Source organism: Camelina sativa, chromosome 10 (assembly GCF_030686135.1).
Source record: "Camelina sativa cultivar CO46 ecotype springtype chromosome 10, ASM3068613v1".
Classification (NCBI taxonomy): Eukaryota; Viridiplantae; Streptophyta; class Magnoliopsida; order Brassicales; family Brassicaceae; genus Camelina; species Camelina sativa.
This window is the reverse complement of record NC_141889.1, coordinates 12,622,664-12,758,751: the sequence shown is the minus strand read 5'-3', so window position 1 is coordinate 12,758,751 and position 136,088 is coordinate 12,622,664. Positions and strand designations below refer to the sequence as shown.

Below are 136,088 nucleotides of genomic sequence, written 5' to 3'. Positions count from 1 at the left end.
CATCCTTTTAAAAGAAGCACTGCGTTTCTTCTCGGTAATGAGGTAATCAAAAGATTTGACCTTTTTACAAAACTTTTGAATGTTTCAGTTTTGGTTATGTTTGTGAACTTTAGTATATGGATCCCTAGTTCTGAAGTAACAGTATGCTGGGTTACTTTGTTTGCTATGTGATCGTGATCTTTTAGTCAGTTTCATTTGTGAACAATGATGAGATATGAAGTAGATTTATAGGCACTTCAATGATTTTGATTACGCTTGTGAACTTCGATATAAAACGCAGTGGATCTGTGAACACTAATAATGAGGGAACAAGTAGATTAAAGATACTTGAATGGTTTGAACACATAGTTTACAACACCAGAAATGATAGTAACCTTTGACCATTGTACGTGTAATCTGCAAATTGCTTATTTTGGCTTCAATGGTTTTTTGGTATCTGCCATTAACTAAATGGTAGGTAATAATAAGCCTTCTAGATTTTGACAAATTATTACGAAATGACTTAGTTTGGGGCTTTTGTAGGGATCAGGATTATCTGCCAAGGAATATGAAATATGCGACTTCTTCGTATATATTCCTCAGTATGGATGTGGCACTGCCTCTTTGAATGTTACTGTCGCAGCTTCTATTGTTTTGCATCATTTTGGAGGTATTTTGGTTTCCGTATTTGTACCCATTGTACTGTTCAAGATTGGAAAAACACTTTGATGGGATAGATAGCAAAGTTACAAAGAATAGTAACTTGGTGCAACTGCCTATTAGTCATATAGACAATGATGATAATGTTGGTTTCTTAAACATAGCATTGTTCTATTACAGTTTGGGCTGGTTTTTCTGAGCGTGTTCGGGATGGAAGCAAATTTATAGTGGCCGATAGACCCGTTAGACAAGGAAAACGGAATATATGTGCTGGAACAGAAGAATCCATCATTGAAGAGCGGAAGTTGAAGAAAGAAAGTGCAGAAAACGGGTTTTTCGATGATAATGAAATTGGGAATGAAAGTTCATCATCTGACCTTTTGGATGGTTTGTTCCTTAATGAATAATTGTCTTTGAATATGAACACAGTTTTATTTGGGGTTTTAAGCCCTGGACAGATCAGGCACACCCCTTCAATAGATATTATCAAGCGGAGTTAGCTCGCTCGAGTTCATTTCCTAGTTACCAAATCTTTGTTTTGCAAGTAGAGAAAGCTTATAGAGGACTCGAAGTTGTTTTACTTGATTTTTTTTTGTTGGTTTGCCTTTGGTATGAATGTGTTTGAAGATGGGTTCAGTTGATATATCTCATTGCGCCGTTTTACGTTGTGATCTTACACTTCCGTTTCCCCTAGGCTCATGAATTGTATTTGTGAACAATGGTTATCTTTCAGGACATGTTTAACATGGGTAACAACAGTGGTGATCTTTCTTTTATTAGCAATTCAATAATAATGACATGAAAGGAGTCGACTCCATTTTCTTTAAATTTGTTCATTTCATGGAAAAAATAATCAGAAACCAAAGCTTTTTTATTATTATTCACAGAGCAATCTCATCAAGTTTTCATCATGCAACAACTTGAGCAGCTGCAAGCCTTGCAATTGGAACCCTGCAACAACAAGAAAAAGTCCCCAAATTACATCAATCTGAACATTATTAACAAACAAATTACAGTTTGATAGAGCAGTAACTAAAATATACCTGAAAGGAGAACAAGAGACATAGTCAAGTCCAGCTTCAGCAAAGAATCCTACAGATGATGGATCTCCTCCGTGTTCTCCACAAACCCCAACCTGTTTATTACAACTGATCAGATCCAAAGTTCTGTTTGAGAGAATTCGATTTCGATTCACAAACAAAACTTACCTTGAGGTTAGGCCTAGCAGCTCGTCCTTTTTCTGTCGCCATCTTGATCAACTGCCCTACACCCTTCTGATCAAGAACCTGATCCAAACATAAAAGCGATGGCTATCAAGTTTTTATCCTTTGAAAAGAGAGCAGATGACATTATTTCAACTATATACCTCAAAAGGATCGTTCTGTAGTATTCCTTTGGCGAGGTAAATAGGTAGAAACTTCCCAACATCGTCTCTACTGTATCCAAACGTCATTTGTGTCAAGTCGTTTGTCCCAAACGAAAAGAACTCCGCCTCTTGCGCAATCTGTCCAAAGAAGAAGGTTTCTAGTTTACCAAATCCTGCTTGAACATGGTTATAAAGTGTCTAAAACAATGTACACTTACCTCATCAGCAATGAGTGCGGCTCGAGGGATCTCGATCATTGTCCCCACCTTGTAGCTCACAGTGTGACCTTTCTCAGCAAATACTTTCTTTGCAACTTTCCGGATTACATCAACTTGGTGACCCAACTCCTGTCATTATCAAAATGTTTTGTTTAGAACAAAAATCACAAAATATACCTTCAGTGTGTCACAAGAGTATGTAGTATGTATGTATGTATACATACCTGAGGAGTTCCTACAAGTGGAACCATAATTTCAGGAATAACAGTAACGCCCTGGTCATGCATCGACGCTGCTGCTTCAAAAATGGCACGCGCTTGCATTTCCGTTAGCTCTGGATATGATATTCCAAGCCTATAAACATACAAATGAACCGTTCATTGGATTGTTCTTTAGTAACCAATCAGTTTCAAGTAAGGTGCAAAAGAGAAAAAAAGCAAGAAACCTGCAACCGCGGAAACCAAGCATTGGATTCACTTCAGAGAGTTTCTCTATCCGTGACAAGACTTCATCTTCTTTCACACCTGTTTCTGCAGCTAGCTCGTGTACAATGTTGTCCAAATCACCTTCCGGGAGAAACTCGTGAAGCGGAGGGTCTAACAAACGGATTGTTACTGGTAAACCATCCATAGCGCGAAAGATCCCTTCAAAATCTGAACGTTGGTAAGGAAGCAAGATGTCTAGAGAAGCTTTCCTTTGCTCTGTTGTTACTGCCATTATCATCTTTCTCACTGCTTTAATCCTATCTGCACCAAAGAACTTAACAACCATACCAAAGACAACATGAATCATTTTGGAACCAAAAAAAAACAGAACAAAAACATAAGATCAAGAACAGAGGAGTTACCATATGCTCTGTCCTGCAAAGCCCTATCCCTTGAGCTCCATTTTTCCTAGCAGCAATCGCATCTTCAGGCGTATCCGCATTCGCCATAACCTTATGTGATCATCCACATTTGAGTTAAAAGAATGTTAAACAAATTAAAGGAAACGCGAAGACTCATAAACACACCTTGAGACGTCTGATTGCATCAGCCCAAGACATGAAGGTCTCTAAATCTGGACTCAAAGCCGGAGGAGCCAATGCTTGTTTCCCCAATATAACCTCACCGGTTGATCCGTTCATAGAGATCCACGCGCCTTCATTTATCGTCAAATCTCCAATCAATAGAACCTACAATTTTAAACCCTAACGTCAGAAACAATCGTCCCCTAACTTAGATGACAAGTTTCAAGAATCAAACAGAAATTAAAAAAAAAAAACCTTATTGTTCTCGTCGACACGAAGTTCAGAGCAACCAGCAATGCAACATTTGCCCCAACCACGAGCCACAACCGCCGCGTGTGACGTCATTCCTCCTCTCGCCGTCAATATACCTTCCGCTGCGTGCATACCTCCCACATCATCAGGGCTTGTCTCTGTTCGAACCAGAATCACGTTTTTGCCCTGAGAATGCCAAGCTTCCGCTTCCTCCGCCGTGAACACAACCTGTCCAACCGCTGCTCCTGGAGACGCCGGTAAGCCTTTCGCCACCACTTTTTCACGGTACCCCGACGGATCATGAAACTAATCCATCATACAAAAAAAAAACGAAACTTTTAAACATCTCTATTTTGACTAAACCCTAAAATTTTGTGACCTAATAAAAAAACCTTGTGTGCAAAGTAATTGAAACTTTGGAGTCTATATATATACCTGAGGGTGAAGTAGTTGATCAAGATGTTGAGGCTCCACCATTTTGATTGCAGAAGATTTATCTACAAGCCCTTCACTTACCATATCCACTGCTATCTTCACAGCTCCTTTACCAGTTCGCTTACCGGCTCTACATTGCAACATCCACAATCTCTCCTCTTGTACCGTGAATTCGATATCCTGCAATACACATTTGAGACCTTGTTTAAACAACTATACAATTGTTGATGTGTACAATAGAAGAAATATTGTTTATGTGTGTACAAACTACAAACCATCATGTCTTTGTAATGCCTCTCTAAGATGTTGCAGTTCTCTACAAGTTCTGCATAAGCCGCAGGCATTAATCTCTTCATTGTGTCTAAATCTTCGGGTGTTCTGATCCCTGCAACCACATCCTCTCCCTGTCCAATGTAAGAAAAGAAACTGTAAGGTTCATGAGCTTCTAATTCAGAACCGTTTAGTATTAGATAGACTATTACTCAGTAGACTAAATCTAATGTCAAACCTGAGCATTGACTAGAAACTCGCCGTAGAGCTTGTTTTCTCCGGTGCTAGGGTTCCTTGTAAAGAGAACACCAGTCCCTGAAGTGTCCCCCATGTTTCCAAACACCATACACTGAATGTTAACCGCGGTCCCTTTCAATCCGGTAATCTGGTTAATGCTTCTGTACTTATTCGCTCTAGGACTATCCCAAGAATCGAATACCGCTTCAATCGCTAGCTCCAATTGCTTTTTCGGATCTGCAATTCAAAAACTTATGTAACTAATAACTAATTACCATTACCTGACCTTAAGACAAAGACATATAAAATGTTAATCAAACCTGAAGGGAACTCATGACCCTTGACCTGTACGTAAACACTCTTGTACTGCTCAACCAATTCTTTGAGATCAGCCGCGGTTAGTTCAGTGTCGTTTTTAACTCCTTTGCTCTCCTTCATTCTCTCTAGTTTCTCTTCAAACTTGGCGTGTGGAATCCCCAACACCTTTTTATTGATCAAAAGACTATTAGACAGGTTTTCTTGTCATGCAAGTTATCTACAATTGTATAAAAACAGAGGAAGACTTACAACATCACCAAACATGTCAAGAAAACGCCGGAAAGAATCGTAAGCGAAACGCTCTCCGCTCTTTGCGGCCAAGCCTACGACGACTTGGTCGTTTAAGCCAAGGTTAAGTACAGTGTCCATCATACCAGGCATTGAGATCTATTAGAAACATCGATCAAAGACAAGCCAATATTTATTTATTTATTTGTTAAGGAAAAATACATTCATCTTCTACGTTATAGTTTAAAATACCTAATAATTACTAGATTTTTCAATAGCCACAAAAACTTACTCTTCATTTTTATCCACTACATTTATTTTAAAATTGTCTTCCAAAAAACTAAAAAGGACAAAATGCCAAAAATTAACCAAAGATATTTTGACTCTCACCTCCAAAAAGAAAAAAACTAAAGCCTACGTCAAAAAATCTTGCTCATCTTCAAAAGATTAAATAAACGTAGAAATTTTAACATGAATTAAAGATTCTTAAATAAAAATAGTCAAGAAAAAAATAACAATATTGTTACTTACGGCGGCGCCGGAGCGAACAGAGAGAAGGAGAGGCTTAGAGGGATCGGCGAGAGAAGCTCCAATGTCACGTTCGATGAAGCTAAGACCTTCAAGAATCTCTTCCCATAAACCTTCTGGAAGCTTCTTGCCGGCGATCTGATACTGCTGACAAGCCTCCGTCGAAATGGTTAGCCCCGGCGGCACCGACAAGCCTATGCTCGCCATCTCCGCAAGATTTGCTCCTTTCCCTCCCAACTTCATCCACAAAAAAACATGATCGATTTTTAAAAACGAAGACACACTAATAATTATATTAATGATATGATCATATGATGGTTTTGGTAACATACCAAGGACTTCATGCCCTTGTTGCCGTCGCTTCTTCCTTTGCCAAAGGTGAACACACGCTGCACCATGTTTTTTTTTTGGGTTTGGATTGAGTTTAGATTGGAGAAATGTTTGTGCAAGTTCAAGAAGAGAGATATACGTATCTATATTTATACTAAAGCGAAAATTAGATGGAATGGATAAATTGATGCTGTCAAAATTACAAAGGTAAAAATTGATCAAATTTATCCAACCTAAATTTTGACTTGTCAGTTATATGAAAGCTAAATATAATGTTAGTATAATTTTTTAAACTAAAACCAAAATAGAAATAATTAATAATAAACAAATTAATGAAACGATATTATTGTGATCATTTAAAGTTTTATTATAGGATATAAAGTTTTGTTTTCTATTTAGACTATCATTTTGAAGAGTATTAATTTTATAATGTAAAGATAATTAAATAGACAGTCGAAAGTTGATATTTTATAATTTTGTTGGAAATATAAAGCAACTTGTTTTCTCTTTTGCATGGTACGTCATCAAACTTCACTATTTTCTTGTCAAGAGATCATTCCAAAATATTGCAACCTCGAAATGCTAAAATTGTAATATAATTGACCAAAAATTAAAGAAGTTTCCTGTGGTGACTCGTCATAGATGTGTCAACCATATCTTATATCAGTCACACACTTGCTATCTACGCCTACCACACCATTATTTGTTCCCGATATTAGATTCCTTTTTTAACAAAATTATTAATTAGTTCTTCTCATATAAGATATAACCATCTCAACACATTAATTCTTTATGGTAATATTTTTTGAATTAACTAACATCATATTTTTAATTTTACAAGAATTTGAGTGGCGTTTTTTTTTTTTTTTTGTCGTTTTGGCCGTTTGGAGATAGTCACGTATTCTCTTTTGTACAATTCCAAAACGTGGCATTGACAGCTCTACCAAGTGGCATAAGAATCTGAATGAAGCATATCAAAGTGTTCTTGGGATTCATTAAAGGTACATTTAACGGAAATTAGGCTAATGAACCTAGTGGAAGCTTTTTTTTTCTTATTTGGAATTATTTTAAAACTACTTGAATTTAAGCAGTTCATGTTTCCTGCAATAATTTAATTAAAAAATAGTGAGTATGGGGAGATTCGATATAGTGGGTATGTAGATTCGAATCTCTATATCGAATGTATGTATACCATTAATGCAAATGTACTCACTACATTCAAATTGGACCATGATTTTTATTTAATATATTTTTCCTTAAAAATGGTTAGAGAATAGTCTAGTTTAATTAAATTACACTATAATTTTAATTTATCTAAATGATGTTTATACCCTTTGCTAGACACCTTATTTATCACCGGGTTGGGACATGGATCCTGTTTAATCCGACAATAAATGATATAAAACATGCAGATCCATTTATAATCCGGGTTGATACTATTCGGATCGTGTATATTGTTCGATTCAATAGTTATTCTCGTCACCAAACAGAGGTATACTTTCTATAAATAAGGAAACTGGTATCCGATTATTTAATAGCTTCAATAATATCAAATATTAACTACTACCATACTTAATCCCTAGAATTATTATGAATATTAATAATAATAAGAATATTAATAATATTATTAATAATAATAATAATATTAATCCCTAGAATTGTTTTTTCAACGATTCTGGTCTTCCTTAAAAGGGGATTTAGTGGCTCTAGTCAGAGAGTTTTTCCGTTCAGGACGTTTTGACCCGTGTTTAAATGAGACGAATATTTGTCTTATTCCTAAAGTTGATCGTCCGCAGCGGATGGCGGAGTTTAGGCCGATAAGTCTTTGTAATGTGAGCTATAAAATTATTTCTAAGATCCTGTGTTTTCGGCTTAAGCGGTTTCTCCCATCTTTGGTTTCCGAAACTCAGTCGGCTTTTGTTTCGGGTCGTTTAATAACGGATAATATATTGGTTGCGCAGGAGATGTTTCATGGGTTAAATACTAATAATAGGTGCAAGTCGGAATTTCTGGCTTTCAAAACGGATATGAGTAAGGCTTATGACCGTGTAGAATGGGCTTTTTTAGAGGCAGTCATGGTTAAGTTAGGGTTTGATCGGAATTGGATCTCTTGGATCATGTGGTGTGTATCTTCGGTGTCGTATCAAGTTCTTCTTAATGGTCAACCCCGGGGTTTTATTAAACCACAGCGGGGTCTTCGTCAGGGGGACCCGTTGTCACCGTACTTGTTTATACTCTGTACAGAGGTTCTGATAGCGAATATCAAAAAGGCAGAACGGGAGAAAAAGGTAACGGGTATCACAATCGCCCGGGATAGTCCTACCATTTCGCATTTGTTGTTTGCTGATGACAGTCTTTTCTTCTGTAAAGCAGAGGCGACAGAATGTCAGACGGTCATGGAAATTATCAGGAATTACGGCAAAGCCTCAGGACAAGAGGTTAATTTAGAGAAATCATCTATAATGTTTGGCAAGAAGGTTCCTACTGAGATAAGGGATCAGTTGAAGTCAGTTATTGGTATTACCAAAGAGGGAGGTATGGGATCTTATTTGGGCATTCCTGAAAGCCTCCAGGGTTCAAAAAATAAGGTTTTTGGATATGTCAAGGATCGATTGGATGATCGTGTCAATGGTTGGAATGCAAAGCTTTTATCAAAAGGTGGTAAGGAGATTATGATTAAATCGGTGGCTTTGGCACTTCCCACGCATGTGATGTCCTGCTACAAATTGCCGCAAGAGTTGACATCTAAATTAACGAGTGCTATTTCCACTTTTTGGTGGAAATCCAACGATAAGGCTCATGGTTTACATTGGGTGGCTTGGGATAAACTATGTAAGGATAAGTGTGATGGGGGTCTAGGTTTCAGAGCCTTGGAACAATTTAATGATGCTATGTTAGCAAAACAGTATTGGCGTTTAATTCAACACCCGACGTCATTAATGGCGAGGGTTTTGAAAGGCCGATATTTTAGCAATAAACACCCGCTTATGGCCAAAAAACCTTCTAATCCCTCCTTTGCCTGGAGGAGTATTTTTTCAACGAAAGATTTAGTGGAATATGGAGCGCGATGGGCGGTAGGTTCGGGTAGTTCTATTTCGGTTTGGAGAGATCCATGGATTCCGGATATTAGACCACGTCCTGCCAATGGTCGGGGACGACTCTGGTTACCGAGCTTGATGGTGAACCACTTAATTAATCCTGTCACGAAGGATTGGCACTTGCCTACTCTAGAAGAGTTTCTGGATCCGGGGGATATACCGATTATTCGGCGTATGTCGGTCAGTAAGGTCCAGCAACGGGATCGGTTAGTATGGCATTTTACCAAGTCAGGGAAGTATACGGTTAAATCAGGTTATAGATTAGCCAGAGAACTGATGACGGAAGTCGAATACGGACCAACATGTATGGCCCTCAGGGCCCAGGTGTGGAAGCTGGATGTTCCCCCAAAGGTCCAACATTTTTTCTGGCAGATTGCGTCGGGCACCCTCCCAGTGCTCGAACGACTTGCGTATAGGGGTATCCGGTGTGATACACTCTGCAAACGGTGTGGGGCTGCACCAGAAACTATCAATCATGCTCTCTTTGAGTGCCCTCGCTCGCTCGATGTTTGGGAGTTGTCCCTAGTTTCGTTAGTCCCCGATGGCTTTCCATTTGCTTCAATTTATGCAAATTTAGACTTTATTTTTTGGCGGGCAGCCTCTCAGTCGGGGGATTCGGATGTAGCTAATCGTCTTCCTTGGATACTTTGGACATTATGGAAAGATAGGAATAAAAAAGTTTTTCAGGGGTTACAGGCCGAGCCGACGGAAATTCTACACCAGGCGAATAATGATAAATTACTATGGGAAGAAGCAAAATCCTATTCGGATAGGTATTTGCATACTACGCCTCTGGTGGAGGATAGGGGAGCGTTTCCTCGATGTCAGATTGATGGTTCTTGGAAAGGGTCAGATGCTATGCAGGGTCTAGGATGGTGGTGTTGTAGTGATGATGATGCGACTCTCCTTTTGGGAGCACGGAGTCAGAGATGCGGTCCTACATCCTTACATGCAGAGCTACAAGCCTTGATTTGGGCTATGGAGTCACTCTTGGCGGCTGGAGTTGGATGTCAAAGCTTTGAGACAGACTGTGCAGAATTGGTGGCGATGGTGCAGACGCCTGACGATTGGCCATCTTTTTCGAACCTGTTAGAGGAGTTTCTTGTGCTCAGACCATGCTTTTCCTCGTTCTCCCTGATCAGGATCTCTAGAGAGCTCAATGTAAGGGCAGATTGTCTAGCCCGTTCTTCAAGATTGCTTTCCTCTGAAATTTCCTTTGTAAACTCTTTTCCTCCGGTTTGGGCAACCAATCTTGGAGTTATTTTTTAATTTGATTAATGTTTGGTTGAAAAAAAAAAAAAAAAAAAATAATAAGAAATCTTTAATACATATCGATTATGACTTTGTTCCTTCCAAAAATAATCAATAGATTAAATACGAAATTATATATATATGTAAACTTATTTGATTTGCTTTTATATTGTGAAATATTTACGGAAACAACAAATCAACTTAATACAATTAAATAAAAACAAATCATCTTTTAGTTTAGATTTTTCAATATTTCTTTAATGAAATTATAGTAATTAATTATGAGTAGTAACTCAGAAATTATATATATGTAAAGTTGTAAACTAATTTACAGAAAATGTGTACTGTATATCCCACATCGACTAAATATTGTGGAATATGGTTCATAATCACTATAAATATATGACTAATATGTTTTGAGTACAAATGAGCAGAAATCTTGATTTATCAGGTATCCAAATTTAACAGTTTAATTTGGTTCTATATTTGAGCATATTAAATTTTTAAAAAGTAAACATATTATAATATATTTACGTTTGTTAAAAAAGTTTAAGATATTATAATTTTATAAAATGTAAATAAAGAAAATAAACAAAGAAAACGTCAAAATAAAAAACTACATTACAAGTATACAAATTACAAAAAATTAACTAACAAAATATATAATAACCTCCTCCAGTACATATAGTATTTTCGTCAAACATGATTTAAATGAAGTAGTGAATGGTGTTGTGATTGCAGAAATTTGTGAAAACGTATGATTATAGCGTTAAACATTATTATATATTAATGGTTATAAACGATATGAACCAACAACTGTGACAATGATTAAATAAAAAATTAGCAAAAAAATGTAATATAAAAATTATAGAAATTGTTTAAATATCAAAAACTATATATTGTGCCAATTTTATTAAATAAAACCCCGAACATAGTTAATAATAAAAAACCATTTTAAAAATATTAAATAAATATATTTTATAGTGAACATAAACGATTATTCCTATCGAGAGAGAACCAATCACCATAACCGGTTTTAAACGTTAGCAATCATCACCATCCATAAAACTGTACTATGTATCAATCTCCTTTGTGTATAGTGCGAAATAAATTGATTTGAATAAAATATTATGAATAAATTATTATTTGAAATTTAAGATTCGTTTGTATAAAACAAAATATGTAAGTAAAGTTTTTCATTTATTCAAATTTGCGTTTATTTTCTGTAAAATACGTTTCACCCGTGAAATATTTAAACTTGGAAAAGAATTTTGAGGTGGTGTAGAAAGTTTTGATGTCTTTTTGTAATTCTAAAAATCAAATTCACATATTTTATGTTTCACATTATTATCTATATCACTATATCATTAAATAGATAAAGCAATATTTTTAAACTATTTGATTTAATTTAAACTAATCCTAAGTTTAAAAATGCAATGAGAAAAACGATAAAAGTGATAAATAAATGAATAGTTTTTTTTTGTTTGTGAAATGTAATTTACTTTTAATAAGTAAATATGTTATGTAAATGATAATTAAATACATTGTCAGATTTAATAATTGATTAAATCTTTCATATTTGAAAAACTAATAAAAACAAATATTGGCTCATAATATTCCAGTGGCATGTTTATGTAAATAACAATAAAAAGTAAGGACATTTATTAAAAAAAGTACATAAGTTCTGTGAACTCGACACATCAGTTTTTTGTGAGACTGCTTCTCTTCTAATATATAGGAGATGTTTGTGGGTGGTTGTGAGAGAACCGAACAATTTAGACGCATACGTGTACCAAAACGATCTCATATGTGTAATCAGTTTGAACCGCTCTAGCTAAGTTAGATTGCTAGGGTTTTATATTTGGTAGGAAGATTGCTAGTGTTTAATGGAACCAATCAACATCAGCAGCTAGCCAGCCTCTCACACGACAAAACTATTGTCATAACAGCGTAACCAGGTTTTGTGTTCTAACCGGGAGCATTAACCAAATAAGTAATATCCGGTTGCCTACGGAACTCATTTAGAATGACAATAATTTAGCTGCTAGATGGTTCCACCCGATGATCGGTGATCAATATTTCTCCCAAGACTCTCACATCAGAACATAAACGAAACATAATGGAAGCCTACTGCCTAATATATGTAAATAGGTTCACATGTATCCACTAGAAACATCAAAAAGGAAAGACTTACCTTTTGTCCAATGGAAGTGGCCGGATCGGACACAGGGCTAAGGATGGCTCGAGCCTTTGTCCCACGATGTAAACCGGTTTTTGTAATGCTTAACCTTTGGCAATGGATTGTACCGGTTTTAGGGAAACAGCTTTGTCCATCACCTAACAACCAGTTTGATCGACAAACTAGTCGGTTTTCGCCAAGATGATCCGTACGGTACACTCCATTTCCTTTGAAGAGCTCCGGCGTTGTCTTCACGATCATACTTGTCATTTTCTTATATAAAAGCATAAACCACAAAAAATAAATATTGTATATACTTCCTTTGAAGAGTTATATAAGAGTGAGAAAAGGATGTATAAAAATTAGCGATGGTAGAAATGGCGGACGTTCTATAAGTTTCTTTCTCTGATCCTAATTTATTTCAATTTTTTTTTGTTGGTTCTTATTAGTTACGTAGACTTTATGTGATCTTTTTTTTTTTTTTTTGAGTATTTTGGGGGTTTGTAGATTTTTGGTTTAGCGAGTGACGTGAGTGGACCGTGGACGAAATATAGATGTGGTTATGATTAGCCAATGTGTCCATTCTACGGTTGTTCTTCCTCTTTCTATCAACGACCATATAAGTGGCTACTATTGAAATTAATTTCCAATAAAAATGTTATGTTTGAATGAGAACCAGGTTCAAAAATTATGAGGTCATATATAGTTTTTAACTACTAAACCAATCTTAAATGGCCAAATGATATTTCATAACTTGTTTCCCACAAGTTAAGATATTAAGGAAATAATTGAGCTATTGATGGATTACAAACCGAAAACTATTTGTGGTGGTGGTCGGTGTGAATGCGACTAGCCAGGTTCCACTGTTCCAGGAGATGGATGTGGCCACATAATTATATTTACAATTTCATTATTGTTTGTATACTGTTCCAAAATTTTAATATATATTAACTTGTGTTTATGTATATTACACTAAACATTAAACTCCCAAATCGTAAACGCTAAACCCTTTAAATTGATGATGCAAACATGACTGACATAACTTGAGAACTTCTTCAGAATTTGGACCGGAAAAAAAAGGTTAGAAATTCCGAAGAATCTGGAAGTGTCTTATACTGTTATACATTCGTATATGGTCGAGTTAAGCAAGGGACCTGAATGTTATGGAAGTATGTGGCTGTGTATCATGCTCTATCGAACTTTCTGGCGATTGTTTTTTTTTTTTTTGTTATCAGATCACTACAAAGACTCATAAATTGTGACGGTCACGTGGAAGATGTGAGCGATCGAACACTTTGACAAGATCCGGGGAGGTAACAAAACGGGTTGTAAATTTGTAATCCATCGTTAGTAAAAACTTGATAATAGATGTCTGAAAAACTAGGGGAGATAGGGTGAGATATCTCTCATTTAACCAATATTTATATATATTTCTATTGTTGTTAATTTTTCTTTCCTCATTTTTCTCTTTTTCTTTTTAAATAAAAAATATGTGTCCCTTCTCATTATTTTTGCTTTTGTATTTTTCATAGTATATTGATTCGCCAAACTATTAACACACTTTTTTTGTTGGCATATGTCATGATTGAAAGAAACAAATACAAATAATTGAGAATTGAATATGGATTTTTTATATATCAGTCTATTGAATTGGTAGAAAAGACTACAAACTTTTAAAATTAGCAAAAGAATGTTCAAACTTTTCTTTAAAAAAAGCTACATGAACAGAAAGATACTGAATGTGTGTGTATTGACAAACCACAAAGGCAGAGATATATACAGGTGCAAAACTTGGTGAAGAAGCTATAGACTTAAATGCCTAATTACGATGAGAATGAATTGATAGCATTTCCTTATCTAGTGATATTGTATTTACTCCAATACTTTCCTTCAAGTTGGAGACTGAGGAGGATGAAGGCTCAACTTGCCAATTAGTCCCTCGAAGTCGCAGCATCCTAAGGCTTTGGTGAAGACATCCTCAAGCTGGGAAGTTGAGCGAACAAAACGAAGACGAATGAGATTAGCTTTAGCAGCGTCACGAAGGTTGTGACAATCGAGTTTGACATGTTTGGTGCGTTCATGAAAGACAAGATTTGTAGCAATGTGAATCGCGGCTTGGCTGTCACAATGTAAGTCGATAGGAAGGGTTTGCCTGATGCCCAAGTCTTCTAACAAACCCTTTAACCACTTGAGCTCACGAAGTGTTAAGGACATACTGCAATACTCGGCTTCTGCCGAAGACATCGAGACAACATTTTGTTTCTTCGATCTCCAGGATAAGAGTGAGTTGCCAAGAGAAACAAACCAGCCGGTGAGGGAGCGTCTACTAACGGGTTAACCACCCCAATCTGCATCATACCAACCAGTGAGCTGTAGATCATCATCAGAACTTAAAAGAATACCTTGACCAGGGGAACCATGTAAATAGCAGACAACTCGTAGGGCAGCGTCCCAATGTGCATGAGTTGGACGCTGCATAAATTGAGACAAGATGTGAACCGAGTACGTCAGGTTCGGGCGTGTCGCAAGGAGATAGATCAGGCGGCCAACTAAGCGGCGATACCTTGCTGGGTCTGATAAGATAGGACTAGTCACACGACCAAGACTGTGTTGCTGTTCCATGGGGAATGTTTTGGGTTGACAGTTTTGAAGGCCACTTTCTTGGAGAATATCGAGAGCATACTTCCTTTGATTGAGAAAGATGCCATCGGATCGCCTGGTGACCTCGATACCCAAGAAATATTTGAGAACACCTAGATCTTTCATATGAAAACAGGAACTCAAATACTCTTTGAACTTGGAAATTGTATCGAGGCAGCTTCCCGTGATGACTAACTCATCCACATAAACCAAAACGTAAAGCTGAATAGGACCTCTCGTTAATGTGAATAATGAATAATAACGATAAGATTGTTTGAAACCATACCGAAGTAATGCAGTCTATAGTTTCTCAAACCAGCAACGAGGCGCTTGACGAAGGCGACAAACAAGATTGCGATCACCATTCTCAGGTTGAAAACCCAGGTGGAAGTTTCATATAAATTTCCTCATTCAAATCACCGTGTAGGAATGCATTATGCACATCCATTTGATGTAAGGACCAGTTTCGAGCAGCAGCAACCTTAAGTATGGCTCGAATTGTAGTCATCTTTACAACTGGGGCGAATGTTTCTGAATAGTTGACACCTTCCTTCTTGTTGTTGCCAAGGACCACTAACCGCTCTTTATAGCGCTCAATTGTGCCGTCTGCAAGGTATTTAATTCGATAAACCCATTTGCATCCAAGAGCTTTCTTACCTTTGGGTAATTCAGTAATGTCCCATGTGTGATTAATTACATGAGCATCGACTTCAGATCCCATGGCCGCAGACCATCTTGTGTCAGTGACTGCATCCTGGAAAGTGGTTGGTTCGGTGTTGTCGGTGAGAGCCATCACGATAAAACAAAAATGAGTGAACAAGTCGAGAACAGTGAGAATGTGAGGAACGAGTCAGGAGCTGATGTTGGAAAAACCAATTCGACATATCAGTTATCTGCAACTGAAAATCCCGGTGTAATCATTGCTCAGGTGCAATTCACCGGTGACAACTTTGACGAATGGGCGCAAGCAATCAGATCTGCTTTGCGTGTGAAGAAAAAGTTTGAATACATCGATGGGACGATGGAGAAGCCAAAGGAGGACGTACTGGAGTATGAGGATTGGATGTCCGTCAACTCCGTGGTAGCTTTGTGGATTCTCAACACCATTGAACCAAAGGTGCGGAGGACACTTGGTAACAAAGACAACCCGAAGGATCTATGGCAGGAGATCAAAGATCGTTTTTCTGAAGGCAATGGGCCAAGAATTCAAGAGATCAAGGCTGAGCTAGCAAATTGTCGTTAACAAGGGATGAGCCTTATTGATTATTTTGGAAAATTACAGATCATGTGGGAGGATCTACTGAACTATGATCAATTCTCGACGTGTCAATGCAGCGGATGTACTTGCGACTTACACCGTCAGTTGGAGAAGAAAAGAGAGGATGACAAGGTACATCAGTTTCTTCTCGGTCTCGATGATGAGGTTTATGGTAGTCTCCGCACAACAATTATCAGCAGTGAGCCTTTACCAAACCTAAATCAAGTCTATTCCAAGGTGAAAGCCGTGGAACGTGTACGTACGGTGATGAGGAATCGTGAGGAGCAAGGCACGCAAGATGCAGCTTTGCAGTGCAAATCGCTAAACCTCTTGAAGCACCAGAAGACAAAAGCAAGCTCCTCTGCTCCCATTGTAAAAGATGTGGCCATACCAAGGAATCATGTTTTCAACTTGTTGGTTATCCACAATGGTGGGGTGAGAGAGGAGGAAAATCTGTTCGTGGTCGCGGATCTGGTGGTGTTGCAAGAGCCAACGCAACGATGGTCATAGGATCTGAGGACCAAAGTCCTGAAGCTTCAAGGAGTGGATTCACTGGGCTCAACAATGATCAGTGGAAAACATTGATGCAGCTTCTCGAAAACCAGAACAAGGGGCCATCAAATCGCCTAAATGGTAAGCCTGATTCTCTTGATTGGGTTCTTGATACTGGCGCTTCTAATCATATGACAAGTAGTTCTGCTTTTCTTCGTGATATCACATCAATGCTGCCTTGTAAAATTGGTCTTCCTGATGGACATGAGACTAAGACAGATAAGAAAGGGACAGTCTGCTTCGATGACAATTTTGCATTGCAGAATGTTTTGTTGGTTCCTCATTTGTGTTGTAATCTGATCTCTATCTCCCAGCTCGTAAAAGACTGCGATTGTGTCATGCAAGTTGCTAACATCGGGTGTGTGTTACAGGACCGCACAACGAGGGAGTTGATTGGCGCCGGTGAATTACGAGAGGTTCTATACTTCTTTCGACGCATAGGAATTTTTTCTGCTTTTCGCACAAAACCCTCAAAACCAATTGGCAATGAGTGGAGAGGCCCTAAACCTTTATATATTACTCAAGTCCCTTTACATCTATCAGATGTGGGATCTTTTCTCCACACACCCCCTCGAGATGATGGCTCTTCTAGACATTAATCTCGACAGAATCCATCACTCCCCCTCGAGATAATGTTCTCTTTTTTTAGCTATCTCGATGGAATTGGACCTTCCTTTGGGCCATCAATTAATGGGTTGATCGGTCCTTTATCCGGGCCGGACTAGTTAACGGGCCAGCGTGTGTAGGCTCTGATACCATAAACAGAAAGAGACTGAATGTGTGTGTGTATTGACAAGGCACAAAGGCAGAGATATATACAGAAGCAGACTTGGTGAAGAAGCTATATAGACTTAAATGCCTAATAACAATGCACATATCAATTAGAGATATGCACAACTGTAAGAGAATGAATCGAGAGCATTTCCTTATCTAGTGATATTGTATTTACTCCAATACTACATGATCATGTTTACATACCCATATATCAATTTCTTTCAGTCCGAACTTATTTTCTTGCAATCGAAGCTCACTCGCAGATTCACATGAAGCTATAAATAGAAGTCTTTATGCTTTATCTAACTTCGTTCTATAGTTAGTTAATTATAGGCTTATAGCTAATAGGTAACAACTACCCAAATCGTTCACTGAATAAAACTATAGCTGTTTTAGCATCGTTATTTTAGGATATTTTTCAATATTATATATACTGGTGAATATATATAGCCTTATTATTTTTTAGTTTTGTGTATTTTTATGCCTTTTTCGGAAATACACAAACACAATACAGAGCTGAGTTTGGTATCAAGTTTATGTATATAGTACACAATAAGTGTTTGTGTTTGGTATTTTTTTTATCAGTTAGGAACGTGATTGTTGATGTCGATGCAGAGCTGAGCTGTGAGGATTTGATACAAGGCCAAAGCAAACATATATATAAACAACCTAAACCACTGGAGAAGATTGTTCAAATGGAAGTTCTCTTTTTATTTCAGATATATGTTGAAATGGAAGGTAGAAATTTATTCTAATGAATGATTGAGATTAAGGTATAAAATTATAAATAAGAGCTATAGTGGGAAAAGTTCCTTATCATGGGGTCCCTTTCTAGGCTAGAATAATAATAATCCTAGTGGTCGTAAGTATTTGGTAAAGTTGAGATATTTTTTTATATTGTCGTCACTAAATGATGTCTTGGAGTTAAACACCTATACCATGATTGCTTCTAAACTCACGTTAGCCTTTGAGATACTATCTGAGAATCTGGATATCAAATTAATCTAACCATGAGAGAAGAGACAGTGTCTTGGAAATACTTTAAACGAGATATTGTGCCATTCGCTGCTATGGTCGCAGTCGAGTGTACCACGGTTGGATCGAGCACACTGTTCAAAGCTGCTACCTTAAGAGGATTTAGCTTTTATGTCTTTGTGTTCTACTCTTATGTTGGTGCTACACTTGTCCTTTTACTACTTTCCCTCATCTTTGGAAGGTACTTGGATCTCCTTGATCAGATACTGTTGCCTGTTTCAAGAATATGAACTTACTTATTCTACATACGCACACAGGTCAAGAAGTTTACCTTCAGCCAAGTCTCCTCTCTTCTTCAAGATTTTCTTACTTGCTCTTCTCGGGTATTAGTATATCACTATGTTTCTTGATTTCTGAGCATTTTTTTCGGTTTTTGTTGTCCACTTTGATAACTTGAGGGAGAAACAGGCTCACGTCGCGGGTAGCTGGTTGTAAAGGTATAGAATATAGCTCCCCTACTCTTTCCTCTGCTATTAGCAATCTTTCACCAGCTTTCACCTTCATGCTTGCCGTCTTCTTCAGGTTCCACTTTCTTCTAGACCGGGTGTTTCCATATTATAACGATACAAAAGATATGTTATTTGACACTGATACACTCAATATGAAATGATACCAATACATAGAAAATATCTCAAGCCATTAACTGCGTGCATTGTAGAGTAGTTTTACAAGTAAAACCTTGCGTTAATGTTCGACCATCCATTTGTAACTCTAACTTCGGTGACTTACTCTGCTTCCTTGGGTGACTCGTAAAGGATGGAACAAGTAGTGTTGAGAAGCTCTGCAACTCAAGCTAAAATCATTGGGACAATAGTATCTATATCTGGTGCTCTGGTTATTTTTCTGTATAAAGGCCCAAAAATTCTTGTTGCTGCATCTTTTACTTCATTCGAGTCAAGTTGGATAACTGGAGGCCTTTTGCTTGGTTTACAATTTTTGCTTCTTTCAGTCTGGTTTATTCTTCAGGTATTACATAACTTGAGCTGATTCAGGAAACAGATTTTGGGTTTGTTGGTAACGCATAACATTGAGCTTAATTTGTCAGCTGTACATGATTTCAGACTCATATCATGGAGATATATCCTGAAGAGATAGCTGTAGTCTTCTGCTACAACTTATGTGCAATGGTCATCTCAGCGACAATATGTCTGATTGTAGAAAAAGACTCGAGTTCTTGGCAGCTTAAACCTGGTTTTTCCCTTGCTTCAGTCATATACTCGGTGAGACATCAAACCTCATAAGTTGAGAAATCAAATCTTAAAGCTAAGAAACTAACACTCTGCTTCAGGGACTCTTTGATACATCATTGGGCTCAGTTATTCACACATGGGGTCTGCATGTGAAGGGTCCGGTCTACGTATCCTTGTTTAAGCCATTGTCTATTGCAATCGCAGTCGCCATGGCTGCTATATTCCTTGGCGATGCTCTTCACCTTGGGAGGTGCCATATTTTTCAACTAAAGTGTCTCTTTCTTCTGCAAGAACATAAGTGAAAAAAAAGTTAGTTCTAGGTTGTTGAAATGTTTTGTTTCATCTTTAAATGCATAATGACTCAATAGCTAATAACCGATGTAGCTTTTCGGTTATTGGGTAATAAGATTCAAAGATTATGTGACTACTACATATAATTTTGCATGCATCTGTGTGGTGTGTGCAGTGTGATTGGATCAGTGATACTAAGCTTTGGGTTTTACACTGTGATTTGGGGCAAAGCAAGAGAAGATGCAATCAAAACAGTAAGTGATTCTGAGCAGTCACTCTTGTTGCCTAACCACAAGAGAGATGATGAAACCTTATCATGAACTTCAGTGGCGGACGCAGAAACTTATTTAACATGGGGCACAAAATAATTAATTAAAATATAATAATAATATTATTATTAAAAAATCCAAAACCAAAAAAATAAAACATTAAAAAATTTTCATAACAAAAACATACGAAGAAATTCTACAAAACTATTCTACGATTTTCCATATCTTGAAATCTTTTTATTACTACCTCATTTGTCACTTTATCTAAGTGCTCTTTTTCAATAAAACAAACCATACAATCATTTAAAAACTGATCACCCATTCGGTTTCGCAAGGTAGTCTTCACAATTTTCATCGCAGAAAAGCATCTCTCGACTGTAGCAGTGGCAACAGATAAAGTCAAAACCAACTTCAAAAGTCGATAAACAAGAGGATGCGAAAGATGTTTTTTTGTGTCCATCATTACACGTGCAAGATCTCCAAGACTCTCCAAATTAGCAAACCTTTTATCTTCACGGATATTATCGATGTAAATACCAAGTTGATGCTCAAGAGATATCCACTCCACAGAACTAAAATCTTCCGGATAAAACTCAGATAACCTCACAAGTTTCGACTGGTCAAACTCGTGGAAGGAACCAAAAGGGCTCAAAGACGCAGTGCAACTAAGCAATTCAGTGTTTACCTCGTCAAAACGATCATTAAACTCTTGAATTTGCATATCCAATACAATGTAAAGACATTCCACCTGATAATGATGCAAGTTTGTCATGTTGGTTCTCCGTCTTGGCTTCTTTGGATCAACAAATTCTTCTTCCATGATGATCAACTCAGTTTTATGACTCTCACAAAAAGAATTAACTTTTTCAACCAAAGAATCCCATCCATTATCCCTGAGATTGTACAATTGTTGCTTGGTAGATTTCACCAGAGACATAGCATTCAAAATGTCTTGATCTTTCCTTTGCAGAGCCACCGATAGAGTATTTGTGATCCCGAGAAGAAGTAACATCAACTGTAAGTAAAACACAAAATCAAAGGTGTGCAAATATTTGATGAGACCATTAGCTTGCCTTCTTTTGACATCATCACTCCCTTCGCTCTGGACATACTCGAATACTTTCACAATAGAAGGGAATAAATCAACTAATCGTACTAAGGTATTGTAGTGAGAACCCCATCGAGTATTACCAGGTCTTTGAAATGAAAGCTCCTGATTCAGTCCCTTTCCTGTCTTAATTTCACCTTGACTAATTCCTTCTTCGATGATCATTCGTTGGTCTTCTCGAACCATATCTTTCCTCTTAAAAGATGCTCCAACCACATTTAACAAAACCGAAATCATATCAAAAAAATCACCAACTTCAAAATGTTTTTTAGCAACTGCCACGACGACCAATTGAAGCTGGTGAGCAAAACAGTATACATAATATGCAGTACTATTTTCTCTTAAAATCAAAGATCTCAACCCATTAAACTCACCTTTCATGTTACTTGCTCCATCGTAACCTTGTCCCCTTAATTTTTTCATACTCAACCCCCGCTTTGCAAACAATGAATCAACAGCACATTTCAGAGTTGCAGAAGATGTATCTTGAACATGAATAAGACCAATAAATCTTTCTTTTACTATCCCATCTTTATCAACGAAGCGAAAAACCACTGCCACTTGCTCCTTAGTAGAAACATCTGCAGACTCATCCACCAACAACCAAAATACATCGTGATTAACTTCTTGAATAATAGATTCAATAACTTCCTCTGCAAAGCAATGCACTAGATCAGTCTGAATTTTGTGAGACACCATCTGATTATTTTTGGGAGCAGTCTCCAACACAACCTTCCTTACAAGCTCATTTTGATCTGCAGTATATTTCACAAGCTCTATGAAGTTTCCCCTATTAGCTGATTCTACTGACTCATCATGACTTCGAAAAGGTAATCCTTGCCGTAATAAATATCTACAAACATCAATTGAAGCATTCAATCTGATTCTGTATTCATTTTTTGCAGCATCATCATGCTTATAAAAAGCATGAACAATTGATTGACCTTGTCTCATCAAATTATCAGCCATTTTCAATGCATTATTGTGAAAACTATTCACTTCTCCCACATGAACACTCAATCTCTTTGGATTTTTCCATGTATCAAATCCCCTTGTTACAAATTCATCACTTCCACCTTTATTTTCTGTGTAATCTCTAAACAAGTAGCAAACCAAACAAAAAGCATTGTCTGTCTTCACACTATATTCCAGCCAATCACCATAAAGATCAAACCAAATTGGATTGAATCGTCTCAATTTATCTCCGGTTAGTGTTCTAGGAAATTTGTGACCACGAGGTTGATAAGGACCCTTAACTAAATATTTGCGTCTTACCTCATCTCTTTGGTTAGAGTGATATTCCACAATTCGTTTCCTATCAGCAGGGTCCACGGGTAAATTCTCCAAATCATCATTAGAATGAGATGTACTTGTTGGTTTTTTTGGAAAATATTTTTCCATAGATCACCTAATAAAAAACATAGCATGAATTCACCAATATATATTTAAAGCAATTGAATGAGACTATCAATTTATCTAGAATAAGAAGAAAATCAATAGACAAGTTTATATGCTATAACACGTAAACAGAATTTTGTCCAACGACAAGTTTTGCATCAATTACTTACTGTTGTTTATATGCTGTTTGATAAAAAATAACCGAAGACAAAAATAATACTGGAACCAATCAAAAATAGAAGCAGAAGACTTTTCTCTCTCTATGGTGCAGTTGTATTGCTGTCGATGAACTCATGAAAACTAGGTATAAATCCCGATCAAAAAAAGTTTATAGACTTTGAGTTTTAGACTTTTAGTTAGTTGGGCTTGAATCATTAGCAGTTTTAAAATAGTTGGGCTTAACCTGTATTACTATAGCTTAAATTATGATACAATTTACATTTAATTTTAGTTTATATTATAGAAAGAGTTTCCGTTAGACTTTAGCATGTGGCACAATAATTAAGTGCTATTATTTTCTGAACTATGATAACTAAATCCCATGTAATTTTTTTTTTTTAGGATTTAGCATGTGGCACGTGCCACACATACTAAAGCGTACGTCCGCCCCTGATGAACTTAAGTTGGACACCATGTATAACTATTGGACCCATTATAAGATGATCCCTGTCTATCTTGTATGTATATCTTACTAGGGGATTATCTGTTAAAGATCTTGTGTGTTATAGTATTTATACAAAGTTTCTAACAATATATGATACACCTTAAATGTGAAAAATATAGATGAATATTATATAGTACAACTTGAAGGAGTGCTAAATCAAAAGAAAAAAGACAAAGGAATTGTCTAAATGAAAGATAAGGAAAATCCAATCTAATCAATATTTATAGGTTTACTACAAAACCAAGAATTATGGAAATATAAGTACATGGATGTAATTCATCATTAATAAGTATTTTTTGGTTCCACAAAAACTGTTGTCTTTCTCATGGAGTATTAATAATACTCTTCAATGGAAATTCTTACTAGTCTTAAACTTTAAATTAGGATACTTTTAATTATTGTTCGAGTTACTAAATTATATAAAACCCACCAAAATCATTTAAGAAATTAATTTTTATTGTTTTTGTCTCTTCATAAGGGTCCAACAAATTAATAAATAGTCCTATCCCATTCTACGCAGCTCACAAACTTGGCTTACCCCAATTCAATAAATACCACACATCTTACCTCAAATCATATCACTCTAACACAAAAAGCCAAACCATATGTGACCACATTCTCTCTTATCCAAAATCTATCAATCAAATCACAATCATAACGTTACATAACCAGAACCGGAATCTTAAACCCCAAACCAATGAATTTACGACATAAAACAACGAAATTGTTTGGTTTAGACTCTGATTTCGGTTTCAATTAAATACCGGTTTAAACCGTAACATAACCGAATATAAAGAACACAAACAAAAGAAAAACGATAAAAACTGAAAAAGAAAACACAGAAATCGAGAAATGTCAGAGGTAGAAGAAGAAGAAGGAACAACAACAACTACAAGTGGTTCCAGAAACTTCGATCTCCCAGACGAAGTGCTTCAAGTTCTACCGTCCGATCCATTCGAACAGCTCGATGTAGCTCGCAAAATCACATCTATCGCTCTCTCGACGCGTGTCTCCTCTCTCGAATCAGAGTCGTCGGATCTCCGAGAACTCGTCGCCGAGAAAGATAAAGAAATCGCTGAGCTGCAATCTCACGTTGAGTCTCTCGACGCTTCTCTCTCCGATGCCTTTCAGAAGCTTTCTCTCGCTGATGGTGAAAAGGTCCGAACCCGGTTTTGACTTTTGGTTTTGGTTTTTTTTGACCCGATTTGGTTTTTTTGACTATCTTCGAAATTTTTTTGCAGGAGAATTTGATAAGAGATAATGCTTCGTTGTCTAATACTGTGAAGAAACTTCAGAGAGATGTCACTAAGGTTATTTTTTGAACTCACATTTCTAATTTTGGAAGTAGCTGAGGTTTTAGGGTTTTTGGAATTGAGTTTTTTGTGAAATTTTTTGGTGCAGCTTGAAGGTTTTAGGAAGACGCTTATGATGTCTCTTCAAGATGATGACCAAAATGTATGAAAACATTCACTTTCTTGAATTTGCTTTCAAGAAGTTAAAAAAATTGATAATCTTTGAGACTTGAATTTTGATTATGTTTGGGGTTTATAACAGGCAGGAACAACACAAATCATAGCTAAACCTACACCAAACGGTATACTTCTTGTGAGGGATTTTAGTGGAGTCTTGTGTTTATGATTTATATTGTGTGTTGGTTTTGTCATTTTTGTTTCAGATGATGATACCCCATTTCAACCTTCAAGACATTCATCAATGCAATCTCAAGCTTCTGAAGTTATTGAACCAGCTACTGCTACAACAGACAACGAGAACAATGATGGTATAGTGTTAATCTTGATTCTCACAAGCTACTAAAACTGTTGTTTGTGTGTCTTCTTCATTCACGAGTATTTAAATAATACCTAAGTTTGTTTTTTGTTATGTCGCAGCTCCTCCTAAACCGAGTTTATCAGCTAGCCTGCCAGTAGTATCGCAAACTGCTACTCCACGGCTAACTCCTCCTGGTTCTCCACCTATTTTGTCTGCTTCTGCTACACCTAGATCAACTTCGAGACCTCTCTCTCCTCGACGTCATTCTGTATCCTTCTCTACTACTAGAGGCATGCTTGATGATACTAGATCTTCTATTTCAATCTCAGAGCCTGGTTCACACACCGGTAAGTTAAAAAACCAGGATTTTTTTTCTTGTGGCGGGTTTTGGGACAACACAATTGTTAACGGTTTGTTTGTTATCTGTGTTTTCAGCAAGAACTCGGGTTGATGGAAAAGAGTTCTTCCGACAAGTCAGGTAAAGACTCCTACCCTGAAAATTCTTACAAAACGACTCTCTACAACATTGTCTGTAACAATTTTACATCTTGTTACTAAATCTTGATCAGGAGCCGATTATCTTACGAGCAATTTGGTGCATTTCTTGGGAATGTGAAGGATCTTAACGCTCACAAGCAAACAAGAGAAGTAAGTAGAATACTCTCTCAATCTTGTTTACCACTCACAAGCAAATTTGGATTTTGTATCGATTCGGCATTGTTGTTTTTTTTTCTCTTTTTCCAGGAAACGCTTAGGAAAGCTGAAGAGATATTTGGTGGCGATAACAGAGATCTCTATGTCATATTCGAGGGCTTGATCACACGCAACGCTCACTGAGTGCTTGATTCTTATGTTACTCAAAGAACATTTATACTCGGAAACTCAGGATTCAATCTGCAACATTCAATTCCTTTGTTATCTTGGCGGTCAAGTAAGTCCAAGTGAAACTGACGATTTGGTTGTATCATTTGTGTCTGTTGTATATCTATCTTATCTATCCTCACATCTTCTATAAATTATATTTCATCTTCTTCAAATTCAATATCCAAAATTTTCTATATTATATGGTGTGATCCCTAAAAACAGATCAAGAAAGAACAAAAAAAAAAAAAACACAGAGTGTTATGGTAAACCGTTGAAATTATCATGGTAATAACAGTCTTGGCCAACAATGAAAGACACTAAAGAGTAAAGAAAACAAAATGGAACTAAGCAGCACATCTCTGAGTCTCAGACTGAATCACATATGCTCATCGGCAAAAGCTTTGAGATGGTTAAAAGAAGAGCCACCTTCTCTCACCGCCTCCGCTGCTAAATCCTTCCACCTTGCCGCGTTTCCTCTAAACTCCTCCGCCTTCTCCTCCATTACTTCCTTAATGCACCGCCGTATCTCCTCACTCTCCACCACCATAGCTCCTTCCTCGTCCTTCTTCTCTATGACTCTCACACCTGTCTTCCAACAATCTTCTAAAAGCTTCGCGTTCGTCATCTGATCAGTACACTGCGGAAACGCCACCACCGGAACTCCCGATACCAAGCTCTCCAGCGTCGAGTTCCAACCGCAATGCGTCACGAAACAACCGATCGATCTATGATTAAAAACCCTAAACTGATCACACCACGAAACCACCATACCTATCTCATCGAGCTCTTCTCTGAAACTACTTATGCAATCTTCTTCCTTCTCTTGCTCATCTTCTTTGCTTTTGTACGACTTATTCGTAATCACCCACAAGAACGGTTTCCGACACTGAATCAATGCCTTGCAAAGCTCGACAAGCTGTTTCTTGGTCAATACGGCAACCGTCCCAAACGAAACATAAAGCACAGACGAATCCGCTTTCGTATCCAACCACTCAATGTACTCACTGTGACTCGACGAATCCGTTCTCAAGGTTAATAACGGACCGATGGGTACAATCTTGTAACTATCTGGAACCGAGCTCATAGCTTCCGGCTCAAGCTCTTGGAAAGTGTTGATGAGGATCTTAGGGTTTGCTTCTTCCTTCAGTGACTCAAGCTGTTCTCTTAACACCGGTAGAAGAAACGCATAGGCGTTGGAAGAGACGAGGAATGAGGGAAGATCACGGACAGTGAGCAGTGGCAGAGACGGTAATTGAATAGAACCAGAAGGGTTATTACCCATCTCTGAGATTGCATCTTCGTAGCCGTTGAAGTAATGGTAAGAAATGGAGAATACTGTTACAGGTTGGACCCAAAGAAGAGCTGAAGGAAGGTGAATCTCACGCGCTAGCTCAGCGACCCAAGTGAGGAGGATCGTGTAAACCACGCAAGTGAAAGGCCGGTTCTGCCTCCGGTTATCTTCGATCAGTTCGGTTAGCGTCTCTTTGCCATGTCTTCTCATATCAAACATGAAGTTTGCGGTCGCGTCTTGAAGAGACTTTTTGGAGGAAGCAGAGGATTTGTAGCCGTCGTCGTAGCCATCGGAGTAGGTAGCGAAGGTTAGGGTTTCGGGGACGTTTTCTTGAGAGAACATACGGCGGTTGTAGGCGGAGATCGGGGCGGCGAAGGTGACTCTAGCGCCGGAGATGGTTCCGGCTAGACGTTTGGCTAGCTCGAGAGATGGGTTGATGTGACCTTGTGTTGGAAATGTTACGAATAGGAAGTGTGGACCGGCCGGTGACTTCGAATTATTGTTGTCCATTTTTTTAGTGTTGCTATGGTGTTGTTACTTGTTAGTATTGACTAAATGAGAGACAATAACACAACAAGTTTAGATTTAGAAGACAAAAACAGCGCACACCCCACTACGTAAACATTGGACAAAAATTTTGTGACGTTAGTGATGACGAAAATCTAAAATAAAGAAAGGTCGTTTGGATTCAATGGATACGAACAAGCGACCATTTGGCCAACCCTACATAAACTATTTAAACATGCAATATTCAACTAACCCCATCTATATAAAATAAAATACGGTGGATAAATATTTGTAAATATAGTAATTTTAATTGCACGTGCTTTCCTTTTTTAAAACTAAAATTTGGTGTATCTTTTAAACTAATCATGTTATTATATTGGATTATATTACGTATATTTTTCTCTATAAGTCGCGTTTATGTGTCAAAATGGTCAAAACTAATGGTTCAACTCAATTCAACTCAAATCAAGAACTTTAATGAGTTAAAAAAATTAACTCTAATAATTTGATGGGTTAAATGAGTTGATGATTAAATGAGTTAATGAGTCAAATGAGTTTGGTTATAATATGTTTATGAGTTAGCCCACTAACCCATCCATTTCTACATTATCAACCTAATATCATCAACATCATCATAATTTTCCCGCCAAAATTCCAAACCCGTAATTTTCCCACAAAAAAAACACAAATCCGTAATTTTTGCTAAAAATTGAAATCCGTAGTTTCTTGCCAAAATTCAGAATTTATAATTTTCCTGCCAAAAACGAAAACCCGTAATTTTCTCACCAAAATTCAAATCCGCAATTTTCCGCCAAAATATCAAACCCGCAATTTTCTCACCAAAACACAAACCCATAAATTTCTCGCCAAAAACGCAAATCCGTAAATTTTCCTGGCAAAAACGTAAACTTATAATATTTCCCGCCAAAAACGTAAATCCATAAATGTTCCACCAAAAACTTAAACCCGTTGCAATGTTTAATTAAACACTCCTGTTGCAATGTTTTAAAACTTAGGCCAGATCGGTTAAAACCGTGAAACGCCAAGTTTCCCGGTCCAGATTTTTATAAATAACTGGATTTCTTAGGACTCATATTAAACCAGAAAAATTGGCTAAAATTCACGATCTGGAGGTTGAATCAACCCGCCGGTTTAACCAATTTTAAAATCTTCAAGTTTTGAGACCTGGACCTCGAAGCCCAATTAGAATATTACAATCGATACTGCTATTTATTGACCTCTTCTTGTTTTTATTTGTTTCTATTAATCAGTGTGGGATAATATAGTAAACAAGGCATATTTTTAGTTGAGATATGTTGCAATATAGTACATATTAAAAAAAATTATATGAAAATTAGTACGTTTTTCGTTATGTTTTTTTTTTTGGTAAGTGACCGAGAGACAATCAGTATTTATTAAAAAAATCAAAAAACCGTACACACGAATCTGTCTCGAGTGCATGAGCCCAACCTCATCTTCTCCAAAAATCGAAAGCAACTCAATAGAAACAGAATCCAACAAATGAAAACCTAAGGGAAGAAGAAACCTAATGAAAACTCAATAGCTACGTTTTTCGTTATGTTTGTAATTTTTCTCAAATGATTTTTATGTTTTTGAACAATTACTTTCTTTTCTGTCACGTAAATAAAGCAAAGATAACTTATTTATTTGATTGAAAAAGAGTTCAGTTTTTTGAATTTTAGTTCTCTAACTTTTATTTATGCACATCTTGTTCATATATATATAATTAATATTAATTGTTTACAAAAACTAAAAAGAAATAAAAATTAAATGACCGGTAGTTCGACCAGTTGACCCGGTGATCCATAGACTTTATGGTTCAGTCTCTGGTCTGGTTTAAAAAACATTGCCTGAGAGTCGTTAAGTTGAGCTATTGATAGATACAATGATATACAATGTTCTCTTCCTAGACTGGTAGTACGAGAAGAATATATCAAAACACATATATCTTATTATATAAACCTTGTTTCTCAAAGTTAGTAACTTACAAGATCGTGACACATGTTAATTTTAAAGATTAGAGATCAAAATTAAAAACTCACATGATTGTGACACGTGTCAATTTTAACAACTAAATATCATAGTTAATATACTATATACCATCCATATTTGGTCGTATAATTATATTATATAACGTTTATATTATAACCTAACACATTAAATTTTATTTCTTTGTTTGCAAAAAAAAAAGATAAATTTATCTCTATGGTTAGCCAATTTTGGACACTGAGTACTGCAACAAGATTTGTGAAGGCACATGCGAAGGAAACGAAGATCATGAAGAACCGATTGGCAGTCTTAGGAAAAAAGCTTGAACAGAAGTCTGAACTAATATTTTTATTATATTAAAAATCTTATTATGTAAAGTTCGGTTTTCAAATTAACCACATGTCAAGTTTACTGATGAGATGTTGACACGTGTCAAAAATTATTATTGTTCAAAACAGCTAATTAAAAAAATAACATTAAATCTAAATAAAATTTACATGTTGATATCTAAATAAAACTTCAAAATCAACAAGGAAAACTAACAAAATTAATCTACTTTCCATTGTACGCTGCTTATATTATACATGTTTTCTCAATAAGATTTTGACATGTATAAACAAAAAAGTAACTCACTAAGCATGTATATCTAGCAACAATTGTTTTTAATGTCTACTAAATATTCTATAATATTTTTACAAATAGTTATTATACAAGAACGTCATTTGAAAATTGAAAGAAAAAACATAAATTTAACTCAATTAATAGAACTCATTAGAGTTTTTACAAAAAAAAACAAACAAACAAAACAAGTGATATTAACTTAGTTTCACGATCTAGCTATGATTTCTTCAAGTTTTTTCTTCAGACTTTTTTCTTTCCATTGTCTTGGTTGTTCTTTCACCATGAGGATTTCTGAGTATGAAAACCAATAAAATATAAAATCAGAGCCATATGTGAGAAATCCAAAAGAAAAAAATGATAAAAATAAGATGAACGTATCGATATGATTGTGTGTTAGAGATGTACACATATAACTTGATTCACCGGGACTGGTATGGTTGGCAATTGGCATCCTTCAAAGAAGAACTTCTAAGAAAATTATCCTTTTGGACAGTTCTTAGAAAAGAGTTTTATATTTGTGTGATCATTTCTAATTTTTTTTTGTTTGTGTTATGCGAAATTTGGAGAAGAGTTTCAGAAAATATTTATACTAAAAAGGAGTCCCGTACAACAATTTTATTTGAATAGATCCGGCGAGATCATGGGGTTTGTAGTTGGAGTAGTGGAAATGATTTTTGATTTTTAACAAAACAGTTTTTATACATAATTGAAGAAAACAATAACAGATGAGGAATAAAAAGATTTGTGATATATATCATCATTTTGTTTACCAAGTTTACGCGCTAGTTTATCTTTGTCTCTTCATATCCAAAGTCTTTAGAAACAAAATATGCTGAACTGTAGGAACTGCACTAAATTAGTCAAAAAAAAAAAATTCCTAACAAAGAGAACGATGTGGTCAATTAGTAACAGTCGAAAATATGTGTTTGTCCTACTAAAATGGATGGTTTATTCACTTATTGTAATGTGGTTTTTGTCATTTTTTCAGATGATGCTACTCCATTTCAACCTTCTCAAGACATTCATGATTCATCAACCCAATCTTATGAAAAGACACTAAAAAATATAATTAATCCATAAATTTATTAATGAAATCAAAATTTGTATTAAAACATGAATAAAATCAAATATAAATAAGCAAAATTTCATTAAAATATTTTGTAAAATGGAACTAAGAAAGTATCATTTGAAAAGGGAAAAATAGGGAACTGGTATCTCTCAGACCCAATCAAATTATTAAAGTCATAGTTACCACTTGATATATATCAAATTATTTGTTTGTCAAGAAAACATTATTTTCAACAATATATGGTGTATATTAGAAAAAAATCGGTCTTTTCATACCCCATCTAAGGGGGTATATTGAATTCCTACCCCATCTATCATATTGAGCAAATCCATAAATAAGGTTAACTAAAATTCAAATTAGCTACACCAACTTGCAAAACAGTGTTGAATCATACACAACCCGTAACTGTGTTAATAGACCATTAACGGGTGCTTACATGGAAGCCACGTACGAAACGACGTCGTTTTGAGAAACGAAAGAAACAACTTCTTTTACTCAAAACGATGTCGTTTCTTACGTCTTCTTCCCCATTTCTTCTTTCCCGAGTCGAGAGAAAGTTTGTTCAATTAATTTGGAGATTTTTTAAACATTTTGGGTTTTTTGGCGAAATCGATTAAGATGTCTTCATCATCAGCTTCTTCAGGTGAGTTCTTGAGAACATAATGTATTTTTGGGACCTTTTGTTACTTTTCGTGGTGGTGGTTGAATCCTAGGCTCCTGAGATCTTATCCAAAAACCAATGCCATTAACTGATGAGATCGACTCAGAGTAAATCATGACATTTGTTGATGCCAAGTACCAATCACAGTTAACATAATGCTTAGGATTGTGCTTCTTGGTCAGTATATCTCTTAAAACATGGCGGCAAGGGAGCACTGTCATCTTCCATCTTGGACATGCACATGTCTTTGCATTCAAATAACCTTGAATCCATGTTTATTTTTAAGAACCTCATATTGTCCATTTCCACAAGGAATTGCCTAACAATACTTTCGCAACCTCTCTTCCTCTTTGATGGTGTTGGCGACTTTGAGAGTGTATTTACCTTGACGTTTCATAGCCTTCTTGAGCCTCACATCTATATGCATCATAGTTTGTCTTCTTATTGTCTCCAACATCTCCACTAATGGCATCTCCCGTGCTTTATTGATGGCATTGTTGTAAGACTCAGAAAAATTGTTAGAAACATCCTTACAACTTGATTTGCATCCGAAGAAGGCACGACTACAGTTTTGCGGATTTCTTTGCATGACAGCATCATACAAACCTTCATCAAACTTCTTCAATTCCTCGATTGCTCTATTATACTCCGCTTCGTTAAAACTCTTGGCAACTGCCCAAAACAACTTCTTAGGCAAATCTTTACCCGGATAAACTCTTCTCAGATTGCCACAGATATGGCGTGCACATATCCGGTGTTCCACCTTTGGTAACTCTTGATCAACAGCATTGAGCAACCCTTTTTGTCTATCAGAAATAAGAGTAAATCCATCACCATTTTCGAGTGTCAAATCAACCTTCAGCTTCTTAATGAACCACAACCAAGCGTCAAAGTTCTCTGTTTGCACAACTGCCCAAGCAACCGGGTAGAACTGATTGTTGGCATCTCTTCCTACAGCAACCAACAGTTGTCCTTTCACACCATTTAAGAAGCATCCATCTATGCCAATTATTGGCCGACAATATGCTATCCAAGTTTTTCGAAGGGCTGCAAAGCAGACATAAAACCTATCAAACTTGACTACACCATTATCATCAGTCATCGTCCCAACGTCCACTGTTAAACCTGGATTTGATCTACAAAACAGAATTCAAACACATATTAGAAACATGATTACATGAAACACATATTAGAAACAGATTTCCTTACTCTAAAAGATGTTCCATGTAATCATGTATTCGAGCAAATTTCTCATCATATATTCCTCTTGAATCATCTTCAATGCTTTTCCTATAGCTGTTCGACACTGATCATAAGTAGCAACTATTGTGTAACGCTCCTCAACTGCATCTTGCATCGCCTTGGCCTTGAATGTCGGATCCTTCCTAATGTCATTCAAGAACAACTGAGCAAGGACTCCACTCTTGATCACTTTACTAAACCCATCCTTAGTACATGCATGCACATCATTGCATGTCTTCACCATGTACTTCCCAATTTTATCTTCATAGGAGCAGTAGATTTTGAAGTTGCAATTCCCTCCAATAGCACACCTTACTTCACTTCTCTCTGATCCCCATCTTGTAAACTTTATATTCTCTCCATTTTTAAGAGCATAATCAACCACAACTTCTTTAAACTCAGATATACTATCAAAGACTTGCTCTAATCTGATTTCTCCACTACCTTTTTTGCACCTCATATATCTTCTTTCAACTTCCTCACAATCATAGTTAGGAGGAGTATCCTCATCATTACCATGCTCTTCTTTGTCAACAAAACCTGCTAAGTTCTACTCCACTCGATCTTCCATGTCAACAAAACCCTACCAACATCTCTATCATAACCACGAGAACCATCACCACCAGATCCATCACCATGAGAACCATCGCCACCAGAACCATTACCACCAACTCTCTCACTATGTTGCCCGTCTTCAAGAAGCTCATGATATTGTTTCTCAAGAAAAATTTCAATTGACTTCACCCAAACCGCGGTTGTACACATTTTCTGAAAATTCTGATCTTCATTCATTAACTTCAGCTCTGAAAAATCCTCGAAGGGATACTTATACCAGATTTTTTGCCCACAGAGAGGATCGTCCAACGCTGCCATCAAATTAGTCACAACTGTTTCGGCTTTGCTTTCAAGTGTTAGAACCGATCCTCCAACATAAGTAGTTTTATTCCCATCAACAACTCCAAACTCTCCACCATTGTAGCATTGGAAAATAACATCCTCATCAGAGCTGAAAAAAATAAAAATTTAAAGAATTAGAGGGTTCTTCATTTTCGTTTACACATATTATCAAACACTTGGTGTTCATGATATTTTTTAAGAGCTAAACTAATTCCAAACTTAAGATCACACATCAATCTCATCCAAACTACACAATTACATCCAAAATCCATCGGGTTTTCTAAATAAACACTCTTAAGTATCTCAATTTACAAAACCCCTAAAAATTGGATTAAAATTACCTCATTTTCCGATGACAATACGGTTAATTGTACTTTCATTCACTCTCCACGATTGATAATTGTTGCTAATTGAATCAATTGACCAATTGATTTTGATTTATGGGTGAAAAGAAGAGAAGAAACAAGAGTCGGGTTTGAACAAACTTTCTCTCGAATCGGGAAAGAAGAAATGGGGAAGAAGACAATGGAAACGACGACGTTTTGAATAAAAGAAGTTGTTTCTTTCGTTTCTCAAAACGACGTCGTTTCTTACGTGGCTTCCACGTAAGCACCGTTAACGGTCTATTAACATTGTTACGGGTTGTGTATGATTCAACACCGTTTTGCAAGTTGGTGTAGCTAATTTGAATTTTAGTTAACCTTATGTATGGATTTGCTCAATGTGATAGATGGGGTAGGAATTCAACATACCCCCTTAGCTGGGGTATGAAAATACCGATTTCCCGTGTATATTACTTAGTAAAGTAAGTTTATTGTTTATAATAGATTTATACTCAAATGTTTGAATGATTATATTTGAGCTTAAAATTTTCTATTGATAGAAAATATTTTAAATAAAATTCTGCATGTGCACGTGTACAAATTCTAGTATTACATATAGTTCCTCTATGAGTCTCCTCATTGCAATGTTTTAAAACCCAGGCCAGATTGGTTAAATCGGAAACCTGCAAGTCTTCCGGTCAAAATTTCTATAAAGCCCTGAATGTTTTGTAGTTTTTAAATGGTTTTTGTTTTTAGTTTTTAGTTTTTGGCTTTTAGTTTTTGGTTTTTTGAGTTTTTGTTCTGTGGTGTAGATTTTAGTTTTTGCAAAAACTTGAATGGTAACTTGATTAGTTTTTGGGTTTTATATATAAGTACTTTTAAAAAAAAGTTTGATTGAATTTATGATAGTTTTTATATAAAGAAAAAACAAAAAAGGAAAATAAAAAAATAAAAAGTTACTTAATATTTTCCTAAAAACCCACAAAATGTGGTATTTGTATTCTATGAAGGTATTGGTAAAATCTACAAAAATCTGGTTTCCCTCATATTTAGGAAACCCATGTATTAAAAAATCATGAATGGCTGAAAAAGTAGATTTTGCATAATCAAAAAGCCAAAATCTGATATAAAATCTGATGTTATATCTAACACAGATATATTAAAGTGAAAGTGATATCTAACGAATGAGAACATTCAACTTACGTGAAAAAAGTAGGTTGTTTGACATTAAATTCTATAAGCAATATAAACGATAAATACTGAATTGACTCAAACAGTCTTAAAACCGGTGTTCATATCATCATTTTGTTTACCAAGTTTACGCACTAGTTTATCTTTGTCTCTTCATATCCAAAGTCTTTAGAAACAAAATATGCCGAATTGTCGGAACTGCAACAAATAGTAAAAAAAAAAAAAAAAGTGAATTCCTAACAAAGAGAACGATATATGTGGTTAATTAGTAACAGTCGAAAATATGTGTTTGTCTACTAAAATGGATGGTTTGATTATTGTATTGTGGTTTTTGTCATTTTTTTTTCACAAGATGAGACTTCATTTCAAACTTCAAGATATTCATCAATCCAACCCTATGAAAAGACACTAAAGAATTTTCATAATAGCCATAACATTTTTAATGAAATCAAATTTTGTATAAAAACATGAAAAGAATCAAATAAAAATAAACAAAATTTCACTATGTAAAATGGAACAAGTATCATTTGAAAAGGAAAACTACGGAACTGTTATCTCTAAGACCGAATCACATGCGCTCATCGGCGAAAGCTTTAAGATGATTGAAAGAAGAGCCACCTTCTCTCACCGCTTCCGCAGCTAAATCCTTCCACCTCGCCGCGTTTCCTCTAAACTCCTCCGCCTTCCCCTCCATCACTTCCTCAATGCATCGCCGTATCTCCTCACTCTCCACCAACACAACTCCTTCATCATCTTTCTTCTCCATCACTCTCACACCTGTCTTCCAACAATCTTCTAAAAGCTTCGCGTTCGTCATCTGATCAGTCCACTGCGGAAACGCCACAACCGGAACTCCTGCGACCAAGCTCTCCAACGTTGAGTTCCATCCGCAATGCGTCACAAAACAACCGATCGACCTATGGTTCAAAACCCTAAACTGATCGCACCAAGAAACCACCATACCTATCTCATCGAGCTCTTCTCTAAAACTCTTTATGCAATCTTCTTCTTTCTCTTTCTCATCTTCTCTACTTCTGTACGACTTATCCGTAATCACCCACAAGAACGGCCTCCGACTCTGAATCAACGCCTTGCAAAGCTCCACAAGCTGTTTCTTGTTCAACACGGCAATGGTCCCGAACGAAACATAAACCACAGACGAATCTGATTTCGTATCCAACCACTCTATGTACTCACTGTGACTCGACGAACCCGTTCTCAAGGTTAATAACGGACCGATGGGGACAATCTTGTAATTATCTGGAACCGAAGTCATAGCTTCTGGCTCAAGCGCTTGGAAACTGTTGATGAGGATCTTAGGGTTTGCTTCTTCCTCCAGTGACTCAAGCTGATCTCGAAAAGCCGGCAGAAGAAACGCGTAGGCGTTGGAAGAGACGAGGAATGAGGGAAGATCACGGAGAGTGAGCAGTGGCAGAGACGGTAATTTAATAGAACTAGAGGGGTTATTACCCATCTCTGAGATTGCATCTTCGTAGCCGTTGAAGTAATGGTAAAAGATGGAGAAGACTGTTACAGGTTGGACCCAAAGAAGAGCCGAAGGAAGGTGAATCTCACGCGCTAGCTCAGCGATCCAAGTGAGGAGGATCGTGTAAACCACGCAAGTGAAAGGCCGGTTCTGCCTCCGGTTATCTTCGATTAGTTCGGTTAGTGTCTCTTTGCCACGTCGTCTCATATCAGACATGTAGTTTGCAACCGCGTCTTGAGGAGATTTGTCGAAGGAAGTAGACGACTTAAAGCCGTCGTCATGGCCATCGGAATAGGTAGCGAAGGTTAGGGTTTCGGGGACAATTTCTTGAGAGAACATGCGGCGGTTGTAGGCGGAGATCGGGGCGGCGAAGGTGACTCTAGCATTAGAGATGGTTCCGGCTAGACGTTTGGCTAGCTCGAGAGATGGGTTGATGTGACCTTGTGCTGGATATGTCACGAATAGAAAGTGTGGACCAGTGGGTGACTTCGAATTATTGTTGTCCATTCGTTTAGTTTTTGGGATGGTGTAGTTACTTTGTTAGTAATGAGAGACAATACTACAATTATAGTTTGGATTTATAGAGAGGTTTGTAGTGACACAGATCTAAGTGAAAAGGGAAAGTTATAATAATATTACTATTTAAAAAGACAAAAACAGAGCAAACCCCACTAACTAAACATTGGACAACGCAATTTTGTGACGTTAGTGGTGACGAAAATCTCTAAAAGATAAAAAGTTCGTTTGGATTCAGTGGACACGAGCACACGACCATTTGGCCAACCATGCGTGTGAAATCATTCATTTTGAAAATAGTTTTTTTTTTCTTTACTAGTTTTGCTTATGATTTTCTATCAAAAAATTCTTGTACATCAAGTCATAGTGATATATATTGATGTGGAAACGAATGAGAACATTCAACTTACGTGGAAAAGTAGAATTGTTTGACATTAATTTACATACGAAATAATGCTATATATCTTATTATATAAATTTGAGTTTTGAAAGTTAGTCATTAACAACATTTTGACATGTGTCAAGTTTATATCAACTCGAGATTTTGAGATTACAACAAAAAAACAAAATATTCTGTTTTAAACGATATTAATAATGTAAAAATATAATTATCAAAAAGTTACAAAAATTATAATTTTTTTTAATACTTATAAAGAGATTATATATATATTTCATAAATTCAAAATTATAACATTATTTACTTATTTTTAATTTTAAGTTATTAATTCTACAAAAAAAATTGAAATAGGAATAAAGAAAATATACAGTTAATTATTAATTCTAATATTTGTAAATAGTCACTTCTATATAAACATAGATCGTCTCATATTTTCATCTAACAAAATATTTTTTTCAAAAATATTGTTTTCAACTTTGTTCTATTGGTAGAACTTTTTTAATTGAAAGCTAATTTTTTAACAAAAATATATGTGTGTTCCTTTTCTAATACTGCATTTTAAAATTTAATGTAGTATTTTATAGATTTTTTATTTAATTTATCTTTTCACCTTTGAATTATTTGGGATTCATATATTATCGTGTTTATAATTTTCTATTATTTCTTTATTTATGTCAAATTAATTTTCTTCTAATTTTTCAACCTTGATTGGGTGTTCATAGACTCTTTTTTGTGCAAACATAATTTTTACCATTAATTCAATCCTAAAAGGAAGGAGTAGAAGCTCATCGACCTAATAGTTAGACAAAATATGCTAATCAAAAATAAGCTTGAAACAAACGAAGATAGATAGATTGGAAAAACATAAATTGTTGTTGATAGATCCATAGGAGTTCGGAGACTGTGACACGATGGTTTGCGGATAGGTTTAAAAGAATTGATTTGGAAACCATATCACCAAAGTGCACTTATATTTTCGATCAAGGGTTAAGAGAACTTCAGAGTTAAGTGTGCTTGAGCTGAAGTAGTTTCAGCATGAGTGACCTTTCGGGAAGTGATTGTCGTAATTGTGTGAGCGAGGACAAAACAAGTATTATGAGGAAGGGTCGGTAATATGGTGATTTGTAAGGTTGGTAAACAAGTATTCCTCTCGGACGTAACAGACCGGCCGCCGAATATGGGTGAGCCAGGAGTAGACGAGGGGCCCACTGAAGAAGGTGGCCATGAACTGGGAGTGGACATGGGGCTCACTAAAAAATGTAGCATTCAGAGAGTTCCAGAGACAAAGACTACATCATGGTGTGTCAAAGATAGTTGCACAAATACAATGGAAAATTAACATTAGTTACTATCAAAATATTTTGTGACATTAGAAAAGGGTCTTTAGTTTCATTGGTTGTCGGAACAAGCCATTTTGAGATAATTGAAAGACGTAAATATGTTGTCTCCACACATGAGGAAGGAAAAGCCGAGGTTCTTTCTATGGTGGAGGAGGTTGGACGCAAGGTTATCTCCCTAAAGGGAAAAATGTATAGGAGGTTGGACACAAGGTTATTCCCCAAGGGAGGAAGGTGGGGCCAAAGTTCTCTCCATGATAGAGGAGGTTGGACGCAAGATTCTCAGCATAAGGGACGAGGGCGGAGCCGAGGTTCTCTCCATGGTTGGTCATACACTATTGTGATGATACATTATTGATTAGTATACTATGTAATATATACTTTTTTTAGCCAATAATTTTAATAATTAAAAGTACTATGCAAAAGTGAAAGTAAAAAGACATATAATAGTTGACTTAATGTGTTCATACATACATTTTCTAGGTGGTGGTAAAAAAAAATATATATATATATATATATATAACATACAATATATTTAGGTGTAAAAAATACGTTTTTAATGGTAATGGTAATATACATAAAATATTTGTAAATAGATATAAATCAGTATATTATAGCAAAAATAAAACTTATAAATAACATAGAACAAATTTTAATATATTTTTATTAAATTTAATTTAATTTTACAAAAATTTAAACCTGCACATCGGGCGGGTCTTTGTTTAGTCTAAAATAAAAGACTGAGTTAGTCTTTAGATTGAGATAGTCTTTACATTGTGCTAAGTGTTAACCAAAGAAATGTTGAATTGTTGATATTTACAAATTACAATAACATTATAAGTTATTTAATATAACTTTAATTGGATAATAGTTATTTATTTTTGTTATAGTTAATAAGTGATTTTTTTTATGAGATTATGCGAATCTTCATGATTATCTTGTCTCTTACGCAACTAGTTAGTTTGATTCATCCATAAGCTCAAGACATGTCAAAAATAATAATTTTTTTTTTCAAGTTAGAGTGAACGAAAAAGTTAAGCTATTTCATTGTAAATAATATGTCGAAAAACTGCTTTATGGATATGGTTCGTGTAAACATAATTCGTTAGTTTTTTTTTTCATATCTTTTTTCTTATCTTGTTAAAAATATTAATAATATTTAAAGTTTATGAAGTTTCAAAACACTACATCATGAGCATATTATAAGATTGGGATTGAAAAAAAAAAAGAGGTTAAGATCAAGGTTATATGAGGTTCTATTGTAGGTTGGAATTTTTTTCGTAATTCTGAGAAATAATTGAAACGAAAAAAATCTCAGAATTACAATGTTGCTTATCATTCTATGTAGTCGTCAGCGTGTAGGTGCCCCTTCGGTAGAATTTGAATATGTATGCGACGGTAATAGTGCGTTATGATCTGACAATGGGGGCACAATTGATTTGGATCTGAACTTAAAGAATGGTAGGATTGCGTCGTTGTTAACTTCATCATGCATTCTTAGCTCGATGGTGAGACCGTGGAGAAACTTGTAAGTAAAAGATTCCTATACACAACGCCAAATTTTAAATGATCTCATATAAAAATCAAAACTTTGAAATCTATGCACAAGAGTCTTTTTCCATGTTACAAACTCTACTCAAGGGGGCTATATGAAGAGCCGATTTAACAAGAGGAGAAGTGATGGTAATGTCTTAGGCTCTCAACCAAAAAGTGATTTGTGGTACAATATGCATCATATGATTTGTTAAACTTTTGAATGGTGAAGTCTTAGTCAGGAAAACATGCACTACATATTTATGATGCAAATATATTTTTAGACAAATGCATTAAATCGTTTTGTCGATTTTCTCTGTGAGCAAATTGTATTTCATTTGTCTGAAATTTTGAGAAATGAATATGAATTTAAGAGCCTTCACAAGATGTTATTACGTAAGATCAACCGCCTATTCACATTTTTGAAAAATTGAGAATTTTGTTATTTTGCACTCAAAGCAATTCCGATAACGTTATCAAAATTTTGTATCTAAAATAGTTATCTGAAAACTATCTTCAACACGTAATTAACAATATCAGTTTTAATATATAACATTTTACCATAACATTAACTGAACCAACAATTAAGGATGTCATTTTGATATACACTCATTTTAGGAGTTGTTTTTGTTAATTATGTGTCAGCTCTTAGTATTTAATTAATATGTGTGTGTGTTTTTTTTTTTAAAAATTGATATTAAATTTTATTGAACCAAAAATAAGAGCGATGACACTAACATATATTATCACACTGTCATTTTTGCTCATGTAATGTTTATACAAAATTTAAGAAAAAAATTTCAATAAACAAGATTTGTTTCTTTATAAAAAACTATATACATTTGTCACGCCATAATCTGACACAACGAGTATTCGTTGGAATTTTTTCGTAATTATGAAAAACGCTTAAAAGAAAAATACTTATAAAGGTCATGTATTCACATGAATTCTTCATTAATCCTATCAAGACTCTCATCACTAATGGTGATCGTCATCAATTCGGTCTTTGTCGTCGTGCCATCAGTCTATGATATGTGGTCGTCAACTTGAAGCGTCCCTTCGGTAGGATTTGAATCCGTACGCGGTGGTAATAGTGCATTCTGATCCGACAGTGGTGGCACGATTGATTATTTCAGAGGATGGTAGGATTATGTAATTGTTAACTTCATTGTGCATGCATAGCTCAATGGCGAGATTGTGGACATACTTGTAAGTAAAATATCCCTACATACGACGCCAAATGTTAAATGATCTCATATAAGAACCAAAACTTTGAAATCTATACACACAAATCTCTTTCCATGTTACAAACTCTACTCAACGTGGATATGGAGAGCTGATTTAACAAGAGGAGAAGTGATGGTAATTTTTTAGGCTCGACCAAGAAGTGAATGGGAGTACAATATGCATCATATGATTTGCTTAACTTTTGAATGTTAAAGTCTTACTTAGGGGAACATGCACTACATATTTACGATGCAGAAATCTCTTTAGACAAATGCATTAAATCGTTTTGTCGATTATCGTTGTGAGCAAATTGTAGTCCGTTTGTTTGAAATTTTGAGAAATGAATATGAAATTAAGAGCCTCCAAAAGATGTCATTACGTAAGATCAACCGCCTATTCACATTTTTAAAAAATTGAGAATTTTGTTGTTTTTCCCTCGAAGCAATTCCGATAAGGTTATCCAAATTTTGTATCTAAAATAGTAATACGAAAACTATCTTCAATACGTAATTAAAAATATCAATTTAAAATATAACATTTTACCATAATATCAACTGAAACCAACAATTAAGGATGTCATTTTGATTCACACTCATTTTAGGAGATGTTTTTGTTAATTATGTGTCAGCTCTTCATATTTGATCAATATGTGTGTGTGTTCTTTAAAAAATTGATATTAAATTTTATTGAACTGAAAATCAGAGCGATGACACTAACATAAATTATTACAATATCATTTTTGCTCCTCTAATGTTATACAAAATTTAAGAAAATAAATATCAATAAACAAAATTTGTTTCTTTATAAAAACTATATATATTTGTCACGCCATTATCTGACACAACGAGTGGCCGTTGGAATTTTTTGTAATTATGAAGAATACTTGAAAGAATTTTTTTTATAAAGGTCATGTATTCACATAAATCTTCATTAATCGTATCAAGACTCTCATCACTAATGGTGATCGCCATCAATTCGGTCTTTGTCATCGTGTCATCAATCTATGATATGTGGCTGTCACTTTGTAGCGTCCCTTCCTTAGGATTTGAATCCGTACATGGTGGTAATAGTGCATACTGATCCGACAGTGGTGGCACAATTGATTTGGATCTGAGTTCAGAGTATGGTAGAATTCTGTCATTGTTAACTTCATTATGCATGCTTAGCTCAATGGCGAGATTGTGGACATACTTGTAAGTAAAAGATCCCTACATAGAAAGCCAAATTTTGAATGCTCTCATATAAGAACCAAAACTTTGAAATCTATAGACAAAAGTCACTTTCGATGTTACAAACTCTACTCAACATGACTATATGGAGAGCCGATTTAAACAAGAGGAGAAGTGATGGTAATGTTTTAGGTTCGACCAACAAGTGATTTGGAGTACAATATGCATCGTATGATTTGCTTAACTTTTGAATGTTAAAGTCTTACTCAGGGGAACATGCACTACATATTTACAATGCAAATATCACTTTAGACAAATGCATTAAATCGTTTTGTCGATTATCTTTGTGAGCAAATTGTAGTCCGTTTGTTTGAAATTTTGAGAAATAAATATGAATTTAAGAGCCTCCAAAAGATGTCATTATGTAAGATCAACTGCTTATGCTTATTTTTTTAAATTTGAAAATTTTGTTGTTTTGCCCTCGAAACAATTCCGATAAGGTTATCCAAATTTTGTATCTACAATAGTAACCCAAAAATTATCTCAAACACGTAACTAAAAATATCAATTCAAAAATAGAATATTTTACCATAACATCAATTGAAACCAACAATTGAAGATGTCATTTTGATTCACACTCATTTTAGGAGATGTTTTTATTAATTATGTGTCAGCTCTTAATATTTGATCAATGTATGTGTGTATGTGTTTTTTTATATTGATATTAAATTTTATTGAACCGAAAATAAGAGTGATGACACTAATATAATTTTTTACACTATCATTTTTGCTCCTATAATGTTTATACAAAATTTAAGAAAATAAACATCAACAAACAAGATTTGTTTCTTTATAAAAACTAAATATATTTCCCCATTTTGTTGATGACTCTTCCTTTCCTTAAAATTGTTTTTTTTAAAACAAATGCTAATGTTGTTTAAAAAAAAAAAACTTTTTACCAAATCACAATTGTTCTTCAGCTGAAATGATAATATGCCCTTTCCCACTTTTGTTGTAAAAACATTAGATAAAATAAATTTTAAATTAAAAAAAATATCATTTTTTTTAAAAAGAAGATTTTTATAAATGAATTAATACATACATATGTACTAATGTACCAACGCATATCAAAATCTATCCAAAACTTGGATTTCTTGGTTGACGTGGCCCAACCAAAATCTCAAGTTCTCTGCGGATGACGAACCATCTCCAATATCTCTCTTTTTTAATCAAACCACGGTTACATAAAATTCGTGATTCATGAAGTTTGCTTTCTTGTCGTTTTATTTTTAAAATAAGTCTCCATCTTTTAACAGTTCTTCTTCAACTCTCCACCACCACCATTGTCACCAACACCACCATTTAACATACACTTTTGTTTTTAGTGGATTCTTCTCCTAAAGTGCGTTTTATGCTATATTGTTTTCACTGTTCTTGATAACATAAGTTTTCCTAAAATTATATTCTCTATAAAAATCGTACTTACATTCTCAAAGTTTTCAACTTTTTTTTTTCTTTTTTCTTTCTGAGGTTCAGAAAAAAAAAGTCACCTTTTTTCTAATGGCTTCATCTGCATTTGCTTTTCCTTCTTACATAATAACCAAAGGAGCTTCAACTGATTCTTGCAAATCAACTCCTTTGTCTTCTTCTCGATCTTTGGTTACAGATCTTTCTTCGCCATGTCTGAGACCCAACAACAACAACAATTCCCATGTAAGTTGACTTCTCTCTTCTCTTCTTCTCTGCTTCATCGGTGAAAGTATACTTTAGGAAGGAACTGTGAGATTTTTTATAGCTACCCGTTTGGTGAAATCTTGAATTAAATAATGGGTTTACTTTGTTTTTGTCTAAAGTCAAACAAATTGGACTCCTTTTTTATATGTTAGTTTATTGGAAATTTCAAGAAAAGTATTGTGAAATTGGACTCTTTTTAGTTCTGAATTCTGGGAACTGATTAGAGAAAACGACAGCTTTTGGTCTTTATATTATTGTTGTAACTTGGGGGGTTTGTGTTGTGTACACTTTACAGTCAAACAGAAAGGCAAAAGTGTATGCTTCACTTGCAGAGAAGGGTGAGTATTATTCAAACAGACCACCAACTCCGTTACTTGACACAATCAACTACCCAATCCACATGAAAAATCTTTCTGTCAAGGTAAAAACTTTAAGCTTTGGTCTATTTGGTTTTAGCTTTCTACAAAATTGTTGTCCCAAATTGATAGGATTGGTGGTGGCATGCAGGAACTGAAACAACTGTCTGATGAGCTGAGATCAGATGTGATCTTCAATGTGTCTAAAACCGGTGGACATTTGGGGTCAAGTCTTGGTGTTGTGGAGCTTACCGTGGCTCTTCATTACATTTTCAACACTCCACAGGACAAGATTCTTTGGGATGTTGGTCATCAGTCTTATCCTCACAAGATTCTTACAGGGAGAAGAGGAAAGATGCCGACCATGAGGCAAACCAATGGTCTCTCCGGTTTCACCAAACGAGGAGAGAGTGAACATGATTGCTTTGGTACAGGACACAGTTCAACCACTATTTCTGCTGGCTTAGGTAATCTAAACTAATCAATCAGTCCCTTTAGTGTCTTTTCCTTTGTCTTGTTTTGTCTAGAAAGTAAACAGTAGTAACAAGAAAACAAGACTGAATCAGAAATTTTGGGTTTACAGGAATGGCGGTAGGAAGGGATTTGAAGGGTAATAACAACAACGTGGTTGCTGTGATTGGTGATGGTGCGATGACGGCAGGGCAGGCTTATGAAGCCATGAACAATGCAGGATATCTAGACTCTGATATGATTGTGATTCTCAATGACAACAAGCAAGTCTCATTACCTACTGCTACTTTGGATGGACCAAGTCCACCTGTTGGAGCTTTGAGTAGTGCTCTTAGTCGCTTACAGTCTAACCCGGCTCTCAGGGAGTTGAGAGAAGTCGCAAAGGCAAGTTTTTTTTTTCCATTTCTTTTCTTGGATGGCTAAGAGTCCTTATGGAGTTGATAAGAATGTTAGCTTTTGTTGTCTATAGGGTGTGACAAAGCAAATAGGCGGGCCGATGCACCAATTGGCTGCTAAGGTAGATGAGTATGCTCGAGGAATGATAAGCGGGACTGGATCATCACTGTTTGAAGAACTAGGTCTTTACTATATTGGTCCAGTTGATGGGCACAACATAGACGATATGGTGGCTATTCTCAAAGAAGTTAAGAGTGCAAGAACTACAGGACCAGTACTTATTCATGTCGTGACAGAGAAAGGTCGTGGTTATCCTTACGCAGAGAGAGCTGATGACAAATACCATGGTAAATGGACTTACCATTCTTCTTTAGTTCTTAAGAAATGCAGTATGTATTGATTCTTTTTTCTTTCAGGTGTTGTCAAATTTGATCCAGCGACGGGTAAACAGTTCAAAACTACTAATAAGACACAGTCTTACACAACTTACTTTGCGGAGGCATTAGTAGCGGAAGCAGAGGTAGACAAAAATGTTGTTGCGATTCATGCAGCCATGGGAGGTGGGACTGGTTTAAATCTCTTCCAACGTCGCTTCCCAACAAGATGTTTTGATGTTGGGATAGCAGAACAACACGCAGTTACTTTTGCTGCGGGTTTAGCTTGTGAAGGTCTTAAGCCCTTCTGTGCTATATATTCGTCTTTCATGCAGCGTGCTTATGACCAGGCAAGTTCAAACATCTTAAACTAGTTTACTTTTTAATGAAACGTTTTAGAAAACTAATAGAGTATATGGATGGTGACCTTCTCTGTATAGGTTGTACATGATGTCGATTTGCAAAAGTTACCGGTGAGATTTGCGATGGATAGAGCTGGGCTAGTTGGAGCTGATGGTCCGACACATTGTGGAGCTTTTGATGTGACGTTTATGGCTTGCCTTCCTAACATGATAGTTATGGCTCCATCAGATGAAGCTGATCTTTTTAACATGGTTGCAACTGCTGCTGCGATTGATGATCGTCCTTCTTGTTTCCGTTACCCTAGAGGTAACGGTATTGGCGTTGCGTTACCTCCAGGAAACAAAGGTGTTCCCATTGAGGTATAACTTAATCTGATCTTCTCATATTATTTTTTTCTCTCTTCCTTAAACTATATTGATCATAAAAACAAACTCTTTGGGGATATTTCAGATTGGGAGAGGTAGAATTTTAAAGGAAGGAGAGAGGGTTGCGCTGTTAGGTTATGGCTCAGCAGTTCAGAGCTGTTTAGGAGCAGCCATAATGCTCGAAGAACGTGGATTAAACGTAACTGTAGCAGATGCAAGGTTTTGCAAGCCATTGGACCGTGCTCTCATTCGCAGCTTAGCTAAATCGCACGAGGTGCTTATTACAGTTGAAGAAGGTTCGATTGGAGGGTTTGGATCGCATGTTGTTCAGTTCCTTGCTCTCGATGGTCTTCTTGATGGGAAACTCAAGGTTACTTACTTACTTACTTACATATATATGTTCTGTCTTTTCAAAATCTATTGTTTCTAATTTGCAAACTTTGTATACAGTGGAGACCAATGGTACTGCCGGATCGGTACATCGACCACGGTGCACCAGCTGATCAACTAGCTGAAGCTGGACTCATGCCATCTCACATCGCAGCAACCGCACTTAACTTAATCGGTGCACCAATGGAAGCTCTGTTCTGAGAGTAAGAGTCTGTGGCTAAAACATATATACGAACATCCTAAATGCAACGGAAGGTTTATTCTAATCAAGGTTCCCGCCGAAAAGAAGTAGCAGAAAAAGTCCTTTAGCAACTGAGATGATTTAAGAAAAAACGCAAAGGCAAGGTTGTATGGTTGAGTAAAAAATTAGTGTTATGGTAAAATTGGTATTTTTTATTTTTGTAATTTTGTTTAGGGGTGTGATGAAGATCGAGTTGTACAATCATCTAACATGCATCTTGTAAAAATCAATTACATTTCTTTGTGTATCTTCATTTAACCTTTGTGTGAGATGTCTGGTACGAGTGATTCGAACGCACCAATCCGCTGACCTGGAATTTTTTCCGGTTTACTTTCTTTAACAAAAGCTCCAACTCCCAAGACCAAGACTCTAAAGTCTCAAGGCATGGAAAGGCGCTATATGAGAAAGAGTTATCTATCTTGTTAATTACTCACTGAAAACAATTTAATTTTTTGTTTTACCTTTCATTAACACATCATTTCATTTGTTTTAACTTTTAAGTAATTAGAAAGCTAAAAATAAAAGATAAAACTGGATATTTGATTGATAATATTGCCAAGTAAATACAAAATGATAAGTAATATGAAACAAAAATTTAACTCTAGAATGACAAGTAAAAAAATCCGGAGGAAATAAGAAAAGAAAAGATACTATAGAAATTATGTTCTTGTCTAATACTCTTTCCTATTCGAATTAGTTTTCGTGTTTGTTTCTCACAAATTAAAAAATGGATAAATTTGATATTATATCATTTTTGACTATTAAAATTCTAAAGTATTTGATATTTTATTTATATAGTAAATGGCGAATGAGATATTTTTTCTATTAAAAATGACATAGGAAAACGAAAAAGATAACTAAATTGAAAAAAAGTGAATCTAGAATGACAACTATTTTGAAATGGAGAGAGTACTTCATATTTTTTTAACATTTCATATTTTTTAAATAAGATGATTAAGATTATGTTTTTTTAGTAAAGATCATTTTATGCAATTTTTACTTTGTAATGTGTCTATAGTCTGTATCAAACAAACTTAATGTAGTGTAAATCTTAATTAAATTGAATTATAAAAAAAGACACCACATATATAGTACCTTAATTATGCATCTAATTCGGAGCCAGGCCTTCGTATGCTTGGAGAAGCATCTTACATGGTCGAGATCTTCTGGTCAAAAGATTAAGACTGTGTATTGGAGATGGCTCTTCCACTAGTGTTTGGACAAGACAGTGGCTTCAGGATGGGAGGATGAGAGCTCCGCTGATGAAGAATCCTTTGATTGATCTGGAGATGATGGTGAACGATCTCATTGATCCGGTAACCAAATATTGGGATTTAAATGTGTTACAGGAACATTTTTTCCCAAGAGATATAGAACTAATTCGGAAGATAAAACCGGTTGTCTCCTCTCCGGATTACAACTGTTGGCAGCACAATAAAACTGGTGAATATTCAGTAAGGTCTGGCTATTGGCTTGCGGCTCAGGAACATAATGCAGAATCCATCCAAGAGGCAACTTGGCAACCCTCTCTGAACGCTATTAAAGATTTAATTTGGGATTCTCTCGCTCCAACAAAATTAAAGATCTTCATGTGGAAAGCAATGAGTGGAGCTCTACCCGTAGCAAAAAGGCTTTTGACAAGGGGGATCATCTTAGACCAGAGATGTCAAATCTGTGGAATGGAAGGAGAGTCAATCAACCATTTACTGTTTATTTGCCCTATTGCTAGACAGGTTTGGGCTCTCTCTGATATTCCATCTCCAGAGTCGGGTTTTAGTGAATCTTCCATCTATCAAAACTTCTACTACATCTTGAAGTTAGCAATCAAAGCCCCATGAGAAGGTAATGTGAGACGTACTATCCCTTGGATCTTGTTGAACCTTTGGAAAAACCGCAATAGCCTTGTTTTCGAAGGATTAGCCTATTTAGTTCCTCAAATGATAGTGGAAATGAAAGAGGATACGATTACTGGTTCCAAGCACAACAAGTTGAAGAAGAAGAAGCTCAACACGATGTCCCAAGTGAGAGACCGATAAGATCAAGTTGGCGACCCCCAGATAGACATTGGTTAAAATGTAATATCGCCTTCTATTGGGATAAAGTGAAGTGTTCGGGAGGTGCTGCTTGGGTTCTCCGTAACTTTAAAGGTAAAGTCTTACTACACTCTAGAAGATCCTTCAACTTTATAGACTCCAAAAAAGAGATGGAATTGGAATGCTGGTTGTGGTCTCTAGAGAGTCTTAGAAGTCTCAATATTATAAGAGTCATTCTCGCTGCTGAGGAAAAAGACATGATACAAGCCATTTTAAGACCGGAGGCTTGTCCATCTTATAAGTTTCAATCTGAGATTTTGTTAGCAAGCTTAAAGGAGATACCCTTTTGGAAACTTTTGAAAGAGGATAGAAATGTAAACAAGGGAGCATTTCTTATCGCTAAAAGTGTCATTAGGGAGGATCGACTACAATCATATGTTGCAGTGGGGCATCCTATATGGTTGCAAGATTTGTTCATTCAAGAGAGTTTCGTTACTGTTAGGTGACGACTTTTTGGTCTCTCTTTCTTTGCTGATGATTGTTATCGATCCTTATCATTTTTTGGTGTTTCAATACATTGTAAAATAACTTTGTTTGGGTCTATAATGAATTATTCAGACGAAAAAAAAATATAGTACCTTAATTATGCTCTTATCCCTCTTTCATTAAAAACGGTTTATTTTAGGATTATTATTTTTACTTCATAAAGATGAATGTAATCAATTTTCTATAGTGTATTAGTTTATCTTTACCACAAAAACATACTATAATGTAAATCTTAATTAAATTGATAAGCTCAAACAATAAAATAAAATTCAAATTGATAAGAAAATTAATTTATTAATATATGTGAATAATTTAAAACAAACAACTTCAAAAAAAAACAGCCAATACATAGGTGATAGGTTAATATATGTGATTTATAGTTCATGCAATGCAATAGACTTGCTTTTTTTTTTTTTCTCGAAAATGATATGAAACTTGATGCCACAAAACCTGTAAAAAGGTCTATTTTGACGAAACTACACATTACGAAATAGTACATTTGGCGTTGGGATTTCCATCACTGAACATCATCAGAAACTTCTCCAATTCAGTACGCTCATCACCCTTCTTCTCACTTTTGACCACAATCTCCACGTCTTCACATGTTACTTTCTTGAGTTTTTTCAACAACTTCTCCTCGTTAAAACTCCCAGTGACCACAATCTTTTGGTTCTTAGTATCCGTCACACATGATGCAACTCCTAATAATCAATCATACATTACACAAAACAATTATTACAACATGGACGCAATTATATATACTTAAAACTAAATATTAATTATTCTACCTTTGAATTTGGGTATGGTTTCAGTCATAATTCTCTTACATTCGTCACAGTTATCCGGTATCTTGAATGCGACATCCCTAACAGTAGAACATATCGAAGAAGAGTGACTAAGAGAAATTTTCATAAACATGGTTTTAAGAATATAAACTACGCTGACCTGTTAGGAATAGGACCATTTGCGGCTGAAAGCGGTAAGCAAGACAAACCCATCTTTTTTTTTAACTTTGTTAGCCACCAAACAAATAAATTAAGATGGATCCATTTATCGACAGCCTAAAACACTTTATTATATACACACACATTCACACAAATGCAGAACACATAGACACGACAGACAATATTTTTTTTGAACAAGTGCAAAAAAAAAGAAATACATTATAGATTATCCAGTCATTGATCAATACCATATACAGTATGCTTTTTCTAGGTGTATAAATATTATAAGCTAATGTATATACACATTTTTTTTTGCATAGGGAAACACATCTTATTAAAATTTAATTACATATTATTTTATAAGTGCTAAACAAGCATTTTATCAATAAATTAAATTTTCAGATATCTTTGAAATTAGACCTCAAACATTTCTCAATTTAATTTTGTATTTTAGTTATAAAATATTATTATACTCTAATTTTCTTAATTCTTAGGCTTTCTTGTTTGTTTTTTTTCTATTACTTGTGAATATTATTTAATTTATTTTTTAGCTTTAATATTTCTATATATCTTATTATATAAAGTTTGATGTCAAAGTTATTCATCTTATTATATAAAACTAGATGTCAAAGTTACTAATTAACTAGATCGTGACACGTGTCAACATCTGAATAACAAAATTGTGACACGTGTCAATTATATCATCTTAATGGTAATGTACGTAGATAGTAGATTTATATACATTAGTGTATTATAGCAAAAAAAGAAACTACTATTTTCTATAACTAAAAGTTTATCTATTTACTTTTATACGTTATTTTTACTTAGGAAAAGAATTTAATATATATAAATAACTTTGAACTTATCTACACATTCATGACCACACCAGTCATAGAACCTTGGCCCACCGGCCAACACAACTAAAATCCAAGATTAAACCACCATCAACTCTCGAGGTCTACATTCTGTCGTTATGTTTATACCCATGTCCTAGATATTGCTTGCTCCCAACTCCTCCACCCTTAGGTCGAAACCTTCAAGCCATACCGATCTCACTCTAAGACCAGCGTCTTCGAATTATACTGTCTCACTCTTAGACCACAATCCTTAATGACTATAAACATCTCCTGACAAAAAGTACCTCTTGTGGTCTGAGTAAACATTGGAATGTTACACCTTCCCACTCAACTTCTAATATCCAACTGGATTACCCACCAAACAGAGAAATATCTGCTCCAACTGCATATGTCCACCTATCCACCTCTCTAGGCTCGATACCTCTCGAGAAGAATTTAGTACCGGTCATCTACAACCACTCCATCCTCCTAACATAAGATAGAAACTCCTCAAAATCTGCAGCCCTCGACTACACCCCGCCACGAAGCCACATGTGGCACAACTGGAGCCTACACTAGTACCACTCTCAGTAACCGCTCCAACAACACGTCAACAGATCCGCCAAGCGATCATCTCGACCCTGGGATCCACTTGTTGTAACCCAACACTTGTGTTTCCAGAATGTCCATCACGCTCACCGGCTAACCCCCTCTGGTCCCTCCTGATACACTTGCGACATCTGACGTACATCCTCGCGAAACTCTGGACCACACACTCGCTGGCCTCAGGAACCTGTCCGACCACAACCAAGACTACGCCCACGTCTACGACCAACAACTCAAACACCTTTAACCAATGCACTTCCAAGAACAGAGACTAACAAGCATAAAACAACCCAAAACCACACACAATAACATAACATACCATGGAATCTCATTGAAGGCTCGAAGAGAGTGTTCTAGGACTCCATGTCACACACAATTGACTAACTCACATAATCAATCACAGCATGAAAATCCACAACATCAACGTGAACCGAAACCTAGAGTCGTAAGGGCTCTAATACTAGACTGAAATGACCTGACCCGTTTTTTATAATACTAAATAACAAATAATAGTAATAAATAATAAATAATAAATAAATAACCCAAAGAGAGGCCCTCCATTGAGGCGATCCTCCCATCCACGAGTTATACACACAAGCGAATAAAGAGTACAACTACAAATAAAATATAACAAACCAACCATTAAATAGAACAATCAATAACACTTTCACCGTACCTAAACATCATCACACAAAACAAGTCATACAACCTAATCGCTTAGATAAGCTCATGGTCACGCACTCACCTTAACAAGTGATTCATAAAAATGACTACAACCAAAAGAGAGGCCCTCCAAATGCCAGGAACAACCAAAATTGCTCCTACAACCAATCAAAACAACAAACAAGCGTTGAAACCAAACTGCCAGGAAAAACAGAAAAGAACAAACTCAAAGGTGAAACCACGAAATTAAAACAAATCGTTAACTTTTTTATCCCTCCGGATAAAAGCAAATTCTAGAAGTCCAGAAGCTTCCCACAAAATTTTGGCATGATCAGATCTCAGATGAACCCGCAACCGAGCCCGAAACACCTGCTGGTATTAATTTGCGACTGAAAGAACGTGTCCGACAAAACTGCCCATAACTCACAGAGCTTAAATCCAAATACAGTTCTGTAAAGAGGAGAATGACTGACTATGAAAGGATTGGGAATAACGCCATTAAATTTCGTTACCTTTGACAACAATTTGATTTGTCGAAAACCATTTCCTCCCAAACTCTAACGATTTTGTTCCTGTTCCTTCTCTCTAACACAAAGCTTTGTTGATCTCTTTCTCCTTCTCACCAAAACGACCAAGATCTCTCTCTCTCTTACTCTTTGAACAACCAAACCTGAGCAATTATATAATTCGTTTCGATCTCTAAACCTTGAAAATCTTTTTTTATTTATGCCCTTCCAGATTGCTCATAAAATTCATGGTAATCGAAGAAGTTGATCAGGATCACCTTGTTGAGAGGCATCCCTCCAAAAACAAAATTCAAATTCGAGTACACCGACTCATATGGAAAACCCTCTGATGAGACCAGAGTCGAAAATAAATCCCAAACTTCACACGAGCGACGACAGTAAAAAACGTGATTAATAGTCTCAACCGCAGAGTCACACTTTTTACACCAAATATCACATTAGACATATCGGTGTGTCTATTTACTTTTATAGATAATTTTTACTTACTAAAAATATTTACTTTATTAAATTTTATTTTATTTTTAAAACTATAAATCCGGGCGAGTCCTAATCTAGTATTAGATAAATGTGGTGCAGTTATCAAAGAAAACTATGCCATGTCATTTTCTGTAATGTTTTTGTCTATAAAAGCAAGATAAACAAAAAAAAATCAGCAAAGGTAGTTAAATGATGTTATCCAAACCAGCTATATACAGAAGTTTCTTAGTTTTTTTCCTTAAATTGTTCAACTATTTCGGGGGGGGGGGGGGGGGGGGGGGGGGGGGTTCTACACAGAAGATCTTATTTTTATTGGATGTAAAAATTTGGGGATGACATAATTCTCATTGTTCGATAATGGGGGGGGGGGGGGGGGGGGGGTTCTACACAGAAGATCTTATTTTTATTGGATGTAAAAATTTGGGGATGACATAATTCTCATTGTTCGATAATCTTGAGACAACATGATGTTGTCTTCTCCAAGATTCTCACACACTCAAGAACACACGATTGATCCGAGAGAAACTAGTGGCGTTAGAGAATTTTGGGCCGATGCCTAGGACACCTCAATTAGTGCATGCATTTTAGATAGGGTATTTAAGAATGGAAAAAAAAAAAAGAAGAAAAAAAGAAAAGAAACAGAGAGTGTGAAATACGTATTTTTATCTTAAAAAGTTGAGTTCTCTAGTTGAGAACCTAACAAATGTATTAATATTTTAGTTTATATCTTATTAGTATTAAAATATCATGAATTTATCATGAATCTTGTTTTCAAACACTTGTTCATTATCAATCTAGATGTCTTAACCGATAAAGATGCTCTTAATGAACAAGTTTTTGAAAACAAATCTGATGCTCTAGATGAACAAGTGTTCTTAAGATTATCTTGGCTATATTCTCTAATCCAAGTCTGTTGCTTTAGATGAACAAGTGTTTTTAAGCTAATATTTGTTATTCTCTGATCATTTTATTAATTAATGTGAAGTAAATTGGATTTCTTGATAGGATCACCAAACCCATGTTATCTAGCTTTATTACATCTAGATTGAACTGTTCAACCATGTTATTGTAACACTGGTAACCGGTAAGTGAGCTTTGATAAGGAATCGGAATTTCCTAATTATCACACTGCTCTTTATTTGAATGGTTCTAGACGTGCCTCCCCAATGCGATGTTGTCACATGCATGTCTCTTACGTAACTTTGCATTGAATGGTGTTTTGATTGGGTAAAGTCTGCGCGCATGCCATGCAGTTTGGTTTTGGATAGTTTGCATTTGCATTTAATACTTGTTTGAGTTAAATATCGTCCTTTAGATTTAGGAGATCCGTCATTAATACTTATATGGGCGCTACTTCAATAACATAAGTATATTGGTCTTTTGGACCAGCGGTAAAAATATGTGAACACGATCCTAATTTGGATAACATGATGGATAAAGTCACATGTTACTACTCAATATAGTCTGGGTGCGTCATTTGTCAATGCAGGTTTATTTGACTGAGTGTTCAGACGACCATAATTTAGCAACATCCCTCCAACAGAACCCTTCGATCTCTAATCAAGATTCCACCAATAATCTATTCTATTAAAGCTAAGGTACTCATCAGACTCAAATTGGACCATGACTTTGTTTTGGTACGTTTTTCATTAAAAATGATTAGAAAATCACTTAATTTAATTAAATTAACCTATGATTACTATTTTCCGTAATAACCATTATACCCTCTATTCAATCACTAAATATCCGCCAGGTCGGGACGCGGATACTGTATGATCCGGAAACAGAAGAAACAAAATTAACGGATCTGTTTGTACTCAATGTCTAAAATATTCGGATCATGTTTTTGATTTGGTTCAAGAATAGTTATTTCCGTTACCAAACAAAGTTATTCGTTAGAGGCAAACACTCAGATTTAATTGTTTTTAAGGTATCTAAATTAAAACCATATATGTTAATTACCAAAATTTAAGCTAATTGCTTAATTACCGAGATTGATCTTATCAATTAATCTTTCAGTATAATCTTTTAAAAGAGATATTTTGTGATTCAGTTAAAATCTTTGAAAACGAATATTCATCTTACCAAATCTTACTACATTGCTTGATTTCCGAGATTATCATTTTTCTCTACTCTTTTACGATAAAGTTTGAAAAGGAATATTCATCTATCAGTTGGAACGAATCAAGTAAGTAAATATATTTTGCGTATATTAGAAATATCAAATCTTAACTTCTAATTGATAACATAAATCTACCTAATTTCACTATAAATATATTATGAGCTTCCTATTGAAATATTATACTAAAAGAAGACATTTAAAATTGAGAAATTCCTTTAAATACCACTAAAAAAGTTTTTATTTTCCAAAAATACCACATCTTTTTTTTTCCAAAAATACCACAAAAGATTTTTTTTTCCAAAATTACCACAAACACAAAAAATTGATTTTTAAGGATGTAGAATTTTTTTTTTTAGGTTTGGGTTTACATATTTAGTTTTAGGGTATAGTTTTTAGGGATAGGGTTTAGTATTTAGAATTTAGGAATTAATTTTTAGTATTAGAACTTTAATTCAATTATGTGGTATTTTTGGAAAAAATACATTTTAGTGGTATTTTTGGAAAAAAAACTAATTTGTGATATTTTTGGAATAAAAACATATTTTAGTGGTATTTATAACAATTGCCCTTTAAAATTCGTTAGACAAAATGATGGTTCTCCTCCTTTCATACACTCCCTTGAAAGATCTGAAACCATACAAAAATGTTTGGCGTATTTAAGTTAAAATTCTCCATAGTTGGAGAATGAATACCGCTAAACTTGGTGAATCAATAGAACTGATTCTGGCTGACGAAACAGTATGCATTTTAGTATAGATTTAATATTCTTTTACTAATCGATTCATATCAATTCATTCTAACTGTGTTTTTTTTTATATATATAGGGTGACAAAATAGGAGCTACAGTGTGAAAAGATTATATCAAGAAGTTTGAAGCTGATTTGGAGTATTTTTGTTTGGTTTATATAAGGTGTATTTTTGTAATCCTTCAGATTCTATATTATAAAAATACAAATTATAAAAAAAGTAACTAACAAAATATATAATTCCGTGCTATCACCTAGTTAGGATGATTAAAGTAAAAGTACAAATGTGCATGTAAACCTACATTTTGGTCTTTCTTAATATGACGATAATATTAGAATTCGGGTCAATGGGTTGATTACTTGATTGTATTTTTATATGGTAATATAATATTGTAAAAACAAGAAACCACCTCTTTTGTGCCGGTACTCGTTAGAAATCTTTGGCGATCTTTAACTCATACGCTTCTTGGAAATGACTATTTGACGAATTGGAGTCAACTAGTCATTACGCTCTACTGTTCCAGCTTGCCTCGACTTAATCTATTTCTCATTTAGTATGCATATATTACAAACAATATGCTTTACCATTTTTGGCGTGAGGGGAATGCTAGGAGACATACACATATTCACCATAATCCAGACTTATCAAGCTCATTGATAAGAACGTTTGCAATTGACTTAGTTCTATTCAAAAGAGGGAGACAGTGATCGTACTCGGACGGTCTCCAATCGTTTGCCACAAGATCTTAAACGCAGTAAAGAACATATTTGGCTTCTGTTCAAAACCTCTATATTGTAATCTCTAAATTTCAGCAAAACCAAATACATTAATTCATTGTAAAATAAAAATATTTGGGTTGAATACAGTTTAACATTCATTCAAAAAAAAAATGATATAATGGTATACTTTGTTTGTCCAAAAAAAAGGTATTAGATACTTGAACCTTAGGTCATTTTTTTGTTTGTTCTCTTTTTACTATTGAACAAAAGTAATTGATTCCTAAACATTACTCTAATTACGTCATATAGGTGGAAAAGTTTTTGTAAGTAGGAGACATATATAAGCTTTCACATATTGAATAAAATTCACTCTCATCGTGCTAAGAGAATATATTTAGTTAACTTTTTCTTTTTGTCTCTTAGATAATTTCGTTTGATTTATTATGAACATAATTTAAAGAGTTATTATTAGTTCATTCATTTTAACTTACTTCAAAATCTATAAATAAAATACGTGCTATTGAAATTCTAGTCGAACATGTTATTTATTTATTGATGTCTAAAATCTAATCAAAATATTGTATTATTCATTCGATGATTTTTATTTTGCTTCAAAATTTACATCAGGTTTTAAATGGACTCGAAAATAAATTTATACATATTGAAATGCGTGAGTTAACCATGTTATTTCAAAACTCATATATCTGATTTCAAAGTAAATGAAAATTTTCAAATAACATTTGAATTTATAAATCAAAGAACCAATAATTATGACACATATTTCAGTTTATAGACCTTTTTAAATAATACCAAGATGAATCAAATATTAAAATATGTCTCAAGATATAACCTATTACCATGCCAAGTTCCTTATGGTGGATACTTGTTGCGAATACCTTATGCAATACAACATCCGTTAGGATATGCGTCACTATACATCATATATTTAGCTATCTCCTATTCATCATGAGTTCATGACTATCTGGTTTGACATATGCATATCTCTACTCATATCAGCTTCTTCTTTTTACTCTGCTGCGATTTTGGATTCTTCATCCTTCTTTTTATCCATCTTTTTCTTGAGTTTTTTGAACATTTTCTCCTGATCAAAACTACCAGTAACCACAACCTTTTGATTTTCAACATCGACCACACATGTTTCAACCCCTAGTTAAAACCATTCAAAAAATAAATTATTGTAAGATAAAATAATATTTTTAATCAAATTTATATTTCTAAAATGATGGATAAAGTAATTAATGACATACCTTCGAATTTGGAAATAACCTTTTCGATGTATACCTCATATTTGTCATTTAGGAATGGTATCTTGAACTCGACTTCCATTACACTACTACAAAATAATTGCAAAGAGTTAAGACTTAAAATACATCTAGTATCTTAAAAATTAACAAAAACAAAAAAAAAAAGTGAGAACGAATAGATAGTAATCTACCTTGTCTCAGGTTTATCATCATTTTTCTCGTTTTCAAGATTTTCTTGTTGTTTTGGAACTAAAGAAGATGGTTTATTCTTCTCTAGAGCTAGTTCATGTTCATCATCTGTCTGGACTTTATCAGATTCATCATCGTCCGTCTGAACTGCCTCGGATTTCTTAGTCATCACCAAAATTTCTGCATTTTGACCAGTTTTTTTCTTGATAGTCTTCAACACCCTCTCCAAATCAAAAGCACCAGCAACCATAATCTTTTGGTTACGCATATCCAATAGACATTCCTCAACTCCTAATAATACATTAATTATAAAATATTATTGATGCATATACATATATGTACTGTATCGTCATCAAATAAATATGAATATATATATATATATATATATTGATAAATAAATAAATAAAAGTCTTGCCTACTAGTTTGCTAACAGCTTTTCTGAGTTTTTTTGCGAAATTTTCACAATCCATCACAATCAACATCCATAGTATAACTAAAAAATTCTCAAGAGGGAAAAAAATGTAGCATCGTAAGAAAAATATAACAGCATAAATAAATGAGAAATATATATATATATATATATATATATGTTAATCTTACTCATAAGGGATGCTTCTTCTTGACCACTTCCACCACCAACAACCCATCACAATCAAGTTCTAAATAACAAAGACTAGTTTACAGTCTTCTCCCCGGAAGATATATCTTATGAAGCCTAACACATTTCATATATAATATTGAAGAGAAGAGAATTTAGTCACATAATCAAAATGATCAGTCAATTTATAAAATATATGACTTATGTAGACAACACTGCATATAAAGAACTTTCTTAGTACAGATGTTAAAAATTAAAAGTGAAGGAAATTAATTAATTTCTTATCTTTATATTTAATGTATGATGTATCCAACTCTTGTCTTATAAATTAATAATTTCTTTTTTGGTTTTTTTCCTTTAAGTTTGACTTTGAAATAAATTAATTTCCATTTTTCTTAGAAACAAAAATCTCAAAAACCTAAATATATACTATTGTATTTAACTTTGTTAAGTTCTAAAGTTGTTTTTAAGGCAAAGAATTTAATTTAACAATATATTATTTGTTTCTGAATTTCCTTATCATATATGAACACTGTAGACACGTGTAAAACCCATTAAAAATATTGGACAAGTGTAATATAAAGACTATTATTTGTCTTGTCGAATAAACCACATTCTACTCTCTCTCTCTTTTTTTTCTTTGTTTTCGATAATAACAGAATCTATTAGTGACAACCTAGATAAAAAGCCTATGATTTCAGAATTAATTGTAAGAAAATAATTATATATAATGACTGAGATTAATGAATATGTGTTTTAAAATTATCTGATGTTGTTAAGAATATATTCACCATTTCATTATAAGTTCCTTTAAGGTTTTTTCACATGTATCATAAAAAGAACATGCCATTAGTTCTATAACTGACACTTGACTAGAACCGCTGGTTTAAATTTGGGGGTTCTGTAATAGGTGTGGTTACAAACTGAAATTATACTTTACTAGTGCATTGTATCAATTTTTTTCATTCGTTAGTAGTACATTTAAGCAAAAAGGATAAAACTAATATTTTACAAATTATCTTGGTTCTTTGCAAATTTTTAGCTCTGAAACTGAGTTAACTAAGACACTCAATGGCTATGTGGACAAATCTGGACTGCTATCCCCCTTGACAAGCCTTATTTAAACAAAATTGTGTTTAAAAATATTATCTCATTAGTATACTATTTTAAGATACGTGATATTTAAAAGCCAAACTTCAGTTAAGTTTAACCTTAGTGTAGATGAGCTAGATCAACCACCGGAACAATTGGAATCGGATTCTACTCGATTAGCATTATAGCATCTTCGTTTTCTGCCAGGTAATGTACCAGGAAACGATCGCCTTGGATGCATGATGTGCAGCAATCGAGTGCCGGTAACGGACGATTGCGGCGATACCACCAGATTAATTACCACAACATGTAATAAAAGTATGAGTGCATGCCTTCAATGTAATTTAAATAATAAAAAAAAAACAAACTTAAATACCTCGAGTTCTTGATATATTCTTGTGTGTATGTATGCATGTCCATCACTATGCCTTAGAAGTAGGATGGGATACATAAACATTCTAGCAGCTTGCTTGACAATCTCATGCACAGGTAATGCATTTTGAGTCATTAACAAATACAACACTTGGCTTCTAGATAGTTTGTTTTCAGCTGAATGTTGTCTGATGCCCTCTTTGTCAAATAAAGAAATGGTAAAATAAATCAGAAAAAACATATATGATAATTTCAAATTCCAAAATCAAGCATAGAAAATACATGGCAATTTGAATATCAAAATCGAGACATACATGAAAACTTTAATTCCAAAATCAATCAACACCACCAGATAGTAGAGTATTAGCATTATGTAGCATATCCATTAAGCTGCCTAAGTTGTATGCTATTATTGATATAACACATTTAGTTGATTGATAGAGCATGTAGTGATTAAATATTATATTTATACTTAATATATCATACTAACTAATATATAATTTAAATGTGTTTCATTAGAAAAAAAAATCACTCATTGTTATGTAATATTTTAAATATATTTTCACACATTTAGTAAATATTATAAATTGCTATATATAAAAATTTGTTATTTAATAATGACATTAATTAAAAAATAATTAATATATATTTTAATTTTTATAAAACATTATAACTATATTTACATTTTTTATTTAAATATTTTCCAATTGGCTTTCTTGAGCTAATATATATAAGCTGTTGACAAAAAAAATGTCAATATTTTTTTTTAAAATAAATATAATATAACACATTAAACTAAAATTAAATTTATATTATTATTCTGAAAAAAATAAAATAATAATATATATTATAAACGTTATATCTACATTTATATTTTTTATTTTATTTTTTAATCTATTAAATAAATTATTATTTTATTTTAAATAATTACTTAATAAGTTACTGCTAAATATTATCTTACAACAAATAAATTTATTTTTTATGAAATCATAATTTATTTTTACATTTGTTACAAATAATTTAGTAAAATAAAACTATTTTAATATACATATTAATATTTTAGAGGTAAATGCTTCAAACAAGAGAATAGAGGAAGAGAGCATATGAGAGCATCTGGAACTTCTAAATGCTCGCGTTATATACTTTTTAAATAAATGTTGATTGGAGGCCATAGATGATAGTTGACAAAACAAAAAAATTTGATTTGATTTGCTCTAAAAAAATATGAATATCCAATGTCGTGCAAAAAATAATATACATGACAATAGATGCAATCAAGCGTTACCATTAATGGTTTAAGCAGTAAAGAAAAGTTATCACAATAATATTGAAATTTTATACTTGGTTGGCAATTCGTGATCGGCTATCCACTAGCCAACGTCTGCGGAGCTGGGGACAAACTCAATCATGTCCGCTTTGTGGTGTGCGAAATGAGACTAGGGATCATCTCTTCTTTGCTTGCCCGTATACGTTTTCTATTTGGTTAAGACAAATCCCATTGGTCTGGTCTTGTTAAGAATGATTCAAATGAGTGAACTGGTCTTGTTAAAAAAAACATTAATAATTCTTAAAAAGTACGATATTTTCAAGGTTAAAACTTAAATGTGATCATCGGGCATTTGGTCTAGTGGTATGATTCTCGCTTAGGGTGCGAGAGGTCCCGAGTTCAATTCTCGGAATGCCCCATTCTTTCTTCTCTTTTTTTTTGGTTGAGCTTTTTCTTGATGATACTATAAAAAAGATGAGATTGTATGAGATTAGACATGCGAATCTGATCTGGGCACAAGCCGTCTTCGATGTTCATGGGCTACAAAAAGAAGAAATCACCGAGAAGTTGACATTTTTGTCTGTTGGTTAATTTTGTCTCTTTTTTTTTTTTTTTTTTTTGTTGTTTAAGACTTTAAGTCAACTTCAAGAAGTAATTTTTTATGTGGTGAGTCACAATCATCATCTCCTTCACATCCGTCATATGGTAACGTGTACTCCTTAGAAACGCAATATCTTTACAGATATTGAAGAAAGTTGCAAAATTTGTTTTTAATAAAAGTATGAACTCGATTCAATTATCTTGTAGCTCTCTTCCTCATGATATAATCCTGAAGATTGGCTCTTCTCTTCAGGTTTTTGTTTGTATATATTTTTTTTTTTTTTTTTGTTAAATTTCTCTTTGTGAACTTGATTCTGAGGCTAGTTCTTGATAAAAACTGTGTCTTTGTTTGATGATTAGGTGATTGATCTTTGTGCACTCAGTAGCTGTTCTAAGTTTTGGAGAGAGCTGTGTGGTTCTGATGTCTTATGGGAACCTCTGTTTCGAAAAAGATGGCCTTTGTTGTGCACATTTGATTCAGACAGTACTCAGTTTCCTCAACCCCAAAACGCTGGAACGACCAATGAGGAAAATTCCCAGGTACACAAAATGAGATCTTTCCCATAGATTCTTGTTTCTTACAAATTCAAGTCTCGAGTTGTTTTAGATTTTGGTCAGTTTGTAGTCTGATGGTGTGAGTTTGTTTGTTTGTTGTAGAATTGAATTCTGTTTGAGTTGTGACTTGGATAAATTGGAGCTTGTTATAACCTCATGAATTGGTATATGCTTGCTAGTGTAGATTGTTTAGTTGATATATTTAACAATTGCTCAGTACTGGAGGATGGTGATGATGTGATATAGAAAGGGGTTTTTATAATTTATACTATGTGCTATGATTAAATTGGACAGCAAAGATCGTCTACATAGCTCAGGAAAGTGGAAACTTTTATAGGTAGAGTTTGCTAGTTTTATAATTTGGGGTTTGTTTTTGTTGCCTCTGTTGTTGTGGCCAGAGACTAGGATTCTATGTAAGCTTTGATTACGATGAGGTCTATAATGGGTTCATAATTACTCTATACTCTGAAACATTTTTTTAGGAATGGAGAAGATTTTACGTGGTGCAGCATAAGGAAATGGCATCAAGAGCTTCGGCGGTGATTACATATGTGACTAAATGGCCTGTTACGTTGTCTCTAGAGGGCGGCCAATATCTGCACGCGGTTGAAACAATGAGCTCGATGAGGTTAGGATTTCAAGATGTGGAGTTATTTATCTTCAAACCAAACTTGAGTGTGCTGCTAAACCTCATTGGACTCATCTACTGCATACAACACCTGAAACCGCCGGTTAGTTTGTTTGTTAAATTTCCAAAAGAAACCAAACTTTCCCTTTCCAGCTTCTTAACCATTATTAATCTACAGCGGGAGCAAATCTTGGATGCGCTAAGGAGATATGGAATCTCAGAGCAGCTAGTTTGGGTGAAATGGTTGACGTTAGGTCGATGGTCAGGTGGGAGACGAATGAGAGACGAAATCGTATCACGTCAGGTCTCACTAGTCAATGTTGTAACAGGGAAAGAAGAAACCGTTCTAAAAGTGCTTCAGCGAGGAGTTGTTCACGAAGTTCTTCGTGTTTGTATCTCAACCATGGATCTTGCTTGCACCCCTTGCACAAGTAGCACCATCAGAAACTACTAAACCTTTTCAAATTACACATTTTTTTACTTCAAGTCTAATTAATTGTGATAATGAAACATAACTAAACTATATGATTAAAAACTTTAAAAGTGATTATGTAAATAATAAAAGAATAAAGTGAATTACAATTTTCTCACTATACGTATATTGGGCCTTTAGTTATTTCGGCCCACCATCTATTTTTTTATATTTATAATAATGAAAAAGTGTAATTAGAAGTTTTAGTAGCTAACCCCTTTTATCCCGGTTACAGCTTCGCCGCAAACTCCTCTCTCCGCCGTCCTCACTCGTCTTCTCCGACTGGTAAAATCCTCTCTCCTAAGCTCGTCTACATACTCCAATTGCTTCTCGAGTGTTTAGCTCATAATACAGTACCTTTTTCTGAGACTTTTAACTAGCTTGTAATGTTGTTCTCTTCAAATTCAATTCCCTAACTCAAATTTGGGTTTTATCTGTTGATGATTGGGTTCGAGAGTCGTATGTCTATCTGTACTGCATTATACGATCACATTATTATGCTTATGCTTGCGTTAATTTAACTTTATTCTCCAATTTCGTTTGATACATGTTCGTGTAGAAAAATCTTGGCGGTGAATTTGGAGCTGAGAGAGAGAGAGAGAGAGAGAGAGAGAGAGAGAGAGAGAGAGAGAGAGAGATTAGTGTGTGTAATGGCGATCGATAATATTAAGATACAAGAAGAAGAAGCCTCAGCTGTTACTCGTTTCTATAACATTATATTAGGTTGGGATTACAAACAGCTTACAAAAGAGAATGAGGTAAACTTCATTAATCATCTGTGTTAGAAACTATATGCGTTTTCTTCTTAGGAGAATGTGAGATTTAATTTTTAAGTTTCATTTATCTTTTACAGAGGAATAATAGAAAGGATTCTAAAGAGAAGTTGAGTGTTGTAAAGAATACTTATAAAGATGTTGATGACTACTTTGAGACTTTTGAACCACTGCTCTTCGAAGAAGTTAAAGCTCAAATTTTGCAGAATAAAGACGGTGAAGAAGGTTGTTTTATATCTATTTGCATCTAATGATGTTTTGTAATTAGTTTTTTTTTTTTTTTGTTTTCGTGTTTTTCTTATTACTTCTGCCCATCCATTGATCATGGAAGAAAGGGGAAAATGTTTTGGAGTTGATGTTCTGTTATTGGGAATTAAATTTGTATACTTGTAGTAAGATTTTTGTTTATAAAACGAATTTCTTTACATTTTGGCTCTGAAAATTGTAGAACTGACTTTTCTGTCATCTTTTTCCTTTTAGAAACGGTGTGTAAAATGAGATTGGTAATGGAATGCAGCGAGGGCGAAGGGTTTCACTTTCTGCTTGTCACATACGAACATGAAGAGGATGAATATCTTGCTCAAAACGATCTTTTGTTGTTGTCAAAAGAAGAGGTACTTATAATATTCCTTTGTTTTTGTTTGATTTTTCAAGGTATTGTATGACTTGTAGTATTTCTGATTAATTAAAGTCATTCTCAAATATTGGATTCACTTACAGATTAACCTTTTCAGGTTAAAGGGAATTCATTTCCTTCATCTTATGGGTTTGCTGTAGTGGAAAATCGTCAAAGCAATCTTCTTCGTCTTCGGATGTATTTAGCTGAAGATATAGTGAAGATAACCAGAAATACTAAATCCTCTAGAACAAAGTCATTTATCCAATCTCTCTCAAATATGCGTTCTCTTATAACATCTTCTGCCAGCGCTATAGACAAAAGGGTATTCAGTTTAAAGGTCAGTTGTTATGACACACCAACTATGTCAAGTTATATCGTGTCTTTTACATGACTTGGATTCCTGTTATGCTGTACTAGCTTATGCGTCAATTATGTCTAGATTCCTGTTATGCTGTCCTAGCTTGGTTTCCGTTTTTTTCTTCCCATCATTCGTCTAATTAGACTTTTGATTTTTGAGTTTTAAAGCTGGCGGCTGTTGCATATCCTTTCTTGATAGAATATAGTTCTCTCTTGCATTAACTCTTTCATGGTATGGTTTGTTTGTTTTGTAGTTATGTGGTTTATCGACCATTATTCGGGAATATATAGCACTACGATCTGTCAGTTCGCTCCCTTTCACGGATTTAATCTTTACTGCAAAAGAAAAATCTTGTGGTTCTGGAGATGAAGCGTGGAAAATATCTGGACCTCTGCATGATTATTTTAACGAAAATCTTAACAAATCCCAAAAGGAGGCAATTGATGTAAGTCTGGCCTTGTCATTTCTATCCTTTCAAACTTTTAAACTTTCCCTTAACATAGATTTGGGCTCTTTGTCTTAAAATATTATTTTGCAGGTTGGTCTATCAAGGAAATCCTTCGTGTTAATACAGGTTGACTTCTTCAATTAACTTGTTTCATTATTTTTAGGACTATTACTTAGCTTTTTCATTCTAAGGTATCATACTTCTTTATACACTGAATGTGAAAAACACAATTTTTTTTTTATCTGAATGCTCCAACATGCTTACTGAGCTAGCACTCAATGTATATCTGTTTGACTCTCAAGAGTGCCTTTAAAAAGTATGTGGATGATACAGACAACAGAAAACCAAAATATTTCGAAGTTGGCAATATTTTGATCTTATAAATTATGTGCACATGAAATTCTTCTTTGTAAAATTGCATTGACAGTCAACATGGCTATAACAGATTTGATTTTTTATATTGCATTGACAAGCAGATAATTAATCTATAATTTGATTCTAATACTAATGAATCTATCCTTCATTAGGGTCCTCCAGGTACGGGGAAAACACAGACAATTCTTAGCATTCTTGGAGCTATTATGCATGCCACTCCAGCAAGAGTCCAGTCTAAGTATGATTTCTTACATCCTATCCTCTTGATGCTCACTTAAATTTGTGCAGCTCCGAGTTAGGATGACAACTATGCTTTGTATTCTCGTTAATATTCCTTTTTTTTTTTTTTTTCCATAATAGGGGTGCAATGCAAGAAGTGAAACGTGTTATTCAGATGACCATGGAGGAGAAGTATGGTTTTGCTCCCATTTTAAGATCTTTTACATATTCCGATACTTAGTTCTCGCATACCCAGATATATGTTCATAATGATTGGAAATTGTTAGTATTATGATATTATCTAAATCATATGGTGTTTCATTTGAAATCTTGCGAATAAGAGGATTTAGAATTAAATTACATTGCATCAATAGTTTGGTCTGAAATATAACATATCATACCTCCCTATTATCTTATCATTTCTTTTGTCTGCAGATACAATCACTGGGGACGCGCTTCTCCTTGGATTTTGGGTGTCAACCCTCGAGATGCTATTATGCCTGAAGATGGTGATGATGGTTTTTTTCCAACCTCAGGAAATGAATTGGTAAGTCGTAAGATTTTATTCTGAGACAAGTGGTAACCCTGCATTTATTTTATCATATAGTAACGCCACTTATCTTATTCTCTTTTGTATTCAGAAACCTGAGGTGGTTAATGCCAGTCGGAAGTACAGATTACGTGTACTTGTCTGTGCTCCATCAAACTCGGCACTTGATGAGATTGTGTTGCGGCTTCTGACTACAGGTATGTGGTTTATTCAATACATAGTTTCATTATTGAAAAGTAGTTAATGGTCTTATAAATTAAGACTTTTGCACTTTCAGGTCTTCGTGACGAAAACGCCCAGACATACACACCCAAAATAGTTCGAATTGGTCTCAAGGCACATCACTCCGTTGCGTCAGTATCCCTGGATCACCTTGTATGTATCTAGTAACTTTTACACTTTGATTGTCGTTTTTCCTGCCTTAGTTTTGGTTGCTTGATTTAACTTTCTTAAATAATATCTAACTGTCATCATATAAAGAATATTCAACAAGGAGGAATCACACTTGTAGAGAACAAACCACGAAATTACAAAATTTGTTGACATATCTTTCGTTTGGATACTGCGTTCTGAGAACACTCTTTTGCAGGTGACACAAAAGCGTGGCTCTGCCATCGATAAACCAAAACAAGGAACCACAGGAACTGATATAGATAGTATCCGAACTGCAATTTTGGAAGAGGCTGCAATTGTATGGGGATTAATTTCGTGTTGATGTAATTCAAAGCTTTTCTTTATCCTTCCCTGATTATCCTCTTCTGTTTCTTTGCACTTTCAGGTTTTCGCTACCCTTAGCTTCAGTGGCTCTGCACTTCTTACTAAATCTAACCGTGGCTTCGATGTCGTTATTATAGATGAAGCTGCACAAGCTGTAAGCCCCTTCTAATATGTGGACTTATGTTTGGATGTGTTGATAAGGTTTACATGAACCTATAGATATCTGATGGCATATGTGAAAGTGGATAGAAAAATAGGGTGCTTTATTTTTGAAACTCAATTTGCATGAGACTTTGTCATGGTAGTGTTCATGGCATGTTGGTACATGGGGTTGATTAATCTCTTCTCTCTAACCTATAGTATCTGGATAATTTTATTCCTGGTTTTGTTTCTAGCCAAAATATGTTATATATCTCAAAACTTGTTGTTTTACAGATAAAAAGGTTATGCATGTAGAGAAAATGTTCATGCTTATATTCCCCGAGTGTCAGAAGCTTATCTGCTTCTCAGAGTTTGTTGCTAATGATATTTACACTTGTGTTCCTTGCCCAGGTTGAGCCAGCAACTCTAATTCCTTTGGCCACTAGGTGCAAACAAGTGTTTCTGGTAACATCCCAAAGCATTAATTCATGTATAAAAATAGATAGATAATTCGACGCACACCATTAGAAGCATCGCCTCTTGGAATTGAACAATATAGCTGTGTCTTGTAGGTGTGACCAGCAAGCACAAGACCATAAGTTTATGAGTTAATGCTTAGTATGATCAGTTAAAGGCAACTAATCAAATATTATCTTTCTATTTTTATCAGGTAGGGGATCCAAAACAACTCCCAGCTACTGTAATCTCATCTGTTGCTCAGGATTCTGGGTAAGTGCTTTAAACCACTCAATTCGTCCAAACTTTATCTGCTTATATGTCTTTCATGAATATTGTATTGACACTATTGGATTGCTGATATTTTTCCTTCCTTCAATGAAGGTATGGTACAAGCATGTTCGAAAGACTTCAAAAGGCTGGCTATCCAGTGAAAATGTTGAAGACCCAATACCGGATGCATCCAGAGGTATGCAGCAATTCTCATTTAGTGTCCACTTATGATAGATACTCAGTGGATGTCAGATTTATAAAGAATTAAGATCAAAAGATTGTAGTTAGCTTAATTCTTACTTCAATGGTTGCATCTCATATAACCCTGAAACAATTTGTGACTGAAAATCAGATAAGAAGCTTTCCTTCAAAGCAATTTTATGAGGAGGCACTGGAAGATGGATCTAACATTGAAGCTCAGACTACCCGGGATTGGCATAAATACCGTTGCTTTGGTCCATTTTGCTTTTTCGATATACATGAAGGGAAAGAGTCTCAACATCCAGGAGCAACTGGTTCTCGGGTAAATCTAGATGAGGTGGAATTTGTTCTTCTCATCTACCACAGACTTGTGACCATGTACCCAGAGCTGAAGTCAAGTTCTCAGCTAGCTATTATATCGCCGTATAACTACCAAGTAAAAACTTTCAAAGATCGGTTTAAGGAGATGTTTGGTGCGGAAGCAGAAAAAGTGGTTGATATCAACACTGTTGATGGGTTCCAGGTAAATATTCTACTCTCTTTTTTTCTCACAGTTCAACATCGCGTTTAAACAAACTAAAATGCAGTAGATTCTGCTTTTATAACAATCTTAGAACTCAAACCATAGTCCAAGTTTTCATCCATTTCTCTTTCTTTTGTTTTTTTCCTCATCTTGATGAAAAGGGAAGGGAGAAGGATGTTGCTATATTCTCATGCGTCAGAGCTAACGATAAAGGACAGATCGGTTTTCTCTCTAATTCACGGCGGATGAATGTTGGGATTACACGAGCTAAGTCTTCAGTTTTGGTAAGACATAATGCCAGTCCTTGCACACAAGCTATTCTCTGGCTTTTATTTATGTACCCTCTCTCTGGTTCTATCTCACTGATCAATTCTCCACTAAAACTTGCTTATCAGGTCGTTGGTTCAGCTACAACGTTGAAGAGTGATCCGCTCTGGAAAAACCTTATCGAAAGTGCTGAGTCAAGACACCGATTATTCAAGGTAAAAACCTTTCTTTGCATCTGTGGTAAAAGTATCAACCTTGCTGCAACATATTGGGATCAAGAAAGAAGTGTTGGCTATTTGTGTGTTTGTAGGTATCAAAGCCATTGAACTTTTTCTTCAGCGAGGAGAATCTGGAGACAATGAAAGTGGCAGAGGACATGGAGATTCCTGATGCACCGTTGTATGAAGACGAAGCTCTTCCGGTGGCACCATATGGTGGAGATGATGACTTTGGAGATGGTGATCAAGACGATGCACCCATGGCCGAAGAAGACTAAAACACCATAAACCTTTTTGTTATTACTGTAAGTTAGATGACACTTCTTTGAACATCTAACGATATATTTGTTTTGATTATTTGTATGATTCTTTTTTGTTTACATATAAGAATGTCGTTTTACTTTGCTACAGTGATCTCATTAGGTTCAGAACACACGCAAAAACTTTAGGATAAAATTTATAAAAAGTGGTATTGCAAGAAGAAGAAACAATTACTAATAAATTTGGAATAGAATTGTGAGATTTTACAAGTCAAAGCAGCAACAAAATCGTTAAAAAAAGCAAACCTGTAATCAGTTGGCTTCACCATGATCACTCTTTCCATCAGTTCCCCACAAAAATCATCCCCACACAAGGCAACAAACTGCGCTGTGACCTTAACAGTGTCAAGCTCCCTGAGCGTCATCCCTTTAAGAAGTCTACAATGTAGAATGATAAGGCAGAACAACTTTGAGACTGAACCCTGGATTGAGAAGACTCAGGATAGGGCTTAAAATCAGGAACTCTATCATGATCCAGAGAACAGTATTCACCAATCATTTTCTGGTAAAATGACTAAACATGATCTGATGGTGAGCTCGTCAAAAAGTTGAATCTCGAATCATTTGTATTAGAGGCCATGACCATCAACTCAAACTCCCATCCGTATTTGGAAACCAGACGTGCTGCTCTGTCGACGATAGTTGAACGTCTGACATCTAGAGGCCCATGAAAGATTTTGATATCCATAGGTTCTGAAACATCAGTAGCTCCCTTTTGGAATCTGAACAAGGTACTCAGTAAGCTTGTGCGAGTAATACGAGTAACGAGGATCTGATGAGTATTCAGCAAGCTTTTGCTGGTACAGTGCGTGACAAGGATCTTCTTCAGAAGAGCTATTCAAGAAGTTGAATCTTGCATCATCCGTATTAGAGTCCCTAACCATCGACTCAAACTCTGACCCGAATTTGGAAACCAAACGTGCCGTTGTATCGAAGATAGTTGTAGCTGTGACATATGGAGGTGCGTGAAAGATTTTGATATCTGGTCCTTCAGTAGCTCCGTTTTGAATCCGAGTAACGTGTTCAGCAAGCTTGTGCTTGTAATATGCGTGACAAGGATCTGACGAGTTTCTCAAAAAGTTCAATCTTGCATCATTCGGGTTAGGGTCAATGAGCTTCCTCTCCAACTCAGACCCATTCTTGGAAACCGCACGTGCTGTGTTTTCATTGAAAGTTCTAATTATGGTATCTGCAGGTGGCTCGATGATTTCGATACTCCTCGAACCTTGATTGTTTTGTTCCGATTGCGATTCATTCTGTGTTGAGGTGGACATTTCTTCTACTGTTCTACAATAAAAAACATCAAAGTCATAACAGGATTCTTCGAATGCCACTTTTTTTTTTAGACCTAGAATATTGGATCTACTTAGTATTAGATTCTCGAGTTTCACTTTCGATCTAAATGTTAGGTTTATGATTGGTTTACAAAACAATCAGATTCTTAAACATTAAAGGCTACTTAGTCTTGTGGAGAGAGATAATAGACACCGTGCGTACGTACCTCAGCCGTGAGGATCGTCGTGACGTACGAGAAGAAGCCGTGAATGAGCGATTTGGAGAAATTGACGACAGTTTTAGGTTTACAAGCACTTTGTGTTCGCTAACCTTCCACCTTTAGATTAAAAAAATAAGCATGCTTTTATTTTCTAAATTACATAGGAAACGTTAATGCTTACTTATTTATTCTCCTACATGTTCATTACTAACGAAGATGATTAAAATATATACTTTACTTAAGTGTAATTTTTTTTTCGAGCAACATATTGGTATCAATGGTGGTATTATTAGGTAACCGGTTTAATGAAAGAAACCATATCCCAAATAAAAAAATATTGAGCCGGAGGGATTTGGTTAAGGACAAACGAAGAACACACAATTTACTGCTTTACCGGTTCCTTGTTTGTACTTTGTAGGATCATATGTATGGTCGATTTAATTTGCTTCTGAATTGTATTTCAAGACTTTCACGTCAAGATGAGAATGAGAAGACAGAGAGAAAGTTATCTAAGAACTATTTCTTCGGAAAAGGTAAATCTGGAGACAATGAAAGTGAGAGGGAGAAGGATGTTTGACATTCCTAATGCACACGAGTATGAAGACAACTATCCAATATAGACCAAAGCTTCTCTCTATCTCTAGATACTTTGCTTCACTTATGGCATCAAAAACACATTTTGTCCAGTTAAGGATCAGCAAGTAATTTGAAGAAATATTCTTTGATTAATCATTGAGGCCCTGCAAGCCGCAACAGATTTACAATTTTGATCTTGTTAATCAAAATACTGCTAATTTTTTTTGGTGTGGACAAAGCAGAGCAACCAACTTTGCTTTGGAAAGTAAAGTCTTTTGTGAAATCCAATAAAAGTAAGTCAAAGGAAGAAGACTAAAGATATGATTAGGGTAAATCTTAAGATTAGATCAAATGCATCTGTGCTTACAGATAAAAACAACACCAACCTAAAGCATAATCTAGAACACAGCTTCTCTATTGAGAGTCTCTACTCTCGAGCAAAGACTTAAACTACACTAACATTTCTCCAATTTGTTCAACAGTAGATTTTATAACTCTAGTCTAGTCTAGTCTATCTATATAGCTAAAGCCACATCAAGTAACCAGATTAGACGAAATGATTAACCTAACCTCTGATTCAATAATGCAAATGGGCAAATAAAAATAACAACTTTTAAGATACCAAAATCGAGTAAACATCACAACAAAACATAAGTTTCTTTGGAGAATGAAAATATAAATTCTAAGAAGAGTCATCTCACTCACAAGTCCATACTCATAAGAAATACAAAAAAAAAAAAAAAGAACAAACCAGCTTAACGGTAACTCTTCTGGAAACGAGCACGAGCACCACGACCACCAAACTTCTTAGGCTCACACCTCCTCGGATCAGCCACAAGAAGAGTCCTATCATACCTCACCAAGATATCCTTAATCTCCTTCTTCGACTGCTCATCCACATACTTCTGGTAAAACGCAACCAGAGCCTTGGCTATGCTCTGACGTATAGCGTACACCTGAGAAGTGTGACCACCACCGTTGACACGGATCCTCATGTCAACACCAGCGAAACGGTGCTTTCCGAGTAGAAGCACAGGCTCGAACACCTTGAATCTGAGGATCTCAGGCTGGAACAGCTCGATAGGGCAGCCATTGAGCTTGATCAAACCAGATCCACGTTTGCAGTGGGTGACTGCCACTGCGGTCTTCTTCCTTCCGAAGCATTGCACAGATTCAACAGCTGGTTGAGTCGCCATTTTCTGTTACTTACTTAGGGTTTTTTTTCTCCTTGCCGCCGCGACGAAATGTAAACCTAATAATGCTGGAGAGGCTTTTATACTAAGTTAACGAATTCGTGGTTTTTTAGGTTTTTACTAATGGGCCTGTCTTTTTTATATGGGCTTCTATTTCTCCGATCCATAAAATAGTTAGACCCATTTCGACCTTCATATCAAAAATTTAATATAAAGTTTTATATTCAATTATATATCTCAATAAATAAAAATTGAGACGTTACGTGAAATTAGGAGAATATTTAGATATTTTATTAGAGATGTTGACATATAAAAAAAAAAAAAAAAACCTGAACAATCTATCTTCTTCCTCTTTGCTCTGTTACTCATCATCATCATCATAATCATCAAAAACTCTTGTTATTCTTGTGATTTTCCAAAAGAAATTTGGTGTGTTACTCAGCTTCAACACACAACTATACTTTTTTTTATTATTATTTTTAATATCAAGAACCTTTTTATTATTATTTTTAATATCAAGAACCTTCAAATTTCCGTCTCTCTTTTATCTGTTCCTGAACATTTTTTTTTTTTCTATAAATCAGTTTACCCGATGGCGATTCTTGTAAATTTGTTCCAAGTTAGTACTACTTCAAAATTTCATCACAAGCCCATCCGAGTAAGCTGATGTTTTCAGCTCATTAAGCCCATTTGACTATATATATATATATATATATATATATGTAGTTCATCATCAAACCATTTGGGCGATTCTGTGCTTACAAAAAAAAAAAAGGAGAGGTAGTTACGTTTCCGTCGATCGTCTCGTCGCTGCTGAAAGCTTCATCCCAAATATCTCCGGTGATAAGGTTTCCGATTTTTTTTGCTAAATCTTCCTCCAATTATGCTAGATCTAGCTCCAATTTTGTAGAACATCTTGCTGATTTTGGTAGATATAGATCTCTGTTAGTCTCTTGCTAGGTTCCCAGATTTTACTAGTTTCATCAACTGTTCTTATAACTCGATCGTCTCCACTACGGAGGAGATTTGCTAAATTTCTTCTTTAACTCGATCGTCTTCGTAAGGAAGGAGATTTGTTAAAATTGTTCTTTAACTCAATCGTCTTCGTAAGCAAGGAGATTTGTTTAATTGTTCTTAGGTTGCTTTATACTTAGAATTGGTCTTCTCTGCTTAAGAATCTTTATCTCTCTGTTTCCAGATCTTTAAAGAAATTTTCTTGGTTTAGCAAATTTAAGGACAAAATTGTTCTTCGCAATTGCTTAGTTTAGAGATGGTCTTCTCTGGTTAAAAAAACTCATCTCTCTGTTTCCAATTTTTAGGTTTTGATGTTTCCACGCTAGTAGTGTTAGTAGATCTTTCAATGTTTTCTTTTGTTTTGTTTGTTTGTTTTGAAGAATGAAGATGATCTATGAATGCGCACACTGTCGTCAGATGATCCCCTTTGGAAAAAATGACTTTGAGTTGGAGTTAAACTGTCGAAATTGCAAATTGAAAACCTGTGGAAAGGTACAATAATAGTATTTGCAACAGTTTTTTTTTAGTTAAGTTCTTCTGTGGTGTGGTGTGGTATGTGAGCTCAACAATGTCTGTTTATTTTTGTTTTCTCCAAGTGCAGTGCCTCAGACGTTCTCATTACCCGGCATTGTGTCATGAGTATGAGAAGTGGTTATTATTCCGGTCTACACCACCTTTCCAAGGAACCACTATTCTATACAATCTTCTTCGTGATTATAATACTAATCACTGGGATTATCATAATATGGTAAAACTTAATTGTTCAATTCAAACAATTCTTATTTGGTTTTTGTAATTGTTTAAACTTGGAAGAATCCAGTTTCTCAAAATTAGTTTTCTACATCTTATGTTTTAGCTATTTCGTTTGTTGGACGAGGTTCAAACTGCTCATGAACAGTTTTCTCCAGAGTTTTATCAGCGTTTCCACAAGCGCCTCATTCTTCCTTTTGATCAGGTATGATATATATATATATGAACTTTGTATATGATGATGGACCTCTGTTATTACACTGATCTTATATTGAACCTGTACCTGTTTAATATTAATGCATGCCAGCATCTATTTCTTAAAAACTGTTGTTTATGAAATGTTTGTTTGCAGATGCGGGAAGTTGTTGATTTCAACCGTTGGTTCCTTCTCCATGCTGCCTTCAACCCCGTCGTAGAGTCTTCTCTAGCAAATGAGCATAATCTTCTCTCAACGCGAATGACTGCTTTCATAACCAGTGTTCCTCCAACCGATTTGGCGCCAGATGAGTGGACTGCAAGACTACAACAAGTCGACATGATTAGTATCGATCTTGGTGTGTCGGTTTCCAAACTGATCTTTGGAATTCCAAAGGCACATAATATGGCGGATGTGCAAGAATCACGCAAGGCCGTACATTACTGGACATCAAAGATGGTATCGTGAAATCCTTCCTTGTTCACAAGGTTCTTGATTCGAATTTCTTCTTTTGTTTGTGCGTGACACTTGGTTTGAAACACTACACAATGTTGTAATTAATTTGGTAGAAATCTTCTCATCACTAAACTTCTTTTTTCGTTGTCAATATTATAATTGTGGCTCTTCTTCTTATTAAGTACTACTCCTATTTTACATGATTACGAATTACGATACTTTTAGTTAGTGACTTGAATAATGCGGTTCATACACTAATTAAGGTTGATTAAATCATTTTCACCAAAAAAAAAAAAGTTTGATTTACTCATAAACAAAAAAAAAACAAAGTGATTAATCAATTCAAGTTTTAATTAGACTACCAATCAAGGCCCAAAAATAAAAGGCCCATTAGAAAACGAACACATTTGGGAACTTATTGTTCGTCGTCGTAGTGACGGTTCAACTTCTATTGATTTCTCTCCTCCAAGTCGTTCGTTGTTTCTCTCGACGTCACGGCGGATCTCTCTCAAGCTGAGGTACGGTACGGTACGGTCTCTCTCTCTCTCTCTCTCTCTCTCTCTCTCTCTCTCTCTCTCTCTCTCTCTCTCTCTCTCTCTCTCTCTCTCTCCCATAGAAACCCTAACTAGTCCGTAGCTTTAATCAACCTAATCGGTAAATTTGATTGATAGTATTATTAGAAACCAAAAATGTCGATAAGAAGAATCTGATCGTTTTATTGTTTTGTGGTTTGTTCGTAGAAAGAAAGAAAGAAAGAAGAAGAAAAAAATGTCGCAGAACGATCTAGATCTGGAAACGATGATCGACATAGCGGCGGTGTTCATCTTCGAAAACGGAGTTGAGTATGAGGAGGAGCTATTGGAAACGTTTCCAAGTTACAGCTTTGTGGATAGCTCAGATCCTAATCACGGACTCTACCAGAAGAGGCTTATGGAATACAGGAACGGGACTCACGATGAAGCTGTCATCACTACTGGCGAAATCGTTGAGCCACCTCCAGGTAATATCAAAACCCTAATCGAGAGAACTGCGGATTACGTTTCCAAAGAAGGTGACAAGGCTGAGAAGATGATCAGGGACTATAATTTCAACACTGAAAGATACCAGTTTATGAAAAGATCAAATCCTCTTCACGCGTTTTACCAGAAGAAGCTTGCTGAGTACCGTTCTCAAAAGGATGATGATGATGGTGATGAAGTTGTTGTTGTTGTTGATGATGAGGCTGCAGCAGCAGCACAACAACCCTTACCCAAGCCTCAGTTCATTATTCTGCCTAATTGTTTACAGTTGCGTCTTCCTCCAGAGATGAGTCTCAGGGAGTTTGATACGATGAAGCTCACAGCTCACTTTGCGGCTTGGTATGGGAGTGAGTTTTGGTTGGGTTTGGCTGAGAGAAATCGCCCTGAGCTTGGGTTTATGAACTCTACTGATAGAAGCTTTCGTCAGTTTACTGAGCTTGTTGTTGCGTATACCAAAGTGTTAACTCCCCTGCCTACTGATGTGGGACAAGAGCTGAGTGATAGTCCCGCTTTTCTGAAAGCCATTATTGATGCTTTTCTCAAACGTATTCAGTGGGATCCTGCCCAGCATTATAAATGGCTTGAAAGAGGAGAGCAGGCTATGTTGGATTGGCATGCTTCTGTGGCCAATGATTTTGCTAACAAGGACCAGTTTCCACCGCTACCAAAGCAGCCTCCTCCTCCTCCACTACTTGAGGAACCTAATCCAAAGAGGCAAAGGCTTGACGAGTCAGCGCCCCTTGTTCCAGAAGACCAGTTTCTTGCTCAACATCCGGTGATGTTCTCCTTCTTAATTACATACAGTCCTTTCCTCTGCTTTACGTATGTGATAGTTGTATATTCTAACCATTACTTTTTTTACATCATTTTTACAGGGTTCGTCTACAATCAAGGTTTCGGTTCCCAATGCTGATGGTGGGCAAGTCGTCATTGAGATCACAGTGCAGTCGTTATCGGAAAGCGTGGCAAGTTTAAAGGAGAAAATAGCTGGGGAGATCCAAATTCCAGCAAGCACACACAAGTTAACTAGTGGAAAAGCCAGGGTTTTAGAGGACAACGACAAGTCTCTTGCACATTACAATGTTGGACCTGGAGATACCCTAACTCTTTCTTTATGAGTTGATCCATAGGGAAATAAATTCTTCTCAATCTCCTAGCTCTTTTAATGACTACTGTCTTTAGTAGTACATGTTTAAAACTATCTAGCTCTCTAGTGACTTAAGTTTGTGTTGGATTCTTATCTTAAGAGATCCTTTATATAGACTATAATATGGGATGGCATACTCGTACGTGGTCATGGTTAACCTCTTTTTAATTGGTGCACAGTTTGGTTCCGCTTCCAAGGTTTTTACATAGTTAAAACACATTGAACTGTAAAAAGCAACATGATTTACCTTGAGAATACTTGTTCATAAATGAGTAGTATCATTTTCGGTAGTAGCCTTGACGCTATTTATATAATTTTAGATAGTAGATGTGGCACCTTTCAATATCAAAAGTAGTTATTGTATTTAAAGATTCACCCGTATAAAAGTATAAATACGCATTAATATACATATTGACAAAATGACCATTGTGTATAGAAAATTACGTGTATGTGAAGAGAAAATAACACATTTCCAATAGATTATTTTTGAAGGACAAAAGACTTTTGACAAAATTTAGTTCAAGATGATAAATCAATCATCATCGTCGCTGTCGTGATCATTGCCTTATCATATACACTTTTAGTTTATTCACGACAGCTGCCTAATTTATTTTAATATTTTTTCTTTTATTTTTGTGAATCTTTTTCCCATTATTTTGAAATAAAATAACAATTGCCATACATATTTATTGTTGACATAGTCATAGAGACACAATTTGTTTAGCCAAACTGTTTACGTATCTTTTTAGTTGCCATATTTTTTCATGCATATAAAAAAGTGTTACTCAATTATTGCTAGCTCGATTATCTTTGTTTAAGAAGAAGAGATTGCATCTTTGGTTATAGTACTAGTTTCATTAAATTGCTCTGCATTTCTACGTAAAATACTAATAAAAAGTAGCGGTCAATTTAATGTTGGTTTTCATTAAATTGGTTTCGGTACTTTTAAATTTCCCTAATGGTTCTTAAGAAAAAAAAAACACATTTACCCTCATTAATTTTTTTTTTTTACTTGTGTTTGACCTGGTTCAAAATTTATCATGGGTCCGCTATTGGTCAAAACTATGATATCCATAAGCTATGACTGAATCTTGTTTATTACTTAAATTAGATGGCATCATAAGTTTCTTTATCAGTTATAACAATGACTAAACGCACTACTTGGTAATATATTCTTAGGTCAAATTAGTTTCTTTCTTTATATCGAGTTAGCCGACGTATCTGTTAAAAATTACTTTATCGTTTACCTTAAGCTTAATATATTTGGTAAGAGACTACAAGGTTACTATATCAAATTAAGATCCACACGCAATAAAGAAAAACCCAAAATATAGGAAAATATATCAACGTGTGGATTCTTCATAAAAATTAAAGAATTATTGGTCCTTAGATTTTTTAAAAGTGTGTCAATTGGTTTCGGTACTTTTAAATTCTTGTTTACAATCAGTACAAGTCATGAGTTGTTGGGTTCAAGATTTCAGAGATTTAATCAAATAAAATGTAGTATTTAACAAACTTTCTGAGTATACTAAAATTAGTTTTATTGGTTTATATATTGAGTTCACATCTTCTAATATTTTTTTCTCATAAAAACTCTTTCAAAATAGCATATGCATGTTACCGTGGAATTTTCAAAGTTATTTTCTTTTCAAAAATCAGCACCTTTTGTTTTTTTTTAAAAATGTCAACTCCGCTCTATCGTATACGTATAAGGTTACGACCATCCCTTTTTCTTAGTATAATATCGGTATGTACGCAACATGCAGACATTCAGTTGCACACACACACGATGTTTTAGCGTAGTTTCACATTAACAACTACCATAAGACCTATAAAGATGAGACTGCCAGAAGATGAGATCTTAACGGATATATATGAACATAGTGACTCTTAATTACAATTTTCAAATAGCTCTAGCGTGTTCGAAACACCCACCCATATTAGTCGCGCGACTTTTTATTATAATATTAATAAACATTATTCTAGCAATACATTATGTTTCTTCTTTCAGACGCACTTAACCCACAATCAGTCCACAATAATATATAACCCCCTCTTAACGTACTAAACATATCACCACCTCCCCATAACACAGAATTCACATCACCTTTCCTAAATTTAATTCCAAGATTGAGTTATGGGTTCTGATGAAACCAAATCAACGTTGGACACCGAGAAGTCGACCGTGCCAGGATGCGGCACCAATACGAAGAGTTGTTGGATTATCCAAGTTTTGCTAAGAATAGTTCTGTTTGCAGCCACTTTGACATCGATTGTGGTAATGGTTACAAGTAAACAGACCACGAATATATTAATCCCTGGAACTACCAAACGGATTCCTACTGCCAATTTCACCAATTCACCGGCGCTTATGTAAGTTCATTAGTTAACTCATCTACTATATATATATATATATATATATATAATTTAGTATGTTCGTCGAAGTTGATTGATTATCTCATAGTAAACGTGACTAAGGTTCAGAACTCTGATTGGTATTATATCATAGTCAAGTCAAGTACATCATTCGGAATTATGATTTATTGTACTTTTTGAAGTAACGTTGTATGGCAAGTACCTTACCTTGGAATACACCTTGTTTTTTTCTAGCACGGCTCTTAATTAGTAGACCATATTTTAATATCAAGTAGGAATAAGTCATGTCAAATACGAATAGTGTATAACAATGGCCATTAAAAATTTGGTCAGACCATATGGTATTTTCCCCCTCTCTATAACACTAAAAAAATATTAAATTTTGAGAAACCAGGGATTGGTCATACATATATGAATAAATAGATGTAGCATTGGCTAAAAGTTTAAGCATATAACAAACAATCTGCATGACTGCATGCAAGTGCAACTGCCCAATAGTATATGGCTTTTTTTTTTTTAATATACTGACTTTTGCATGCGTGTGGGAGTAGTTGAGATTTCGAAACAAAGATTTTGGAAAGTCAAAAGTAAGTTGGAGAAAGCTATATATATTTAACGAAAAAGACTGAAAGATTATATCAATGTTCAATAATGGTATAAAAGCATCTTCAAAAAGATTTTAAAACTGTATACTTCTTTAATTTAATTTATGGAGTATCTGATAAGTGAATCTTTTTTTTGTTTTGTTTTATGCGTAGATACTTTGTGGTGGCACTCTCGGTGGCTTGCATTTACAGTATTCTATCTACAGTTGCTACCGTATCTGCTTTCAAGAAGCCTTCCTCTTGCTCTGCGATTCTCTTGCTCAACCTTGCCATTATGGATGCGGTAACTAATTAACCGTAAAAAATGAAACCATAAATTAACTTGGACTTTTTTGGGGTAGTATTTTTATTGTAATTTAAAAAAAAAAACAAAAAAACAACTAAAAGCATTTCAATTAATTTAGGTGTTATTAAGACAAAAATCACTTTATGGTAAACAACTAAATGTTTTGTTCTATTATTGAATATTCAACGACATCGTTTTTTGGGCAGGTGATGGTGGGGATAGTGGCCTCAGCGACCGGAGCGGGAGGTGGAGTAGCTTACCTTGGTCTGAAGGGAAACAAACAAGTGAGATGGGTCAAAATATGTCATGCCTACGATAAGTTTTGCCGTCATGTTGCAGGCGCCCTAGGCGTCTCATTGGTAGCTTCGATCCTCCTCCTCCTCCTCTCCATCATCTCTGTGATCTCCCTCTACAAGAGAATCCGTTGATTCACTCTCTTTGTGTTCTTTGTTTATGTTTTAGTCAATTCATATTGATCTTGTACTTGTTTCTTTGGTCTCTGTCGAAGTTGACTTTTGTTTGTTTAGTTTCATTAGTGTTGTAGTATTAATTTCTTCGGTTTTGTATGATTGTGTGATTAGTTTATTTGTAACCCGAGGTTTCTAATGAATCTTTTGAATGTTATTTTATGTTTGGATTGATGAGTCGTTAATGACCAGTCTTTTTATCGATCTGATTGGTGGAGTTGTGGCTAAACAATCTTTGGCAGACATAAAGAAAAGTTTTCTGGTTGAAGAGGGTAAGAGATTGCACTTCTTAATTCCATTCTTAAATAATCCATGTTTTAGAAAAAATAATTGTTTCACAAAGATATAAAATTTTAAAGTTTTATATATGTGTTATTTATTAGTTATTGGTGATGAAAACTTTAAGAAAAAATTGTTGAACAGTACTATGCTTTAGAGTTATAAAAAATTTGTAAAAAAAAAAAGAAAAAAATACATTGAGCATAATCACATTCTTGTATGTTTGATTGATATGTATGAAAATTCTAAAAAATGAATTTAATCAATTTATAGAATACAGAGTGAATAGTATATATAGTAAAACGTAACGGTTCAAAGATGATTGTGATTAATAATTATGTTATAGTGGCCACTGACCGTTACAGCTGGTATTTGTATTGTCACGATTGTTTTGATATTTTATTTTCGTTTATTAGCGTAGCCCCACGAGAACCCATAATTTAAGATTATCTATTAAGTACAATTTAACTACTTATGTACATCTTTGAATCTGAATGCGAGATGTTCATGACGACGTACATACCAATTAACAAGATCGTAATATAACATTTTAGCTTATGATTGCGTGTAAGAAACCTCTACTTGTCAAATTTAGAATGTGATATTTTTAATCGCAATTAATATGTGTACTTTACTAGATACTAATACTAATACGGGTTATCCAACGACGACCTAAGTATCCCATTAGTTTGGAATTGTTTTGACAAATCATAATAATTAAATAACGAAAACGAAATGTTTTTTCTTGTGAACAAATCTGGTAATTCAAATGATTGATACTCACGGAAAATTAATAAAGATGTAATGAAAACGGATACACGAGCTCATTGCCTCATGATTACCAAAGACATTATAAGATTTTACACGGCCCATATATACCGTTATACGTCTGTCTCAAACAAGGAATATTGAAGAAACAATAATTCAAAATAAAGATATCAGTTCTACTATTTCTATTATACACTGAAAGTGTAATGTTAGGAAAACGGTATATTTTAATCTGTATTATTTGAAAAGTGTATATTTCTAGCTAGACAAAACAAAACAGTGTATTATCCAACCTTAAACTCCAACATAATTTAAATTTACTACATAATCTTCGAAGCTTTATTCATAATCTTACATTGACACAAATAGTGTTAGTCAACTGTTAAAAATAACTGAGTCATATGACATAAACGATGATATGTCAAGATCTTTGGTTTAGAAAGCTTAAAACGATGTTGTTTACAATAAAATGTTAAAATAACATCGTTTTGAATTGGAGAAAAATCTTAAATTAGAATTGATTTTTTTTCACGATTCTTCTGTTCTTTCTTTCTCTGCTTGGCTAAAGCGTTTATACTTCTCAATTTCGAAGAAATAAAATGGATAATCAAAGAAGAGGTTTCCCCAAAAGATGTTAATGTGGAGAAGAAAAGAACGTCAATGGTAATATAACCTTTTTATATATATATTTTTAATATAAAAACCAATTTCTATTATCAGTTTGATCATTTTGTAAGGAAGAATGTTGTGCATTATGAAATCACTTTGCTAATTTTTAGTATATGAAGAAAATCTAAAAAATAATTAGATATAAATTCTTGGAAAAAGCTAATATATATGAATTTCTATGTATTATCTCTCCATCAAGCTTTTAAATCAACTTCTGACTTATTGTGTTTTTCTCTATCAAAATATTACCTAAAAACAGTAAAGAGACTCTATCACTTTCTTTGGGCAAAGTGATATGCTCAAATTTAACCCTGAGATACTCTCTCAAATTAAGAGATCAACTGTAGTATTTAGGGATCGAATCCACAAAGACTCCAGATTCACACAATAGATTTAATAATCTTTTGATTATGCTAAACCAAAATATTGTAATTAAATTGCAAGTTGAAATAGAAATAAATAGTTGTAGAATTCAGAAGAATGAAACGCTAGGCCTAGGGAAATTCTCAGGAAATCATGGAAAATTAGATCAATTAATTAAACAAGACGGATTCAACAATTAAGCACAATTCTTGAACTCTAAACACAATTGTAAAATAAATCAGTTCTCACTACAAATATTATCTAAATTTAAAACCAGAAAATCCAATTCTCTTTGTTAATTTCTAGGTTAAAAATCAGCAATAAAATCAAGTTTAGATAAGTTCACAAAATTACTAAATCAAATCTCTTTGCAAGAAGTAATTTTGCTCACCAAAGGTTTTATCAGGAAAATCAGTTATATTCTCATATCAATTAATAATCCTAAGATCTGAATCCAGATGACTAATCAAAGATCTAGCATTAAGAACAACCTATGGTGAAGAACAAGAAAGATAATGAACCCTAAATAATAACAGATCTAATAATCCATGAAATCCCTAATGAGAAACCCTAAACCTAACAAGCAGATCTACTCAGACATAATCAATGAAACATAAAACATCTTCTGAATAAATTGCATTAAGAAAGAGATTAAAGAAGAAGGAAAGGAGTTCTGAATCTTCTTTGAAGGTGTCTTGATTCTTCTCTCCAAAAGCTCTCTAAAAATCTCTCAGGGTTTTGCTCTCAAATGTTGCAGGGAGAAAAATAAAGCTTAGGTCTAAACAATGACCTAGAAAACATATTTATATTCCTAAAACACGTTCAGGGACTAATGATGCAAATATGGAAAACTTGGGCAACTTTGTAAAACTTCCAAATTTGAAGACTTGTCTCGTCTTGCATGGGTGTCGACCGATGCTCATGTGGTGTCGATCGACGCTCTTCATATAATCAGACTCCAAGTTGATTTCCTCCGGTTAAATGCTCCAAAACGATCCAACTTGCTCCATTTCGACCCATCCGTGCCAAAATCCTATCAAGACTCAAAAGACTCTAAAAATACCAAAAATACTCTATAAATAAGACTTATATCATGGCTAAAAACACCTAAAAACCATGATATATCAACTCCCCGAGACTTAGTCTTTGTTTGCCCTCAAGCAAAACATAAACTTAGACCTGTGAAAAAGGTTTGAAAACGCGAAAACTCCTTTTCTTTTTAAAGTAATACCATGATCATCCAAACCATAATCCATATGCTTAGCAGATAAATTCAAATCGAACTACCATGTACTTCTCCGTTGACATTCATAGCATCCCAAATTCAAACCAAATTCCACTACTTCCTCCATTAAGCCTTCATCAGTGGGTCTCATCAATTTGATCAATGTCAAGAACCTTCTAAACTCATTCCCGTACAATACCATAACAAGCAAGACAATATCTTTAATACCAGTGGTACTCTTTCTCTCCCCCAGACTTATTCTATTCTTATCCTCCTTTGAGCATTGCTTTGCTGTTTTTTTTTTTTACTATTCTTTTTTTTTTTCTGAAAGTTGTAGGCGAATAATGGGGTCATAGGTAATTTACCTACCTCTTGCTTCTAAGCTTTGTGTGATCATTTGACTCAAGATTAGAATAATGAGGTCTAAGCTTACCTATCTCTCTAAAATGATCAAAATCATCTCATCTTTTATTCTCTCTTTTTTTTTTTCAAACAAAGCTCTCAGGAATAATCTCTTCAAACTAAATAAGGGAGAGGAGTACCATTTTCTTTTGAAAATCTTACTTGTCAGGTATGAACAAGGAGTCAAGCTCTATGAACATCAGTCTCCTTGATAAGGTAAAAAGAAAAGTGTAGAAGTTACCTCAGACTTTTATGGATTCAGTTGGAAATTTAGATGTCTCTGGTTTACTGGTCATCCATTGGATTTTCCATTAGTCGGATTAGTGGATTCAATCTGCAGCATTAATCAACCACGGCAATACACCTAAAAAGAAAAATCATAGTTCCCAACAAAAATTTTGACTCAATAAAACAATTTTTTTTTTTTTCTGAATCTCAAAAACAAAGACGTAGTTAGTAGCTGCCTCTCCCAGACTTAAACAACACTGTACCCAGTGTTATCAAGTAAGAGATTGGTGAATAAAAATAAAAATAAATCAAAAGAGAAAAGAAAAAGAAAAACCTACCAGTGGGTTGTCTCCCACTAAGCGCTTGTTTTCAGTCATTAGCTTGACTGTGTCGGATCTCAGGCATCCAGTTGATCAGAACATGGAAATGAATGCTTTTGAAAAGAATGTTTCTTCATCCAAGGTGGTGTGTAAGCTTTAGGTGCATGAGGTTTTCCAAGGATGCGAGGATCATGACCAGGGCGGGACGGAGGTATGGGTGGCTTTCTTTTATGTCCTGCAAAATCATCAACAGAAGAAACAAGCGCTCTACAATAATCTCGTGGCTTGGTTAACTACAAAACAGTTTTTGTACCTTTGAAATTCTTATTGATGATAGGAGAAGGTTTAGGAGAAGGAGATGCATACCTTGGCCTTACAAGTGGGTTCTTGACTGTAGAATGGTGAGATTTCAGCTTTACAACCGGTCTAGGACTTGCAGCTAAGGAATCAGCTCGAGAATCTTCGGTTTTGGACAAGTCTGGACGTTCTCGTGGAGGTGTGTCGATCGATACTACAGCTGGATCGATCGATGCTGAGTCTGCAACCCGTGTTTCTTCAAAAATTCTGCAACTTTCCTCAGCAATTCGTGTTTCCATAACAAAAACATCATCTACCAGCAGCTTGTCATGGATCAGAACCTCATCATTGTCTCTAGTACTGATTATATGATCTCCACTCCAATCTTCAAGTTTAACAACTTGCTTACTTACTTCCTCAATCGGCTCCAACTCCTTGACATACCCAGCAGTAATGTCTCCAGGAAGCTCTATGATTGGATCATCATCAGAAGCAATTTCCACAGAAAATGTCTGACCATCAATAGTGGGAGCTCTTCTCAGCTTGTCCATCTCAAAGTTCATGACCAAATCATCCACATTTAGAGATATGTGGCCCTTCTTCACATCTATGATGGCACCAGCTGTAGCCTAGAAAGAACGTCCTAAGATGAGAGGATCACTAGGCTCTTTGTCATATTCCAACACCACAAAATCAGTGGGAATCATGCAATCTCCAATCTGAATCGGAACATCTTCTAAGACACCTTCAAGAATCCTTCTAGATCGATCATCTAAGATAAGAGAGATCTTAGTTGGCTTGAAATCTATCATTCCGAGTCTCACAGCAACAGAATGTGGCATCAAGTTGATACTAGAACCAAGATCACAAAGAGAGTGATAAAACCTTCCTGGGGAGATAGAACAATCAAGTACAAAGCTTCCAGGATCTGGTAACTTCTCTGCAATCCTACTCTGAATCATTGCACTCACTTTCTCAGATACAACCACTTTCTCTTTCCTCTCTTTCTTCTTCTGTGGAGGCTGATTCAACAGAATTGAGCTGACATCCTTGGTTAGCAAAGCTCCTTCCTCAGGACTTAAACCATTGGTGACCATTCTCTTGACATACCGCTTAATCCCAGGAGAAAACTTGACAGCATCAATTAAAGGCATCTCAATCATTACCTTGTCCATCATAGCTTTGCATCTAGTTTCCTCAAGCTCTTGCTTAGATCTCCTAGGCTTAGGAAAAGGGACCTTAGGCTTATAAGCTTGCTCTGAATCGATTGGTGGAGCTGGAACTGAAATCGGAGCTGTTTGTGGAGTGCGTCGATCGATACTGATGGAGCATCGATCGATGTTCTCGTCCTGGAGTGAGTTTGTCTTGATGGATGGTGACTGCATCGATCGATGCATTGTGATGGCATCGATCGATGATGGTTCTACTTTCGTCGTATCATGGTTTTCTTCCTCATTCACCAGAATTGCATTGCAAGCATGCCTTGGATCCGTCTCTGTTCTTCTAGACACAAGTTCCTCTTGTCTATTGACAGTCTCAGCAGTCTGAATCACTTGATTCTCTAGTTTCTTGACATGAGTGTTTAATGCATCGAATTTCCCACTAAGCTCAGTGTATACAGAATCTATCTTTCCATTGTAGTCCACTGTCAACTTCTGTTGACCTTCCAAAATCTGTCCAATCATTGATTACATCTTGCTCTCTGAATTAGGTGGAGGGAGGGGTTGGTAAGAAGAAGAACCATAGTTCCTAGTGAAGTTGTTGTTTGGATTTCCTGAGAATGAATTCTTCTGACCAAATCTCTGATTTTGATACCCAGCTCCATACACATAGTTGACATCTTCTGTAATCTCTGGCTTTGGCTTAAAAGTCTCAACATCTTCAGCAAAATGGACAGACTTCTTTCCCACAAGAAGATTGTGCATTGTATCCAACTTAGCATTTACTGCAGCAAACTGATTTGAATCATGGCCTTCATGTGCTCTTTTCCGCTCTAAGTCTGCATTCTTGGTACTGTTGCTTGATGCTAGCCTTTCAATCAACTGTTCAGCTTCATCTGGATACCTTGTCTTGAAGTTCCCATCACTAGCAGCATCCAAAGCCATCTGATACCTCCAATCAATACCACTGAAGAAGATACTAATCAACTGTACCTCTGAGAACCCATGATGCGGACAATCTCTCTGGTATGCTTTGAACCTTACCCAAGCAGCTTTGTAAGATTTAACAGGTCCTTGTCTAAAGGTGGAAAGCTTAATCCGCAGCTCATAAAAGTAGTTCAAGAATGCCACCTTGATGTCATGCCAGTTTGTCAGAGATCCCGGTTTGAGTTGTCTTAGCCAATAAGAAGCTTCCCCAGCAAGTGAGTAAGGGAAGAGCTTGCAATAGAGATAGTCCTCTGTGACTCCATTGGCCTTGATGCTTGTGACTATATCCTCAAAATGCTCAATGTGGTCTAGAGGCTTCTCATGTGGCAGGTTCTGGAATTGCCTTTGTCCAACAAGAGCAAAGTAGGCAGGCTTCAACTCAAAATCATTCCTTGGGAATGGAGGAGGGACAATTGCGGAGCGGTTCTCATAGAACAAGTCTGGTCTGTTGAAATCCGCAAGAGTCTTGACAAGCTCTCCATTATTGTCCAGTCGCCTCTGAACATTCTCTGCATCGGCTCTGGCATTGTGTCGATTGACGCCAATGTTGCGTCGGTCGACGCCGTCTTGGTTGTGTCGATCGATGCCGTCGTTGCATTGCTCGATGCCACGTGCATCATCCTCAATCACGACGAGTTCTTCATGAATAACTCGTCCGTCAGCACCAAGTTTTTGGCCTTGTTCGTTGCGCACATGACCCTCTTGATCCCTCAAAACTCCAGTCGCATCTGGTCACAATATGATTGTATTGGCCATCTTCACTGACTTGGCTGCTTTTGTGTTATCACGCTCTAGTTGTCCTAACTCTTGGTTTGTAAGCTTAACAACTGGACCAGTAGGATTCTTCCTAGTGTTAGGCTTAGGCATGTACCTGAAACACACAAGAGAAAAGAAACAAAAGCGTGTGAGTAAAACAGAAAAATAGAAATCTAGACAAAATCAAAGACGTTAATCTAATGGTGAATCAAAAGAGTCCCCGGCAACGGCGCCAAAATTTGATATGCTCAAATTTAACCCTGAGCTACTCTCTCATATTAAGAGATCAATTGTAGTACTTAGGGATCGAATCCACAAAGACTCCAGATTCACACAATAGATTTAATAATCTTTTAACTATGCTAAACCAAAATATTGTAATTAAATTGCAAGTTGAAATAGAAATAAAGAGTTGTAAAATTCAGAAGAATGAAACGCTAGGCCTAGGGAAATTCTCAGGAAATCATGGAAAATTAGATCAATTAATTAAACAAGCAGGATTCAACAATTAAGCACCGTTCTTGAACTCTAAACACAATTGTAAAATAAATCAGTTCTCACTGCAAATATTATCTAAATTTAAAACCTGAAAATCCAAATCTCTTTGTTAAATTCTAGGTTAAAAATCAGCAATAAAATCAAGTTTAGATAAGTTCACAAAATTACTAAATCAAATCTCTTTGCAAGAAGTAATTTTGCTCACCAAAGGTTTTATCAGGAAAATCAGTTATATTCTCATATCAATTAATAATCCTAAGATCTAAATCCAGATGACTAATCAAAGATCTAGCATTAAGAACAACCTATGGTGAAGAACAAGAAAGATAATGAACCCTAAATAATAACAGATCTAATAATCCATGAAATCTCTAATGAGAAACCCTAAACCTAACAAGCAGATCTACTCAGACATAATCAATGAAACACAAAACATCTTCTGAATAAATTGCATTAAGAAAGAGATTAAAGAAGAAAGAAAGGAGTTCTGAATCTTCTTTGAAGGAGTCTTGATTCTTCTCTCCAAAAGCTCTCTAAAAATCTTTCAGGGTTTTGCTCTCAAAAGTTGCAGGGAAAAAAAAATAAAGCTTAGGTCTAAACAATGACCTAAAAATCCTATTTATATTCTTAAAACATGTTCAGGGACTAATGATGCAAATATGGAAAATTTGGGCAACTTTGTAAAACTTCCAAATTTGAAGACTTGTCTCGTCTTGCATGGGTGTCGACCGATGCTCATGTGGTATCGATCGACGCTCTTTATATAATCAGACTCCAAATTGATTTCCTATGGTTAAATGCTCCAAAACGATCCAACTTGCTCCATTTCGACCCATCCGTGCCAAAATCCTATAAAGACTCAAAAAACTCTAAAAATATCAAAAATACTCTATAAATAAGACTTATATCATGACTAAAAATACCTAAAAACCATGATATATCCTAAAGATCGATCTCTTTGGAAAGCAATTTGCCTATTTGCCGCTACTAAACGGCATCGGGGACTTCATATATTTTGCAGCATCAGAAACTAAAATCCAAAAATTGTTCTTCGGCGAACTTGACAAAATCACAAATCTAGTGATGGTCCTTTGACTTTCAATTTTCTTTCAGACGATTTTCGTGGATATTAGAAAGTTATATTATTCTAACACCGATTGATATGGTCGCATTTCTACAGACATTAAATTCATATTCTACATTGTAATGATCATTGTATTATAAAATATATATTCCACTGGAAATTGAAGTATATATAAACTTATTTTTTAATTATATCTGTTAAGACCGTAAGACTAATTTATTAACACTGAAATTTAGAATTAAAAAAAAAACAAGAACAAATGCATTATCATGAGTTGGTGCAGAACTGCTGAAGGAATGGTGCATAGCTTCCGTTGCAACAAGCTTGCTAGTTGCATGAACACATAGATTTAAAGAGGACAATACACGAACCGTTGTTGGAGCTTAAGCCAACAACGTGGTAGATTTAAAGAGGACAATACACGAACCGTTGTTGGAGCTTAAGCCAACAACGTGGTAAGTAAAAAATTTATTAACATTAAAACCAAAAAAAAGAAATAAAAAACATTATCTATTTTCTTAACCAGTATATATAAAACAATAATTAACATGCAACGGGGAAAATACTAATTAAGCTTTTTTGTAATGTGATATAAATATTGTTACGTACAAATCTTGTATAAGTTAGCACGTGTCACTGTTTCTCATAAACACGCATTCGAGTTGGTATTATACATAATCGTATGGTGTATGAAGAAGACTCGCCGTAAATTATTTCGCTCTTTAAATTGAGTATTCCCAAAGCGAGCTGTCAGTGTCCACACTTGCCAACTGCTATTGTTGCATTAAGTTGTTCATGATCTTCAATGGATGTCCCCACACAAACTACCAATCTTTTTTTTACAATCCAAGTTGCTTAAGAATTTAACATTTGTGACTGTTTTTTTTTTCTATTAAAGAATTGTTTACAATGATGGTTTAGATCATATGTGAGATCCTCAACTGATTGATTATTGGTTCTCCAAATTCGGATGAATTATATGTGATTAGTTTTCAGAGACTTGAGTTTGAAAGTATTTTGTACAACTATAAAAATATTAAGATATTTTGTTTGATGGAACTGAGAAAAATAAATATAAAACAATGTAATGTTTTTGGTTATTGTATCAGACTAATGTGCTGCTCATAATTTTTAGTATGAGGTTATGTTTGATTTCCCATTATGTACATATAGCATTTCACATCCGGTCTTGTAGGAAAAAAATATAGGAGTAAATTTTTGCGAATTTTTTTCTGATTCTATGTAAACTAATTTTTGTAATTTATTTTATTTTATGAAAATATATATTTTAATAAAAATATAGTTTTCGTATAGCCGTTTGTTTAAATTAAGTAGAGTTAATATCATTTTATTAAAATATATATGTTTTAATAATAATATAGTTTTAGTATAGCCATTTTTAAAAATTAAGTAGAGTTATATCTAGGTATAGAGAGTCACATAAGATTTGGTTATTAACCTTTTATTAGTGGTTGATGCCTATAATTAAAGCAAAAAGAAAAAAACTGTTTTCCCTTCTGTATTTTACTTAGAAATATAATGAGTCTATTATGTCAGTATTATACTATTATTTCTCATCATTTCGTTATGAATCTTATATAGTGACAACAATATTATTGCCACCGATCATTTTCACACAATAGCTAAAAATAGAGACACTTGCCAAACTTAGAATCAATTTCCATTATAGTCAAATCACTCAAAAATCGACAATGACGATGTGGGCAATCCGAAAACATATATTTTAGTCTTAGATATCACATATATCACTCTTCCTTTTAATTTAGAAAATAATTCATTAAAACATATGGAGTACGAAATAAATATATTTTGTGTTGGTGTTTTACCAAAGTAATTCTTACATTGGTTTGACTGACATACGATACCAGTACTGTTAATTTACCTATTTGATAACCTAGCTACACGAACACACCCTCAAGTCAAATAATTTAACAATTTTTTGTTTTGTTGTTCACAACGTTCTAATTATGTATATGTATATCCATAAGGTTTGCTTTTTTTCCCTTTCGTTAAATTAAAAAATTTCTCTCCCGCGGTGGCGCCACATAAAGCCACGTAGACGTCTATATTAAGTGAAGTTTTATTTATATTATCATCATGCAATACCAGTAAACGTATTCAATATATATATACTCGTCTCTCCTTACATCGAGAGCATCAATAGCTTAGAAGAACATTTATTCTCACTTTTTCTCTTCTCATTTTGATCATCTTCACTTGTCTCTGATCCCTAAATGGAACACGAGAGCAAGAAAAATATGAATGGGATGGAGATGGAGAAAGAAAGGAAGGAGATCAATGGATCGAGAAAAGGAGTTGAGTTGACTTTGAGAGTGTTGGCATTGGTCTTAACAATGGCGGCGGCAACAGTACTTGGTGTCGCAAAGCAGACAAAGGTTGTGTCTTTTAAGCTTATTCCCACTTTACCTGCTCTTGATATCACTACAACCGCCAAAGCCACTTACTTGTCTGCCTTTGTGTAAGTCTCTTTTTTACTATTTTACCATTTTCCAGAAATCAAAAAAATGTCAAACTGGTTATTTAGTGCACGTTATTAGCTCTATATGTCGTCTAGACATGGTTGAAATATACATCAATGACGGATAAACATGATTAATTTGATTAGACTCTTACGGTTGGTTGCATGCGTAGGACTGCTGAACTAATATTTTGCATAATTGACCTTCTTAGATTTATGGGGTGTGTAGAGTATTAATAAATGTCTAACTACCAAAACAGTGACACAACATCAATGTTGGCCCATAGCCAATTTTAACGGCCTTTTTCCTCAGCTCTTATCCTACGCTTTAAAATTTACTGTCCAGCAGTTCTAGCTGGCATGACCATACACGCAGAGCCTGTATATATATATCTTAATAAATTTACAAACTATAGAAACATTAATTCATATACTAATTGCTAAACTGATACATATTTTTAATTTTAATCTTTTGATGGCAAGAAAAAAAAGATAAGATACATAAAATTCAGTAATGAGCAATGTAGCATTACAAATGTTGTAGGTACCACATTTCAGTAAACGTGATAGCTTGCGGTTACACTGTGATCTCGTTAGCGATTTTGATGATCAACAAAGGCAGAAGAAGCAAAGGGTTGTTAATGGCGGTTTTGCTAGGAGATTTATTGATGGTGGCTTTGCTGTTTTCCGGCACCGGAGCGGCCGGAGCAATTGGGCTAATGGGTTTACAAGGGAACAAGCATGTCATGTGGAAAAAAGTTTGTGGAGTTTTTGGAAAATTCTGTCACCGAGCTGCTCCTTCGCTTCCTCTCACTCTTCTTGCTGCAGCTGTCTTTATGCTTCTTGTTGTTCTGGATGCTATCAAGCTTCCTTAAATTGTTGTTTCGGTTTCTGTTTCGTTTTGTGTGTTGTAAAATAATTATCAACAATCATGAACATCTTATGTTTTTAATCATATTGTTTTCATGGTGAACCGACCAATTATTCATATTTCGAAAACTATTTTTTTTCCTCATTAATAGCGACATGATAAGGTATATCAGTTAAAAACAATTCTTCTCGTGTTTTTCTTTTTTTGTTTTGTTTCTGTCAATTCTTCACGGGAAAATATTTAGCGTGAGATACAAGAAATTGATCAAAAAATTATATGGAATAGTTTAAACTTGCAAACCTGTGGAGCAACATTCTGAAAAGGTTTAAATCGATCATTCAGCTGAGAAGGGCCAAAAGTTTCGACAGCATCAAGCCGTCGGCACCAAAGAAAGATATAAATTTAGGAGAGTCATATACGTAATAGAAATTATCTTTTGCTGATCAAGTACAAGACTTACTCGAGTTAATTAGCATAAACTGCCCAACAATTTTCCGAAACCGAAACATCTCACCTAATCGTAAACTTAACATTTTTTTTTTTGTGCGAATTCACATATAAAGTCCAAACTAACGATATCCAACTCAAATTTATTCGGTCGCACTTTCGAGTACCATTTTTTTTTGCTTACTAATATTAACCTTATATGACATGTACAAGGAACACACCGAGCCAAAAACTTCACAGATTTGTCTTTTCTTTTTCCCAAGTTTCGATTTGAATGTCTATTCACACTCTTGTATGCCAAAAAAAAATAAAATGTATTCACACTCTTTTTCTACATATTGTATTCACATTTCGGTTCCCATACTACTTTTCTCTTCCGTAAGATGAGAATCTCTCTCGCGCCACACAACACATAAACTCAAAGCCACGTAGACATCATTACTACCATCCACACATTATGCGTATCCAGTATATATACACGTCTCTTTTACTTACATCTATCATGAGAAGCTTAGAAAAAAAGTCCAATAATTGTTTTTTCTCTCTCTCTCTCGATCTCTCTCTTTCTTCTAATTTTGAACCCTCTTCACTTCTTTTTTGATCCCTATGATGGAACACGAAGGCAATAACAAGGTGAATGGGATGGAGATGGAAAAAGGAAAAAGAGAGAGTGGGTCGAGAAAAGGAGTCGAGTTAACGATGAGAGTGTTGGCTTTGATCCTAACAATGGCGGCTGCAATAATACTTGGTGTCGCTAAACAGACAAAGGTTGTTCCTCTAAAGCTTCTTCCCACCTTGCCTCCTCTTGATGTCTCTACAACCGCCAAAGCCTCTTACTTGTCTGCTTTTGTGTAAGCCTCTCTCTATTCTTCCTCCTTTTCACACACATGTGTGTCTCACTTTGGCATGTAGACTTCGGTTCTCTCAAACGCTAATTTTGCGGTTGCCGTTGCATTGACACGTGAAAGTTAGAAATGAAACAGAATTGTAGAAATCAATTTTGTTTATAGAAAAAATGCGAAATTCCAACATAGAGATGAAACGGGAGGTTCCTATGATATTTAAGAAGTTTATAGTTGAAACTTATTTATCTGCAAAAATATACACATTCAATAAAAACGTAAAAAACAAGATCGAAACACGAAGTATAACAAAAGGAACCATAGTTTTGTATATGCCTGTGAATGTTAGATATAGGGTTAAAGCTTTTTATTCTTATTTGCATGTTGTACATATACTGGTATAAAAATTATATTAAAATACTAAATTATTGTAATATAAATTAATGTATTTTACAATTTTAGAAAATATTATATGTAACAAATTCATTGATACTACGTTCATAAATGTCCAACAACTAAACTGTAATACAACAGTGAAATTGGTCCATAGCCAATCTTTATCTGACCTTTTCCAGCTCTTTTTTTTAGTTTATAATTTAATTTACAACAGTTCTAGCTAGCATGACAAGAAATGCACGGTCTGAATTAATTTTGTATGCATATCTATATATACATACAATTAAAAAGAAAACTAGACACATTAATCCACACATTTTATAAATTACTCTTTAATGGCAAAATATATATACACTAGACATGCATGCACTAAATTGAGAACTAAAGCAATATATGATTTCAAATATTGTAGGTACAACATTTCTGTAAACGCTATAGCATGCGGTTACACAGCAATCTCAATAGTGATTGTGATGATGAGCAAAGGCAGAAGAAGCAAAGGCTTGTTAATGGCGATATTGATAGGAGATCTAGTGATGGTGGCTTTGCTATTTTCCGGCACCGGAGCATCCGGAGGAATCGGTCTAATGGGTAAACAAGGGAACAAACATGTGATGTGGAAAAAAGTTTGTGGCGTTTTTGACAAATTCTGTAACCAAGTTGCTGTTTCAGTTGCTATCACTCTTCTTGCTTCAATTGTGTTTATGGTTATTGTCGTTCTTGATGCTATGAAACTTGCTTAGCTTTTTTTTTTTAAAGTAATACCCCTTTTAACCAGAAAACGGAATAAGGTTTTCTTGATTTACTCTGTATCTTCACGTCGGTTTGTGTTATGTAAAGTCATCATCATCAATTATGTAATTGTCTATTTGTTTTCAATGTTTGAAATTTTCATTGTCTATTGTGAGAAAGATTATTCAATCTTGACAACTATTCTCATTTACTCACTATTATTCAATTTTTTATTCGACGACGGAGACATATATGGAGAATTAATACGTAACTGGATAAGTAGTTGTAATCAATGAACCTTTTTGTCACATTCTATAATAAGATAGGCTCAAAAACTTTTTGTTTCTTTTTCTTTTATTACAGAAAATGTTCTTTTACTAATCAAATCAAGAACAAAAGTCCCACCGAGTAAATTATTTAAGGCTTACAAAATAAATGGACAACTCTAGTCGTTATGCGTCAATCTTTCAAAAGAGAAAGTGAGTTAACGTAGAATCCAAGAAACTGAACAGTCTATGTGTTTCTTTCTCTCATCTCTGATTGCCACCGGTAAAAGGATAAGATAACATCAAAAGTTTGGTGCCAAAGAATTAACTTTTCAAACCTGTTGAACTGCGGAGAGCTTTCTGCCAATGTTGATTCAATCATTTAGCTGTGAAGAGCTTCGTTCTTGTATAACTCATCCAAATCCACGCTGACGTTCAAACCCGAGCTAACCAACGCATTGACCATGGAAGGAATCCCAGCCTTCAATGAAGAAGCTAGAGCCTGTTCATCATAACATATGGTTTTTTAGATGAGGAGTTTTGGTTTCAGGGTTGAAACATAACATATAGAGAAAAGTTTTTAACCTTCTTGTCTTCTTCGGTTTGGCGCTTGATAACGTCCACAGGCCATTCATTTACAAGTTTCTTGAACTCGGTTGAGACTGATGACTTTTTCTCATCAGGATACGTCTGCATAGTCAAGTCACACCGAAATCTTTAAATTAAACGTACTTCTCAAAGCTAAAAAGGGTTATATCAGAAGAGACAAATATTACAAGGAGGCTATGGGCTCACCTGGCAGATAACCTGGACAACCGCAGCAGCTTCTTCAGGTTTACTTTCTAGAAGGAAGCCCTGAGAAAGGAGCAAATCTATAAGGATTATTCAGTAACTTGAAGACTGAGAAAGAGATGTGGCTATGTGCAAACCTTTGCGCAAGAAAAAGCAGTAGAAAGAGTGTGTTGACTGTATGTCTCTGATCTCAGTTGATCTACTTTCCATAGTGACTCAGTATCCCCTGATAACAAGATTTACACAATCAGCAATTGGCATCAGAGTAAAAATAAAACCTTTACGGACTAGAGTTCGGTTAAGATTTCCAGATCTGTCTCTTGCATTACTAGCAGTAGTCTAGAATAAATCTCATTACTAATCAGGAAACAGCTGAGGTAAGAGAGAAGTCATAATTACAGGTTAAGTCTGTTCTACCCGACCCATTTTGATCCTGGTTTATTAGAAAAGGGAGGAAAATAATCAAAAATTAGATGGATTCGTATTCTGTTTCCATTACCAAAGGTCCAACAACAATGTAAGTCCATATATGCACATCAAAGAGATGATAGGTTGATAGATCCATCTAGAGTTTTGCGAAGCCATATCTCAATAATAATAAATTAATGCAGGTATACAAGTAAAACCAAAAGTACCTCTCTTGGCAGCAAAGTCCATCCATACATCGAATGTGGTCTTCCTCAACTTAACCCCAGCTTTGGAGAATTTTTTCGAGTACTTGGCCAGTAGATCCCACTTATCTGTATCATGACAGATCCTGCAAAAATCCAGTTAAATTTCATTTCATGATTTGAAAGCACATGCAAATTTCCACAACGCTATCATAGAGAAGGAGAAACGAAACAATTTTTTACACACCTGAAAACTAAATCTGCTGTGCCGGGTTGTAGAGGCAAGTCATTTATTTTCAAGAGTTTCATTACTTCTTCCATGAGCTCAGAATTCTTGTGCTCTAGTGCATATGACTACATGGAATCCAGAATACGTCTTAAAACATCTATGTGTACCGGAAAAACAACTAAAAAAATAGACACGCAATACCAAATTACCAATAGATGGTGCGCAGATGCAACACTGGGTGTCAAACCTTGAACATTATGTTTCCACAAAGCCTTCTTTCCTGCAACCACAAAGAACTGCATTACTACCCTCTAATGAAACACAAAATTACCTTCAAAAAAACAAATGCAAAAGTAACTCAGTAAAGTAAAAGCAAAACTGGGAGTACCAGATTCAATTGCTCCAACACGTACACAAGTCTTAGCAACTTGTTGGCACAGATTGCAATTGAAGTTGTCATGAATACGAAGATTGGATAATCTCTGCAATCCAGAAAACAGCAAATTTCAAGCACTGACTAACCAACCATACATCCTGAACAACTATAAGAAATCTCAAATGCAACTGAACAAAGCATGCAAAAGAAAAGGAAGATTTTTAAGTACTAACAAATCTCCGAAGGTTCTGAAGAACGTCAAAGAGAAGATGAACGTCATCCTGATTCTGACAGCTCTCAATCAAAGACCACAACCAAGCATTTGGAGGCATTGACCTCTTGACATTCACAGAATCAAGCATCTTATCATGCAATTCCTTAACAGCTACTGCAACATCATAACCGCAATGAGAGAAACCGCTTTGTTAATCAAAAATCGAAATTCAAACACAAAGCAATATATAATAAGCAACCTGTAGGATTTGCAGCAAGCTTCTCTGCTTCAGAAGAAAAACTCGATCTAGGGATCAAGAAGCTCATAGACGACGAGTGATAACTACATCTATCAATCCCTGCAGCACATACACATCATCTATTCATCTTAATAACTCACAAATACATAAATATCGCAATTTTGGGATCACAAAATAACAAGATAAAGCTATCTTCAATTCACACACTTACATGTTATAAAAGTTTAACCCTTTAGTATCCTAAGCTTAGACATTATCTTAAAAACACATATATAGGCTAAAATTTTTCACCTTTTATGCACTTATCTACACTAGCTACACTTTATATAACTTAATATACAGGTTAAGTAAATCTAGTATAGAACTATACAAGTCTCCATTTCCAAAGCTGGGTATGGTAAATTTCGCAATTGGCATTGGGAAATTGACAAAAAGAACGTACCTTTAAGTACAGAGGAAGAAGTAGATGTTTGATTCCACCATTGGAAGGAGGAGCTTGGGGTTTGTGAAGCAGGGGAGAAGAGTCTCAGATTAGTCTCTGTGGTAACAATGGGTTTTAAGATCTTAGCGATTCTGCGAGAGTTCTGGAGAAATTGCATCGCTAGCGATTCAACGAGTTCTGATTCAAAGCTGGGTTTTTTTTTTGAACTGAGTCTCGAGATTGAGAGAAGGAGTGAAGGACGACGATGGCTAAGACGCCGGAATCAAAGATTTAGGGTTTAATGTTTTTGATTTAGACCATCAACAATGCATTATTTGCATATATAAGTCCCTATTTTACTTGTAATTAACTAATTTACCCCAATACTTCACTTTTATATAGATTAGCCCAATCTCCAGCTCTAAGATATCATGTTTAATTTTTTACATTAACTCGCAAATTTTTGCTGTTGTTGGAATATGAAATATTTATATACTTTTTAAAATGGAGATTGGAATGACAAATACCCAAATGAAAAACACAAACCGACAAACGTAAGTAGTTTGAAGTGATTCAACCATTTTTTTTGTATTGATCGATCATCATCTACGTCTTTAACTTATGAGTTATACATCTTATTCATTTTAATCAATACGATGATGAAAGTTTCAGTATGAAATCTCTTTTTGTAGTTATATATATATATATATATAAAGTGCAGTTTTTTCACTTCTAGTGACTTCAGCATTTACCATTCTTTTAAGTAAACCCATATTTTCAAAATAAGCTCATATTTAACATTACCCACTAAACAGTTACTATTTATTTTTATCACATTTCTGTAAAAGTCCAATTCATTATCCACTAAGCCATGTTTTTTTGACCGGCGGAATAAAACTCCTCTCAACGATACTCCACAGCGCCATCGTCCGTTGTGGATCTGAAGCGTCCTTGTCCTTCTCATTCTTTCATCCTGGTTCACCTAATGGTGATCTTTAAAATAAATGTTCTCCACTCTTCCACACCCTTTCGCCGTCTTCCCTCTCTTCCATCTCGATTGTAACGTTTTTCTCTATTACTGTAATTCATCCCGTTCAATGCTCGCTCTTTCAATTCAAGACCTACTACTCTATCTTTAATTGGTGTAAGTCCTATATAATGTCTTCTCCTCCAATTTCATGCTTCATATATATTTTTTTCGTCTCTTTGATTTCTTCACTAAAATGGATTCCCCTGTCGTTTCATTCGAAAATCTCAAAGCTGGGCACCTTCACCAACAGATCGTCGGAATAATGCTTTGTCACTGGACTGCTTGCAATGTCAAAAAAGGAGGCCAACTCATGGGCGTCGACTTCCTACTCATTGATGAGAAGTAGATCAATAAGATTTACTCATTACACAAAGTCAAGTCGAGCCAATCATGGTTTGGATCTGTGGGTATGGGTTACAGTGTTTGACCCATGTGGTTTTGGTTTGGTCTGAGTATTGCAGGATAAACACGACACATAGAGCTAGGGATTTGGAGTCTGGAGATAGTACCGCCGCCAATCATGAAGATCACAATGAGTATGATCATGAAGAAGAAGAAGAAGAGAGTGACAACTCAACAACTTACAGGTTTGATTGACTAATCTCAATTTCATGAATTTATGAAGACGAAATTGATGTTTTTTTTGTCGTTTATGTGATTGAATTTGCCATTGGGATGATGGGTTTGTAATCAGTTTTGCTAAAAGATGTGAGACCATAAACACTGTGGTATCATTCGTATGGTGGATCATTGGATTTTACTGGGTTGTTGAAGGTGGTGATAAGCTTTTAGGAGAAGCTCCTAATCTTTACTGGTATCAGATTCTCTCCTATCTCCAAGCTCATTCAAATACAAGAATTATTGTTTCTGTGTGTTCCAAATCTTACGAGTTTTTGCAGGTTGTCGGTGAATTTTTTGGCGATTGAGCCATTTTCTATATTGTTTTGACTTGCCTTGTTGGAATAGCTCTCTGCTGCTGTCTTCCTTGCATCATCGCTCTTCCCTACGCCGTAGCAGGAACGGTATGAGCATGAACATGGATAGACTCTCATCAATTTTTGTTGACTTTAAGGACTTACAAACGCCTTTTTTTGTGGGTTTTACAGGAAGGAGTATCAGAGACTGAGTTCGGTGTTCTTCCACTTTACAAATTTAAGGCTTTCCATACCAACGAGAAGAACATTGCCGGACCTGGCAAAATGGTTCCTATACCGACCAAAGGACTATGCTTAGCAACTGAAAGAACGCTGCTTGCTGAGGATGCGGTAAAACCAATCTTCTATAACAACAATTAACTCTACTTTATGAAGTTCCAAATGTTTCTTCTAATTGATTTTCTTAACAGGACTGTTGCATATGTCTACGAGGATGGTGCAAAGATTCATGCTCTTCCTTGTAACCACCATTTTCATTCAACCTGTATTGTGAAATGGCTTAAGATGAGAGCAACATACCCTCTCTGCAAATACAATATCCTTAAAGGAACGACTGACGAATCTTGAAGACAAACCCAACTAAGAAGAGAGAGTAATATTCTGCACATATGGATACATATTCCATTTCCTCAATTAAAATAATTTTGTATATATTTATATATAACTATCAAAATCATGTATCTTTTATTAAAATCATTCATTTTTAAATGTTTTTTTAAACATTGACAAAAAGACTACTTCAACCGTTTACAAAATACATATGAAAATATTAAATAACAATTCAACCACAAAATGACAAATAATAATAAATTAATCACAACTAACAACTACAGCAAAACAACAGCTTTAACTACACAATGTTAACTTGTAATGATAATTTTTTAAACAAATCATTAAAACACACACAAAATGATCTCAATTTTTTAAAAATAAACAGCACACTAAACTATACTTAATGCAAAACATATTTGTATAAAAAATATCCAACAAAACAACATAAGCAACCAAAATCAAATACAAAAACAAATGTAAATATGAATTACGTAACCAAAAAAATAATTTACACAACAAAATTCGGAATACACCTTAATCTAACTACCGCGCGTAGCGCGAGTCAACTGCTAATATATATATACATTTGGGTTTAACGAGTTATTCATTTATTTAAAAAGTAATTATATTTCCATTTTTCCTTAATATGTTTAGTTTAGGATACATCTCATGTCTCTCTTTAACTAAACATAACCTTTTCTATTCTATTAATAAAAAAAAGAAACTAAATGATCTTTAATTTTTTGACCAAAAAAAAAAAAAAAGAAAAATGATCTTTAATTTTGTGAAAAATGGTATTGCCTTAAGTTTGGAACACCAACGAATAACTAAAACGAAAAAAAATATTTTTTTATCTAACAAAAGTGAATCACAACTGGAATTAGTTTATCGGTTTCTTCAATCTCCTTCAATAAAAATCCATCAAAAGATTCATCTTCTTTTCCATCAACCCTTTGATTTTCTCTTCAAAAAATCATTTAAGACAAGGAGCAAAAAAAAAAAAAAAAAAAGGTTCTTGTAGATAAAGAATTGGTATTTTAATTAGAGGATATAACAAATGGGTTGTGGGAAATCAAAACACGATGTTGTTACGGGAAACTACACAAGAAAGATCAGAAAACCTTCGGACGTTGAATCAGTGAAGGGAAAAGAAAGCGAGACAATTAAAAGACAAGAAAGCTGTCGGTGCGGGAAAAAGAACGACGTCTCCGACGTAGTTTGGAGCGACCAGCCAGAGATTACCCTAGAAAACAATACCAAGAAGCCGGAGGAAAAGAATGATGTAGGAGATTATGATGAGAAGACGGCGGTAGAGATGACAAATGGTGACAAGAAACCGGAGGAAAAGGAAACAACGGCCACTTCTCCCATGAAGGCGGTGGCGACGATAGTGCCCGAGAATATTGTGACCGATGAGACCGTTAACGACGTGAATGAGACCGTTCCACCGGTTGTCGACGAACAAAAGGGTATGCATTCTAAAGTTAATTTAATGTTTTGTTACATATTGTTACACATTGCAAAACTATACACCCAATTTACGTGTTACATAACTTTTTCTTGTAAGGTGTACGTTTTGTATAAAAAAATTGACATAAATCTTCATTTTGGTTTTTTCATTAGCAGAAAATAGTATTGAAACGGTGGTAGAAGAAGAAAAAAGTGTAGAGGATAATATTGATGGTGATGTAACTGATGTCGATACCGAAGTTCCATCTACTGAGGTTGAAGAACCAAAACTGGACGTAGAAGCTCCAGTCACAACGGAATTAGAAGTTTTAGAAATTCCGACCACCGAAAATGACGAAACCGCAGCCGCGGAAAATGATGAAACCGTCGAAACAGAAAATGAAGAAATTGCAACCGCTGAAAATGATGAAAAGGTCGAAACTCGAAACAGTAAATGACGATGAAACTCCAGTTTTAAAGGATGAAGATAAAGTTGATGTTGAAGAGGTATGAAAAGTTTCAAGTAATTTACATTTAGAGGGTCATATTGGTTGGTTCTCTACTGCTAGTTAATTAGTTTGATCTCATTACAAGAATAAACTCCTTTCTAATTAAAGCTTACTACATAATTGGGTTGTGTAGGAAAATTCAGCCGATATAGTAAAGGAAGTTGAGTCGGTATGAAGAAGGGAAACGAAGAGCATATACAACAAGTTTGATACTCTATGCATCATTGAATCAAATCTATTGTTTCTTTAAAAAAGAGAAAAAAAAAAAACAATTTTTCTTTATTTATTCTGTTTAATCTATCATGCAATTCGAAAGATTGTATTTGTTTCACTTAAGCGAAATTGAATCTTTAAATGGAATAAAATCATTACATAATCGATGGTTGCATTGTGAACAACTGAACATATAGCGTGGTTTTGAACTATCAGTGGGATAAAGATGTCGTTTAAATATTACTCTAGATTTTTTAGTGAAATCATAACACTGACCCATAAATTTTGTTCATATTTAAACATGTGCACACATTACGTATATTAACATCTCGTGTATAAAATGTGATAAGATGTCTCGAAAAAAAGTGATAGGATGGTACGAGGGTATGGAATTTGATGCGATCATATGATATGTGTTATGTAAGACATGTACGGGATATGAATATGAGGACCTTCTGAAAAACGACTCTCCGGATCAATGTTGGGCCACACCATTGATCAAGATATACCGAGAAAAAAAAACACAACAATGTGGTTCCTTTGAGCCTTATCGTCATGGAATGAGATCGAATTTTAGCGATGTCAAGAATCATACAAGACTTTACTTTATTCCGAAATCGATTTATGATGACATTTTAGTGAGAATAATAAAACAAAATGGTTTGATGGTAAGTGAAGAAGCCACGTAATCCTCAAACAACAAAATAAGAGACTATTCTGGAGATATACCTTACGATCTCGAGTCTTCACGAAGTGGCGCTCTACTTTAATGATGTTCGTATGTATATGTCAAGGGGTGGGGTTTAATTAAGGTTGTTAACCTATGTACAATGTCGATCTTTTTTAGCAGCTTTAAATAATTAAAGTGCATACAGAACTATTGTTTATTTATGTATAAAAACGGATCACAAAGCAAAATTTTTTGTAAAGCCTCAACAAATAACACTTATAAGTACGAGTAAAACTAAATATATGAAAATTATGAAGTATATGCAGCAAATACTAGTAGATTGACTTAAGTTTTCATGGCCGTACTATATAGAGATGACATGATTCGTCCGTATCAGATATTCTTCACAACTAAGAGATTTTGTTCTCTGTACGTTTTACCGAATTAGTTTTATTCTTTACATGCAAGAGGCAAAGAGTCAAGAACGTGTAAACCGATCATTGCCTCAGGGCCTCACATTCTCTCGGATACTCCCACTATCTTAATTTTCATTATATAAAATGTGTTCTTTATATATTTCTTTTTCCTTTTTTGCTAAAAATAAATGTGTTCTTAATTTCATGCTAAAAAGTTGATTCCATAAAAAAAGTGCTACATCGAACCCATAATATGATAACTTTACGTACCTTAGGATGCTATAAATAGAGGAGCCTTATAGACAACTCTGTACATTGAACATAAACTCAAAGTCAATTTTTTTATCTTAACACACCTAAAGATATCAACAATCTCTTTTAAAAGTCTCAAGTTTTCCCATTTTCATCTCTAGTTTCGCATTTCGATCAAAACACACAAATTTTATCCTTTAGTTTGCAAGCCGCTTTCCAAACGCAAAACGCCCTTCCTTTTACTTTATACCAATGGAGAAGCTACAAAAGATGATCTCCGAGAAATCGGTAGTTATTTTTAGTAAGAACACTTGTTGCATGTCGCACACAATTAAAACTCTCTTCTTAGACCTTGGTGTGAATCCGACAATCTATGAGTTAGACGAGATCAACCGAGCAAAAGATATAGAGCAAGCATTGGCTCAGCTTGGCTGCAGCCCAACCGTGCCAGTGGTGTTCATAGGAGGGCAGCTTGTCGGTGGAGCCAATCAAGTCATGAGTCTCCATCTCAATCGTTCTCTTATTCCAATGCTTCAACGTGTTGGGGCTTTGTGGCTTTGATTAAATAAAAAAGAAATACTTACGTACAGATCGTAGCTTTGTGATAATTAAGGATGAAAAAATAACCTATACATGTCGGTATGAATGATATGTCTATTATCTATATGTTATGAAAGGATAGATTGTGAGGATATATTTTGTATACTTTATACATAATAATTTAAAATAACCTTCTGTTGTAAATTCTATTTTTCCATGTTATGTTTTAATATATATGCAATATGGTATTATATGTTCTAATATTGTTGAGAATTCTAATATTGTTGAGAAAAAAGCCATTTTGACTTCTTTTTTTCCTTCGTCGTCAAAAGAACGAAAATAAATAAAGCTACTTTTTTTGTTAAAGCTGCAAGAGAGAATACAAGAAGAACATGTGGTACTTCTTATGTGTTATTTTTTGGTTTAATCTTTTATCGGTGTTGATGTAATCTAAAATTCTATCTCATTAATCAGAGTGGAATCTCATATACTGTTTCCAACAAAATGTAACCTAACTACATTAGTTACTAAACACATTAATATCCCTTTTATCATTTTTTATTTGTTTGTACTCCCACTGCTTCGCCGGAAGCATAATATAATATTGCAGGCACCCTCTACAAAATCAGGAATTGTTGAAACCACTGAATAAAAAATATGGAAAAACTTGAAAGAGAATATGTGTTTGCATTATTGTATGATAATATGCACATTTTGTGGTGCCTTTTGTTTCTTAATTAAAAATTTGTGTGATTCTAATGATTTTGTCTATAAAATAGAGGACTTTTTGATAATTTTGAGAGTCAATCTGGTGAATGACAAGATTTGAGAGACCTTTTAGATCAATGGCAATTAAGAAAAAAAAACAAACATTTTAAGTATATGACAACAAAACAATTATTTATTATTGTTCTGGATTTTCTTTATTTAAGTTCGGAAAATAGAAATTTGAAATAGTAGTTTGTTAAATCATATAACATAAACATATTTTCTGTCGAAGATAGTGTTTCACGTTGACAATTAAAAACTTAGAGGAAACATATCAAGTAATCGACGCAGTAAAGAAGTTTTGTTGGGGAATGAACAAATTCCGACTGCATTTTAAGCTCCTAAAGTTATTTGATATTCTCTCTCCTTTAGTTAGTGTTGCATACCACGAGAATGCATACATCGGAAACCAATTCTATGTATTGAAATTCTAAACTAAAAATAAAATTACAACTTTTGATCAAATCTATTATTTCTTTATTTATTCTATGTATTGAAACTACTTTTAAATTTAAAATATTGTAATTGGTTTTCATTTATATGTATTTGAAAACTCAAATGGAAACATATATATTTCGTTTGTTGCATTGTGAACAAACATAGTTCTCAAAACATAAAAGTTAAACCACTATATTAGTGTGGTATATGTGTATGCCTATAATTACCCTTCAATAGTAATATAATAGCTAACACTCAAACAAATTTATTTTTCTCAAATCATGCATACATTACAATTTACAAGTATATACATATATATATATATGTATCTATATCTGTGTTTGTGTAAGTGTGTGTAGAGTGATAGGGTTGTATGAAGAACTTGAATAAGATGCGATCAGATGATCTGTGGTTTGTACGTATAAGGCATGTACGTGATATGAATATGATGACATTGACCATTGTCATATATGGAAAATGACTCTCCGGAACAGTGTTGGGCCACCTTTTGATCCAGAAATAAATGTGGTTCCATTTGAGCCTTATCGTCATGGAATGAAATCAATCTTTACCGATGTCAAGAATCATGCAAAACTTGCCTTTATTCCAGATCGATTCATAACCAAAAGTTTCTTGTTAAAAACATGTTTTGATGGCAACTCAAGAGGCCACGTAATCCTCAAACAGAAAAAGGATAAAAGATTATTCTGGAAATATACCCTACGTACGATCTCGAGTCTTCAAGAAGTAAAGCTTATTCTTAACATGTTCATGTGTGTCAAAGGGACACTTTAACTATGGTTTTGAACCTATGCCTGATATAGATCTGGTTTTGGCTCACAAAACCTTCATAAGTTAATAACTTGCAATGTTTAGGTTTATTTTTCTCTACATAATATAATGTAAGCTTTTTTCTACTTCCCCCGTTTTTCTTAAAGCTTATTAATGTTTTGTAAACTAGTGTAAGCTATATGTCTATCAACTTTTAACCTTATGAAAACTATATACCAATTAATGCAGCATCAACTAACTAAATATCCTTAAAGTGATAAAGAGATATCTCTTTTTGATAATGAACATATATGGCCGTACCATGGAGATATGACATGATTCGTCTGTATCTGATATTCTTCACAAGCAAGAGATTTTGCCTCTGTACGTTTTATACTAAATTAGTTTTATTCTTTAGCTGGAAGTGGCAAAGAGTCAAGAAGGCGTGAACCAATCATGGCCGCAAATTTTTTCCTTTTTATTTTTATTTTATAAAAGGTGTTCTTTATTTCGAGCTAAAAAGTTGATTCTCTTAAAAAGTGCCACATCGAACCCATAATGTCATAGCTTTACATATTATATATAGTACCCTTGTAAAGACTTCTCTACATCAAACCGATCAAACACAAACTCAAACTCACCTTTTTACCTTCATTCAAAGATATCACAATCTCTGTAACAGTTCTTAGTTATCTCTTTTCATCCCTAATCTCGCATCTTGTAATCAAAACACAACCTATTTTCATCCTCCGCGAGTCAATTTTTAAACACACTTTCATATTATAACAACAATGGAGAAGCTACAGAAGATGATCTCCGAGAAGTCGGTTGTGATCTTTAGCAAAAACTCTTGCTGCATGTCGCACACAGTCAAGACTCTTTTCTTAGACCTTGGCGTGAACCCTACGATATATGAGCTAGACGAGATTAACAAAGGAAGAGAGATAGAGCAAGCATTGGCTCAGCTTGGCTGCAGCCCGACTGTACCGGTGGTGTTCATAGGAGGGAAGCTCGTTGGTGGAGCCAATCAAGTCATGAGTCTCCATCTCAATCGTTCTCTCATTCCCATGCTTAAATGTGTTGGGGCATTATGGGTTTGATTAAACTGAGGGGATACTTACGTAGAACGTAGCTAGGTAATAATAATGTAATGCAACTAATCAATGATGACAAACAAAAACACATATACATGTACGTATGAATGGTTTGTGTCTATCTATGTTTTGGAAGGATACATTGTGAGGGTACTTATTTTCGTACCATGCTTGGTATACTTTATCATTAATAACTATATATATATATATTGTATTTCACTATTTCTAAATTCGATTTTTATAAATAAATATATGTATCTAAGAAAGGTGTATGCCGCTTGTATCGGAAACTTACATCTATTTTTTTGGGGTTATGGGGTTATATATGAAGGAATATAGAGAATAGACATGCATATAAAACAACTATGTTAAATAATTTGTGTTAAAATAACCATCACGGTAGTCTTACACGGTCCTCCAGGCCAGCATGCAACCCTTCTCATGTAATGTAGATTGCACGCTGTCATTACACAATCCTGTGGGCGGCCTTAAAGACCTTGGCGAGACACAAGATCTCTAATGCTTTCAGCTTATAAGCTTCTAATTATGACCTCTTTCTTTATATTGGATTACGTCTACGCCCCATATCCTTGTTGCAATAGGAAAAGAAAAATCATAATTAACAAGAAAAGGGGCTTGATCAATATATTAGAGATAATTTTGGAAAGTTAAATGTGAATCTTACATATCAAATATTCTGGACCATTAAAATTTTATCTTCAAAGTGAAGCCTGAAAAATCCGTGAAGTCTAAATGAAAAACTTGAAGATTACTTGAAGATCTATATCTCATAAAACAAACCTCAATAAATTTTTCTATTGTTTTAATCTTTGACACAACAACAATACCCAGTAACGTTATGTTAACATATTGTTTCGTCTTGATCTTATTTTAAGAAACAATTCAATATCGTATTGACTTTCAAAAATTATCGACAAAAAAGCATCTGTACCACTACAAGAAAACATGGATTTTACGACTACAATTGGCGACTATATATGTAATTGTCATTTTTGGTGACTAAGTAGTGACTATTTAGCGACTATTATACGACTACAAATATTTGGTCGTATATTAGTCGTTTTTTAACGACTGCATATCTTAGTCACTAGTTTAGTCGTATTTTAGCGACTATTTTATGACTATATTGCACACTGAAATATGTAGTTGCTAAATAGTCACCAATTTAGTGACTAATATGCGACTCATAGTAAACAGTCGCTAAGAAGTCGCATATCAATCGCTATTTAAGAAAATCATAATTTTCAAAATTTAACCCCAAACCCCAAAACCTAAATCATAAACTCTAAATCTTAGAAATTAATTCATAAGTCATAAATTCAAAACTTAACCCCAAATCATAAACCTATACCCCAAACTCTGTACTTTAAACCCTATACCTTAAATTTTAAACTTTTATAATGTATAGTATATAGAAATTAAATTATAAACCATTTAACCAAAATATAACCATAATGTGTATAAAATTAAATCTAATCTAAAACTATTTAGTGTATATATATAATTTAATACTTCCCAAAACTATTACTTATAAAATTTATTAAATTAGTTATTTTAAAATCTGAAACTAATTGTTGATTAAAAAAAAAAAAAAAACTTAAAACTATATCATTTAGTCTGGGCCTTGAGAGGCTTTGATATCACTTTGGATTTTGATATGAATAGAAAATTGGCCAACAAAAAAAAAAAAAAAAATCAACAAACAAAGAAACCTTCACCCTTTGTGCCTCTATTCCTCGACACTACACTTAGAAAAAAAAATCATCATCACTCTCGAAACTCTTTCGGAGAAACTCTCACTCACATTTCTTCGAATCACGATGACTCTGTCCGGCCAAACCTCCGACCGTATCTCCAGATCTAGAAGGGAAACTGGTTTCCGTGGGAGAAGGTCAGTTTTTTCTATCTCTATTTCCCCCTTTAAATCTGATTTTGGGATTAGGGTTTCTGGTCTACGTTTGTAATGACTAGACCTGGGATTTCGGTTATTTCGGTGAATTCGGTTCGGTTATTTCGGTTTTTCGGTTTTTTTGAGTTTTGAAAATTTTACCGAATTGAACCGAAATATATTTCGGTTCGGTTATTTCGGTTTCTCGGTTAATTCAGTTTTAAAATTTCAAAACCGAAATTAACCGAAATTTGATTAAAAACATGAAAAAATAGGATTTTTCGGTTATTTAGAGATAATTTCGGGTTTTTCGGTTTTATTTCAAATATTTCGGTTTTTTCGGTTATTTTAGGATAAATTCGGTTATTTTAGGGTAAATTTCGGTTTTATTAGTTTTTTTCCTAAAAAAATCAAAAAAAAATCAAAAAAAAAATCGATTAACCGAAAACCGAACCGAAATAACCGAAATATTTTGGTTTTTTTGGAAAAAAAAATTTGTACCGATCGATTCAGCCGTTATAACTGAAACCGAACCGAACACCAAAAAATATCGGTTCGGTTCTTTCGGTTCGGATTAAAATCACAGGGCTAGTAATGACCTTAATCTTCGAATTGGTTTGAAGACGACATATAAGAAGAAGAATCTGAGAGGTGAAGCGGAGGAAGATGGCATAGAAGACGAAAAAGCTAAGCGGTGGATTTATCGACGAAATTAGAAGTTGGGATCTCAAAACCGGGAAAGATCTGCTTCGATTCAAGTCGTGTGCTTCTCCGGCGCACAGCCGAAAACTTGGGTCGACTAAAGAATCTGATTTTTTTATCCCCTGTGTGATTGCAGATGAGGGAGGATAAGAAGTAGAAGAATGATGAAGGAGTAGCGCATCAATAGCTTTGTTGCCACCCGGGTATATCTCTTGTCATTTCTTTCAAATGTCTAGCTCCATCTGTTTTGGTCTCCATGGAGGTGGGTTTCTTACTTTCTTTTAAAAATCCTGGAACTGCTTTGTTATTTCATCTTTTCAGAATTCTTGAGTGCTTATGTGAAGGTACTCAAACTAAGCTCTCTAAAAGCATATCACTTCGTTCACAGAGTCACCTCAGTTTTGGTGATTTTATATGATAAAATCTGGTATGTGTGTGTGTTGGTGTTTGTGTTTGTGTCTTAGAAGCTTATGGTTTGAACATGTGATTTTTGTTTACTATATTATTTTGTTGTTTGTGATCAATAGACTGGATTTGGAGAAGCTTGAAGAAGCGGTTGGCTGGAAGGAGATAGGTAAAACCCTTATGTTTATTTTCAATTATTACTCTTGTATTACTCTTCAATTCTTTGAAGTCACATCTATTCATCTCATTGTTGCATGCGTAAACCATCTGATTCAGTGTCCTATTGTTCTTAGGTCGAAGATGATGTTTGGCTTACAGAGAAAGCCACAGCCAAGCACACTCTTAGACAGAGCTCATGATGTACAATTTTATTTCAGAGCGTAAGGTAAACTTTCATTAGTTAAGACATTTTCTTATCCTATTGTATCTTTTGCTATTAAGGTACAATATATATACTTTGCTACTTATTGCTGTGAGACTTTTATTAAATCTGTCAAAGAGTCGTTTGTTTAGAAGCCTCTGTTGTAATTTTTGTGAGGCTTTTTGTTGAATTTGTCAAGAGTTATTTGGTAATACCAATCTCTAGACACCTGTTTTATATGCACTCTTTAACTAGAGTCACCATTGTCGATCTTCTTACTCACACTCACATTTTTAAGCTAGAAGACATGTTAGTTATAGTGAATTGCTTGTCCCCATGGTTTCTCATTTCTAGTCTCGATTTTGAAATTGTGTTATATAGATAATGGGAAATGAGTACCCATGATACATTTTTTGTTTGTTTGTTCTGAAGGTACTTGAAGAAATGATTTGCTCTTGGAACATTAGTGGGAACTACCTAGGCTTCAATGATGGAATACAAAGCAATTGAGAATGTGCTACAAACCATTTATTATGTAGTTTTTCATCTATTCTTTTTCTAGTTATGTTTTTTTAGGAGGATGAAGTTTTCTTATTTTTAGTTATGATTTTTAATTTTATTTTGTAATATAATTTTCTTGTAATCATGGTTTTTAATAATAAATATAGTACTCAAAAATAATGTTTTAAAACATTATTCATAATTTAAATATATTAAAACAATTAATAAAAAATATATAATTTGTATAAATACTGTATAAATACAATAATGTATAAATACTTAAATACAACTATAGTCGGTAATTAGTCGTTAATTAGTCACTAAATTTGGTGACTACATTATGACTATTTTGCGTCGTCGTAAAATAGTCGTAACGTAGTCGCTAAATTTAGTGACTATATTACGACTAAATTTACGACTATGCAAACTAGTCGTAATGTAGTCGCTATTTGGCGACTAATTTTACGACTATTTATTTTAGCGACTCTTGATTTACGACTACTGGTTTTAGTCGCTATTTAGTCGTAACACACCGTTTAGCGACTAAATAGTGACTAATAGTGCAGTCGCTATTTGCCTGTTTTCTTGTAGTGTACGTTAATTACTAGTAGTACTACATCCATTTCTGTATCTTAATTAGGTTGATACTTATATCGATGGCAAATATTGTCTGGTATTTATTATTTGGACACTTATTTTACATATATTCTCAGTGAAATTAATCAAATAATTAATATAAGTTACGTACGTTGGAGAAAGAATAAGTTTACTTGAAAAAAAATCCAATTTTTGTAGAATTAATTTGGATTGGTTTTATGGTTTAAGTATAATAAAAATAAGAGTGAATAGCATATGGATTCTAAACTAAAGTTATATTACGGATGAACAAATAAATCTAAATTTTATTTGCCAAACTAGCAATTTTTTAAAAAGTGTTCAATATGAACTAACAATGTTTTTAGGAGAAAAGTGAGTTTCAACCCAAAATTAATGGGGCATATAAATGAAAGTTACAGAATGGTATTACGTCGTTGTGGAATTGAATGTGATATAATATGTGTTTTTACGTAAGACATGTACAGACTAGGATCACCTAGCAATGTGCTATGACTTATGACTCTCCTGATCACAGTTGGGCCAGATTCCATCAATAAATCGAATTAAAACGAAAAATAAAAATTATTTATGTAGTTCCTTTTGAGTTTATATCCTCAAACGAATGATATCGTATCTTTACAATATCAAGAATCACATACAGTTTAACTTTATTCCCAAGTTGAGTTATGATGGGATATTTGCTGAGAATATAAAGAAAGTGAAGAGGCCAATAAACTACCACACAATCAAAAAACCAAAAAGAAGACGAATTGAAGAAGATTATTCTAGAGATATCATATAACATACGATCTCGAGTCTTGGCAAAAAGAAAGAGATTCAGCTTTTATCGTGTGTAATGCACTAATGTGTATATGCTAGTGGCCTGGATTTTAAGATTTTATATAGTAAATCTTGTTCCTAATAACAAGTTACACGTTGAATGCAACCAAGGTTAGGATTTTCTCAACTGAGAAGGAACCTCTATCCACAAAATCTCCATTGAAGATATATGGATTATGAGAAGGAAAATTTATAACATAGTTAATTTTTTTCTTACTGTTGACTTATTTTTTTTTGTTCATCGATTTATATTTGTGTTCTGTTGATTTCTTTATCAGTGAATTATATATATTTAAAATTTGTTTTTAATTTAAAATCTATAAGTATATAAATATTGTACTAATTTCACTCAAATTTAACTCTTATCTATTATATAGCTGAAATTCATAATTATTTCAGTTTATTTTTTTGTAATTATATAATTTAAATATGTAACTATCTTAAAACAACTCTGATATATTTTGAAATAATATTATCTATCTGAATTTTAATCTTTTAATTATTGATTGATATTATATATAATAAATTAATTCATCATTCTCTAATTTTTTTGCAAAATACCGAAGATCTAATGTACAAGACAGTGGTTTTTAAATAATTTTGTAAAATTATTTTTTTTAAACTATATTGTATTTTTAACTTTTAATTAATTCTTAACTAAGGACAGAATAGTTATTTTGCGCAATAAATAAGTTATTTTTTAAAGACTTAAAAAAAATTAGTATAGATTTCAAATTTCTACTAAGTTTAAGGTATGTATTTAAATTATTTATAAAAAAAATCACACTAATTATATTTATATGTATATGAGTGTAATGAGTAAAAATTTGTATTTGTGTTGAAAATATGTCTCTTTTGAGTGCCATTGGAAGTAGAAGGCGTAGTGACGTAGATAAACACATGACATGAGTACGTATAAAGTATTCGTCAGATCTAAGAGATTTTGTTATATGTACGTTTTACCGAATTAGTTGATACTTTTATTCTTTAGTTGCAAGTGGTAAAGAATCAAAAACGTGTGAGCCGCAAAATCCCACACCGATATCATAGCTTCAAATCCTTTGGATACTCCCACCATCTTAATTTTCATCTAAAATATGTTCTTTATTTCCGTGTGATAAAGTTGATTCTCTGAAAACTGCTATATGGAACCGACGAATGATAGCTTCACGTTCCATAGAAAGCTATATATAAAGAACCCTTAGAGACCCTTCACTACATCAAAAACAAACTCAAAGTCATTCATCTCTTGTATATCTTCACCCAAAGGCTTCAAGCTTTCCTATTTCACCTTTTTTTTATGTCAAACTCCTATTTCACCCTTATTCTCTAATTTGAATCAAAAGATATCCCATTTTCATATTCCTCGGTGAGTCGTTCAACACAGTTGTACATTATAACAGCAATGGATAAGCTACAGAAGATGATCTCCGAGAAGTCTGTAGTGATCTTTAGCAAAAACTCGTGTTGCATGTCCCACACAATCAAGACTCTCTTCATAGACTTTGGGGTGAACCCAACGATCTATGAGCTAGATGAGATTAACAGAGGAAAGGAGATAGAGCAAGCATTGGCTCAGCTTGGCTGCAGCCCAGCCGTGCCAGTGGTGTTCATAGGAGGGCAGCTCGTTGGTGGAGCCAATCAAGTCATGAGTCTCCATCTCAATCGCTCTCTCGTTCCAATGCTTAAGCGCGCTGGAGCATTGTGGCTTTGATTTAAAAGTAAAGTGATACTTACGTAAAGAACGTAGCATGATAATAATAACGTAATGAAAGTACATGTATGTATGAATGTTTTGTCTATCTAAGTTTTGAAAGGATAGACCATGAGGATACCTATTTTGTAACGTTTGGGTAAACTTTATAATAAAATCAGCTAGTGTTTGGATTTCCTCTCCCATATTTTATATTTACATATAACACGAAATGTACAGATATTCAGTGCATGGTATATTTATGCCCTCCAATACATATCTAAATTTTTTTAAAGTGAAATGAAATGTTATTTACGTAAGTTATATACAAAAACAAAACAAAACAAAAAAAAATTGACGTAGGGGATTGTATATATATCTCGGTGTTTTCTCTCTAGATCTTTTATTTATGCTCATGGTTCCATCTTAGGTATAAAATTCTTCCTTGAAAATAAATCTTAAATGTTCCAAAAGATTATGTCCAACAAAAAAAGTGTGGTATTACATCATTTATTTTCTATTTTTGTATCAGTTTTAAGTTATGCAAAAATAATTTGCCTCACTTTAATGAATGATTTATATTTTGTTGATGCAAATAATTTGCATCAATTGAAATAAATATTTGCTTCAGTTATTAGAATTGATGTTTATTTACATCACTTGTAAAATTTATTGCAAGTCTTACATCATTTTTACTAAATTGATATAAAATATTTGCATCATTTATCATAATTAATGTTAAATATTTATACCATTTCAAAAAATTGATGTTGAAATCAATATTATAATAAATTATATGAAAATATTTTTCCTTTAATATATTATTTAATTATTTATATTAAAATCATATTTGTTTATATATTCATTTTATAATTTAGCTATATTATTTATACTGTATTTATGGGATCCATACAAATAGTTGTTATCCCATTAGAATGTACGACTAAGTGAGAGATTATATAGGAGTAATATTGAGAACTTTTTTTTGATACAGCCGATGTGAGATAACAACTCTAATCGGCTATTCTGATTTTTTTTAATTGTTTTTCTTTGGTGTGTTGTTAATTTGAATTTTAGTTTTGGTAGATTAAAGAGTAACATATTATTCTTTTTTTATTTCTTTTAGTTCAGTTAATATAATAATTTGACACAAATGAGACTTTATCTTAATAGGAATAAGGTGTGTGCGATTGCGAGGTATGTCACTATTTGTATATGCAAGTGATGTAATTTGTGAGCCATAGAATTATCAAACCTAATTTCTCAACTGTTGCCTGAGCCGTGCAGACGTGAAAGGAAAAGAAACATTAGCTTGTGGCATCCAATTGTGGGAAAAAATTAAGGGCATAAATCTATAATACAAATTATATATATATATATATATATATGGCCTTATACGTTATATATTACAACGTTAAAAAGCTCAAATATATAGAGAATTTATAAATAAAATATGGGTTCATCTACCTGGTTTTAAACATGAGCTTATAGTATGTTAATAAATTGATTAAAAAGAATCAGACACTATTTAAACAGTAAGAGCTACTCTAGATTTTTGGCTTTCACTTTCATCGTTAGTCCTGATCTTTTGATTCTAAGGTAATTAATACTGTGGTTAACTTTTCTTCTGTGTTTTTTTAATCAAATTGTTTATGTCAAAGTGTCAATTGTCAAATTAAAATTAATTATGTTTTAATTTTTATTTCTATTTACTCTGTTTTGGTTAAATGTTTTTCACCCCAATTTTTTTTTAGAATTGCAAGTAATCGTTGCAATTTGTAACCTTATTACTTTATAAAGTTTGGTTAAGAACAACTTATATTTTTGTTTTAGTTTTTTTGTTTATTCATTTATTTGCATTATATGGTAATGGTGTTAATTTTTGTAGACATTTTTGTTTTGATTAAATTGAGGCATGCTAAATGCTTAACTTAAACAGACTCACATCAATTTGTAACATCAAAAAATTCCAGGTTTAATTTTTATGACTCATTACTAAGGCATGTCTCATCGCTCCCTCGTTTTGCTTGTAAGGGCAGAAGTTGCCCACAATGTATCTCGACAGTGATGCGTTGGGTCTGTGAAGATCAATTCCAATCATTGGTTCAAAGCTTTTCCCCGAAAATCACTCTTTATCAAAGCTCTAGGCTTTTGGGAAACTTGCTTCTGGTCTCAGACCAAATCTATGGGGTGAGGAAGGACGGCATTATGACCCGCCTCTACGGAGTGGTGGTTACCGACACCTCCTCAATCCCCTGAGTTCATATCCCGTGTTCTTTGAGCCCTACCATGTTCAATCTATCTTTATCCGGGAAAGAGCCTATTCCTTGGTGGCACCAACTCTAAAGCTATCCAGTTCCAGGTACGGTTATTTAGTTCTCTTGCTGACATCAATCTCTAGCCAATGGTGTGGTCAAGATTACGAAATCTATGACTGTCATATGAGTAGTAATTCATCATTCTTGCTTTGGTGTCATTTGATATCATTAAGAATCCTGGTAATAGTAACCCTTTTGGCCCCGATCTTTGAACCCTTTTGCTTGAATGTCTATGGTTATTGAATCCTGAGTCCAAGTTGTTTGAGTTATGGTTATGGCTTTAGTTTGTTCAAGGTCACTTCACACCATCCGACAATTTTACCAAACAGTCTCAAGCACCAGAGCATCCCAAACCTTGCTCGAAACCCTGTCAAGCTTCTACTTTGTGTAGACCTTCCCAAATCGGTGGGAAGTTTCAGTCTTGACCCCTTAACTAACGCGAACATGTCTCATGAAAATAGCAATCTCTCATCCACTGATTTGTTCATTGAAGAGTCTGTCGACAATCTTGATCTCACATGTACCAAGCTCCTCCAAGATCTTGGTTCAAAGCTCTAAAAAACTTACTGCCGGTTAATCCTATCTTTGTTGTATTTCATTTGTATTTTGGTATTGAGGAATGCTTTTTCATTATGTATTCTAAGTTATGCTTGTATGAACTTTACCTTTTTTAAGTAAATGAATGGAAGTGGTTTTGAAAAAAAAAAAAAATGACGCATGCTATATTTTTTATCGCTTCTGGTATTCGTGCGAAGGTTATTCGCACGGCTGCCGCCTTACCCAACTTTCGAAAAATACCTTGATAAGGTCAAGTCGACATGGGTTCGAAGGGGTCCCTGCAAACACGTTTTAATTATTTAGGAAATCTCATTAAGAGTATTTTTAGTATTGTAAACCTATTTTTGTTTCTCTTCTAGGGCTTATGATTCTTATTTTAACCACCTTTTTTTTTTGTGTACATACAAACGAGAGCTTAAGACACCTAGAAATTATAAAAATTTTGATTAAAAAAACAGTAATATACACATGCAACATATTGATAAAATTGGGCTAATGGGATGGTATGGCATAGTTGTGGAATTGGATGCAATGTGTTTTGACGTAAGACATGGCATGGTACATGTACGGACCAGGATAACTTTTGTAATTTGTAGTAATGAACGACTCTCCGGCACACAGTTGGGCCAGATTCCATGAAGAAATAAAGATTATTGTCTTGTTCCATGGAGCCTTATCCTCGTGAAATGAGATCGAATCTTTGGGTTGTCAAGAATCAAGCAAAATCTAGCTTTATGCCCAATCGATTTATGATGAAATTTGGTGAGGATATATATACTAAAAAAAAAAAGAACGTTTTGTTTGAGAGTAAAGAGGCCACGTAAAACACCACACAAAAAAAAAGAGAGAGAGTATTCTAGAGATATTCCATGCGATATCGTGTCTTTGCAATGGAAGGAGTTGAAGCTAATTTAATCATGTGTGGGATATGTCACAGGCCGGATTTTATATAATAGCTCTTGTTTTTCTAAGAAAATGTTTTACTAAAATAACTTGTTTCTTGTGTATTAAGATTTCTGTGGAACTCATGATATGAAATAATATCTCTGTAAAAAAAATTATTTATGGTGGCAATCACTTGTACTTTAAATCCTTAATTGATGTACATATGGTCCATGGACTTGATTATTATTAGATAGTTTTTGTTTGTCACAGGCTCACACACTATGCAATGAATTTAGTTATCAATTTATCATTTTCCCATACTATTTAAATTTTATTTACCATTCATACCACGAAAATATGACTAATTCAGACTATTGATTGTTCTTTTTTTTTACCACTGGACGCTTCAACAGTACTACTTTCTACGAAACTACTAAAGTAAATCCTAACAACAAATTAAGTCGAGAGAAGGCAATGGCAAGACGAGTTAAAGAGCTGTTCCTCAAAAAGTCCAAATTTTATTTTATTAACTTTTAATTTAGAAATAGTAAGAATTGATCATTTGAGAGAAAGTAAACATAGATATCTCTACTGACCCAAGAAAGGAGAGGGCGTACTATTAAGACATGGTAATATTCGTCCGTAGTATTCTTTACACATCGATCTAAGATTTAGTTAACCGTACATTTTACCTAATGAATTGATAGTTACATTTTGATTCTTTAGCTGCAAGAGGCAAAGTGGCAAGACGGATGAAGCCTTTTTAGGCTCTAATCCGTTGAGATATTATTCCCATTATCTTATGTGTGTTTTCTTTATTTATTTATTTGAGAGATTTCGTATGGGCTAAAGTTGATTCTCTTTTAAAAGATGCTACATTAAATTTTAACCCGTCACATGAAAGTTATACGTCCCTTAGAAAGCTATATAAAGGATCCTTAGAGACCCTTCACTACATCAAACAGAAACTCAAAGTCATCTCTTATCTTAAGCCAAAAAGACTTCAAGCTCTCTACAAGTCTTCAAACTTTGCTACTACCTTCTTTGAATCGTTATCCAAACACTCTTTAAAATTATAACATCGATCGATGGAGAACCTACAGAAGATGATCTCTGAGAAGTCGGTAGTGATCTTTAGCAAGAACTCGTGTTGCATGTCTCATACAGTCAAGACTCTCTTCTTAGACTTTGGCGTGAACCCTACGATCTATGAGCTCGACGAGATGCACAGAGGAAAGGAGATAGAACAAGCATTGGCTCAGCTCGGCTGTAGCCCGACCGTACCAGTGGTGTTCATTGGAGGGCAGCTTGTTGGTGGAGCCAATCAAGTCATGAGCCTCCATCTCAATCGCTCTCTTGTTCCAATGCTTAAGCGCGCTGGAGCATTATGGCTTTAGCTTCCAAAAAGTGGCACTGGAAATTTCTAATGTACCGAAGAAACTAATTATAGCGATTAACGAACAAAGAAGCATACGGAAGAATGTATGTGTGACTGTGTGAGTTAATTAATGCTATGACTATCTGAGTTTTGAAAAAGATAGATTATGCGGTTACCTATTTTGTAAACTATTGTCTATTTTGTAATAATATATCAGCTACCGTTGGATTTCCCCTTTCCCATGTTTGAATATATATATTTCAATATATAAATTCTTTGTTTAAATTAATTTAATATACATGCATGCAAGGAAGAACAAAAAATGCGCATTACAATAATCTTGGTCTAAACAAAAAAGAGGAAAAGAAAAGAATCTTTATTTCTTCTTCGGGATTGTTTTCAGTACTAATCGTGTAATAGTAATTATAGTTTCTGTCTTATCTAATCGTACTTATTCAGATCGTTCTGTAGTGTTTAATCTGTTTCATTCATACAAATATAGATCTCGATTGTAGAGACTATTACTACTAGGAAACAATTATGTGAAATAACCAGATGTTTAACTTGTTAATTGATGGTTTGTTGAAGATATTATATCAAATATAGAACATAACATCTAATGATTGAGAAATACCTATATATTTATAAAATCTAACAAAACATTTTATTTTAATACTTGGTGATAAACATGTGTCTGAGAGCTTATTGCGAGGGTTCTGCATCACAAGAAATTGAGTCCCATTTAACCGAGAAAACATGGTACTTAAAAAAACAATATTATATAATGAAAACTACGATCAAAGTCATATTAGCTAATGTTAGGAACGCAAAAATCGAATTGAGAAAATATGCGAATTATATTTAAATTAACGAAATCAAAAACGAATTACAACAACATAATATAAAGCATAAAATAAATCACGGAAACAAGATATGATATCTCCTTTCTTAGTTCAATAAATCGGCCGTAAGTGCTTTCGGACAATCACGATTTATGAATTATAGGATACAACCGATCACGAACTATTACAGTAGCACACCAGTAATAGAACTCAAGCGAACAGATCTACGTTATACTCTGGAGGCTACTAAACTAAGAACTTACTTGGACTAAGCAAAGGAGAGGGAGAGAGAGATCTTCAGAGGAAGGAGTCTTTGTGTTTTTGTGTGTGTAAAATAATGAGAGGTTGTGCCTCTATATATAGTGGAAGGAGGGAGGTCTCAAGAAAATATTCACTAAATATTCTCGGAGTGTTGCCCAAGTTGCTTGGAGTTCACACCAAGTCTTTCCAAAAAATTAAATGGGTCTAAAGCTTTCCAAAAAACTTAAAAGCCCACGGCCCGCGTCCGCGTCCAGTCCAGCCCGCGTCCGTGCTCGGCCCGCCCCGCGTCCGTGCCCGGCCCGCCCAATTTAACTCGCGCGTGGGAATCTTCCCTCTTCCTTCTACACACTTTTGAAACTAGAAGAGTGTGAAACTATATATATATATATATATATATATATATATAGTAGTGAAAAATCAATCATATTTCCGATGTGGGATATTTCCTAAACCATCCCAAGTAGCTCACTTCACACTCTTATTTCTTATTCAAATCAACTACGTTTTGGACGTATGAGTATACCATCTTGTAGTACTCGTTACCAGCTTTCCATTGCACTATCGACCTGACAATTCCGATCAGCCATTTGGCCGGAATTTGGCCGGAAAGTCGCTTGAAAGTCACTGTCCGAAAACCTGCAATTTTCTGAAACTTGTTTCTGAAAATTCAGTTCCCACAATCCCCCACATGAATAGAAATAAGTCTAAACATATGACAATATAACTAACCCTATAGACTAACACTACTAGCCAGACTAGACAGAACTTCGAGACTATATGCGAAAACTAATTGTATCTAAGTTGGTGGCGTTTTTCAACCTTGAACCGACTCATTGTTATACATGTCGAGTTTACTCGGCCAGATGGTGAACATGATGTTTTGAACCATCCAGATTTGTATGTAAACTTTGACAGCAGGCATAACGCAGTTTTGTTTTCTCGTAGAACGAGGTTCTCTATTGTGTTCATTGTGGCCTTGAACATGCCTGGTTAATCATGAGTGAACTTGGAGAGTATAACCTCATATATTCTCCTAGAAACGGCCCCAGTTCACACTCACAAGGTGATTTTAATAGCTGCTTGTATTTAAAGAAATATCCTGTAATTATTTCAAATATTTTACAAAGCTACATTTCAAATCATTAAAAGCATATGCTTAATCTCTAACATACATGAAGCACTTTACATCATTTTAGGAACTGGGAGAAGACAAAATTCTCTTAATGCTTGTAGCAGATTCAGCTTGATTTAGTTGTCCATTTGAACCTAGGTCATGGGGTCTCCAATCTGAGTAGGTGGGGTTACCATCAAACCTCCTCTTAAGTTGTAGGCTTTAAACCCATTCCTCTTGATGATTTTATAACTTGATCTCGCGCCAAACCTTTTGTAAATAGATCCGCTAGCTTTTCTTTTGTATGGATGTAATCAATCGTAACTACACCAATTGAGATAAGTTGTCTAACAGTTTTATGTCTCCGTCTGATGTGACGAGATTTGCCATTGTAATGGGTATTCCTTGCCCTGCTCAAAGCCGATTCGCTTTCATAGTGTACCCATATTGCAGGCAGAGGATTCCCCCACATTGGGATGTCTTCCAAGAAATATTGAAGTGATTCAGCTTCCGACATAGCTATCTCCAAAGCTATGAATTCAGATTCTATAGTTGATTTAGCTGTCAGAGTTTGTTTGGAAGATTTCCAGGACACTGCTGCACCTCCAAGTGTAAAAACATATCCACTCGTGGATTTTGAGTTTCTCGAGTCTACGATCCAGTTGACATCACTATAACCCTCCAAAACTACGGGTTCTCTACCATAGTGCAAGCCATGATCTTTGGTATAACGTAGATAGTCCAAAACTCTAGTTATAACCATCCAATGCTTATGTCCTAGATTACTTGTGTAGCGACTAAGTACATTTACAGAGGGCGCTAAATCCGATCTTGTACAGTTCGTCAAGTACATTAGACTGCCAATTACCCTTGCATACTCCACCTGTTGCACAAGTTCACCAGATTTTTTGGTCAAGTGAATTTGAGGGTCCTCTAGAGTTTTTGCATAGTGGGTTTGAGACAAGATAAGGCCCTCATCATTTCTGATGATTTTTATCCCCAAAATTACATCTGCTAAACCCAAGTTCTTCATGTCAAAATGTCTTTTGAGCATGTTTTTCGTTTGAGTTATGATGTCTTTGTTGCTGCCGATGATGAGCATATCATCTACATATAAACATAACAAAATGTACTCTGATGAAGTAGTTTTGTAATATATGCATTTGTCACATTCATTAATGCGAAAACCATTAGACATCATCATACTGTCAAAATTCTCATGCTACTGCTTAGGAGCCTGTATGAGTCTATATAATGACTTCACAAGTTTACACACTTTGTGTTCTTGTCCTGGAATAACAAATCCCTCAGGCGGTTTCATGTATATTTCCTCCTCTAAATCTCCATGGAGAAAAGCAGTTTGTACATCCATTTGATGGATTTCAAGAGTTCTCAAGGATGCAATACCTATGAGCATCCTGATCGAAGATAGTCTTGTTACCGGTGAATAGATATCAAAGAAATCTAAACTTTCTTTTTGCCGAAATCCTTGCACTACAAGCCTAGCCTTGTACCGCTCAATATCGCCATTGGATTTTCATTTTATCGTAAAAATCCATTTACACCCCAAAGGCTTAAATCCTTGTGGTAGATCTGCCATCTCATACGTATGATGTTGCATGATAGTGTCTATTTCGGTTTTGACAGCTTCCTTCCAATAAGGTGCATCAGGTGTAGACATAGCTTCTGCGTATGTTCTAGGTAGATTTTCAACCAGAAATGACATCATCAGAAAATCATCACCAAACGATTTACTTTTGCGAGCTTGTTTGCTCCTTCTAGGTTCAAGTTCTGTTTCTACAGTAGTATTACTCAAAGTATTGCCAGCTTCAGAGGTCGCTGCATCTCGCTGTTCACGAGTCCGTTTTTGAGTTTTCTTACAGGGAAAAATGTCTTCAAAAAATGAAGCATTTCTTGACTCCATAACTATATTCACATGGATATCTAGAATATCTGATTTTGAACCAGAAATCGATATGCACTACTGTTATGCGCATATTCGATGAAGATACAGTCTAGGGTCTTAGGCCCAATTGTGACCTTTTTAGGAGGTGGTACAACCACTTTTGCTAGGCACCCCCACACTTTGAGATATTTGTACGAAGGTACTGTACCTTTCCAAAGCTCATATGGTGAATTGCCAGTCACCTTATGCGGTATCCGGTTGAGGATGTAATTTTTGGTAAGCAAAGCTTCCCCCCACATGTTCTGGGCTAACCCAGATTCCTGCAACAAAGCATTCATCAACTCTTTCAGAGTTTGATTCTTTCGTTCCGCTACACCGTTAGATTCTGGCGAGTAGGGAGCGGTTGTCTGATGTATAATGCCTTTTTCTCTGCAAAATGCATTGAACGGCTCATTATATTCTCCTCCCCTATCACTTCGAACTACCTTTATAGTTTTCCGAAGCTGATTTTCTACTTCGAGGGTGAACTTTTTGAATTTTTCCAGTGCTTCATCTTTGCTATGCAAGAGATATACATAGCAATATCTTGTGCAATCATAAATGAAGGTAAAAAAGTATTTCTTACCGCCTCTAGTTTGCACATACTTCAAATCACATAAGTCTGTGTGAATTAAGACTAGAGGTTCGGTTGTTCTTTCAACGCGTGGTGAGGGAGTTTTAGTGAGTTTGGCCTGTACGCACACTTCACATTTTTATTGGTTGGTTTTGAATTTCAGAATCAAATTCAAGTTTTGCATTTTTCGCATTGTTTTGTAATTTACATGTCCTAAACGTTCATGCCAAGTAGTAAACGACTCAACCAAGTAAGCAATAGGGTTTTCTTTCATTTCAGCAACAGAAGCAGAAAGTACAATTTTTGGATGGACTGTCATTACAAACATCTTGATCAGTCCACCCTTAACAAAAACCTTTCCCAAATACATCCCATTTTTCTTAAGAACTAACTTATCAGCCTCAAAATTGATGGAAAAACCATGCTTGCTTAGCACTGTTCCAGAGATGAGATTCTTCCGCATGTCAGGTACGTGCTTAACGTTCTACAAGGTGAGCTCACAATCAGAAGTTAGCTTTAGAACCACTTTGCCTTTACCTTCAATCTTGGACACCGCCGTGTTGCCCATGAAAAGCTGCTCATTTGACCTGTTCTTCTCGTAGGTGGTGAACATGGTCCTATCAGTACATATATGTGTGGTAGCACCAGTGTCATAGAACCACTCCACTGGATTCCAGAGATCAACCAAGTTACATTCCGTAACCACCGCAACCATGTCTTCTTCAGTAAGGTTTGCTTGCAACTTGAGATCTTTGGCTTTGCTTTTGCACACTTCAGCCTTGTGTCCAATCTTACCACAATGATGACACTTGCCTTTGAACTTCCTCTCAAGGTTACTCTTCTTGAAGTTTGGTCCAGATGACACCTTCAATGATTTGTGAGGAATCGAGATCCCTTTACCCTTGCTTTTCAGCTTGACCTTATGCTCAGCTACATGAACATCATGCCCCTGGTTTTGAGCTTCCGAATGAGCTCCACGATTGTTGTCCTCAATTCTCAACCGACGGATGAGATCATCAAGAGACATTACCTTACGCTTGAAGTTAAGGTAATGCTTGAAATTCGACCAGCCTGGTGGTAGCTTCTCGATGAAGCAATTCGTTTTGAAAACATTGCAGATCAACATCCCTTCCAATTCCATCTCCTGAAAGATGCGTTGATGAGCCTCCACTTGTTCCATGATTGGTTTGGAATCCACCATCTTGAAGTTCAGGAACTTCGTAGTTGAGAATTTCTGCATTCCAGAATCATCAGTCTTGTACTTGGTCTCCAAAGCTAGCCACAATGCTTTTGAAGTCTTGTACATACTGTAGAGGTCATACAGATCATTGACCAAACGGTTCAGAATCTGACCTTTGCAACAATAGTCTCCTTGAGCCCAGCTATTCATGCTTCCAACCACATACACATCTGTGTCACCTTGTGGAAGCGTTGGTGGATCCTCTGTGAGGTACCTTTCCATGTTCATGCTGGCCAAGTAGTAGCGCATCTTGTTTTGCCACGTTTTGAACCCAGCTTTACCATCGAACTTATCTGGCATCATTCCTTGGGAAGCCGTAGGTGGTATTCCCATGTGGGTTGATCCATTACCAAACAGATTTCGGCGCACGTTGTCCATACCCGAATCAGTAAGCTTTGTGTTTTCAAGTTCTTTAGCAAGGCGTAAAGCCAACTCCGCAAGAGTTTCAACAGGGGTTGCAGGAACCCTAGCACCGTCATCGTTGTTGGTGTTGTCTCTAGACATTTTTTTTTCCTGTTTCACAATAAACAGATCTGATTAATATATTAATCAAACAATTTAAGTAATTAAATTACACTGAATTAGTTTTGCAAACTCGCTTAACAAGCGTTCACAGAAACTTGTTTCACAAACTCACTCAATTAAGAGCGTTCGTGGAAACCAGAGAGAGAGAGTAGAGAAGAAAGAATTAAAGTAAAAGCGTTCTTAAAAAAACTTTCCGCGTAAGCATCGAAAGATGATAGCGGAAACAGTTTTTCCGAAGATTTTGAAATCGTTTTTTAAATAAAAAATTCGAAAAATTCTCAATACGTTTAAAACGATAAGCAGAAAGCGGATTTATTGAATTAAGACTGTTGGGAGCGCAAAAATCGAATTGAGAAAAGATGCGAATTAGATTTAAATTAAAGAAATAAGAAACGAATTACAATAATATAATATAAAGCATAAAATAAATCACGGAGGCAAGATATGATATCTCCTTCCTTAATTCAATAAATCGGCCGTAAGTGCTTTCGGACAATCACGATTTATGAATCCCAGGATACAACCGATCACGAACTATTACAGTAGCACACCAGTAATAGAACTCAAGCGAACAGATCTACGTTATACTCTCGAGACTACTAAACGAAGAACTTACTTGGACTAAGCAAGGGAGAGGGAGAGAGAGATCTTCAGAGGAAGGAGTCTTTGTGTTTTTGTGTATGTAAAATAATGAGAGGTTGTGCCTCTATATATAGTGGACGGAGGGAGGTCTCAAGAAAATATTTACTGAATATTCTCGGATTGCTGCCCAAGTTGCTTGGAGTTCACATTCGTGCTCGGCCCGCCCCGCGTCCGTGCCCGGCCCGCCCAATTTGGCTCGCGCAAGGGAATCTTCCCTCTTCCTTCTACATACTTTTGAAACTAGAAGAGTGTGAAACTATATATATATATATGAGTGAAAAATCAATCATATTTCTGATGTGGGATATTTTGTAAACCATCCCAAGTAGCTCACTTCACACTCTTATTTCTTATTCAAATCAATTCTGTTTTGGACGTATGTGTATACCATCTTGTAGTACTCGTTACCAGCTTTCCATTACACTATCGACCTGACAATTCCGATCAGCCATTTGGCTGGAATTTAGCCGGAAAGTCGCCGGAAAGTTACTGTCCCAAAACCTGCAATTTTCTGAAACTTGTTTGTGAAAATTCAGTTCCAACAGCTAATAGCTATAGTTGATTTTGTAAAAAAAAACTATATATATTTCGTTTAGCTACAAAAACAGAATTAAATTAATGATTGAATAATACATGATTTTTGTTTGGATTTCTAAATCCATTAAAATTATATAACCAATAACTTCTAGCCCTCTTAATTTATATGGTTTGGAATGTTAAGTCTAAATTCAAGCAATTTGTTCATACTAGTATTTTTAGATAATGGACCTCTGTAGACGTGTATATTTTTCATTAAAATATCTTAAACTAATCTAGGTACGTTACAAAAAAAAAGCATGTCGTAAATTCGTGATTGTCATTAAATATTACGAGTTATTGCTATTTAACTTGTTACAAGTAATAATTCTGCTTAACTTGTTACAAGTAATAATTCTGCTTCAGCTTACGTAAACAAGTGATATGAGTTCTTTTTTCTTTGATAGAAACAAGTGATACGAGTTAAAGAGATCTATTTTTAGGTAAATAAAATAATTTGAATCGAGGTAGAATAAATATTTAATTCTTCTCTATCCATCTAAGCAAATTTGTGGCTTTGATTGTTCAACATCTTGATAGAAAATGACGTTACTAACCATTAAAACAACAAAGTGTGTACAGAATTGGATTCTGCCATATGAGGAACAACGTCGCATTGTTACGTATTATTCCATACTGTAGGACGGTACGGGCCAGTTGCGGAATAAGATGTGATTTGACATATCACATAATATGTGTCGGTACGTGAAATCACGTAGATATATACTGAAAATGATGATAACCTTGTATTGTGATGTAAGAGAATACCTCACTCTTGAGATCGAAATGGGCCACCATTAATACTAGTTTGAAGTAGAAAAACAAAACTTTACTTTAGGAGATACATGGTTGCTTCACTGTCAAATGTCCATCTTCGTTGTGCACGAGCTTGACTTTCTAACAATCTTATTCATCGAATTGGGAATAAAGCTCCATTTTGTTTTATTCTTTGGCATTGCAATATTCGATTTCATGCATGACGATAAGGCTAAAACGGAATCACAAAGTTTGCCTTTTTTACTCAAGTGGTCATATAGATATCTTTAATTCTTGAGGTATAGAGTAACATACGTTCTCGAGTTTGAGCAGCTATTTGAAGAAGCTAAGGAGCTTGCAACTTTGTATGGCATATCTAACCATTTAGACTAAGTTAGGTTAGCGGTGGGCATTTCGGTTTAATTTGGGTTCGGTTCGGTTTGGTTTATTCGGTTTTTCATAAAACTCTAACCAAACTCAACCAAAGTTACTTTGGTTTGGTTTGTGTTTGGGTCGGTTTATGTTCGGTTCGATTCGGTTTGGTTCGATTTTAGATTGGTTCAAAAAAATTAAATAATGTAACACTAACAAATAAATTAACTGTCCTTTGATATCCTAAAAATAAAATAACCAATAAGTTATATAAGTTGAATAATTCAAAATCAAATAAACCATGAAGAGAAAAACCTAAAGAAAACCAACCAAATTAAAATCAAATGCCTAACAACTGGAAGTTTAGGACTTAGGAGAAAATAAAAATAAAGAAAACCAGCAACAACAACGTAACATAACAATTTTCCATGACCCATCATCTTCTTCCGCTGATCGTTTACTTAGACGTGTGCATTCTCAGTCTGAGATGGAAGATTAAACTCTACCAAAAAAAAAAAAATTAGGCAATAGACATGACGAGAGAGTAAATGGTTCTCATATATATATATAAAGATAAAGTAAATTACCTTCTTCAAGTGAATCCATAAACTTGTTATCTTCCTCTAAATTATCAAGAGACTTCATTGTTTCTGAACGAAGTGCAGCACGTAACCAATCTTGAGTCAAAACCAACGCTTCGACCATATCATGAGTCAAAAAAATTCTGTATTGATCTAGAATACGACCACTAGTGCTAAAAGCGGACTCCGATGCAACTGAAGATACTGGTATTGCAAGAACCTCTCTAGCCATTAAAGACATAATTGGGTATTTTGAGCTATTTGTCTTCCACCAGCCTAGAAGATCAAACGGAAGCCTCAAACTATTTTCAGTAGATACATGCAGTTCTTCTTTTAGATATTTTTCTAGCTCATTTACCTCTTCTAAAGAAGTTTTCTTAGCAACCGTGAATTTTAGAAAAGGATCATCAATGTTGTCGACCTCCATATCCTCAAAGTCTTGGTGTACTTGGGTTACATTCTCACCATCACCGGTAGCAGAAGATTGTAGTCTTGAATTGGCATATCGAGCACTATATATTTTAAATAGTTTCTCCAAAACATCAGTCACCAATTTCTTCATTTCCAGGCATTTTGGATTACCTTTTCCATAGATGTGTTCAAAGCTGAACATTGTAAATACCATTTTGCGACGAGGATCAAGTACACTAGCAACTATCAATATCTTATTGATTTTTCCTGTACCTTCCCAATGTTTGTCAAACTTGGTCGTCATTGCAGAAGCCATCTCACTCAAATCAGAATCTTGGCTAAAAGCCATACTTTGCACACTTGACTGAATTTTGCATATCTCATTAAAACAACCATTTGATGTCACCTTTATAGAAGAAGAGAATGCTAAAGTCGAATCATAGAAAGCTTTCAAGAACTTTACCATATGACGAGCTTTGTCCCAATCAATCGCCATTGGAGGTCCTTTCCTCTTCTTTCCATTAGAATCAAGCTCTTTGAACCACGCATCATAAGGTTTATCTATATCAGCCATCCTATCAAATGCAACTTTATACTTAAGTGCACTTTTCAACATCAAGTAGGTGGAGTTCCACCTAGTAACACAATCCAGTACCACACTTCCTCTTGTTATCTTCTCAATCTCCACCCAATGCTTAAATGATTCCAATCTTGAACTTGAAGACCTCACATATTTTACGGCATTACGAACACTTATGATGCTTTTACTTATCTCATCAAGACCTTTATTGGCAATCAAGTTAAGAATGTGTGCACAACAACATACGTGCATAAAATCACCATTCATCATCAAAGCATCATTGTTTCTATTACCCAAACTCTCTTTCAAAACACTAATAGCTTTATCATTGCCGCTTGCGTTATCCAATGTGATAGCAAATACTTTCTCAATACCCCAATCATCCAAAGATCTTAAAAACTGATTGGCAATGGTCTCTCCTTTATGATCAGAAATAGGACTAAAACTAATAATTCTTCTATGTAGTTGCCAATCCATATCAATGAAATGAGAGGTAATGACCATATAACTCAAAGTCGTGATAGAAGTCCATATGTCGGTGGTAAACGACATGGCTTGCCTATTTCGACTTAAAAGAGTCTTCAATGCAAATTTCTCAGCTTTGTACAGACCAACAACATCCCTAGTAATTGTTCTTCGTGATGGAATAGTAAACCAAGGGACAGCCATCTCACAAAAAAGTTTAAACCCATCATTCTCCACAAAAGAAAACGGCAACTCATCCATGATAATCATTTTCACCGTTGCTTGCCTACACACGTTTTGATCAAAGGGCTTTATCATACCAACACCATTACCACCACGATCACTAGTACGTCCACCACTAGAGACTATGACATTCTGAGAATCAGATTCAAGATGATCCAAATAAGCTTTGCACTTTTTCATGTGTGTCATCATATTGCTGGTTCCACTTGTAGCAGGATTACACGAATAAACTTTACCACAAAAATTGCAGGAGCAGTGGTTCTCGTCATCTTCCAGCCTCGTAAAAACTTTACATGTCGGTGATCTTGAAGGTAGTTTTCTTTTTGGCTTTGGCGACAACGTTGGAGACTCAGGTTCTTTTCTTTTGTTGTTAGTCGTGTTTCTTTTGGACATCTACAAACAAAACATTTAATTAATATTGAGATAGACGTAATTGTATTGCTAGATTTAGAATTTAATTATGTTAAAATTCTTACTGTGGCCGTAGAGAGTAGAGACGATGACGTTGATTATGAGGGCAGAGAACAGAGGAAGAGGGCAGAGAACAGAGGAAGTTTGACGTCTGTAGAGTTTTATACTTTAACATAGAGTTAGAGACCATTAAACCTAATTTTACATTAATTATTTGTTAGAAAAATTATAGAAAATAACAAAATCAAACATGTGCGAGAGGAAGCAATCGTGGGTTAGTGAGAATATTACATATTTACAAATTATGGTAATATTAATTAAAAAAGTACATTGGGTTATCGGTTCGGTTCAGTTTTAAACCGAACCGAACCGAACCGTTCGGATTAAGGAAAAATAGAACCAAATGGTTTGAATGTATATTTGGGTTTGGTTTGGGTTCGGTTGGGTCGGTTTGGTTCGGTTTGGTTCGGTTAAAATGCCCAGGTTAGGTATACGACAAAGTTATTCTTTAATGTCAAATACATTTACGTAACTTGTATTAATCATGTTAAGTTTAGGGATACATTTTTAGTCGTTTTGGGATACATTTAAAAAAAAATGTTATTATAATTACTTAAAACTGTAAATTTAGTTACTACTTTCACTTCCAATGTCCCTACTCCAAAGTTCGGTGGTTGGATTTTTTTCGCTCACCTTGGCCAGCCGCTCTCAACAAACTTCACAGGCTTTCTGAATTGGATTAAGAATCCTACCACAAATAGAAAGCTTAATGTAATTTGAAAGATGGGGTTTTAAGCTCTTCTCTATAGCATTTGGTCAGGAACGCAATACAAGGATTTATTATGCCACCCACTGCTCTGGAGATAAGCTCAAAAAAAATATTCTTTTACTCATGAGAAGATGTTATTATGCCACCCACTGATCTGTGAGTCATCTTCTCATGAGTAAAAAATATTCTAGATCTAGACAGAGCCGATAATCTAATATCACACCTACAACAAACACTTCCCAAGACACCTTCCTCTCTATGGTTCGCCAACTTCCAAGTCCACACTAGCTTGTCGTTACAAGTGTTCTACTCTATTTTTCCTTGATCCTCTTCATGTTTAAACTCTTGATATGCGATGCGATGGTATCACAAAT

General features: G+C 34.8%; 25 protein-coding genes, 1 long non-coding RNA gene, 1 other non-coding gene and 5 pseudogenes across 54 annotated transcripts in view; 20 read left to right on the top strand and 12 right to left on the bottom strand.

Annotated features, from left to right (window-relative positions):
* Positions 1-1,284, top strand: part of LOC104718853 (uncharacterized) — a 1,686-nt gene extending 402 nt beyond the window's left edge. The window contains exons 2-4 of the mRNA XM_010436665.3: positions 1-42; positions 523-649; positions 820-1,284. The exon at positions 1-42 is cut by the window's left edge and continues 63 nt beyond it. Of these exons, the coding sequence (XP_010434967.1) occupies positions 1-42; positions 523-649; positions 820-1,046 (396 nt within the window). The 3' untranslated portion in view covers positions 1,047-1,284. The remainder of the gene's footprint in view (positions 43-522; positions 650-819) is intronic.
* Positions 1,285-1,385: 101 nt separating this feature from the next.
* LOC104718852 (pyruvate, phosphate dikinase 1, chloroplastic) lies at positions 1,386-13,028 on the bottom strand. The gene is made up of 18 exons (XM_010436660.3): positions 12,374-13,028; positions 5,833-5,889; positions 5,504-5,737; positions 4,994-5,131; positions 4,747-4,909; positions 4,428-4,663; positions 4,195-4,323; positions 3,920-4,099; positions 3,488-3,790; positions 3,236-3,397; positions 3,071-3,160; positions 2,669-2,982; positions 2,448-2,577; positions 2,224-2,352; positions 2,006-2,143; positions 1,848-1,925; positions 1,683-1,774; positions 1,386-1,590 (listed from the first exon to the last, which is right to left on the bottom strand). The coding sequence occupies exons 1-18, from the start codon at positions 12,644-12,646 to the stop codon at positions 1,548-1,550; spliced, it is 2,889 nt and encodes a 962-aa protein (XP_010434962.2). The 5' UTR covers positions 12,647-13,028; the 3' UTR covers positions 1,386-1,547.
* A 5,243-nt stretch (positions 13,029-18,271) lies between these two features.
* On the top strand, positions 18,272-23,651 carry LOC104718851 (WAT1-related protein At4g15540). Of its 16 annotated transcripts, none has more exons than XR_015568475.1 (10): positions 18,272-18,798; positions 18,875-18,940; positions 19,026-19,139; positions 19,373-19,583; positions 19,679-19,837; positions 19,906-20,057; positions 20,274-20,352; positions 22,237-22,305; positions 22,381-23,177; positions 23,435-23,651. XR_015568475.1 is itself a non-coding variant. In XM_010436654.2 (9 exons), exons 1-8 carry the CDS (start codon positions 18,593-18,595, stop codon positions 23,168-23,170), a joined length of 1,077 nt encoding a protein of 358 aa, XP_010434956.1. In that variant the 5' UTR covers positions 18,272-18,592; the 3' UTR covers positions 23,171-23,177; positions 23,435-23,651. The 16 variants fall into 16 exon arrangements, 10 of the variants coding, with proteins under 10 accessions (XP_010434956.1, XP_010434960.1, XP_087325322.1 ...); XR_015568479.1 differs by having other exon boundaries at positions 19,663-19,837; XR_015568477.1 differs by lacking the exon at positions 22,237-22,305 and having other exon boundaries at positions 19,906-20,116; positions 23,081-23,177.
* On the bottom strand, positions 20,564-22,897 carry LOC147936057 (uncharacterized). The gene has a single exon (XM_087469194.1). The coding sequence runs from the start codon at positions 22,874-22,876 to the stop codon at positions 20,564-20,566; it is 2,313 nt and encodes a 770-aa protein (XP_087325320.1). The 5' UTR covers positions 22,877-22,897.
* Positions 23,652-23,787: 136 nt separating the features above from the next.
* LOC104718850 (uncharacterized protein At4g15545) lies at positions 23,788-26,344 on the top strand. The gene is made up of 9 exons (XM_010436652.3): positions 23,788-24,695; positions 24,779-24,847; positions 24,939-24,992; positions 25,092-25,131; positions 25,213-25,317; positions 25,427-25,654; positions 25,743-25,785; positions 25,877-25,955; positions 26,052-26,344. Exons 1-9 carry the CDS (start codon positions 24,390-24,392, stop codon positions 26,142-26,144), a joined length of 1,017 nt encoding a protein of 338 aa, XP_010434954.1. The 5' UTR covers positions 23,788-24,389; the 3' UTR covers positions 26,145-26,344.
* Positions 26,345-26,429: 85 nt separating this feature from the next.
* LOC104718849 (UDP-glycosyltransferase 75D1) lies at positions 26,430-28,109 on the bottom strand. The gene has a single exon (XM_010436651.3). The coding sequence runs from the start codon at positions 27,970-27,972 to the stop codon at positions 26,548-26,550; it is 1,425 nt and encodes a 474-aa protein (XP_010434953.2). The 5' UTR covers positions 27,973-28,109; the 3' UTR covers positions 26,430-26,547.
* Positions 28,110-31,895: 3,786 nt separating this feature from the next.
* LOC104720348 (uncharacterized) lies at positions 31,896-36,181 on the bottom strand. The gene is made up of 2 exons (XM_087469193.1): positions 36,119-36,181; positions 31,896-34,578 (listed from the first exon to the last, which is right to left on the bottom strand). Exon 2 carries the CDS (start codon positions 33,430-33,432, stop codon positions 32,650-32,652), a length of 783 nt encoding a protein of 260 aa, XP_087325319.1. The 5' UTR covers positions 33,433-34,578; positions 36,119-36,181; the 3' UTR covers positions 31,896-32,649.
* LOC147936056 (uncharacterized) lies at positions 33,541-34,815 on the bottom strand (annotated as a pseudogene).
* Positions 36,182-36,399: 218 nt separating the features above from the next.
* Positions 36,400-38,120, bottom strand: LOC104718848 (UDP-glycosyltransferase 75D1). The gene has a single exon (XM_010436650.3). It carries the CDS (start codon positions 37,974-37,976, stop codon positions 36,552-36,554), a length of 1,425 nt encoding a protein of 474 aa, XP_010434952.1. The 5' UTR covers positions 37,977-38,120; the 3' UTR covers positions 36,400-36,551.
* A 6,622-nt stretch (positions 38,121-44,742) lies between these two features.
* Positions 44,743-48,607, top strand: LOC104718847 (1-deoxy-D-xylulose-5-phosphate synthase, chloroplastic). The gene is made up of 9 exons (XM_010436649.3): positions 44,743-45,361; positions 45,678-45,803; positions 45,890-46,205; positions 46,322-46,593; positions 46,679-46,952; positions 47,022-47,329; positions 47,420-47,701; positions 47,793-48,077; positions 48,158-48,607. The coding sequence occupies exons 1-9, from the start codon at positions 45,209-45,211 to the stop codon at positions 48,296-48,298; spliced, it is 2,157 nt and encodes a 718-aa protein (XP_010434951.2). The 5' UTR covers positions 44,743-45,208; the 3' UTR covers positions 48,299-48,607.
* A 978-nt stretch (positions 48,608-49,585) lies between these two features.
* Positions 49,586-50,877, top strand: LOC147936055 (uncharacterized). The gene is made up of 2 exons (XM_087468573.1): positions 49,586-50,154; positions 50,253-50,877. The coding sequence occupies exons 1-2, from the start codon at positions 49,586-49,588 to the stop codon at positions 50,875-50,877; spliced, it is 1,194 nt and encodes a 397-aa protein (XP_087324699.1).
* Positions 50,878-51,191: 314 nt separating this feature from the next.
* On the bottom strand, positions 51,192-51,961 carry LOC104718846 (heavy metal-associated isoprenylated plant protein 19-like). The gene is made up of 3 exons (XM_010436648.2): positions 51,863-51,961; positions 51,706-51,782; positions 51,192-51,618 (listed from the first exon to the last, which is right to left on the bottom strand). The coding sequence occupies exons 1-3, from the start codon at positions 51,913-51,915 to the stop codon at positions 51,401-51,403; spliced, it is 348 nt and encodes a 115-aa protein (XP_010434950.2). The 5' UTR covers positions 51,916-51,961; the 3' UTR covers positions 51,192-51,400.
* A 7,323-nt stretch (positions 51,962-59,284) lies between these two features.
* Positions 59,285-62,126, bottom strand: LOC104718845 (heavy metal-associated isoprenylated plant protein 18-like). Of its 6 annotated transcripts, XM_087469191.1 has the most exons (6): positions 61,822-62,126; positions 60,613-60,727; positions 60,428-60,505; positions 60,015-60,303; positions 59,827-59,909; positions 59,285-59,725 (listed from the first exon to the last, which is right to left on the bottom strand). In XM_087469191.1, the coding sequence occupies exons 2-6, from the start codon at positions 60,614-60,616 to the stop codon at positions 59,586-59,588; spliced, it is 594 nt and encodes a 197-aa protein (XP_087325317.1). In that variant the 5' UTR covers positions 60,617-60,727; positions 61,822-62,126; the 3' UTR covers positions 59,285-59,585. The 6 variants fall into 6 exon arrangements, with proteins under 6 accessions (XP_087325317.1, XP_087325318.1, XP_019086511.2 ...); XM_087469192.1 differs by lacking the exon at positions 60,428-60,505 and having other exon boundaries at positions 59,827-59,912; positions 61,822-62,123; XM_019230966.2 differs by lacking the exon at positions 60,428-60,505 and having other exon boundaries at positions 61,822-62,106.
* Positions 62,127-63,687: 1,561 nt separating this feature from the next.
* On the top strand, positions 63,688-63,759 carry TRNAP-AGG (transfer RNA proline (anticodon AGG)). The gene has a single exon. It is a non-coding gene; the product is annotated as a tRNA-Pro (tRNA).
* LOC104718843 (uncharacterized) lies at positions 63,721-65,717 on the top strand. Of its 2 annotated transcripts, none has more exons than XM_087469188.1 (4): positions 63,721-64,194; positions 64,302-64,481; positions 64,979-65,124; positions 65,303-65,717. In XM_087469188.1, exons 1-4 carry the CDS (start codon positions 64,123-64,125, stop codon positions 65,325-65,327), a joined length of 423 nt encoding a protein of 140 aa, XP_087325314.1. In that variant the 5' UTR covers positions 63,721-64,122; the 3' UTR covers positions 65,328-65,717. The 2 variants fall into 2 exon arrangements, with proteins under 2 accessions (XP_087325314.1, XP_010434946.2); XM_010436644.3 differs by having other exon boundaries at positions 63,840-64,194; positions 64,979-65,227.
* Positions 65,350-72,142, top strand: LOC104718844 (putative helicase MAGATAMA 3). Of its 2 annotated transcripts, XM_010436646.3 has the most exons (22): positions 65,350-65,555; positions 65,832-65,881; positions 66,156-66,354; positions 66,450-66,594; positions 66,850-66,983; positions 67,104-67,325; positions 67,600-67,791; positions 67,885-67,920; positions 68,322-68,407; positions 68,530-68,580; positions 68,824-68,935; positions 69,030-69,135; positions 69,216-69,313; positions 69,528-69,629; positions 69,717-69,809; positions 70,208-70,261; positions 70,467-70,525; positions 70,637-70,721; positions 70,878-71,249; positions 71,411-71,533; positions 71,645-71,731; positions 71,827-72,142. In XM_010436646.3, the coding sequence occupies exons 3-22, from the start codon at positions 66,247-66,249 to the stop codon at positions 72,010-72,012; spliced, it is 2,451 nt and encodes an 816-aa protein (XP_010434948.2). In that variant the 5' UTR covers positions 65,350-65,555; positions 65,832-65,881; positions 66,156-66,246; the 3' UTR covers positions 72,013-72,142. The 2 variants fall into 2 exon arrangements, with proteins under 2 accessions (XP_010434948.2, XP_087325313.1); XM_087469187.1 differs by lacking the exon at positions 65,350-65,555 and having other exon boundaries at positions 65,793-65,881; positions 68,332-68,407.
* LOC147936054 (uncharacterized) lies at positions 72,132-72,742 on the bottom strand. The gene is made up of 3 exons (XM_087468572.1): positions 72,575-72,742; positions 72,301-72,476; positions 72,132-72,177 (listed from the first exon to the last, which is right to left on the bottom strand). Exons 1-3 carry the CDS (start codon positions 72,740-72,742, stop codon positions 72,132-72,134), a joined length of 390 nt encoding a protein of 129 aa, XP_087324698.1.
* On the bottom strand, positions 72,605-73,328 carry LOC104720347 (uncharacterized). The gene has a single exon (XM_010438266.3). It carries the CDS (start codon positions 73,326-73,328, stop codon positions 72,756-72,758), a length of 573 nt encoding a protein of 190 aa, XP_010436568.1. The 3' UTR covers positions 72,605-72,755.
* A 1,395-nt stretch (positions 73,329-74,723) lies between these two features.
* Positions 74,724-75,396, bottom strand: LOC104718842 (small ribosomal subunit protein uS9x pseudogene; annotated as a pseudogene). Its single transcript, XR_015568473.1, has one exon. The product of XR_015568473.1 is annotated as a small ribosomal subunit protein uS9x pseudogene (transcript).
* A 164-nt stretch (positions 75,397-75,560) lies between these two features.
* LOC104718841 (uncharacterized) lies at positions 75,561-77,915 on the top strand. Of its 2 annotated transcripts, XM_010436642.3 has the most exons (7): positions 75,561-75,747; positions 75,903-75,937; positions 76,045-76,166; positions 76,713-76,824; positions 76,934-77,080; positions 77,189-77,287; positions 77,435-77,915. In XM_010436642.3, exons 2-7 carry the CDS (start codon positions 75,911-75,913, stop codon positions 77,744-77,746), a joined length of 819 nt encoding a protein of 272 aa, XP_010434944.2. In that variant the 5' UTR covers positions 75,561-75,747; positions 75,903-75,910; the 3' UTR covers positions 77,747-77,915. The 2 variants fall into 2 exon arrangements, with proteins under 2 accessions (XP_010434944.2, XP_087326249.1); XM_087470123.1 differs by having other exon boundaries at positions 75,590-75,937.
* A 228-nt stretch (positions 77,916-78,143) lies between these two features.
* On the top strand, positions 78,144-80,050 carry LOC104718839 (putative splicing factor 3A subunit 1). 3 transcript variants are annotated; one of them, XM_019230619.2, is made up of 3 exons: positions 78,144-78,262; positions 78,475-79,528; positions 79,629-80,050. In XM_019230619.2, exons 2-3 carry the CDS (start codon positions 78,503-78,505, stop codon positions 79,869-79,871), a joined length of 1,269 nt encoding a protein of 422 aa, XP_019086164.1. In that variant the 5' UTR covers positions 78,144-78,262; positions 78,475-78,502; the 3' UTR covers positions 79,872-80,050. The 3 variants fall into 3 exon arrangements, with proteins under 3 accessions (XP_019086164.1, XP_019086165.1, XP_010434942.1); XM_019230620.2 differs by having other exon boundaries at positions 78,154-78,252; XM_010436640.3 differs by having other exon boundaries at positions 78,165-78,257.
* A 1,787-nt stretch (positions 80,051-81,837) lies between these two features.
* LOC104718838 (CASP-like protein 1D1) lies at positions 81,838-83,806 on the top strand. The gene is made up of 3 exons (XM_010436639.3): positions 81,838-82,273; positions 83,035-83,164; positions 83,374-83,806. The coding sequence occupies exons 1-3, from the start codon at positions 82,038-82,040 to the stop codon at positions 83,593-83,595; spliced, it is 588 nt and encodes a 195-aa protein (XP_010434941.1). The 5' UTR covers positions 81,838-82,037; the 3' UTR covers positions 83,596-83,806.
* A 10,714-nt stretch (positions 83,807-94,520) lies between these two features.
* LOC104718837 (CASP-like protein 1E2) lies at positions 94,521-96,143 on the top strand. Its single transcript, XM_010436638.2, has 2 exons — positions 94,521-95,170; positions 95,715-96,143. Exons 1-2 carry the CDS (start codon positions 94,926-94,928, stop codon positions 96,043-96,045), a joined length of 576 nt encoding a protein of 191 aa, XP_010434940.1. The 5' UTR covers positions 94,521-94,925; the 3' UTR covers positions 96,046-96,143.
* A 743-nt stretch (positions 96,144-96,886) lies between these two features.
* LOC104718836 (CASP-like protein 1E1) lies at positions 96,887-98,627 on the top strand. Its single transcript, XM_010436637.3, has 2 exons — positions 96,887-97,339; positions 98,139-98,627. The coding sequence occupies exons 1-2, from the start codon at positions 97,095-97,097 to the stop codon at positions 98,467-98,469; spliced, it is 576 nt and encodes a 191-aa protein (XP_010434939.1). The 5' UTR covers positions 96,887-97,094; the 3' UTR covers positions 98,470-98,627.
* A 154-nt stretch (positions 98,628-98,781) lies between these two features.
* On the bottom strand, positions 98,782-101,920 carry LOC104718835 (uncharacterized). The gene is made up of 11 exons (XM_010436636.3): positions 101,648-101,920; positions 101,206-101,304; positions 100,966-101,120; positions 100,745-100,838; positions 100,566-100,636; positions 100,375-100,481; positions 100,152-100,273; positions 99,654-99,742; positions 99,520-99,579; positions 99,310-99,414; positions 98,782-99,226 (listed from the first exon to the last, which is right to left on the bottom strand). The coding sequence occupies exons 1-11, from the start codon at positions 101,802-101,804 to the stop codon at positions 99,107-99,109; spliced, it is 1,179 nt and encodes a 392-aa protein (XP_010434938.1). The 5' UTR covers positions 101,805-101,920; the 3' UTR covers positions 98,782-99,106.
* A 929-nt stretch (positions 101,921-102,849) lies between these two features.
* Positions 102,850-104,158, top strand: LOC104720346 (E3 ubiquitin protein ligase RIE1-like; annotated as a pseudogene).
* Positions 104,159-104,985: 827 nt separating this feature from the next.
* On the top strand, positions 104,986-106,481 carry LOC104718834 (uncharacterized; annotated as a pseudogene). Its single transcript, XR_015567760.1, has 3 exons — positions 104,986-105,612; positions 105,770-106,099; positions 106,235-106,481. The product of XR_015567760.1 is annotated as an uncharacterized LOC104718834 (transcript).
* Positions 106,482-107,728: 1,247 nt separating this feature from the next.
* Positions 107,729-108,443, top strand: LOC104718833 (monothiol glutaredoxin-S7). The gene has a single exon (XM_010436635.2). It carries the CDS (start codon positions 107,905-107,907, stop codon positions 108,211-108,213), a length of 309 nt encoding a protein of 102 aa, XP_010434937.1. The 5' UTR covers positions 107,729-107,904; the 3' UTR covers positions 108,214-108,443.
* Positions 108,444-110,793: 2,350 nt separating this feature from the next.
* On the top strand, positions 110,794-111,403 carry LOC104718832 (monothiol glutaredoxin-S7 pseudogene; annotated as a pseudogene).
* A 2,392-nt stretch (positions 111,404-113,795) lies between these two features.
* Positions 113,796-115,318, top strand: LOC104718831 (uncharacterized). The gene is made up of 5 exons (XR_015568152.1): positions 113,796-114,077; positions 114,196-114,301; positions 114,402-114,448; positions 114,573-114,664; positions 115,073-115,318. It is a non-coding gene; the product is annotated as an uncharacterized LOC104718831 (long non-coding RNA).
* A 2,436-nt stretch (positions 115,319-117,754) lies between these two features.
* On the top strand, positions 117,755-118,465 carry LOC104718830 (monothiol glutaredoxin-S4). Its single transcript, XM_010436632.2, has one exon. It carries the CDS (start codon positions 117,984-117,986, stop codon positions 118,290-118,292), a length of 309 nt encoding a protein of 102 aa, XP_010434934.1. The 5' UTR covers positions 117,755-117,983; the 3' UTR covers positions 118,293-118,465.
* Positions 118,466-122,978: 4,513 nt separating this feature from the next.
* Positions 122,979-123,640, top strand: LOC104718828 (monothiol glutaredoxin-S5). Its single transcript, XM_010436631.3, has one exon. The coding sequence runs from the start codon at positions 123,121-123,123 to the stop codon at positions 123,427-123,429; it is 309 nt and encodes a 102-aa protein (XP_010434933.1). The 5' UTR covers positions 122,979-123,120; the 3' UTR covers positions 123,430-123,640.
* Positions 123,641-136,088: the final 12,448 nt, after the last annotated feature.

Excerpts from the sequence above, each read along its gene's own strand:
- LOC104718852 (XM_010436660.3), bottom strand. The coding sequence starts at position 12,646 with ATGCTTTTATATAAGAAAATGACAAGTATGATCGTGAAGACAACGCCG. Across the intron at positions 4,324-4,427 it reads AGTTTCTAGTCAATGCTCAG|GGAGAGGATGTGGTTGCAGG; the intron begins GTTTGACATTAG and ends TACATTGGACAG. Across the intron at positions 1,591-1,682 it reads GTCTCTTGTTCTCCTTTCAG|GGTTCCAATTGCAAGGCTTG; the intron begins GTATATTTTAGT and ends TTGTTGTTGCAG.
- LOC104718851 (XM_010436654.2), top strand. The coding sequence starts at position 18,593 with ATGAGAGAAGAGACAGTGTCTTGGAAATACTTTAAACGAGATATTGTG. Across the intron at positions 18,799-18,874 it reads CTTTCCCTCATCTTTGGAAG|GTCAAGAAGTTTACCTTCAG; the intron begins GTACTTGGATCT and ends ATACGCACACAG. Across the intron at positions 18,941-19,025 it reads TTCTTACTTGCTCTTCTCGG|GCTCACGTCGCGGGTAGCTG; the intron begins GTATTAGTATAT and ends AGGGAGAAACAG.
- LOC147936057 (XM_087469194.1), bottom strand. The coding sequence starts at position 22,876 with ATGGAAAAATATTTTCCAAAAAAACCAACAAGTACATCTCATTCTAAT.
- LOC104718850 (XM_010436652.3), top strand. The coding sequence starts at position 24,390 with ATGTCAGAGGTAGAAGAAGAAGAAGGAACAACAACAACTACAAGTGGT. Across the intron at positions 24,993-25,091 it reads TTCAAGATGATGACCAAAAT|GCAGGAACAACACAAATCAT; the intron begins GTATGAAAACAT and ends GGTTTATAACAG. Across the intron at positions 25,318-25,426 it reads AGACAACGAGAACAATGATG|CTCCTCCTAAACCGAGTTTA; the intron begins GTATAGTGTTAA and ends GTTATGTCGCAG.
- LOC104718849 (XM_010436651.3), bottom strand. The coding sequence starts at position 27,972 with ATGGACAACAATAATTCGAAGTCACCGGCCGGTCCACACTTCCTATTC.
- LOC104720348 (XM_087469193.1), bottom strand. The coding sequence starts at position 33,432 with ATGACTGATGATAATGGTGTAGTCAAGTTTGATAGGTTTTATGTCTGC.
- LOC104718848 (XM_010436650.3), bottom strand. The coding sequence starts at position 37,976 with ATGGACAACAATAATTCGAAGTCACCCACTGGTCCACACTTTCTATTC.
- LOC104718847 (XM_010436649.3), top strand. The coding sequence starts at position 45,209 with ATGGCTTCATCTGCATTTGCTTTTCCTTCTTACATAATAACCAAAGGA. Across the intron at positions 47,330-47,419 it reads TGCAGCGTGCTTATGACCAG|GTTGTACATGATGTCGATTT; the intron begins GCAAGTTCAAAC and ends TTCTCTGTATAG. Across the intron at positions 48,078-48,157 it reads TTCTTGATGGGAAACTCAAG|TGGAGACCAATGGTACTGCC; the intron begins GTTACTTACTTA and ends CTTTGTATACAG.
- LOC147936055 (XM_087468573.1), top strand. The coding sequence starts at position 49,586 with ATGAGAGCTCCGCTGATGAAGAATCCTTTGATTGATCTGGAGATGATG. Across the intron at positions 50,155-50,252 it reads AACTTCTACTACATCTTGAA|GATTAGCCTATTTAGTTCCT; the intron begins GTTAGCAATCAA and ends TTGTTTTCGAAG.
- LOC104718846 (XM_010436648.2), bottom strand. The coding sequence starts at position 51,915 with ATGGGTTTGTCTTGCTTACCGCTTTCAGCCGCAAATGGTCCTATTCCT. Across the intron at positions 51,783-51,862 it reads AATGGTCCTATTCCTAACAG|GGATGTCGCATTCAAGATAC; the intron begins GTCAGCGTAGTT and ends TTCTACTGTTAG. Across the intron at positions 51,619-51,705 it reads AACCATACCCAAATTCAAAG|GAGTTGCATCATGTGTGACG; the intron begins GTAGAATAATTA and ends ATTGATTATTAG.
- LOC104718845 (XM_087469189.1), bottom strand. Across the intron at positions 60,304-60,427 it reads AGCTGTTAGCAAACTAGTAG|GAGTTGAGGAATGTCTATTG; the intron begins GCAAGACTTTTA and ends ATGTATTATTAG. Across the intron at positions 59,726-59,826 it reads GGTTATTTCCAAATTCGAAG|GGGTTGAAACATGTGTGGTC; the intron begins GTATGTCATTAA and ends GGTTTTAACTAG.
- LOC104718843 (XM_010436644.3), top strand. The coding sequence starts at position 64,123 with ATGAACTCGATTCAATTATCTTGTAGCTCTCTTCCTCATGATATAATC. Across the intron at positions 64,195-64,301 it reads AGATTGGCTCTTCTCTTCAG|GTGATTGATCTTTGTGCACT; the intron begins GTTTTTGTTTGT and ends TTTGATGATTAG. Across the intron at positions 64,482-64,978 it reads CCAATGAGGAAAATTCCCAG|GAATGGAGAAGATTTTACGT; the intron begins GTACACAAAATG and ends ACATTTTTTTAG.
- LOC104718844 (XM_010436646.3), top strand. The coding sequence starts at position 66,247 with ATGGCGATCGATAATATTAAGATACAAGAAGAAGAAGCCTCAGCTGTT. Across the intron at positions 68,408-68,529 it reads CCAGCAAGAGTCCAGTCTAA|GGGTGCAATGCAAGAAGTGA; the intron begins GTATGATTTCTT and ends TTTCCATAATAG. Across the intron at positions 68,581-68,823 it reads CAGATGACCATGGAGGAGAA|ATACAATCACTGGGGACGCG; the intron begins GTATGGTTTTGC and ends TTTTGTCTGCAG.
- LOC147936054 (XM_087468572.1), bottom strand. The coding sequence starts at position 72,742 with ATGGATATCAAAATCTTTCATGGGCCTCTAGATGTCAGACGTTCAACT. Across the intron at positions 72,477-72,574 it reads CGAGCTCACCATCAGATCAT|GGTTCAGTCTCAAAGTTGTT; the intron begins GTTTAGTCATTT and ends TTCTCAATCCAG. Across the intron at positions 72,178-72,300 it reads GTGAAGCCAACTGATTACAG|TTTTTGCGTGTGTTCTGAAC; the intron begins GTTTGCTTTTTT and ends TTTATCCTAAAG.
- LOC104720347 (XM_010438266.3), bottom strand. The coding sequence starts at position 73,328 with ATGTCCACCTCAACACAGAATGAATCGCAATCGGAACAAAACAATCAA.
- LOC104718841 (XM_010436642.3), top strand. The coding sequence starts at position 75,911 with ATGGCGATTCTTGTAAATTTGTTCCAA. Across the intron at positions 76,167-76,712 it reads CAAATATCTCCGGTGATAAG|AATGAAGATGATCTATGAAT; the intron begins GTTTCCGATTTT and ends TTTGTTTTGAAG. Across the intron at positions 77,288-77,434 it reads TCATTCTTCCTTTTGATCAG|ATGCGGGAAGTTGTTGATTT; the intron begins GTATGATATATA and ends GTTTGTTTGCAG.
- LOC104718839 (XM_019230619.2), top strand. The coding sequence starts at position 78,503 with ATGTCGCAGAACGATCTAGATCTGGAAACGATGATCGACATAGCGGCG. Across the intron at positions 79,529-79,628 it reads AGTTTCTTGCTCAACATCCG|GGTTCGTCTACAATCAAGGT; the intron begins GTGATGTTCTCC and ends TCATTTTTACAG.
- LOC104718838 (XM_010436639.3), top strand. The coding sequence starts at position 82,038 with ATGGGTTCTGATGAAACCAAATCAACGTTGGACACCGAGAAGTCGACC. Across the intron at positions 82,274-83,034 it reads ACCAATTCACCGGCGCTTAT|ATACTTTGTGGTGGCACTCT; the intron begins GTAAGTTCATTA and ends TTTTATGCGTAG. Across the intron at positions 83,165-83,373 it reads ACCTTGCCATTATGGATGCG|GTGATGGTGGGGATAGTGGC; the intron begins GTAACTAATTAA and ends TTTTTTGGGCAG.
- LOC104718837 (XM_010436638.2), top strand. The coding sequence starts at position 94,926 with ATGGAACACGAGAGCAAGAAAAATATGAATGGGATGGAGATGGAGAAA. Across the intron at positions 95,171-95,714 it reads ACTTACTTGTCTGCCTTTGT|GTACCACATTTCAGTAAACG; the intron begins GTAAGTCTCTTT and ends CAAATGTTGTAG.
- LOC104718836 (XM_010436637.3), top strand. The coding sequence starts at position 97,095 with ATGATGGAACACGAAGGCAATAACAAGGTGAATGGGATGGAGATGGAA. Across the intron at positions 97,340-98,138 it reads TCTTACTTGTCTGCTTTTGT|GTACAACATTTCTGTAAACG; the intron begins GTAAGCCTCTCT and ends CAAATATTGTAG.
- LOC104718835 (XM_010436636.3), bottom strand. The coding sequence starts at position 101,804 with ATGCAATTTCTCCAGAACTCTCGCAGAATCGCTAAGATCTTAAAACCC. Across the intron at positions 100,637-100,744 it reads TGTTGGAGCAATTGAATCTG|GAAAGAAGGCTTTGTGGAAA; the intron begins GTACTCCCAGTT and ends TTGTGGTTGCAG. Across the intron at positions 99,743-100,151 it reads GGACTTTGCTGCCAAGAGAG|GGGATACTGAGTCACTATGG; the intron begins GTACTTTTGGTT and ends TCTTGTTATCAG.
- LOC104718833 (XM_010436635.2), top strand. The coding sequence starts at position 107,905 with ATGGAGAAGCTACAAAAGATGATCTCCGAGAAATCGGTAGTTATTTTT.
- LOC104718830 (XM_010436632.2), top strand. The coding sequence starts at position 117,984 with ATGGATAAGCTACAGAAGATGATCTCCGAGAAGTCTGTAGTGATCTTT.
- LOC104718828 (XM_010436631.3), top strand. The coding sequence starts at position 123,121 with ATGGAGAACCTACAGAAGATGATCTCTGAGAAGTCGGTAGTGATCTTT.